Source organism: Oryx dammah, unplaced genomic scaffold (assembly GCF_014754425.2).
Source record: "Oryx dammah isolate SB20612 unplaced genomic scaffold, SCBI_Odam_1.1 HiC_scaffold_27, whole genome shotgun sequence".
Taxonomy (NCBI): Eukaryota; Metazoa; Chordata; class Mammalia; order Artiodactyla; family Bovidae; genus Oryx; species Oryx dammah.
In genome coordinates, this window is record NW_024070211.1 from 48248397 (window position 1) to 48392575 (window position 144179).

Below are 144179 nucleotides of genomic sequence, written 5' to 3' on the forward strand. Positions count from 1 at the left end.
TCACTAAAAAATCAGCTCCTGTGGGCTATGCCATTCCAGATTTGAATGTGTGTCTCTACTGCCAAGGATGGCTTCTTTTACATAGTAGGCATTCAATATATTCATCAGTTGAATGAAACAACAATTGAAAATCAAATTTTAGTCATAATTCTGAAGACATCACATCTTATTATTCATGATTATATTGGATTAGAGGTCTTAAACAATTGAAAATCAAATTTTAGTTTTCAGTTTAGAACATCAATATTAGTAGAGCCAACATAAAGCAAAATGATGAAGTAGGCCAAGGAAATTCTTAGTGATTTCTTTATCACTTCTCTTCCAAAGATGTTTGGTAGTGAGTATACAGTTCACTCACCAAAATGTTCAGACTTGATAGAAATAGAAAGACAGACTTGAAAAAGGCAGAATGGATAGTTAGGACTTAATGAAGTAGAGTTAACAAAATAGATTTAATAAAATCTAAAAATACTCTTCTATGAGCAAATAAATGACTGAAAAATAAATGTTGCCCGACTTTAGTTTAGATGACTCAAGTATGTAAGAATGAAACAGTTCACTTAACAATAAAGTAGATTGTGTTCTTAGTTCTGTAGCAGTCACTAGCTAATTACATTGCAATTTATTCTAGTGTCAATGATTTATCTTAAAAATATCAAACTAAAATGAGACACAGGATTTCCTACAATGAAAATACATTTTAAATCTACATCTTTGTGTAAAATTGATGTTGTGTTTCTCTTTTGAAGACAGAAAGTAATGTATACAGTAATATTGAAATGTATAATAAAACCAGTAGCTATTTGCTATTGTTGACATAAATCTAATGATTGTATATAAGTCTTTATTTTAAATTCATTAATAATGTAAATATTGCATTGGATTTTGAACCTCCACAATACAAGGATGATCAAATATGTTGATGTGTATGTGAGCTCCCAATTTGCTGACATTAGAGGTACTAGAATAATTTCACTGCTGTGAGTTTAGATGACCACATTTCCCATAAGTTGAAGTGCCATGCCTGATTTATGCTTGTTTTCATTTTTAAAAGGCAATTCATTTTTAATAACTGCACCCCATATTTTGTTTATGTCACATATGTTCAGTCTAATAATTTATTTTGTTCACTTTGTGCAATTTTCTTAAGACTCCTTCTGTTTTTTCCTTTTCAAGCATTAAAGTTACCATGGAAATGATGACATTAATATCATGGGTGGGGCTTTTACATAAGTGTATCTTGTTGCACATTGTGAGGTTTCAAGATTAGACCATGTCAATGAGTGAGAAAAATCAAGGTTGACATGCATTGTACCTTCAATATATGGTTTTAGCACATTAGTTACAGAAAACTGTATTTAGGTAAGCTTTTGATTGAAAATTAAATGATAGAAGAATGAAAGTGAAATCTTAAAGCTCTCCTAGTAATACTGATGGGTTTACATTATACTTTACAAATGTATTGTTAATTATAAAAAATGTAGATATATTAATGGTGTATAATAAAAAGTATCTGTAGCACAATGTATTATCTATGTGCCTTTATTTGTAAAATTTAAATTAAGAGAATTCGGCATCTTTTAAAAATTAGTATATAAATAGCTTTGTAGGTCACAAAGCTAAAGAGTATTAGACCATTTACTTTTATTTCTAATAGATGCCTTGATATGGAGAGAATTCTATACCATGGAAAAAGAGCTTGCCATTTTAGTATGTTATGTGTGGTTTTGGAATATAAAAATGCCAAAGGTATTTTTATTTTCAGTATTAATTAATTTGCATTCTCATCCTTAAAATTCACATCTAGAGGGGTGTTGGTTTTCATAAGTGGTGTTCAAAATATCTTGAAACATTGTCCTCTAATATATGCTAAAACAGCAATGCTTAGAAATATTGACTTGAAAGATTAAAAAATTAGGAGGTCTTGATCCATCATTTAAAAAATTATTTAATTGCTTATAAAGTATTGAAATATACAGTAGCTCAGATGGTATAAATATAATACAGGGATAAACAAATTTTGACACATGAGCAGATCTAATTCACAGCCTGTGTTTGTAAACAAAGCTTTATCAGAACATGGCCATGATCATTTATTTATCTGTATTGTCTATGACTGCTCCCACAGTATTATGGCAGAAATGAAGTTATAACAAAGATCACATAGCCCGCGAAGCCTGAATTATCTACTAACTGTCCCTTTACAGGAAATTCAGCATGCGTGCTCAGTCGCTTCAGTCGTGTCCAACCTTATGCAATGCTTTGATGGTGGCCTGCCGGGCTTCCTTGTCCATGGGATTCTCCAGGCAAGAATACTGGAGTGGGTTACCCTGCTTTCCTCCAGGGGGATCTTCCCAACCCAGGGATGAACCTGCATCTTTTAAATCTCCTACTCCTGACATAATATTGATAAATCTTCTATTATTTTATTTTTAAACCAACTGTCAAATAAATGGAAAAAATGTAAAACTGTGGCTATATATAATATATAGTTAGTTATCCTAGCACTATTACTTGAAAAGATGTTTCAACTACAGACTTAGCACCCTTGTCAAAATTCAGTTGAACATATACAAATGTGATTTACTTCTGGACTCTCAATTCTATTCTATTAATTTATATGTCTATCTTTGTGCCAGACCCACACTGGCATGATTATCATCAATTTGTAATAAATTTTGAAAGTAAGAAGTATCAGTCATTCATATTTTGTTCTTTTTGTAGAAACTTTTGGCTATTTCTGGTTCCTTGCAATTTCATATAAATTTTATAATTAACTGTTAATTTCTACAAAGCAGTCAGCTAGATTCCAATAGGGATTGCATTGAATCTGTAAATTAATTCAAGGATTGTTGCTATGTTAGCAATATTAAGGTTTGTGATCCATGATGTGGGATGTTTTTCCATTCATTTAGATAGCCCTTAATTTCTCTCAACAATAATTTTGGGTTTCAGAGTCTGAGTTATGTACTTCTTTTCTTAATAATGTTATTTTTTCATGATATTGTAAATGGAATTTTTCTTAATTTAATTTTTGAATTACTCATTAAGATGTAAAAATACAATTGATTTTTGTACATTCATATACCTGTAATGTTGCTGAACTTGTTCTAACAGATTTTTTAAAGAGAATTATTTAGGGAAAATTTTCTGTGTATAAGATTATGTCATCTGCAAATGGAGATAATTATACATCTTCCATTCTAATGTCAGTGCTTTTTATTTATTCTTTCTTGATTAACTTCTGGCTAGAACAAATTTTGAGTAGAAGTGGTAAGAATGGATATCCTTATTTCTGATAATAAGAGAGAAAATAGCCAGTCTTTCACCATTAAATATAATGTTTACTGTGGGGTTTCAGTTCCCTTTGATCAGGTTGAGGAAGTTCCCTTCTATTCTTAGTTTGTAGAGGGTTTATATTATGAAAGTGTGTTGGATATTATCCAGTCCTTTTCCTGCGATGACTATGGTTTTTTTTTTCCTTTTTATTCTATTGGTATGGGTACTACATTATGAATGTTAAACCAGTATTCTACATCTAGGATAGATCCCACTTGTCTATATTGTGTAATTCTTTCTATGTTTTGCTAGATTCAATCAGCTAGTGTTTTGTTGAGGGTTTTTTGTGTCCATATTCATCAGAGATATTGGTCTGTAGTTTTCCTTTTTTTCCTCCAGTGTCTTTGTATGGTTTTAGCATCATTGTAATGATGGTCTCATAGAATGAGTTATAATATGTTTCTTCTTCCATTTTTTGGAAGAGTTTGTGAGCAATTATATTAATTCTTAACTGGTAGAATCCAGCAGTGAAGCCAAATGACCATGAGTTCTTCTGTATTGGACTTTTTAAACTTACTAATTTAATTTCTTTACTTGTTTGCTGAGTCAGTTTACTTTCTTTGCTGAGTCAGTTTTGATGGTTTGTTTCTTTTCAGAAATGTGTCCATTAAATGTTATCTAATTTATTGACATACGATTGTTTATAGTAATTCTTTTAATACCTGTAACGTAACTTTTCTCTTGTTTCTATTTCGGTCAATCTAGGTAAATTCTTGGGCTTCCCTGCTTGCTCAGCTGGTAAAGAATCTGCCTGCAGTACAGGAGACCCAGGTTCAATTCCTGGGTTGGGAAGATCCACTGGAGAAGGGATAGGCTACCCACTCCAGCTAAATCTTTGTCAGTTTTGCTGAACTTTCAAAAAACCAAGTTTGGGTTTCAATGCTTTTTTTTTCCTTGTTGTTTTTCTGTTCTCTATTTCATTAATTTTCACTCTCATTTTTATTATTTCCTTTGTTCTATTTGGTTTAGGCATAGTTTGCTCTTTTTTTCCAGTGCCTTGGGTTTAAGTTTAGGTTATTGATAAGACGCTTACTCCTTGGAAGAAAAGTTATGACCAACCTAGATAGTATATTCAGAAGCAGAGACATTACTTTGCCGACTAAGGTCCGTCTAGTCAAGGCTATGGTTTTTCCTGTTGTCATGTATGGATGTGAGAGTTGGACTGTGAAGAAAGCTGAGCGCTGAAGAATTGATGCTTTTGAACTGTGGTGTTGAAGAAGACTCTTGAGAGTCCCTTGGACTGCAAAGAGATCCAACCAGTCCATTCTGAAGGAGATCAGCCCTGGGATTTCTTTGGAAGGAATGATGCTAAAGCTGAAACTCCAGTACTTTGGCCAACTCACGCAAAGAGTTGACTCATTGGAAAAGACTCTGATGCTGGGAGGGATTGGGGGCAGGAGGAGAAGGGGACAACAGAGGATGAAATGGCTGGATGGCATCATGGACTCGATGGACGTGAGTCTGAGTGAACTCCAGGAGCTGGTGATGGACAGGGAGGCCTGGCGTGCTGCGATTCATGGGGTCGCAGAGAGTCGGCCACGGCTGAGCGACTGAACTGAACTGAACTGAACTGATTGATTTGAAAATCGCTCAGTTGTGTCTGTCTATAGTCCGTGGATTTCTCCGTGCCAGAATACTGGAGTGGGTAGCTGTTCCCTTCTCCAGGGGATCTTCCCAACCGAGGGATAGGCTACCCACTCCAGTGTTCTGGCCTGCAGAATTCCATGGACTGTATAGTCCATGGGTTTGCAGAGAGTCGGACATGACTGAGCAACTTTCACTTTATTGTTTTGAAATATTTTTTCTTTGCATTTAAAGCCACAGATTTTCCTCTAAGCATGGCATTATACAAGCTTTGGCATGTTCCTAATCATTTCAAAATATTATGATTTCCCCCTTTACTTTTTCTTTGATTTATTGGTTATTTAGGAGTATATTGTTTAATTTCTGGGTAATTTTGAGTTTCTAATTTTCTTTTATTTTATTTTTACTGATTTCTAATTGCATTCCATTGTAGTTGGGGAACATACTTAGAATCATTTTAAAACTTTAAAATTTACTGATGTGTGTTTTATGCCCTACTAAATAGTCTATCCTGAAGAGTTTTCCATGTTACTGGATAAGAATATATGTTCTGCTGTTGGTAGAGTGTTTTATAAATATCTGTTAGGTCTAGTTGGCTTATAGTCTTGTCCAGTTTTTTACATTTTCTTGTTGATCTTCTGCCTAGTTATTTTATGCATTATTGAAAGAGGGGTTTTGCATGTACACTTATCATTTTTGAATTGTCTGTTTCTTCCTTCACTTTTATCACTTTTTGCTTCAGTAATTTGGTGTTCTGCTATTAGATGAATACATGTCTATAATTTTATATATTCCTGATGGAATGACTCTTTATCATAATTTTTAAGAATCTCTAGTAGCATTTTGTTTTAAAGTCTATTGTGTCTGCTATCAGTATAATCACTCCAAATTCTTATAGTTGTTGTTGGCATGTTATGTCTTTTTCATCCTTTTACTTTCATTCTATTTGTATCTTTAAATCTAAACTGTATTTCCTGTATACAGAATATAATTTAATTGTTTTTATTTCAACCTGACAGTCTTTGCCTTCACAATGGATTGTATAATCCACTTTTTTTGTGTTACTATTGATAGAGATGACTTTATATCTGTTACTTTACTTTTTGCTTTCTGTATGTCTCATATATTTTGTTTCATTGTTCTTTCTTTTACACTAATTATTTTCTTCTTTGACATTTTAGTTAAATTGTTTTATTATATATTTTGGGTTATTTCTTTTGTAGTTGTGCTAATACTTACCATATATACCTTAACTTATGAGAATTAGCTTTAGATTTTTAGTGTGTCTAAGCTTAACAAACAAGATGGATAATAAGAGAGTGTGTTGGGTAAACATCAAATGAATGTAGTGATTTTCAATTTATCAATCTTGTGAATAGAAGTTGGAGATGAAAGAAATAATATATGTTGAGTCTATTATATGCTGTCTAATTTTCCACTTGTGATAGGCCCATGGAAATATGTTGCCAATTCAAAAGAGAAAGTTAGAGTTCAATGAGGTTAAGTGACTTACACAAATTAACATAACAAATAAGATTCATAACCAGGCTAGAGACTACATGATATCAAATCCTATGCCTTTTTTAAAAATATGTGAAATTCAGATGAAAGAAAATGCAAATGTTTTAAACTTTTAGCTTTGAAGTAATTTTAGATTTATAGAAAGCTTGCAAGAAAAGTACAGAGTTTCTATGTTACCTTACTTCTGAGGCAGCTTGAGCTAGTATATCAATATAAAGTCCCTTTCCAAATGCTTACTAAAATTATTTAAATAATAATAAAATTATTAAATAATCAAATAAAATTTAAAATAACTTAGCTAAGCTAAAATAAAAATGAGAATTCTACAGTAGTAAGAAATAGTTTCCTCAGAATAAGAGGGGCTGAAGCTTAACAATTCACAGGAATATAGGAGGTAGATGGGCTTCCCTGGTGGCTCAGATGGTAAAGAATCTGCTTTGCAATGCAGCGCATGACCCTGGATCTGGTCCTTGGGTCTGGAAGATCTCCTGGAGAAGGGAATGGTTACCCACTCCAGTATTCTTGGTATTCTTGCCTGGAGAATCCCAAGGGCAGAGGAGCCTGGCAGGCTACAGTCCATGGGGTCACAAAGAGTAGCACAGGACAGAGCAACTAACAGTTTCACTTTATAGAAAACTAGATATAAAAAAGGTTATGGGCTTCTGTTTTAATTTTTATTCAGGAAGATTAGTGTAAGCCACAAGCCCTTGATAGATACAAGACTGGAATTAAGACGGACTTCCTATCAATGAACTAAGGACTAGAAAATTCTCTTTTGTAGGCCTGTGGAGGCAGTAGGAAAGCTTGTTGTTTATCTAGGAGTTTGGATAAAAGGAAATCACCCACTCTGTACTGGAACTTCAGTTAGTTTTCACCAGTAACCGACAGCTCCTAGACAAAGTTAGTACTCCCTCTCGGCTGAATAGTTAAGCATTTTACAAAAGGACGTTTCTCTCCTCCATACCCGAGGACTCCTGTGAAAGCACATTAGCAATGAAGCAATACATGTCATGTATGATACGCACCAGTGAGGCAGCAAGGCATCTGCTTCCCAAGTAAAATCACACTTAGCCTTTATTTTGCCACAGTGTAAAGGGTCATGTGAGTCATTTCAAGAACCACGATGCCATTGAGTGGCATTCAGGAGGCTGAGACCTGGCAGTTGCTGGCAGAAAGGCTCTGGTGCTCCCTGCCTTGGCTGGCATCTCAGTGCATATCATTTCCCAGCAGATAAGATGTCAGAATCTGTGGACACAGAGAGGGAGAAGCAGGTGTTGACCTCTGACCCACAGCCTTCTGGCACATTTCCTTTTTCCTCTTCAATTGAAAAATCATTTGTAGTAAATTGTTAACGTTCTCTTCATTCCACATTGTCCCTAATTCCACCTGCCATTAGCCAGTGTTTCACACGGTACTACAAAGACAGTTCTCTCCTGAGAGAAAAATGGAAATCTTACCTTTATAGTTCACCATATTATTCTCTCCTTGCATCTCAGACTAGAGCATGAAAACTTCTAGTAGCGTTATGATACTGAGGGCAAGGAGAAATGCATTTATCTTAATATGGTAGAAGAATCCAGGATTCCAAATGGAATAAATCAGCTTTCTATTAGTCTGGGAATCTGATGGGCCTGAGTTGGGTCTGTAGCTTTGTAACTTTAAGCAAACTGCTAAACATCCCTGAGCATCATCTGTTTTCTCAAAACAGTGTCAAAATTCTGGAGTAACATGTGGGACCATTTTTAGAAAATTCAGTCTGCCATGGGGTTTAGCAGATGTTTAGTAAAAAGGATCAAATAATCACTCCAAACATTATATTATCAGCAAAATAGCAATAGTAATAGTACCTTTCTAATAGGATTGTCTATTTATATTATATATAAAAGAATAATATATAAAGTTATATATAACTGATAACATTTTGTGAAAGTGAGTCCTTAAAATAATTATTCTTTTAATATTTGCCTTTTTTCCTTTTTTTCCATCAAATTATCTTCATTAATTCTGCAACCCAATTTGATGGGTATCCTTTGATTTATTTTGCATAGTACATTTCCAGTGATCTTCTGGAGATGGGAAAGATGTGGAATATACTTCATTTGGTTTCTTCATCTGGTCTCTGAGCTGAAGTTCCTCCCTTTGTGGTCCCCAGTGGGGATATGATTGTGGAAGAAGTGGGCAATCATTTACTACCTATTGTAGTTATTGTTAATCCCACCTTTCCCTAAGACAAATCCACTGCTCTCCAATGAGAGTTTATTCCACTCACTATGACTAAATAGCAAATTATTCTGAATGTTAGTGTCTTAAGACAAAGGCAATATGTATTTTGCTTATAAATTTTCAAGTTGGATGAGGCTGAGTAGAGGTACCTCCTCTCTGGTCTTTGGGGTCAGCTGGGGTGGCTTGAAGAACAGGGGCTGGGTCACCTGAAGGCTAGTACTCTCATGTCTGGAGGTGGATGAGAGGATTTGAGCAATTGGAATAAAGAACAGATGGCTCTATTAATATTTTTAGGCAATCTCTCTAAATTGTGTCTCCAGCATGGCATCTTCCAGTTAACTGGATTTCTTATGTGTGGGCTCTATTCTTTCAAGGCACAAGTCTGGAGAGAGAAAGAAATCTAGATGGAAAAAGTGTTGCTCTTTGCATCATCCTGAGAGGACATGAAGCCTCCATGATGGCATGAGCCACTAAGACTGATCCAGACTAACGGAGACTAGATTTCATCTTTTCATGGGAAGAGTGTCGAATTCTAAAGTAATATGTGGGGACTAAAGTAAATATGACTTAATGGAAGGAGTATCAAAATTCTAGAGTAGCATGTAGGAGCATTTTTAGAAAATACAGTCTGCCACAGGATTTAGAAGAATTTTAGTAAAAAGGATCAAATAATTGCTCCAAATATTATATACTTGGTTCAGCTTCCAAAAGCAAGCTGTCTCAACAAGCAGTTTTCAAAGTGTTAGGTGTCAGGGCCTCTAAAGTCTCTTAAAAATTATTGAGCACCTCAGAGAAATTTTATGTGGATTATGCTTATTTATATTTTCTGTAGGAGAATAAAAATGAGAATATTTAAAATAATTATTTTTTGTAAAGCATCTTATTTACACTCATCTAAAATAGAATCATTATTTTTAATAAATAAGTATTTTAAATCTTTCCCAAACAAAAAATTTTACTAACAGTAGTGGAATTGTTTTACACTTTTTCCATCTCTTTACTATCTGGCTTAAGAGAAGACAGTTGGATTCTCATATTTAATTCTGCATTCAATTTGTTGAAACGTCATTTTAGTTGAAGTATAAGGAGAAAATCTGGGCTTAGATATGTAATTGAAAAAGGAAGGTGTATTTTAATACCTTTTCCAATAATTATGGATATTCTGCTTTGATACTATGCCCAAACTCAACAAGTACCAGTTTCCTAAAGGTTAGTTACAATGTAGAATCTGAAACCATATCAATGAATCTGTGCACTTGTGGGAGAAAAATGAGAGTGAAAAAGACAAATAATATCTTAGTATCAATATGAAAATAGTTTTGAGCTTGGAGACTTCCTGAAAGTGTTTTGGGAGCTTCCAGGGGGCTTGATTTACACTGAAAGAACCACAGATATATATATAATTTGTCAATAGCCTTTCCCAGGTTCTTGAGTGTGTCTGTGCATGCTAAGTTGCTTCAGTCATGTCATACTCTTTGAGACCCCATGGACTGTAGACCTGCAGGCTCCTCTTTACATGGGATTCTCCAGGCAAGAATACTGTGGTGGGTTGCCACTTCTCCAGGGAGCACTTCTCCAGGGGATCTTCCTGAACCAGGATTGAACCAGCGTCTCTTATGTATCTGCATCGGCAGGCAGGTTCTTTACCACTAGTGCCATCGGGAAGCACCAGGTTCTTGAGAGTTGTTCCAAATTTTCCGTATCAGTTTTCTCTGTTTCTCTTTCTGATGTCTTTTCTCTTTGACCCTAATCTATCCACTATCCTTGCATTTTTTTTTCTCACCTCCTGTCATTTCCTTATTGAATTTACTAAGTGAACAACTCCTTCAGTGTCTACTGGTATCTTATAAATGTTATCATTTTAGTTGATGAGTCACCTGTGTTTTTCTACCTGGTATCTTGTAAATGTTATCATTTTAGTTGATGAATCACCTGTATTTTTCTACCTGGTTACTCCTATATTAATAGAAGAGCTGGATGGTCTAAGTCTAGTTGATTTATTTACTGGTGATTCTTTTATCCTCAGGCTTACTTGGGGAAAAATTTGAATTCTGGTCATCTGGGTAAGGAAGGGTAAAGTATCAATAGAAATGGGAGTATTTTTCATACTGTGTCTACTTTTTCTCTAGAGTTATTTATAATCAAAGAGGTCTCTTTTACTATTCTAGCCTACCATCTCTATTCACTTTCTAACTTCTTAAACTTTTAAAAAATTTCTATATTATTTACTTGATTTATATCTATTTTCCCCAGTAGCATGTCAGCTCTATGAGGGAATGGACTTTTTCTTAAATGTTTTATTTTCAGTTCTTAGAACAATTCCTGCACATAGCAGGAGCTCAAAAAATATGCTATGAATAACTCTCCTCACTAAGAATATTAAAAATGAAAATATTTGAGGTATATAAAAAAACTCATGCATTCTATATTCATGACTATTCTTCTGAATCCAAACATCTTAGGCTTTACTTTAATGATGAAAGGCTGTATAATAGAGACAAACAACTAAAATATGAATATAAGATTCCTAGGTTCAGATCCTGGTTCTCTAAATTTTCAACATTGTGATCCTGGGTAAGATGCTTTGCTTCTCACTCTTTGTCTGTACAATGTGAGTGCTTTTACTACTAGCCTCATAGCAGGATGATGACTCTAGTGTTCATGATAATGAAACTAGCACTCATCATGTGGTAAAGACCAGATGCACTGTTTGCTGTTGCTATTATACTGTCCTTCTTGAGTTTCCTCATGCTGGTTTGATAATGCGAATGCTATACTTCTTTCTAAATCATGGGGAGTGAGTAATAAACAGTTGTCTGTTTAACAACAAAAGAGTTTGTCATTCAACAACAAACAGTTCTCTTTATTTGTAGGATATTATTCACTTTACATATAGCTTAAAGAGGGTTGATGGTCCTGGAACTTGTAAAACTGTTAAGCGAAGTTGAGGACAAGGCATGTAATCATGGGTGGGTGAAAGAAAGTCTGTGAATATCAGTGCTTTTCAGATGAAAAGATAAGAACCAATAGTAATAGCTAACTTGCTTTCTGTCCTTTCTGTGAGACATGAACTGTTCTAAGTCCTAAATTAAATATAATTTAATCTCTACTTGAATTATTTTCATTACCACAGTAAGCCTATGAAACAGTAGCACCTCATATCTAGATTTTTAAAGATAAGTAAGTGAGATGCAAAAAGTAAAGTGTTTTGCACAAAGTTTTGTAGGCTGATATTCAAAGTCAGGTTTTCTTATTTCAACATCTATGATCTTAAGTACTGTATCATTTAAAAAATTATTGAGTAGCTTCCATTCTACATAGGTAAGTAAATTGATATTTGTATAGGTTGACCTAGGTCCAGGCAAAAGGAAGACTTAGTAACAGGAGTCTTCCCCAGACCAAAATATTATTATGTAGGTGAAAGTTCCTTGGTCCATAAATCAAAAGTGTACATTATCATGACTCTCCTCTCCTTTTCTTGATCTGTGAGGACAAATATGTTCTTTATTTACCACTGGGAGAAAACAAGACAAATAGGTGTGATGTGCATTTCAACAAAGGTACATGATTTCTTACAAACAGCAAAATGTTTGAGAAACTGCAATGCTGTCAGGAAACCAACCTGAAGCCGCTTTGGACTTGAAGATTAAGGTATTGCACATCTAAGCACTTGAAATAAATTGTCTGCACACTGTTGCTACTGTTAAGAACAAAAGAAGAGTGGAATCAACTCTGGAAAAGAGAAGAGGTATCTTATAATAATGAAATGGTCACTTGTCAGCCATTAAGTCTAAGAAAATGAATAAACAAAGGGCATAAAGAAGCAATCAATTTCCCCAAAAGTGCTGGCCAGGGAATCACTGTTCTTCACAGGTAATTGCAACTTGAGTAATATTTTCTTTCTCTCAGTGCAAGTGAAATGATTTTGTCATTGGTGGTTTCTTTTACCTAAAGAAACACATTACTTCCATTTAATGAATTTAATTTTATTTTCAAAGGAGATTCGAGGCTATTTTAGACTTTATGAAAAGCAGTATTCTCCAGAGAAGACACAAATGATGACTTGTCATCTTAGAAAATATCCTAGTATTGATGAAAGTGTTAAAACTTAGGGGTATAATATAGATTTCTGGGAAAAGTACTAATATATTCAGGAGATCTTACTTCTCATATTTTACTTGCAAGTAGCTGTATAGTTTTATCACATTCTTAGCCCTCAATTTCCTCATCTGTAAAGTAATAAGAATATTCTGTAAGTAAATTTCTATCTAGATCTTAAATTCTATGGGTTCTTTCATAGTAAGTACATTTACACACCATCTGGTTTTAAACTTGGCAACTTACAGGACATATACAATAAAACTGATGAATTTTATTCAAATAAAAGTTATTCTGAGTAATAATAGAGTTGGAGAACAAGTCGTTCTTCTTCCCAGAGTTTTAGATGCCTAATGGGTAAACTAGGATTAGAAATAACTACATGACCTGCTTCAGAGGATGAAAGATCAAATACAGGTCCTTTTCCAGACACACTTCTTTTCCTTACCTTAGGTTAAGAAGAGCAGAGGCCTTGTCTTTCTTTTTCTGGCTTTTCCTTGGAGAAGTCTATAGTCTATGACAAGTCTGAATAGTCTATGACAAGGCAGATAAACAAGGAATAACACTTTTAAATGGATGAGTAAAACCTTTTTTTTTTTTTCCTAGACACAACTCCATGGAATCTTTCTGTGTCTTTCAGAATCAAAACTTGGATTTGCATTATGACAGATGAAAGTGTATAGTGTTAGATTTGTGCTATGATACTCATGGACAGGCAATACCTATTTCTCCCTCAACATCCTCTGGATAAGCAATGGATGTGCTTTGTAACTTATCAGTTTGTGAACTCTGGATTCCTTGATTTTACTTTGTGAATCTGAGTGATATAATTAACGTAGGTATAATTTTTTAAAGTGAATTTTAAAAACTATTCCTTCTTTTGGGAGAAGCACTAAATAAAAGGGGCTTTCCTGATGACTCAGCAGGTAAAAAAATCTGCTGGCAATGCAGGAGACTCAGGAGGTGCGAGTTCAATCCCTGGGTGGGGGATATGCCCCTGGAGGAGGAAATGGCATCCCACTCCAGTATTCTTGCTTGGGAAATCCCATGGACAAAGTAGCCTGGAAGGCTACAGTCCATGGGGTTAAGTAAAACAAATTTTAAGTGCAAATATTAAGATTTTTGTTGTGTAGAATTAGCTCCTGTTGGTGACTTGTGGGTTTACCCAATGACAGCTATTGGAGAATTCTTCCTGTTTTCCCAGTTCTAGTCTATTTTCATGGATGCATAATTATAAGAAGGACTCATTTGTAGAAAACTGATGATGCTGTGAATTTGCAAAATAGAGCAACACAAAGGTTTGACTCAGTCTGGTTTTGGCTTCCTTGTAAAGTTAATCAGCCTTATTTAGAAATTTTGCAGTATGTATTTGTGACTAGAGGTATAGAAGAGTGAACATACTGGATTGAGAAATAATAGATCTGGTAAAAGCTGAATAAATAATTTTAAATGAATTTGACAATTGCTTATGGTTAGGTGTTCCCTTTGAAGGTTTTCATAAAGTTAAGAAACTTTAAGTTGAAAGACATAAGTATACTGTGAAATCAGAGTTCAGCTAGTAAATGATTTATTTAATCAATTCATGTGAATACACCATCCATCCTCAACATTTTTGAGAGCTGTGCATTATAACTACGTGGCTGAATATAATGCCTAATAATTTTCAGTTTGCTTTGTTGGTTCTGACATATCTCTCCATTTATAATGAAAAGTCCCTTGTGAATAAGCATTGTAACCTTCACAAGCTCTTGAGAAGGCCAAGTTGAAGTAAAAAACAAAGCCCTATAAAATCATCCCATTATAAACTGGCTTTAAACTGAATGCTATTTTCTTTGGAATATAGGAAAATATTTTTATTCTTGTCTTGGACCTCATGTAGCATTCTTATTAGATTCTGCAATGAAAGATTTTATGGGTTTCTATTATTTGTTCAATTGTTTTATAGTTAGATAGTAAAGACATGAAGGGGTTAGAAAGATTAATAATGCAAGGAATGTACATTGCTGACAGAATAGCAGCAATTTTTTTAATATTGCAAAGTTCATTAATAAAAGACTACATCATAATTTTAAAAGCTGTGGTGGTACCCATCATACAAGGTCAATGTGTTAGTTGGGTTTTGTGCTTATCTTCCACACAGTTCTCAATGACACTCTTAACAACTGTGCCAACAATTTACCTTTCTCAAGGTTGCTTGATTTTCCATATAGAAGTGTCTCTAACTTTCCTTGGACAGGACAATACAGAGGTAAAATTATAGGTTATTTGTAGATAGTCAGTTTGAAAAAAAATCTTTCCTTTTGAAAATGTTTTCAACATTTTTATGACATCAAGGCTGACTTTTTTGTAATGAAGTCTATGAACAGTGATAGGCTTTTTTTTGTGGGGGAGGGGGGGCGATGAACATGTCTCTGCAAGTGAGCAAAAGTAGATAATGTGGTTATGTTTAATCATAGTTCCTCTTATATAACAAACTACTTGAAATCTTAGTGACTTTGAACCACAATGGTGATATTTTTTTTCATCAATCTGCAATTTGGATAAGGCTAGGTGAGGATAGTGAATTTCTCTTCCATATATGTCAACTTGGATGAGTCAGTTGGGAGCTGGTACATCCATTTTCAAGACAGGTCTTTCACACGACTGGCAAGAAGTTGGCTTTTGTCTGGGAACTCAGCCAGGGCTTGGTTTCTCTCCACACAGGACTTTCTTCATCCTGCTAAGATTCCTCAAAGCATGGTAAATCAGTTCAAAAATAAATATACCAAGAGAACTAAGGTTAAATTACATTTACTGTGCTTCCTCTGGCTCTTTGGGATCAGGTTTTGAGAGGGAGAAGTGAGTAGACGTTACTTGATTACTTAGATGGTAATCTGGTATTAGTGATATTTGGGTTTAAAAGATGGTCAAATTTGCTCTTTTTCTTCTGGGGCAATTTTGTGGCCTTTGAGAATATCCACCATCACTGGGGACTTCTTGCTCTGTTCCCTGAAGCAAATGATACATTTTTCAACTGCTACCTTCTAAGTTCTTCCTTTAGCTCATTTTTTGGTGGCCCAGACTACACAGTTTACTTGGAGGGGGCAGTGGTGGGTGACTTGGCTCTGGCATTTAGAATTAATGACTTAAACTGACTCAAGTCCAACCCCTTTCAAGGGATTTCCTTCTGTTTATCATTTGTATAGCTGATGTTTTTCTCTCATTCTAGCTGCCTTTTTTTTTTTTATGTTTCCATAGCAAACTTTTTAGGAGGTTCATAAAACTCTTTCTTTCCCCTAAATTTATCTGAAGTTAATGACAAGCATTTCTTCTCCTCTTTAGGAGAAGAGGGGGAAAACACTAAATACCCCAGCAACTTGTTCCTTAGAGATTCCCTCTATTAATTGAAATATTTTCATCTATCTCTATCACCTCTCTTTTATGTAGTCTAGAGGTAGGTCATAGGCTAATGGTGGCAGAATCAGTTTTTGTCTACCATTTAAAACAATCCTGCATATTTATTCTTAAAGAGATGGGAATACCGGACCACCTTACTTGCCTCCTGAGAAACCTATATGCAGGTCAAGAAGCAACAGTTAGAACTGGACATAAAACAGTGAGCTGGTTCACAAAGGGAAAGGAGTACTTCAAGGCTGTATATTGTCACGCTGCTTATGCAGTGTACTTCTATGCAGTGTACATCATGTGAAATTCCAGGCTGTATGAAGCACAAGCTAGAATCAAGATTGCCCAGAGAGCCAATAACCTTAGATATGCAGATGACACCACCCTAATGGCAGAAAGCAAAAAGGCACTATAGAGCCTCTTGAAGGGGAAAGAGGAGAGTGAAAAATCTGGCTTAAAACTTAACATTCAAAAAACTTAGATCATGTCATTCGGTCCCATCACTTCAGGGCAAATAGATGGAAAAGAATTGGAAACAGTGACATGTTTTATTTTCTTGGGCTCCAAAATGACTGCAGACAGTGACTATAGCCATGAAATTAAAAGATGCTTGCCCCTCGGAAGAAAAGCTATGATGACAGTGTATTAAAAAGCAGAGACATCACTTTGCCAGCAAAGGTCTGTCTGGTCAAAGCCATGATTTTTCAAGTAGTCACGTATGGATGTGAGAGTTGAACCATAAAGAAGGCTCAGTGCCAAAGAACTAATGATTTCTAAATGTGGTGTTGGAGAAGACTCTTGAGAGTCCCTTGGACAGCAAAGAGATCAAACCAGTCAATCCTAAAGGAAATCAGTCCTGAATATTCATTGGAAGAACTGATACTGAAGGTGATGCTCCAACACTTTGGCTACCTGATGCAAAGAGCCGACTCATGAGAAAGACCCTGAGGCTGGAAAAAAATTAAGGGCAGAGGAGAAGGGGGCAACAGGGGATGAGATGGTTGGATGGCATCACCACCCAATGGACATGAGACTGAGCAAATTACAGGAGATAGTGGAGGACAGGGAAGGCTGGCATACTCCAGTCCATGGGGTTGCAAAGAGTCGGATACAACTGAGCAACTAAACCACAGGAACATATATATTTGGTGGTACATAGATGATATGAACACTTAACAATCTAACATTTTATTCTCAATAATGGGTACTTAGAGACAACTGAGATAACAGCATCACACTTCACATCCTATAACATGTGGATTTTAATTAAATATTATACATTCTTGATTTTATGGTCACATATTTAAGGGGCATACAGGAAATTATATACCTATGCTTCCCTGGTGGCTCAGAGGTTAAAGCATCTGCCTGCAATGCAGGAGACCTGGGTTTGATCCCTGGGTCGGGAAGATCCCCCGGAGAAGGAAATGGCAACCCACTCCAGTATTCTTGCCTGGAGAACCCCATGGACAGAGGAGCCTGGTCGGCTACAGCCACAGGGTCGCAAAGAGTCGGACACGACTGAATGACTTCACTTGTAAAATAAATGACTAAAGGATTGAAAAGACCTTTCCAATAGCAATCTCTTGCCAGCCCACACCACTGAAGATGTATTTCTAGTTGGCAAGTTGTACACTGAAGAATTAGAGTTCTTTTGTAATAGCATTATTGTAGCTATAGTTTTGTGGCACTGCATGGCGTCTGGAATAAAATTAGCCATTGTTTCAGTACAGTCAATAAAGTAAGTTGAGCCCATTGTATTCACAAAGCAGGCATGCGTAACCAGTACATCTGGCAGTGTCTGAAATGTAGGTGAATCCCCAAAGATGGAAATGTAATTTTCTTCTGACTTGTAGAGAGGCAAACTATACCCACTACAGCCAACAGACCAGAGAAATTTCAAAAATTTTAACTGAGAAAGGGGCACACTGATTTGAGCTATAGGACTCCAAAGAAGAAATAACATATAGCTTAAACCGGGTACTTCTATGTTCAAACTCTATTGAGAAAATACCATTTGGGCTCTCTACTAGGCAATGAGGAGAAGAGTAAGACCCTTCATCCCAATCAAGGGGATTAAATTTTTACTGGGAAGTGAGAGATTTAAAGATTCAATCAGTGTATATCTACATCAGCTGAATATCAAATAAAAACAAATATAGTACAAATTATGGTCACTTCATGGGCATTCAAGAAATATTTGTTAAATAGATTGATAAACAAACACATAAATAATGAAGTGATTTGACTGAGCTGTCCCAGAGCACCAGAAATATTCAGGAAAGATCTCATGGGTCAACAGAGAAGATTCTTGGTGTTTTATTTTACCCGTTAACTCCTAATTGATGTGGCTGCCATACGATGAATAAAACTTTTTTATTTGGATAAGATAGATTTCACTCTTTCAGAGACTTCAATAGGAGAAAAGATTGAGTCAGTGCCTTGGGAATGAAATAGATGGAGGGAATGAAGGAATAAATCAGATAAAGATGAAAACCCTCAGCTTGGAGCTGTCTTTTATATTCAGAGATAGAATCACTGCCGAGTCCTTCCGACTCTAATTTTCAGGTTAATCTGACAGACACAGTTCATAAGTGGGAATGGAGGTAGAGTATTGTTTATTTTTTAATGTTGAAGAATTTTAAAAAATCATTTCAGTACACAGGTGGTAGATTTGGCCAGAAGCTGCAAATTGAAGGTGCTTTTTTTTTATGTTTTGAAGAAGAACAGAGCTGTCCTAACAAATTTATTGTGAGAAGTTTTTCCTAAATGAAATTCAGATTTTGAGAAAGGGAATTGAAAAGAATGAGAAGTGAGAGAGGGATGGAGCAGGCTTGATTTAACCAGTGCAGAGGTCCGCTGCTTAAGGGAAGTATATCTTAGGCTTTCCAGAAGTGAGGCAAGAAAACACTTCATTCAAACAGGAAAAATACCATGAAGAAGTACTGACTAGCTGCATCATGACCATCATACAGCAAAAGCTACATAAATTTTTGGCTTGTTGGTTTCCTATGCTGTGAACTTTATTGCTGATTTTCCATCCTAAATGTATTCCCCAATTTTTAAGTATCTATGGGTGATGGTGGTGGTTTAGTCGTTATGTCTAGCTCTTAGACTGTAGAGCTCCAGGCTCCTTTCTCCTTGGGATCCATGGGTAGTGTGCTTCTAAATGTCAAAACCTGAAAGCAAACCCTTGTCTTTTTGCTTCTATATTATACTTTTTTGCTTAAAAATATCATTCACAACTTTTCCTTTTTTTGAGTCTTAAAAAAGTCTCACTTTTACAGGACAATTTTGCTTAAAGATTAGCTTGTCCAAATGTGCCTGTGCATACCTGTATGTGAGAGTTTATTCTCTTGGTGTTGAGTGTCTGTTAGAAGAACACTGCGATGTGAAGTTAATCGAGAGGATGTCTTCTTTTAGACAAACTTGCGACCATCTCACTCACAAGCATTCTGATTTGTGTTTAACTATTATACTAATGTGTATGCGTAGGTTAAAAACCGTTCAACTCCACACAAGACTGAAAGGTTGTGCTGTTTCTTTTTTATTCTTCTGTTGATGTTTGTTTGAATTTGTGTATTGGAGCTCACATCTATGGGGCATATTTTAGGTTATAAATTCTTAGAGGACAGGAATTGTTACTCTCTGATTAACTTTGTATATCTTCTCATTTGGGTCTATGTATATACAAAAGCTTAATGTTTTCAATCTGTTGAAAAATTACCGGGCCTGGGATTTTTCAAGGGTAAAACTGTACTCCATGATATTTTTATTTAAATTTGGAATTCATCCAGATTGATTCTTTCACAGAGTTGTCCTAATGTGAGATTATATATACAGGAGAATGAAAGCAAAATGCTCTCATTTTACCAACATGTAAGACAGAGCAGAGGGGAGATGATTCACATTTAATGTGCATCTGCTGTGGGTCAGGTAATCTAACTACTTAGGACAGGTTTCCTCAGTGACTATTCACAAGGTAAGAAGTAAAGGCTAATGACGTGTATCTGAAAGATTATGTTGCTTGTTGTTTAGTTGCTCAGTCATGCAACTAACCATGGACTGCAGTCAACCCCATAGACTGCAGTCTACCTGGCTCCTCTGTCCATGGGATTCTCCAGGCAAGAATACTGGAGTGGCTTGCCATTTCCTTCTCCACTGAAAGATTGTAGTATTCAAAATAGACTTACCTGAGTTTGAATTCCTGTTCTACTAGGCTGTGTAATCTTGAGAATTGTACTTAACTTCTCTGAAAGCTGTCAATTATAATATCCCATAACATCATTATATAAATTTCAAGTGGATTTTATTGTTGTCATGGTAAGAGTTGCTGTATTCGTTTGATAAAGACACTGAAGACAGTAGCATTACATGATTTACCCATCATCCCACTGAAAATGCTTGGCAGGTTTTCTATTCCAAGTCTTATAAAAATGTAAGAGCTGAATAGTACTTAAAAGGCTGTAATTAACTTGGGCTGTGGGTGTGATCATGGAGAGAAGTGTTCTTAGCACTGAGGGAGGAGCAGTCATGACATCAGAGTGGCAGCAAAATTAGAGAAGTGGGACTGGGGTGTTGCTATTTACATTAGTTAAGATGAGATTTGGTCATTAGTGAAAGAAGACCCCAAACAATGGTGGATTTTAAAAGATAGAAGTATGCTTCTTCCTCATATAAATGTAGTCAGTCTAGGGTTGATATGCTAGCTCCAAAATTATTGGGGATACAGGCTCTCTCTGTTGAATGTTCTGCCACTTAAAACACCCAGCTTCCACCTCGTGGTTTAACATGATTGCTCCCTGTCCAGTAAGCCCATCTACATTCTGCCGCATTCTAGAGGGAAGGAGTATAAATGAAGGAGAAGGTGTGCTCTCACCCTTTTAGAACACTTCCGGAGAGTTGTGTCCACGACATAAGTTCTGCTTATATTCTGTTGGCCACAATGTGGTCACATGACTATACTAGCTGCAAGAAACTGTGGTCATGAAAATGGAAGGGAATGGATGTCGAAGGACAGCACCACGTATTTATGGTTTTTATGTTTGCAAAAGTAGTTTGTACAAAGCTATTTCTTCTCTACTAGTTTCTATGCTTTCAATTTGATTAAGAAACTATTTTCACTAAGGAGAGATTACAGGGTTTCAACTACAGATATAATTTATTCAAAGGAACATATTAAATCTTCTACAAATTATAATTTTTTATTAGTAATAAGATGTTATCAAAACAGCCTAATTTTAATGATAAAGTTTTACATTTATAAATATGATACATAGTAAGGTCTATATGCAGGTCAGGAAGCAACAGTTAGAACTGGACATGGAACAACAGACTGGTTCCGAATAGGGAAAGGAGTGCATCAAGGCTGTATATTGTCACCCTGCTTATTTTACTTATATACAGAGTACATCATGAGAAACGCTGGACTGGAAGAATCACAAGCTGGAATCAAGATTGCCAGGAGAAATATCAATCACCTCAGATATGCAGATGACACTACCCTTATGGCAGAAAGTGAAGAGGAACTAAAAAGCCTCTTGATGAAAGTGAAAGTGGAGAGTGAAAAAGTTGGCTTAAAGCTCAACATTCAGAAAACGAAGATCATGGCATCTGGTCCCATGACTTCATGGAAATAGATGGGGAAACAGTGGAAACAGTGTCAGACTTTATTTTTGGGGACTCCAAAATCACTGCCATGACTGCAGCCATGAAATTAAGAGACGCTTACTCCTTGGAAGAAAAGTTATGACCAACCTAGATAGCATATTCAAAAGCAGAAACATTACTTTGCCAACAAAGGTCCGTCTAGTCAAGGCTATGGTTTTTCCAGTGGTCATGTTTGGATGTGAGAGTTGGACTGTGAAGAAAGCTGAGCACCGAAGAACTGATGCTTTTGAACTGTGGTTTTGGAGAAGACTCTTGAGAGTCCCTTGGACTGCAAGGAGATCCAACCAGTCCATTCTGAAGGAGATCAGCCCTGGGATTTCTTTGGAAGGAATGATGCTAAAGCTGAAACTCCAGTACTTTGGCCACCTCATGTGAAGAGTTGACTCATTGGAAAAGACTCTGATGCTGGGAGGGATTGAGGGCAGGAGAAGAAGGGGATGACCGAGGATGAGATGGCTGGATGGCATCACCGACTCGATGGACGTGAGTCTGAGTGAACTCCGGGAGATGGTGATGGACAGGGAGGCCTGGCGTGCTGCGATTCATGGGGTTGCAAAGAGTCGGACACGACTGAGCAGCTGAACTGAACTGAACTGAAAGGCCTATTTAAGGAAATGAATGAATAATTAACACTTATTTTAGTAAGATTTAGCTATTCTTTCTATATTTAATCTAAACTTGTAGCTATCCTTGAGTAGATCAATGTTAATTTGCTAGACTGTAATCAAAAGCCATTTCTTATTTGCCTTTGTAACCAGGCAAACTAGCTTAGAGTAGGTTCTAGAATATAGTAGGCAGAGAAGGCTAGAGGTCTGGCCAATAAATTGACAAATAAAGGAATGAATACTTGGGGTGTAGGATAAAGTAATGTGTCCCTCTAAAGTAAAGAAATAATTTCAGCTTTCATCTTTTGTAAGTTTAGGGTAACTTTGCTTTACATGCCAGTCATTTCAGAAGATTTTCATTTTAAAAACCCTTGAAAAGATGTTTATTCATGCAAAATATATATTTCAGTGGTTGTTAATAGCTTATAATGGGAAAAATCCTGGTTAGTTTTCCAAGCATCTTATTTCTTCCTTGGTTTCTTTCATTTCTTTGGCTTCTAGAAAAACAAAGATACTGTTCTAGAAATGTATCTAATCCGACTTTCATGAACACTGATGACAGTCATTGTCTAACTAAACTTTAAAATTTTGAGTCTACCTAAAACCTGATTAACCTTATTTTAGAAACTATAGGTTTAACATAAAAAAATAATGTTATTTCCTATGCTTGTCAAACAGATAGCCAATGACTGTAGAAATAAGAGATGATTAAAAATTGTCCTTAATTACCTAAAGTTTTAATGCATTTTTCTAGTTTTTACTTTTCCCTTCATTTCCTTCCTCATCTCTGCTCTGTGCTGCCCCTATTTTTCTTTCTTTCTTCCTTCTTTTCCTCATCCCATTATATAGCAAATTATGTTGTGGATATAATTTAGTATATTTTTACCACTTAAAATTATATCATGTGAGCTTTTCCACATCATTAAGTATTATTTGACAAATGATTTAGAGAACTATCATATGTTTCTATAGCGTGGATTTAGCATGATTAAAAATTCTATTGTTGAGCATTTTTGTATGGTGTAAGGTTGAAGCTGAAACTCCAATATTTTGGCAACCTGATGTGAAGAGCTGACTCCTTTGAAAAGACTCTGATGCTGGGAAAGATTGAAGGTGGGAGAAGAAGGGGACAACAGAGAATGAGATGGTTGGATGGAATCACTGACTCAATGGACATGAGTTTGAGTAAACTCCGGGAGTTGGTGATGGACAGGGAGGCCTGGCATGCTGCAGCCCATGGTATTGCAAAGAGTTGGATATAGTGACTGAACACACACACACAATGCACAGGAGGTTACCTATTTTACAATGTATTAAGTGAAAAATAACAGCTAGTTATAGCTTTAATTCTTTGTTACTATTTTGATGTAATAAATACATACATACATGTATAATATATAAATATATACATAATATAAAAATCGAGACCATACCATGTTCTATCTTTGTAAACTTTCCTCTTTTAAAACCTATAATGTCTCATGACTCTAAGATAATTCCTATGTTATTTTACATTAAAATATAATGTTAACTAATGGCCTGAGATAGTGTCCTTAAACATGCCTAGGAAATATCCTATTTCTGATTTTCTATGAGTTTTATTCGGTGACAAAGGTTGACTTTTATTTATAAAAATTATCTCCACATTTGCTATTGCATTTACTTCCATCAATCGGTCTGCCCTCCTTTCCTCTCTCCCCTCCTTCCTTCCTTTCTTCTTCCCTTCCTTCCTACTTTTCATCCATTGTTTCATATTTATATTACTTTTTTATCATACTTTTTTCCTTGAATCATGTATTTCATCTGTTTAGAATTATGTATTTTATGTTTTCTTTACCCAAAGAGTTGGACACGACTGAGCAACTGAATTGAACTGAACTGAACTGAACTTACCCAAAGAATCAACTTACAGATTTACTTGTTAATTCTTTTTCTGTTTCTTGTATTATTAAGTTATTTTATCATAACCATGGTATTCTTCCTGACTCCGTTAGAATTGTTTGGTTCCTTTTAAAAATTAAAAGTTGAATTTGGGGTATTAAAAGTTTATTCATTCTTTTACTCAGGCCTTAAAAATAAAAATATTTAAAGTAATGTAATTATTGTATATGTAAATTCAGTCTCATAAAATTTTATCAGGAGTATCTTATTTTGACAGTAAATATTCTAATTAATCTTTAGTATTTGAATTTAGAATTTAATCATGGATTATATAGTGTTATCAAATTTTTATTGTTAATTTGTAACAATTGAAACTCAATATTAAAAAAAAATTAAAATCATGGCATCCAGTCCCATTACTTCATGGCAAATAGAAGGGGGAAAAGTGGAAGCAGTGGCAGATTTTATTTTCGTGGGCTCCAAAATCACTGCCAATGGGCACTGCAGGCATGAAATTAAAAGACGCTTGCTCCTTGGAAGGAAAGCTATAACAAACCTGCGTGCTAAGTCTCTTCAGTCACATCCAACTCTGTTTGACCCTATGGACTGTAATTTGCCAGGCTTTTCTGACCATGGGATTTTACAGGCAGGTATATTGGAGTGGGTTTCCATGCTCTCCTCCTGACTCAAGGATATTCCTGACTCAGGAATTGAACCCGTGTCTCTTATGTCTCTTACACTAGCAGGTAGGTTCTTTACCACTAGCACCTAGACAGTGTATTAAAAAGCAGAGATATCACTTTGTCTGTTGACAAAGGTCCCTATAGTCAAAGCTATGGTTTTTCCAGTAGCCATGCACAGATGTGAGAGTTGGACCATAAAGAAAGCTGAGAGCCAAAGAATTGTTTTTGAACTGTAGTGCTAGAGAAGACTCTGGAGGGTCGCTTGGACTACAAGGAGATCAAATCAGTCAATCCTAAGGGAAATCAACCCTGAATATCTATTGGAAGGACTGATGCTAAAGATTAAGTTCCAAGACTTTTGCCACCTAATGAGAAGAGCCAACTCATTGGAAGAGACCCTGAGGCTGGAAAAGATTGAGGGCAGGAAGAGAAGGGGGCAACAGAGGGTGAGAGTGAGATAGTTGGATAGTTGGATAGTCCATTGACTCAATGGACGTGAGTGTGAGCAAACTCAGGGACATAGCGAAGGACAAGGAAGCCTGGTGTGCTTCAGTCCATGGGGTTGCAAATATTTAGAACAACTGAGCATGCACATACATGCACCCACATAGACATAACAGGCTGCTGCATTTGTTACAAAAGGAAGACTGCTGTGAAAAAGAAACTGAGTTCTTAAACATTTGAAATATATTTGTTAAAATACTCTATTTGGGGGCTGAGTATCAAAATGTATAATGCATAGCTAAAGGCTGAGAGAACTGCAAAATTAAGCTAAGACAAGAAGAGAATAAGACTGGACAAAGTACAAAATGACAAATATGTGGAAAATGAGGAGAAGGTAGAAATAGAGCCAGTGGTTCCAACAGTTTTTTAATAGGGAGAAATCCAAGAGAATGGAAACAAAAGGGATAACCAAACAAATAATTAGAAGAAAACTTTTCTGAACTGAGGAAAGGCATCTTTGTTACTAGAGTGCATGACAGGAATAAAATAAAAACTAAAACAACAACAAGAACTTAAAAAAAAAAAGAAAACAAAACAAGAAGACCCACAACAAAAAATATCACTCTCCTCTTTCACCCTCATCAAGAGACTCTTAGTTCTTTTTTTTTTTTTTAACAAGTCAAGATCCCACATTAGTGTCTGTTGAATACCTATTAAAGTCACAATAGGGTCTTTAAAAAATTAGAATCCAGCAAGCTAATCTTAAGATTTATTTCCCTTGGGGATTGTTTTGATCACTTCCTCCTATACAGTGTTATGAACCTCCATCCATAGTTCTTAAGGCACTTTATCAGATCTAATCCTTTGAATCTATTTGTCACTTTGTATAATTGCAAGGGATTTGATTTAGGTCAAAGAATAGCAAGGAGAGAGAAGAAAGCCTTCCTAAATGAAAAATGCAAAGAAATAGAGGGAAACAATAGAATGGGAAAGAATAGAGGTCTCTTCAAGAAAATTGGAAATACCAAGGGACTATTTCACGCGAAGATGGCACAATAAAGGACAGACATGGTATGGACCTAGAAGAAGCAGACAAATTGAAGAAGAGGTGGCAAGAATACAGAAGTGAGTGAAAGTGAAAGTTGCTCGGTCTTGTGAGACATTTGCGACCCCATGGATACTCCAGGCCAGAATACTGGAGTGGGTAGCCTTTCCCTTCTCCAGGGCATCTTCCCAACCCAGGGATCGAACTCAGGTCTGCTCCATTGCAGGCAGATTCTTTACCAGCTGAGCCACCTGGAAAGCACTATTCAGCCAAAGCTACTACTATATTTGCTTGTTTAATAAACTTTAAGTTCCATTCTTCTAGACTGTTGCTAGTATTCTCAAAGACTTTTATCAAAATTTTGCTTCATTGGCTTTCACTTTTTGGGAAATTTAAGGATGAATTCCACTGCTCTGAACACCTACTATTGTTCTAGATAGGAGATCTACTGTGAACAAAGCTTCTTCGTGTTTGTGCTATAAAATGAACCCTGCTTGTTTAATTCCTCCATCTAAACAGTAGCAAAGTAAAGTACCAAAAATTTAGGAATTTCCCCCTAATAATCTAAGTTAAACTTTTCTGTAACTTCCAAAGCCAATAACTTCCAAAGCCAGTATTAAGTAACCTTAAAAATAAAGAAGGCATCCTTATACCAAAATCTCTAGATTAAATAGGCAAAAGAAACATTTCCAAAGTTTTGATTTAGAAGCATTTTTTTTTCAACTTCAACATTTAAAATACCAAAAATCAATCATGTCGATTCTCTTGACTTCAAACCTACAAAATAGATTTTGGAGGATAACCTACATGTCATAAGATGAAAAATGAAAATATTGATGGAATGAAAAAACTAATAGAAGAAATGAATCTTAATATATCATAATTATCTCTACTAACTTGTTTTGAGGCATTTTTACCACAAATTACTGAAGTCCTCAAAAAAGGAAACCTTCACATTTATGGATATTCTACTTTATACTTGCTGCATCAGTTTATTTCAGTGTGATTTACCTAAATATAAGTTTTTTTTTTTTTTACTGATAGGACAGAGGATTTTAAATGACTGGAAAGAATACTCTTCTACAACTTTTTGCTAGCTCTTATACAAGCCAATCAAATCTTTCAAATAGTTTCCCTATTACAGAATCCTTTACTTCTTATAAATTTTTTACTCTCTCATAGGATTATAAAGAAAAGGGTATTAGATAACTGTGGGCAACAGGCAATAGGAGAAGAATGCAAAGAAAAAAAATTTTCAAAGACTCAATTGAGAAGACAACTGGATATAAGGAATTCTATAGTTTGTGGAATAAAAAAAGAATATTATTATTTTAAAAGGTATCATTGTAAAAATTCTTTCTTTTTTCCTCCTGATTACAGACCCCATTAAGAAAGCCACTCAACCACTCATCCGTGGGAAAAAAAGTGCATCTAACAAAGAGAATTTCCACACAATTTTAAGGTATTCATAAATTCTCTCAAAACCTGTGGAATCTGAGATTAAGGACACTCAAATAGTTGTAAAAGCTTTCTGACCTTACTCAAGAACTATACAAAAAACATCTTAATGACCCAGATAGCCATGATGGTGCGATCATTCACCTAGAGCCAGACACCCTGGAGTGCGAAATCAAGTGGGCATTAGGAAGTATTGCTATGAACAAGGCTAATGGAGGTGATGAAATTCCAGCTGAGCTATTTCAAATCCTAAAAGATGATGCCTTGGAAGTGCTGCATTCAACATGCGAGCAAATTTGGAAAACTCGACAATGGTCACAGGACTGGAAAAGGTCAGTTTTCATTCCAGTGCTAAAGAAGGGCAATGACAAAAATGTTCAAACTACTACACAATTACACTCATTTCACACTCTAGCAAGGTAATGCTCAAAACTGTCCAAGTTATGCTTCAACAGTATGTGAAGAACTTCCAGGTATACAAGCTGGATTTAGAAAAGGCAGAGGAACCAGAGATCAAACAGCCAACATCCACTGGATCATAGAAAAAGCAAGAAAATTCCAGAAAAACATCTATTTCTGTACCATTGACTATGCTAGAGCATGACAAACTGTAGAAAATTCTTCAGAAGAGGGTATGCTAGACCACCTTACCTGCCTCCTGAGAAACCTATATGCAGGTCAAGAAACAACACTTAGAACCAGATATGGAACAACTGACTGGTTCAAAATTGGGTAAGGAGTATGTCAAGGCTATATACCATTACTCTGTTTATTTAACTTATGTGCAGAATACATCATGTGAAATGCTGGGCTGGATGAAGAACAAGCTGGAATCAAGATTTCAGGGAGAAATATCAATAACCTGAAATAAGCAGATGACACCACCTTTATGGCAGAAAGTGAAAAGGAACTAAAAAGCCTCTTGATGAGGGTGAAAGAGAGAGTGAAAAAGCTGGCTTAAAACTCAGCATTCAAAAAGTAAGTTCATAGCACCTGGTCCCATCACTTCATGGCAAGTAGATAGGAAAATGATGGAAACAGTGACAGACTTTATTTTCTTGGGCTCCAAAGTCACTGCTGACAATGACTGCAGCCATGAAATTAAAAAATGCTTGCTACTTGGAAGAAAAGTTATGACAAACCTAGACAGTGTATTGAAAAGCAGAGACATCACTTTGCCAACAAAAATCCATATAGTCAAAGCTATGGTTTTTCTGGTAGTCATATATGAGTGTGAGTGTTGGACCTTGAAGAAGGCTGAGTGCTAAAGAATTGATGTTTTTGAACTGTGGTGTTGGAGAAGACTCTTTAGAGTCCCTTGAAATGCAAGGAGATAAAACCAGTTAATCCTAAAGGAAATCAACCTTGAAAATTTATTGCAAGTATTGATGCTAAAGCTGAAGCTCCAACACTTTGGCCACCTGATGTTAAGAGCTGACTCATTAGAAAAGACCCTGATGCTGGGAAAGATTGAAGGCAGGAGGAGAAGGGGATGATAGAGATCAAGATGGTTGGATGGCATCACTGACCCAAAGGACATGAGTTTGAGCAAACTCCAGAAAATGGTGAAGGATGGGGAAGCCTGGCATGCTGCAGTCCTGTCACAAAGAGTCAGATACAACTGGGCGATTGAACAACAATATTAAAATTTATCTGGAAAAGAAAATGTGTAATAATAGCCAACAGAATTTAGAAATGAAAATAACAAAGTAACAGATTTTGATAAATTCTCTTTTCATTTTTATTCTGTTATAAAGCTTTTCTAATTTTCCTTGTTATGACTTCTTAAGTATACCCACTTTTAAATGATGGGTATACTTAAGAACAAATACATGAGGTTTTAAAAATATCTTTGATATTAATTTCTCATTTAAATTCTTTCTTCTCTGCTATCATTCTGTGTGTTGTTGTTACATGAATTATCTCATTTAATCCTCTCATTTTATTAGTAAGCCCACAGGTTACATATGACTACAAGGCTCATTTTACTAGGGAGGGGACAAGTCAGACGATATGTCCTAGAGACACAGCAACTGCAACCTGGGCCTTTGTAATCCCTGGCCCCAACCACTGGACAGCATGAAGGTCACTACTGACTACCCCACACCTTTGCTCAACTTCAGGGAACTTGCACCCCCTTCCATGTACAGGTGTCTAAATCATCACAGTCACATTGCCCTAGAACCAAGGGCATTTTACAGACCTTTATACCAACCTCATTTGCAAAACCATTTACAGAAGGGGAAGGGTTTCAAGAGACGTTTTCAGAGAGGTGGGATTCTTTGGCATGGCAATCAGGGCAGGCAGGCTCCGATCAATTCATTCATCCCTAGACCATTCTGGGAAAAGAGAGAGCCCCCATCTTCCAGGGTAAAGGGAGTGCTCAGGGGCTGCAGCTTCTGTCTGATGGGGCTCTCAGGGATGTGGGCAGTGGAACCCCTAGCCCAGCCAGTGGCCTCCAGAGGCCTGGGAGGGGTAGGTCCCAAGGTCCCCAGAAGATAGGGTTATCACTGTATTTTTTCAATCTTTTAACTTTATGGAAGCTTTCAATGGCTAAATCAAAGAAATCTCTTGGTAAATGTCACACTGCACTTGAAAAATGTAGGATATTTTCAAATATCTTTTATATCGATTTCTAACATGATTCCCCAATGATAAGAGAACAGACTCTGTATGATTTCAATACCTTTAGACCATGAAATTTTTGTACTTTGTTTTATGTTCCTGGATTTGTTTCAGGGTCTCTTGGTTTATAGTCTATGGGAACTAGAATAGAATTTGTATCCAGCTGTTGTATAAAAACTGTATACATCTTAATTATGTGGAATTGATTCATAGTGCTTTTCAGGTCTACTATATCCTTCTACTTCTCAGTCTATTGATTCTATTAATTTCTGAGAGTTCTGTTTTAAATTTCAACTAAAAAACAATTTATCTACCTAAAAAATAATTGTATTATATTGTGGAATTATATGTAACTTTGTTCTGTATTTTCCAAGTCCCCTGTAAATGTGCTATCATGCTTTCATAATTTAAAAAATAAAAAAGAAAGGGGATAAAAGCAACTGTATTTCTATATACTTTCAATAAACAATCCAAAAAAGAAAAAAGAGAACAATGATTAAGCCTTGATCTGGCAGGTATCAGAACACAAAAAGGTACAGTGCTATAGACATAGAAATGGACTATATGTTCACATATGTGTATGAACTAAATGAATTAAAGCATATGGCACTTCATATTCTGGGGAGCTGTATTGCATAGTTTTAAGAAAGCTGTTTATAAAGTCTGACTTCTTTGGCTAAGATTCCTTGCTGTACCCATCACAAGTCAAGGCTATGGTTTTTCCAGTAGTCATGTATGGATGTGAGAGTTGGACTATAAAGAAAGCTGAGCACTGAAGAACTGATGCTTTTGAACTCTGGTGTTGGAGAAGACTCTTGAGAGTCCCTTGGACTGCAAGGAGATCCAACCAGTCCATCCTAAAGGAGATCAGTCCTGGGTGTTCTTTGGAAGGACTGATGTTGAAGCTGAAACTCCAATACTTTGGACACCTGATGCGAAGAGCTGACTTATTGGAAAATACCCTGATGCTGGGAACGATTGAGGGCAGGAGGAGAAGGGGGTGACAGAGGATGAGATGGCTGGATGGCATCACTGATTCAATGGACATGAGTTTGGGTAAACTCCAGGAGTTGGTGATGGACAAGGAGACCTATCGTGCTGTGGTTCATGGGGTCACAAAGAGTCGGACATGACTGAGCGACTGAACTGAACTGACCCATCACTAGATGCATAATGGACTCTAGTAAAAAAAAAATACTGTCCTAATTTATAAAATTGGAATAAAAGTATTACTTGATGTTATTGTTAGAAAGAGTAAATAAGGTTTTGTATAAATGAACTGTTGTAAAATTATCACATGGCACATACCTGCACAAGGAAGAGGTCTAATAAATGTAGCTATTATTACTATTCCCTACTTCAACAAATAGGTCCTTGTCTTTCAGCTGGACACAACTGGAGCAACGTAGCACCATGGGCCAGGTTTTTAAAGGACCTAATGTTGTCGACACTGGAATCAGATTGATTATATTATTGGCAGCCAAAGATGGAGAAGCTCTATACAGTCAGCAAAAACAAGACAGGGAGCTGACTGTGGCTCAGATCATGAACTCGTTATGGCCAAATTCAGTCTGAAATTGAAGAAAGTGGAGAAAACCACTAGACCGTTCAGGTATGACTTAAATCAGTTCCCTTATGATTATACTGTGGAAGAGAGAAATAAATTTAAGGGACTAGATCGGATAGAGTGCCTGATGAACTATGGACTGGGTTCGTGACATTGTACAGGAGACAGGAATCAAGACCATCCCCAATAAAAAGAATAGCAAAAATGCAAAATGGCTGTCTGAGGAGGCCTAGCAAATAGCTGTGAAAAGAAGAGAAGCGAAAAGCAAAGGAGAAAAGAAAAGATACACTCATTTGAATGCAGAGTTCCAAAGAATAGCAAGGAGAGATAAGAAAGCCTTCCTCAGCAATTAATGCAAAGAAATAGAGGAAAGCAATAGAATAGGAAAGACTAGACATCTCTTCAAGAAAATTAGAGATACCAAGATGACATTTCATGCAAAGATGGGCTCCATAAAAGACAGAAATGGTATGGACCTACAGAAGCAGAGATATTAAGAAGAGGTGGCAAGAATACACAGAAGAACTGTACAATAAAGATCTTCATGACCCAGATAATCACGATGGTGTGATCACTCACCTAGAGTCAGACATCCTGGAATGTGAAGTCAAGTGGGCCTTAGGAAGCATCACTACGAACAAAGCTAATGGAGGTGATGGAATTCCAGTTGAGCTATTTCAAATCCTGAAATACGATGCTGTGAAAGTGCGGCACTCAATATGCCAGCAAATTTGGAAAACTCAGCAGTGGCCACAGGACTGGAAGAGGTCAGTTCTCATTCCAATCCCAAAGAAAGGCAATGCCAAAGAATGCTTAAACTACCACACAATTGCCCTCATCTCACACACGAGTAAAGTAATGCTTAAAACTCTCCAAGCCAGGCTTCAGCAATACGTGAACCATAAACTTCCTGATGTTCAAGCTGGTTTTAGAAAAGACAGAGGAACCAGAGATCAAATTGCCAACATCCACTGGATCATCAAGAAAGCAAGAAAGTTCCAGAGAAACAGCTATTTCTGCTTTATTGACTATGCCAAAACCTTTGTCTGTGTGGATCACAAGAAACTGTGGAGAATTCTGAAAGAGATGGGCATACCAGACCACCTGACTGGCCTCTTGAGAAACCTGTATGCAGGTCAGGAAGCAACAGTTAGAACTGGACATGGAACAACAGACTGGTTCCAAATAGGAAAAGGAGTATGTCAAGGCTGTATATTGTCACCCTGCTTATTTAACTTCTATGCAGAGTACATCATGAGAAATGCTGGGCTGGAGGAAGCACAAGCTGGAATCAAGATTGCCAGGAGAAATATCAATCACCTCAGATATGCACATGATACCACCCTTATGGCAGAAAGTGAAGAAGAACTAAAGAGCCTCTTGATGAAAGTGAAAGAGGACATGAAAACATTGGCTTAAAGCTCAACATTCAGAAAGCTAACATCATGGCATCTGGTCCCATCAATTCAAGGCGAGTAGATGGGGAAACAGTGGAAACAGTGACTGACTTTATTTTCTAGGCTCCAAAATCACTGCAGTTGGTGATTGTAGCCATGAAATTAAAAGACGCTTACTCCTTGGAAGAAAAGTTATGACCAACCTAGATAGCATATTAAAAAGCAGAGACATTACTTTGCCAACAAAGGTCCATCTAGTCAAGGCTATCGGTTTTCCAGTGGTCATGTGTGGATGTGAGAGTTGGATTATGAAGAAAGCTGAGCTCTGAAGAATTGATGCTTTTGACCTGTGGTGTTGGAGAAGACTCTTGAGAGTCCCTTGGACTGCAAGGAGATCCAACCAGTCCATCCTAAAGGAGATCAGTTCTGGGTATTCATTGAAAGGACTGATGTTGAAGCTGAAACTCCAATACTTTGGCCACTTGATGTGAAGAGCTGAGTCATTTGAAAAGACCCTGATGCTTGAGGGCAGGAGGATTGAAAGATTGAGGGCAGGAGGAGAAGGGGACAACAGAGGATGAGATGGTTGGATGGCATCACAGACTTGATGGACATGGGTTTGACTGGACTCCGGGAGTTGGTGATGGACAGGGAGGCCTGGCGTGCTGCAGTTCATGGGATCACAAAGAGTCGGACATGGTGAGCAACTGAACTGAACTGAATGTTGTTAGATGGGCTATTCAAGAAATAAAAGGGGAATTCAAGAAAGAATCGGCTAGTCAAGAAATAAAATGGGAAACTGAATACTTGTGTGGGGGAAAAACAGATCTTAAAATCTTAAAATATACACACAGTTTCCCTCATAGATTAAAGATTGTGAAAAGTGAAAGTGTTAGTCCCTCAGTCATGTCTGACTTTTTGTGACCCATGGACTGTAGCCCACCAGGCTCCTCTGTCCATGGAATTCTCCAGACAGGAATACTGAAGTGGGTAGCCATTCCCTTCTCCAGGGGATCTTCCCAACCCGGGGACTGAACCAGAGTTTTCTGCATTGCAGACAGATTCTTTACTGTCTGAGCCACCAGGAAAGCCCAGATTAAAGATTAAACATGATTAAAAGAAACAAATGGCTTTACCTGGAATTCAGTAGACAAAATCTGTCCATGGAATACTCCAGGCAAGAATACTGAAGTGGGTAGCCAACCATTCCATTCTCCAGGGGATCTTCACGCCCCAAGTAGATTGTTTACCATTTGAACCACCAGAGAAGCCCATATATATATATATACACACATACACATATACATATGTATAATATAATATATATATATATTATATAAATATAATATGGTTACAGAAAATATATATAATATGAAATATTTTTATGTAATCATCTTAACATACATCATCCATGGGGCTTCCCTTATGGCTCAGACAGTAAAGAATCCACCAGCAATTCAGGAGACTCAGATTCACTCCCTGGGTCAGAGTGATCTAGAGAAGGGTATAGTTGGCTATCTACTCCAGTATTTTTGCCTGGAGAATTCCATGGAGAGAGGAATCTGGCAGGCTACAGTCTATGGGGTTGCAAAGATTTGGACACAACTGAGTGACTAACACTTTATCTATAAACTATATATTTCTGGTCTATATTATCAGCTATAGACTCAGGAAAGCTGTTCTACTTCTTATGCAAAGAATAAGACTTCTATTCCATTTACTATGACCTTTTTGGGGTTACTAATTTTTTCAGGTTAAGTGTTTGTTCTCTCTCTCTCACTTTCTCTCTCCTTGCTCCCTCACCATCTGCCTTTTTCTTTCTGTTTCCATCTCTCTGTTTATCTCTTTGCGATCGTCTCCTTCATTCTTGAGGAACTGCTTACATTTAATCCAAATCCTTATTCAGTTCTATGCAGTGTTCATTTTACTCTTTTTCTTACAAAGTAGTTTTTTTTTTGTAATGCCAATTTTAATTATATTAAACTTTATGCTTTTAATTGACTTAAATGTTACATTTAGATGCCTTTTTCAAACAAATTATTGGCATTGAATCAGATTTTTTCATATCTTCCTTCGTAGTGATCATGTTTTCTTGAATATTGTAAGAATACAAAAAAGATGCTTTCTACAATTTGTTTTCTGCTGTTAAACTCTGCCCAAACATGATTCTTTTCTGAATAGTTACTATTTCTTGCCTTATTCTATGCTTAGAATATTTTCAGTAGTTGTATGCATGTGTGTGGGTATGTGGGTGTGGTAGTGTTTTAGTTGTTCTTTTGCTATTTCTTCATATTTGAATGAGAAAAAAATGGCTATTTTGGTGTACTTCACAGTCTTCCTGCTTGATAATAGACTTTCTGTCTGATTTGAACTTGGAGAAGTGCTTACTGTCTGGCATGGCACTCCTAGGCTGAGAAGATCCCTGAGGGGATGCTCAGGATGGTCTATTCCCAAACACATTAATACTCCCTGTACTTGTCTCTGTCCTCTGTGGGTGAGGGATTTTAGAACCAGAGGTCCACTGTGTCCAGTCTTAGGCTCCTGTGTTTGTCCCTTTAGAGGACTGTTTCTCTCCCCGGATGTAATCCTACATCACAAGTCAAGTTTTTGTTTCCAGAAGTGGATATGAAGAAATCAATACTGAATGATGGAGGTTGAGATGGCTGAAGAACTTCAGAAAGTTACAGACAGCACTTTTTCTCTCTTCATTTCCTGTGAAGGTCCTATGTTTCTGAGGTAGATGAAGACAGCTCAAAGTAGATGGAAAACCCAGTTATGCCTCAACGACTTTCAGTTAGTGGAAGTGAAGCTGAGGTGGATGTGCAATGAAGATAGCTAACTAATTATTGCTTAAAGCTGATTATGCTGAAAAACTTTTCCGTTTTCTCAGGATTTCATCAATATTGCAATTGGAAAATGACAGTGAAGCAGAACAGTTATTCCTCAGGTTCAGTTATTAGTTTTGTTTTAGAAATTAGGTTATGTTACTTTTCAAATATGTTCATTGTATGTGTGCGTGCGTGCTCAGTTATGTTCGACTCTTTAAGACTCCATGGTCAGTAGCCCACCAGACTCCTCTGTCCATGGGATTTTTGAGGCAAGAATATTGGAGTGGGTTGCCATTTCCTCCTGCAGTGGGTCTTCTAGACCCAGGATCGACGTGTCTGCTGGATTGGCAGGTAGATTCTTTACTGCTTAGCCAATTCTTTACTGGAAATTCTTTACTGGAAAGTTCCAATGTTTACTGTATAGAATTCAGCAAATATAGAAGATTACAGTGATGAATAATCCTGTAGTTAACAAATTATGGTGTTGTGTACGTAAAGTCTTGTTAAGAGGGTAACTTTCATGTTGTCTTCTTGACACTTAACATGTAAAAATATGTTTATTACTTTGATTGTGATGATGGTGTCATGGGTATATACATATGGCCAAATTAATCAAAATACATGAATTGAATATGTACAACTTTAAATATTAAATATTCCCCAATGAAACTGAAGAAAAACAAAACGAAAAAAAAACTGCATGCTTTTCTATCTTCTGTAACTTGTTTTTGCTTAACTTTCAGATTTCTATTCAATTGCTTGGAATTTAGTTTTGAAGTTTTCCAATGAAATTTGTTATGATTTACACAGTCTCTTTTTTTCTGATAATTTATTACAGGGATGTTGGAATATTATTATTAATTAACATAAATAAATTAACATAAATGAAGGCACTCAAAATCCAGTTACACAGATAAATATATATTGAACATTTCATTTATATTCTTTAATGTTTTTCTATGCCTAATATGTTCACAGATATGATCATATTACATAAACAATGTTTTATACAAATTTTTTACTAACCACTTTACACGTTTCACCTTGGCACAATGATTCATAAATATAATTTTTAATAAAGTAATATTTATGGTATTAGAATCCTAGACTTACATGTTCACAGCTATATCACTAGGAACAAGCAGTATATCTAGCATATTAGAGAAAACAGGACTTCTCTAATGGCTCAGCGATAAACTATATACCTGTAATGTGGGAGAGGCAGGTACAATCCCTGGGTTGGGAAGATCCCTTGGAGGAGGGCATGGCAACCCACTCCAGTGTTCTTGTCTGGAGAATCCCATGGATAAAGGAAACTGGTGGGCTACAGTCCATAGGGTCGCAAAGAGTCCAACAGGACTAAAGTGGCTTAGCACGCGTGCAAACAAGAGAAAATAAGTAAAGACTCTTGATAAAAGAATAAAATATAGAAAACATTTATTTAGGTAACAATAAAAATTTGTCCCCTCAGTTTTTTCTTCTTGATGAATCATTGTGATTTTGGAGATAAATATTATGGATTATTGTATTTCAAGTTATTGCAGATACTAAAAAAACTTACAAGGCCACTTTGGAAAAGCTTTTAATTTATCCAAACCTCTTTTACTTTTCCATGACAGTATCAAAATTTGTCTCTACTAGTTGAAATGAAATAAATGATACTTCATTCTCATAGAAAGAAGGTAATTTTAAAATATTATCACATTAATTCCCCCCAAGATATTTACTTCCTTGACATATTCTGAGTGAAACATAGAGGTGTGATATAGGCTAACTGGGAATGTAGTTAATATTAGGACTTCCCTGGTGGCTCAGATGGTAAAGCATCTGCCTACAATGCGGAGACCCGGGTTCAATCCCTGGGTCAGGAAGATCTCCTGGAGAAGGAAATGGCAACCCACTCCAGTATTCTTGCCTGGAAAATTCCATGGACAGAGAAGCCTGGTAGTCTACAGTCCATGGAGTCGCAAAGAGTTGGACACGACTGAGCAACTTCACTTTAATATTCTCAATATAGTAAATGGAAGAATAGAAATACCTATAGAATGTTACAGAGGTAAATAAATATTAAATTGGTTTTTGCCAGTCTGAAATTATATTTTAGCTGTATGCTCATGAGTGCATAACTAAAAAGTGATTTATATAAAGCTAGGATATCAGTTCTTGTTAATGTGAGCGGGACTCTGACCTGTTGGGGAAATGGGGCCTGTCAACATGAAATGAAAAGAAGTAATCATTTAAGTCCGTAAACCAATCAGTACCATGAAAAATTAGATCAAATCAGTGAACTGATCTGTAGAGGAGTTTATTTTTTGCATTTGAAGATGTTGTTTATGAACTATCATTAGTATATCAGATACAAGGAGTGTTTTGTAGTAGTAGTGATAGATTTGTGGTCTTGTTCATTGCTCATAAAACATCTGGCTATAGTTAGGAATTCAGTCTGGGGCCACAGAACAAAGGGAATGCAGGAGCCCTCAGGGGTATTAAGTCTGACAACTTGCTGTCAATTAGTGGGGTGCCAACTGAGAGTACCTAAAAGAATGAATGACTGACTTTTACATTTTCCAGACAGAAGCTTTGGTATAGCATACAGTAGAGCTCTAAGTCTGGGTAGATATATCTCTCTGAAGTCACTCTGTTAATAACATTTGCTAAAGGAGAACAATTCCTCATGACTTGATTCTGGCTCTGAAATATTGTTGCTCTGGCTAAGACATTAGGTGGCATTAATTCTTTGAAAAGTATCAGAGTGGAAAAAATTGCATATATATATAAACAAATAAATTTAGATATATAATTTAAAATACATTTATTTGAATATCTATAGCATGACTAGCAAGTTTCAAAGTCCACTTCCAAAGCCTGAGGCCCTAAGTAAGGGCTGCTCTGCTTTGATTGATTCAAGTCCTGGCCAACGAGAGGCTAGAAGCCCCACAGGGTAATGAATCTGCTCTCTGAGATGTTGACTCTCAAACTCTCCTAGGCAAGATGGCATCTGTTCAGACTTTGTGGTTTGCAAAACAGGAAGCTTTTTGGATTATTGGGAGCAAAGAGCACTGCTGGTGCCAATACACTGAAAGTGAAGGGCTTGGCAATTTCATTGTAATGTACAACATTAAGCAATCTGATTGGTTTTAGTATTTTGCTGTACAAATTAGTAAACCTCTATACTGGGGAAAAGCAGTTATGAAAAAATCTCTTAAGACAATTTTTGACAATTTTAAGATGATAATTTTCATCATTAGATTTACTTTTATTTGTCTTTTAAGAGATGTTTGAGCTATATAAAAAAGATGAATTTTTTCCTAATTAAAGTATATAGGCCTGTCTTAAAGGTTCCTTATGCTATTAGACTCTGTATTTCAGCTATTGTTGATTCTATATGAGGACTGAATGCTCTTCAGTGTGGCTTGTCTCTGTTGGCTTCTCATTTTCAACTTAGTTGTTTAAGAATTACCAAATCAAGTAAAACTTTTAACAGTAATAACTGTTAAAGTAAGGGCTCAAAAACTTGGGCAAAGGCACTAAAGTAGTCGTGATGGTCTAAACTATTTCATGGCACTGAAAAACATATATGTTTGATTTGTGTTTGAAAACAAAACATAAATAGTTCTCTTTTTCAGTTTTAGTGTATGAATTCTACCATAATTTTAATCATCTTGCCCTACTCATCTATGTTATTTGTATATTGGTACAATAGCAGATAAGCCCCAAATTTAGTGGCTTAAAACAAGTCTACTGATTATTTCATGATTCCTTTGGGTCAGGAATCCAGACTCATAAGTCTGCATTGAGGTGTGGGCTCACAGGATGGCAGCTTGTTTCATTAAAGTATCAAATGAGAACAACCAGAGAAAGAGAGACAGAGAGAGAGAGAGAGAGAGAAGAAGAGAGGGGAGGGGAGGGAGAAGGAGAAAGGGAGGGGCATGATGAAAGTCATCATCTTTTATAAGCCAATATCAGAATTCATTCATCACTTTTGCCATATTTTATTATTGGGAGTGAGCCACCACTTTCGATCAACACACTCATGGGAAGATCACATAAAAGCAGGTACAACCAGAAGGCAGGGATTATTAGGGGTCATATTAGAAGTCTAATACTAACTGAATTAGATGATGAGTTGTTGATACTTTAAACTTGATTTTATTCACCTCTCTGAAGGAAGCTCACAGAGTCCACTAGAATAGAGCACTGGGTCTTTTGCCATGTCAATAATTTAGGTTCTAACTTTATCATGCTTCTTAAAACTACAACAATGACCTATAAAAGACTTGGAATATAATATAAAACTTTAAAACTGGAACAGAGATACTGTGTGGCCATATAAGGATTTGAACTCAGGTCTCCTTGACACCAGAAGTGACTATTTTCTTATCCTATAGCTATATGTACAGCCCAAAGCCAAAGTAGTGATTACATTAAAGATTACAGAAAAGTAAATAGAACAGCTAACTGAAGAGATATAAATGACCTCAGACAACTTTTTTGTTGATCCCCTAGTTCTTGTTTCAGTACTAAGCTCTGATAGGAGTAGGGTGATTTACTACCATGTCTCAGGCACCCTGTGAGGTACTGCTATCTTGTATAATCTTCACATATACCTTATGTGCTGAGTATTGTTGTATTACACAGATGAGGAAACTAAACCTTTGAAAAATTAAGAACTTGTCTGTTTACAAGTTTGCAGGTGTTGGAGATACAATCCAAATAATGTAAGATTAATTCCCTACTACCCAACCTCCATCTCTCAAAGTTTGTGCTTTTTCCTCTATAACATGCTATCTCTCCAGAAAGATGAAAAGAAGGGGAGGAACAAAGAATCAATACTTTCTAAATACCTACCATAATACCAGATATTATTATAAGCTCTTTATCTATGTTAATTTATCTCCAAAAGTCCTCATAAGGTAAATATTATTGAAAGTGAAAGTGTTAGTCGCTCAGTCGTGTCCAACTCTTTGCAACCCCATGGACTGTAGCCCACCAGGCTCCTCCGTCCATGGAATTCTCCAGGCCAGAATACTGAAGTGGGTTGCCATTTCTTCTCCAGTGGATCTTCCCAACAGAGATCAAACCCAGGTTTCCTGCATTGCAGGCAGATTCTTTACTACCTGAGCCAATTACTCCCACTTTAAAGAACAAAAATTGTGTCAGTTTAGATCTTGCTTAAGTATATCTAAAAGTTTAGAGTTAGCTCAAAATTATTTAATAATTTAAGTTATTAAATTAAACAGGTTTATGGAACCCTGTTACTTGAACATATTCATACATATAGTTCATGTATTAAAAACTCAAAATTCCCTCATACTCTAAAGCATTTAATGTCTTTTGGGTTATTAAGGAAATGCTTTCTTTTTAAGTATTATTCACATTTTTCTTTTTACAAATGTATATAACATAAATACTAGGTACAGTGACTCCTTGTTATACAGAAGGCAGAAAGGGAGCAAACTACTGTGCTTAACTATGGCTAGCCTTCAACAAATGATGAATAACTTGATACCTTAAACCTCATAATCTTTGTAAAAAAAGAATCATCCTGAAGCAAAATTATGACTTGAATAGAAGTAAAGGACTTTTGTCCATCTTTTTAAAAGATTCTCCTCTACTCACAATAGGAGTCACAAAAGGAACCAGCCAGTTATCTGCCCTACATCACTTTTTCTCAGCCAATAAACACAACTATAACTGAAAACACACATCTATTGTATGGGCAGCAATATGTTACACGCAGCAGACAAGCATTCTTATTTTCATACATTTAAGAACTTATTTTCTCAGCCAGTCTGAACCTATAAAGTCAGCTTTTTCTTTCTTTTTAAAATCATAAATTTCTAATAAAGATTCCAATTTCTAATAAACTATAGCAATATATAATTAGATTATTTTATTAACACACTAAAATGGATTTATTACATACATAAAATTGAAATATTTCATGGGGTATAAAGTTAACTATAATATATCACATAGGAAGTTAGCATCACAGCTCTTTTTCTTTTTGGTTTGGTTGTTTATTAACACTAGGATGAATTGACTATTTCCTTCCTTAAAAATTAAACTTTTTTTCTGAGTGGCATTTGTATTTGTTAGGGTTTCATGCATTTTACTGAAGGGTGTATATTCCTTTTAAAATTAATTCACTATTATTTCCCCCTTCCTGCTCTAGTTAACTGAGTCATTTATAATTTTGTCAGATTTATTTATCTATCCAAGGCACCAAATTTATCCTCAAGTCATTCTTTTAAATAGCAAAAAAGACCAAAAAAGAAAACATTAAAGGACTCAAGTGCTCTCACAAAGAAACTCCCAGTTCAGTCAACAAAATTTAAACTTCCAGTAAAAACAGAAAACTCTCTGAGGTGTAGACCCCAAAGGCTAAGAAAAGCCACAAGTTCATGTTGACCTCGCCAAAAGCATTTATACTTTTAGCCAAACTTATTAAAAACAAAATTCATTTGAAAGGGGAAAAAAAAACATGCTACTGGGTTTCATAACATCAAGATGACAGGCTACAAAAGGATTTTATTTTTAATAATATTGCCTACTGAACACAACTCTGAATCTGTTTTTCTTTCAAGTTCCTCTGCTTCCCACTTTCCAGCTACTTCTAGAATGAGCAGTTCACCCTTGTGACTAGAAAACCAAACATCATATTTGACAGGATTTCATTTTCAGGAAGCATTTTTTTTTCTTATTAGTATTAAAATGTAAACTTTCCTACTCAATCTACAGACAAAAGATAAACCAACATTAGATCAAATGCTTTGAAAAGACAAAGGCTGACCAATGCTCTTTTACTTTATGAAAGTCTAAAATGGTTCAAAAGCAGAGCACAAATTAAGTCTGTGTGCTTCTCTCAGAAACCCGGCTTTTGTTATTTTGTGTCAGGGAAAAATGTTATTTTAAAGTTGTTTGCACTTAACATGCTATGGCTAACAGCTGGAGGAAGCAAAGTCACTGATAGCCAAAAGGAAAAGGATTTGGCAGGACTTGTGAAGTTCACAATGAGCACTGATCTTGAAATAAAATTTTCACAAGAAAATCTGTGACCTTCATCACTCCAATGATACTGCACATCAGGTACAGCTGTACCCAATTTTAGCATTCTCTTTTCTGACCTACAATTTCTAATCTTTCATCAGTATTGAGATGACATTGCCAAACAAAGGAAAATGAATAAAGATTGGACTTTGGTTGCTCTCAATATGCATTCAGAAAACTGATGGGGGATATGTGATCTGAAGACCTCGCTGGAGCTAGGTTCAGTTCAGTTCAGTTCAGTTGCTCAGTCATGTTCAACTCTATGCAACCCCATGGACTGCAGCATGCCAAGCCTTCCTGTCCATTGCCAACTCCTGGAGCTAGGTTATGAAGAGTTTTTATATACAGACTGATTCCATCTCATCCTATAGGATATTGGAATACATGTTCAGTTGTATGTTTTAGCATGAGTAGCTCAGATTCACCTTCTTGGAAAACATGTTCTAAGAACAGGAGTGTAAAAAGATGGGTAGATTTCTCCTTATCTCCTAACATGGGTGACATTTCAGATCTTCTCTCCTACTAACACAAGAACAGGAGGAAGAATTAAGAAAATAGTTCTGACCTGTGTGTAAAGAGACCTAGAAAAGTAAGAGATTACTTTGGACAGCTATAAGAACATCTGAATCATAGAGGCAGTTAAGTGGAAGAATTGCTAAGGGATATTGAGCAATTTCTTTGTTTCTTCATTGTTAAATAAATAAAACATTGATCAGTAAACCTCAATTGAGCACCTATTATGCAAAGCTATCGGTTAGTTGCTGTTAAACATTTGTGTTTAAGTTTGAATATATCTGATGGCAGTGAATCTATTATTTCTAAAACTCTGAAGATCGTATGTTGCCTTAAAATAATAAAATTGTGATATAATAACTATGTTTTAGGTTTTATGTTGATCAATGAGAAGGGAGTTTTGGATTTTTTTCAGGGAAGAGGTATCACAATCCAAGTCTGGTATATTAAGCCTTTAGGGATGTTTTTGAATATCTGTAAAACTAAATCTGGAAGAGAAGTTGAATGAGACCATGGTGGTTCCAAGAAACACTCTATGATTTCAGCAATAAATCAGAACAATTCTTTCAATTGATATAAAGTCACAGAGATGATTTTTAAATGGCTAAAACTAAAGGTGAGTCTATAAACTAGTACTACATAGTAGAAAGATACAAACATTAACACTTAAAGAAAGGATATTCTTCAAAATTATTTAAAAATCAACTTCATATTTCCCTCTTTGTCTTATTCACACTATATTATTCTTATATCTTATGGGGCAGTAGATGCTAAAAGAGGAAAGTTCTATGGTTTTTATGTTGTGGCTGGTGGGTATGAGTCATTTCAATGGCAGGATTCATAGGACTTTGGATCACATATAGTACCTCTATAAATCTATTTGGAGATCTAGGAAGAAGTTGAGGGAAATACAACTGAGAGTGTGCAGGAAAAATGGAGAGACCGTTTAGGTTAGAAAATATCAAGACATCTTTAATTGTGTCTATTGCCATAGTCATCAATAAAGGATCTCACACTGTATACCAGTTCTCTTAATAAAGATTTGAAATGGATTTTCTTCTGAATATTGTTATAATCTTACTTTTATAAAAAATTATATTCTATGAGGACAAAAACATTGTCTCTTATTCATTGGTGTATTTCAAGCTCCTATAATACTTTCTGACACACATTCAATATTCAGCAAATTTTGAATAAGAATATAAATAAAAAAGACTTTAGAATGAAAACAGAGTCCCATAACAATTTTCTATAAATTAAATAGTTATTTTTATTAAAAATATAAATATAGTCATTTCATAATCTGGTTACTTAAGAGGGGTTATAACAAATAAAGGATACTGTAAGTTTTGCCTTCCTTATTTTCAGATTTTGATAAAACCTCCTCAAAATTAAGGAATAAAAAACAATTGGGGAGATAATTTTTGTTAAAGATTGTGTGCCAGTTCTTAGCTATTATCTCTAATCTCCAAACCTATCCTTCTATACTCAGTTTTGCAGTGCTGGGGCAGGAGTTCTGCAGACCACATTTCTACTTCACCAGCTGTTTCTTAGCCTCCACCAATAGGCGACACTAGACAGAGAAGGAAAGTGGCTTTCTCTTTCATCCTATTACTGTCAGAGCACATCAACTTCTTAAGGGTTTCCTATCTGTTTCCTGATCTTGTAAGCATCACCCCAGTACCAGTTTTTCACCTTGGCAGCAGCAGTACCTTCCCATGGTAGCACATGAATCCAACTTGTGGTTTATCCAACACTTTTAGGACCAACCTTATCAGACATTGAGAGACATCAGCACCAAATCAGCAGTGTCCTTCCTTAGAAGTTTGAATTTCAGCACCCCAAGGCCTCCCTCCAGTCTTCTAAATATTAATAGTTCCAACCTCTTGTCTTTATTACTATAGCCGTAGGCATGGTAGCTTCTTTCTATACCAGTTGTTACCTCTGCAACACCTTAATGTTCTTTTTACTCTTTTACTTCCTCAGTTAACACTTCACTTACTTATATTAAATTCTCTCTGTCCAAATAATCAGCGTTGTTTCTGTCTCCTGCATGTGAGTTCGGTCGCTTCAGTTCTGTCCCAGTCTTTGTGACCCCATGGACTGTAGCCTGCCAGGCTCTCTGAGATTTTCCCAGCAAGAATGCTGCAGTCAGTTGCCATGTCCTCCTCCAAGGGATCTTCCCAACATAGAGATAAAACCAGCATCTCCTGTGTTGCTTGCTTTGCAGGCAGATTCTTTACCACTGTGCCACTGGGGAAGCCCTTTCTGTCTTCTAATTGGGTCCTAATTTAATACAAGTTGGTTTTACTAAGTCTCTTTCCTTGGTTTTTTTACTTTTATACATGTTACTTGATTCCATGCAAACAGAGAGCCAATTAAACAAGTATCAAGATATTTGATATAAGCAAACTTTTAAAATAAGTGAAATGTTCTGAATACCTACACTGTCTTCCCTGGCCATTAGTTCTTCCTTCACCCTATATCTTTCTTCCTTTCCCCTTCTTTTTCTTTTATGCCTTTCCCTTTGGGTGTTATTTTTTTCCATCAATCTTTTCTCTTCTCATCTTGAAAATTCTTTCTTACCTTATTCTCACCAGCCCAGTGCATTCATCATCTTCTCTTCTATTATCAAAGTGACATTGAGCTCAGTTCTTTTTCCTAAATTCACCAAATACAAGTTAGGTTCCTTACTTCATGGAAACAGAAAGGCCAAATCTCTACACATTGCAGTCTCTACAAGAGAAGCCAATTCAACATTTGTCTCCATCAGTGGAGAAAGTATTCTTTTCATCAGAGTACTTTGAGATAATATTTCATGGCTCTCTATCAGCAGCAATCCTTACATCTAAGCACCTACCCACTTCCTATTTTCTCCTACCTGCAGTGGCTGATAGTAGCAGAGGATAATATTCCATCTCAGCAAAGAACTGAAACTATGGCTGGATGAGCACCTAAGAAATAGAAATCTCACAAATGGATCCATATTTGCTCAGACAGATTGTCAGAATCATACTCTGATCTTAGTTCTTTTGTTCCTTCAGAGTCTTATTGTCTAGTGAGTGTCTAGGTTCTCATTATTTACCACTACCTCATAATGTGAATTTTTCTTCCATATCCTAACTCCCAACTTTTAAGGGTTTTACTCTTAGTTAGGTTTCAGGATAATTTGCTTTTCTAATCTGTTCTAAGGTATCAAGTTAATTTTTATGTGTTAACTTTTACAAGGATATTTGTATTTTAAAAGAGTTGGCTTAGAAACTCTTGTCTTAACACAAATATTAACAAATTTTAAGAGTCAAATTTTAGCAATAAAATGGACTAGTTTGGTATACTCTTCTAAGAAGATATTTCTCATATTAATCAACTTGAGAGGAAAGTCAGTCTAGACCAGTCTTCTACTTCTGGAAGGCAGCCTTATGGATAAGAAACTTTAAATATCCAATAATTATATAAATAAAAATAAAATAACAAACTTTTGCATCTTACTAGGGATGCATTTCAAAAGAGAATAACAATATAAGAAAAATAGTCTGTAACCCTATTATAGTAGAGTGTAAGTCGGTGTACGGTGAATTTATTTTTATTATGCTAATTACCAAAAATTCAGAGTCTGAGCTAAGAAACAGTTTGTTTTTCATTTACTTTCTAAAAAAAATTGAAAAATGAACATTTGATTGTAGCTCAGAAGAAACCTAGAAATAAAATAGCAATGAGTATTATAATATGCTTTTCTGGAGGATGTTTGCCATGACTATTACTTAATAATGTGTGCTATTTTCTAATTTTGAAAAAAATTCCTATTTCTGAACTTTTTAAAAAAAGGTTGCAAGTTTATTATTAAAACCATCCTCACATACATTTCCTAATACAGGCATGTAGACTCACAAGGGCCTCAAATTAGTGTTTTACTTCTGACTCTTAGAATTCTTATTTGAGCCATGTTATGGCTTCATTTCTGAGAAATGTTCTCTTCCTCCTGATACTTGTACCAAGTAGACTAAAGTAGTTTTACAGGCCTGACACTTTAAGATCATGAAAGGAAAAGGTAAAAGACAAAGATTGACCTTGCCATGTTTTCATCTACTTGATTTCTAGAGTAAAAAAGGTAGAAAATTTGGTTACCTTAAAATTCCTTTGAGGTTTCCAGATGGTTTTCCCCCAGTTTTACTTAGCATTTCCTAAGTACTCATCTAAAATCTAGTAGGAGAAAGATAGGTCCGCTTTTCCTAAAAGTCTTCTGAAATCTGTATAGCCTATATGAAAGAAGACATAAAAATGCAAGGTGTTGAAATGTAAGAACTATGGATAATAAATGAAGTCTGATGACAATGTAAGAAGATGCACATTTTCTGATAAGAAATCTCTGCTCTTCAGAGGAATAGTTTCTGTTGTATGCATGCACACACATATACATTTGAAATTCCAGAAAGGAAATTGAACATCTGGTCACTTCATTCTAGTAGTTCTTAATTTATAAGGATATGAAAAATTTAACATTTCATATCAAAAAATTGTCGATCCGTGATAAGCTTCTCATTCTCTGACTGAACAGTTTTCTTGTGGGCGTGGCATGAAACTATTATTATAGCAGTTGCATTTGTGACTCATTAGAAAAACACATCTCTGAGCTGAACGCGTAGTCCTTTTATGACATTAAGCCTAGCATTCAGGTCACAAAGTCCATTGCTGTTCCTGTAGCTTAATTCAAGATTCTGTGAAATACTTTTATTTTATACAGTTTAAAATGAAGCCTCCCTACAAAATATCAAACATAATTTTTGAAGAGTTTTTAGAAACTTTGGTAGCTTTTGTGGTTTCAGTAGTCTAACACATCTTTCTTCAGTTAACTTTAGCCCACTTTTCCTTTTTGAATAGAGAGAAGCTAATATGCATTAGAAACATAATATAAATGAACTTATCAATGTTTGCTCTGAAAACTTATAAATGTTTAAATGAGTTACTTTGCTTTGCATGTTTTACCCATGTTCAGGCAGTACAGTAGAAAAGGAAGAATACTACAGAGTTAGGAGACTGACTTATATATACTGGTCAAAACATTTCATATCTCAGGACTTATTTTACCAACTATAATTGAAAATTATAAAACTGATGACATAAATCCACCCTTTTGCAATTATAAATATGCTAAGATGCTATCTAAAGTGTTTTTTTTACTTTTTATTATAAAGATAATGAATACTTTAAAATTCAAGCAATATGGAAAGTATACACAAGAAGACATTAAAAGAAAACCTCAAATTCAACCATGTATAAAAAAGCACAATTGATATTTTGTAAAAGTTCTTCCAGATTTCTCCTCTTTCAGTTCAGTTCAGTTGCTCAGTCGTGTCCGACTCATTGCGACCCTGTGAATGGCAGCACGCCAGGCCTCCCTGTCCATCACCATCCCTCAGAGTTCACTCAGACTCACGTCCATCGAGTCGGTGATGCCTTCCAGCCATCTCATCCTCGGCCGTCCCCTTCTCCTCTTGCCCCCAATCCCTCCCAGCATCAGAGTTTCTTCCAATGAGTCAACTCTTCACATGAGGTGGCCAAAGTACTGGAGCTTCAGCTTTAGCATCGTTCCTTTCAAAGAAATCCCAGGATTGATCTCCTTCAGAGTGGACTGGTTGGATCTCCTTGCAGTCCAAGGGACTCTCAAGAGTCTTCTCCAACACCACAGTTCAAAAGCATCAATTCTTCGGCGCCGAGCCTTCTTCACAGTCCAACTCTCACATCCATACATGACCACAGGAAAAACCATAGCCTTGACTACACGGACCTTAGTCGGCAAAGTAATGTCTCTGCTTTTGAATATACTATCTAAGTTGAACATCTGGAAGTTCACAGTTCACATACTATTGAAGCCTGGCTTGGAGAATTTTGAGCATTACTTTACTAGCATGTGAGATGAGTGCAATTGTGCGGTAGTTTGAGCATTCTTTGGCATTACCTTTCTCTGGGATTGGAATGAAAACTGACCTTTTCCAGTCCTGTGGCCACTGCTGAGTTTTCCAAATTTGCTGGCATATTGAGTGCAGCACTTTCATAACATCATCCCTCAGGACTTGAAACAGCTCAACTGGAATTCCATCACCTCCACTAGCTTTGTTCTTAGTGATGCTTTCTAAGGCCCACTTGACTTCACATTCCAAGATGTCTGGCTGTAGATTAGTGATCACATCATCATGATTATCTGGGTCGTGAAGATCTTTTTTGTACAGTTCTTCTGTGTATTCTTGCCACCTCTTCTTAATATCTTCTGCTTCTGTTAGGTCCATACCATTTCTGTCCTTTATCGAGCCCATCTTTGCATGAAATATTCCCTTGGTATCTCTAATTTTCTTGAAGAGATCTCTAGTCTTTCCCATTCTGTTCTTTTCCTCTATTTCTTTGCACTGATCGCTGAGGAAGGCTTTCTTATCTCTTCTTGCTATTCTTTGGAACTCTGCATTCAGATGCTTATATCTTTCCTTTTCTCCTTTTCCTTAGCCTCTCTTCTTTTCACAGCTATTTGTAAGGCCTCCCCAGACAGCCATTTCGCTTTTTTGCATTTCTTTTCCATGGGGATGGTCTTGATCCCTGACTCCTGTACAATGTCACAAACCTTTAGGATCGAACGTATAACTTGATATACATAGGAGTAGACTATCTATGTTGCTCTCATACCTTTTTACACTTAAAAATATGTCAAAAGTACTTTCCATGCTGCTGCTACGCTGCTAAGTCACTTCAGTCGTGTCCGACTCTGTGCGACCCCATAGATGGCAGCCCACCAGGCTCCCCCGTCCCTGGGATTCTCCAGGCAAGAACACTGGAGTGGGTTGCCATTTTCTTCTCCAATGCATGAAAGTGAAAAGTGAGAGTGAAGTTGCTCAGTCGTGTCTGACTCTTAGCGACCCCATGGACTGCAGCCCACCAGGCTCCCCTGTCCATGGAATTTTCCAGGCAAGAGTACTGGAGTGGGGTGCCACTGCCTTCTCCAACTTTTCATATTAACAAATATATCAATAAATACATAAGCATGTGTGCTAAGTCTCTTCAATGGTGTCCAATTCTTTGCAACTCTATGGACTGTAGCCCGCCAGGCTCCTCTGTCCGATTCTCCAGGCAAGAAGACTAGAGTGTGTTGAAATGCCCTTCTCCAGGGGATCTTCCTGAGCCAGTCAAACCTACATCCCTTATATGTCCTGCACTGGCAGGAGGATTCTTTACCACCAGTGCCACATATGCAGTTTTTAAAAAGGATACAAATAATTCCTTTGTATTTGTAACAAAGTACTTAAATTCTCTTGATAGGTTTAGTTTTTCTTCCTTTCTTAATGTTAGTTTTTAATGTATATCTTGCATTTCCCCTAAGACTTTCATTTTTCTTTTGTTATTGTTCACAGTGTGATTTTGGGTTTGTTTTTCTATTCTTTATTTTAAAATTTGTTTCGTTTAAATGCAAAAAAAAAAAAAGCCAGGTTCATGAGAAGTATGATTTCTTTGGATCATCTTCCTTATAATCTACTCTTTGGGAACATGAAGCATGGGGTTAATATCAAATGCGCAAAGACTTGAGAATTTGATCATATGAGTTGGGTTCCTGGCCATTTGAGAATCACAAGGACAGGAGAAGAGAATCTCCAAAAATAAACTTGACTCATTTCATATATTTACCTGAACATTGTTCAGTTTGGTTTTTATCATCTATGGTTTACTTCCCAACCAAGAAGTTTAGACTGAATAGCATTCAATGGTTTAAAAATAAAATGAATCCAAATCTGAAGATATGAGAAGTCAATAACTCTATATAACGTTTGCAAATAATCTTATAAAAATAGAATCGAATTATTTACTTCCTAAAACAAAATAGAGGATATAGTAATGTTTCTTTTAAACTAGATATTGGGCATGCTTCTCGTTAAGTATTTTTTGTAATGTAGTTTTTCAAACTAGTGCTTTTAAAATCATATACATCAATACCTATATTATATGAGAAACAGTGGAGTGTAGCAGAAATAGAATTGAATTGAGATCTGGCTCATACTTCCAATTTTTGCCAATGACAGGCTGCAATTTTGGAGAAGGGCCAGAATTTCTATATTGGTCAATCTGTCCACTTTTTTTTCCTTTCTTCCTTTTTTTTTTTTTTTTTTCTTTTTTGTATTGGAGACCTTTCCATTTCATGCCATCCAGATTGTCCTAAAATCCTTTGGGGATTTTTAACAGCCAAATCATGGTTTTTATTTGATCAGGAAGGAAGATACCTTATAAGCAGTTAGGCTTATGTAGATGATCCTGTGAAAGGAGGATTTTCATCATTACCATTTTAGCTGCACAGACTTTGTTTCTCCTCCAGCCTTCAACACTTCCCTCACTGCTCCTTTCCTCAACTAGTGAGCTCACCTTTTTCTTAAAATAAAAAGATCAAGGTTATCCTCCACTGATTCTCATCTTCATCTCATTCTTTTTTTTTTTTTTTCCTACTCCTACAAACATCTCTTCAAAATTTCCCAGTCTCAGAAGAAGAGTGTTAGAAGTGCTCACCTCTCCCCTGGTAGACTCAGCTGAGATTTTTTTTGCCCCTGACTTGTCCCTTTCTTCTCCATTTCATTCCTCCCTCCTCTAGTTTCAGTAATTCACATCTCTCCATCTTGAGGGAAGACTTTGCTTGACCTTAGCCACTCTTGCTTCTAGTCAATTTCTATCTGCTTTATTTTTACCACATACATCAACCCATGTTGTTTTCCCATCATCACTCTGTCCTTACTTCTGAAGCATAGTTTTCATTCCACTCACTTACTAAAACAACTCTTTAAAAATCACCATCTTTGTTGTCAAACACAATGACAAATGCAATCTCCTTGACCTGTTTGTAGTTTTTGACAGTGTTCACTGTATTTCTTTCATGAAACACTCTATTTCTTTGTCTTTAGTGAAATGACACTCCACTAGTTCTTTTTCATACACTTATATCTGCCCTTTCTTTTATTAGATGATTTTTAATTCATTTCTCTGTTCCTTTTTATATGTTCTGTCAGTCACCATATAGTACTGTGAAAGAATCAGCACTCAAAACCAGATAAACCATTGACTGGTGGTATTACTTTAAGGTTTTAATTTATTTGTCTGTTATTTTCTTCTATGTAGCATGAGCACAAAATGTCTGACTGGCAGAGAGATAATAAGGATTAAATGAGAATCTCTGTAAGGCATCTTACCTGGCCAGAGTTAATGTTAACCTACAGAAGTCATCCATGTTCAATCACCTCCTTGACATTCCTTTGATGATTCTACCCCCTAAAAATGTTCTTCTTTTCTGTTCACATATGGTTAAGGAAAGCATGTGCTATACAATTTAATATTTAATTATTTACCATATTTTGTCAGTAAATGTTTCATGTTCTGTCCTTCTTACTACAAAGTAGAGATCATCCCCCATAATTCCACTGCATGTCTCTCAACACTAATACATGGATCCAGTTTCAACAAATAGCTGTTTGTGAATTAATTGACCTGAGACTTTAACTTTGGGCTTCCCTTGTGGCTCAGCTGGTAAAGAATCCACCTGCAATGCAGAAGACCTGAGATCAATCCCTGGGTTTGGAAGATCCCCTGGAGAAGGGAAAGGCTATCCACTCCAGTGTTCTGGTCTGGAGAATTCCATGAACTGTGTAGTCCACGGGGTCGCAAATTCAGACATGACTGAGAGATTTTTACTTTCACTTTGCGCTTCTCTGGACTTACAAGTCATCAAGAAAAGTTTGTGTAAGGAATTTAATATCACCTTTTAAATCATCAGTCTGGTTTCCTTAATAAACATGATGACATTCTAAAGCAGACCAACCTAGACAGCATATTAAAAAGCAGAGACATTACTTTGCCAACCATAGCTCTAGTCAAAGCTATGGTGTTTCCAATAGTCACATATGGATGTGAGGACTGGACTATAAAGAAAGCTGACACGTGTACCCCAATGTTCATCACAGCACTGTTTATAATAGCCAGGACATGGAAGCAACCTAGATGTCCATCAGCAGATGAATGGATAAGAAAGCTGTGGTACATATACACAATGGAGTATTACTCAGCCATTAAAAAGAATACATTTGAATCAGTTTCTAATGAGGTGGATGAAACTGGAGCCAATTATACAGAGTGAAGTAAGCCAGAAAGAAAAACACCAATACAGTATACTAACACATATATGGAGAAGGCAATGGCAACCCACTGCAGTACTCTTGCCTGGACAATCCCATGGATGGAGAAGCCTGGTAGGCTGCAGTCCATGGGGTCGCTAAGAGTCAGGCACGACTGAAGTGACTTAGCAGCAACACATATATATGGAATTTAGAAAGATGTTAATGATAACCCTGTATGTGAGACAGCAAAAGAGATACAGATGTATAGAACAGACTTTTGGACTCTGTGGGAGAGGGAGAGGGTGGGATGATTTGGGAGAGTGGCATTGAAACATGTATAATATCATGTAAGAAACAAATCACCAGTCTAGGTTTGATGCAGGATACAGGATGCTTGGGGCTGGTGCACTGGGATGACCAAGAGATGGTATAGGGAGGGAGGTGCGAGGAGGGTTCAGGAATGGGAACTCATGTACACCCGTGGCAGATTCATGTTGATGTATGGCAAAACCAATATTGTAAAATAAAATAAAGTAAAATTAAAAAAAAAAAATATATATATATGTAAAAAGAAAGCTGAGAGCCAAAGAATTGATGCTTTTGAACTGTGGTGTTAGAGAAGACTCTTGAGAGTCCCTTGGACTGCAAGGAGATCCAACCAATCCATTTTAAAGGAAATCAGTCCTGAATATTCATTCGAAGGACTGATGCTGAAGCTGAAACCACAATACTTTGGCCACCTTATGTGAAGAACTGACTCAGTGGAAAAGACCCTGATGCTGGGAAAGACTGAAGGCTGGAAGAGAAGGGGACGACAGAGGATGAGATGGTTGGATGGCATCACAGCCCAATGGACATGAGTCTGGGCAAGCTCTAAGAATTGGTGATGGACAGGGAAGCCTGGCGTGCTACAGCCCATGGGGTCTGAAATAATCAGACATGACTGAGTGACTGAACTGAACTAACATTCTAAACTGTAAGTAACATGGGTGCTAATTTGTTAAAAATTACTCTCATTTTCTTGATTCTTAGAATCAAATAATACCCTGTTCTTTCATTGTTTCAACAAATACTTTCAGAGTACAGAAAAGTGCTGGATGCTCACATATTAATAGGGGAGAGAAATAGGCAGGCAATTCTATTAGGGTGTGGTACATAATGTCACGTGAGAAGGAATGAGGTATTATGATACACACAGAAAGAACATTTAAATCAGTCTTCAGATGGAGGGTATTCTGAAAAGTCTTCCAAAGGAAATCATTTCTAAAAGATGAAAGCAGAGAATTCATTTTGGACAATAAAAATTAACATTATTTATGTAATTGTTTTAAAGGGAATGAACATCTTTTGCTTTTAAATAAAAATTCCAAATGTCTTCACTCTCTCCCCCATCCCCTTTTTTCCAAACTACTTACAGATTCTGGACCTAGAATGCCCTAAGCTGGGTTTCTAGTTAAAAATGTTGTAAAGAACAATTTATTTTTAGCAATCAAATGTAAGGACGCATGAAAAAAAGTGAAAAGTCAATTAAAATAGACATTTTACCTGTTAATCATACAAAGGTAACAAAAAGCTTCAAACTTATTACACTATTAGAAGCTAAGAAGACCAAATTTTTAAAATGGCATAGAATGCACAAAAAAATATATTAAAATGAAAATTCAGAGATGCACTCTCAAAAATGGATAATGAATGTCCATCCAAGATTTAAAGTTACACACATGCTCCCGTAATCAGGGTGAGTCAGAGAAAATGTTTTGTGATTAGAAAACATCACATTTAAGAACATTTATTCTTCTTGGTTTGGTTATGTGTGGAAAACCTTGGTTACATTTTTGTCATGAATGGGTTTATTTGAAGTGAAGATAATATCTACACCTCTGAAGGGTATGGAGAAACAAACAAACAAACAAAGATGAGATATGCAGATGCCCTGACCTTTATGGAAAAAAAGTCAGTGTATCTATCTTATGAATAATATAGTGCCCCCCACAAGATGAATATTCAAATCAATGAATTTTGCTATGTGCCCAATTTCCTGTTTAGTTGGAAGGGAAAATGTTTCCCTTTCGTTTCCTTACTGCACAATAAAATTAAAGCAAATAGAAAAGAGAAGTCACCTTATCAAAATTCCCCATTGGGAAACCAAGGGCTCCCATTTTACACACTATTTGTAATTAGCTTTAGGGTCTCCACCTAATTCCTTCCTTTGAATTAATTAAAAGTATGTTTGAATGTGACAGACATTTTAAAATTCCCTGTAATCTGACAGGAAGAGCGTCTTTCTTTTTTACTCCATTACTATAGAAGCTCCAAGCTCCAAAGATATTATCACAATGCTGCAAGGTTGTTTACCTTCACTCCTTCACAAAAGATAATCCAACAAATTACATTAATTATAAACCAATATGTTCCGTTCAATTCCCATATGAGCCAAACCTGGGCATGAGCATCTGCTCTTATTTTCCAAGCTTGGTTTTGAGGACAAGATTCACAACAATGCTCAATCCATAATTAACAGAAAAATTAAAGATGCAACATCCTAACATCCTGGTTTTTGAAGCAGGATGCTTAAAAAATATACATGCCTACTCCTGGCAAGCTTTTTTCTTCTTCCCAACTCACTAGTAGCTTATTGTTATCCCTGGCACATTTTTGTTTATTTAAAATGCATTTTTATTGGACTTCAAATAAACATGTAAATATTTTCTACAAAAGGAATGAGCAATCTTGTCCCACTGTGAGAATTTTTTTAAACTTGGGGTTTCTTCTTTCCCTAGATAATTTTCATTCTTTCTCCCTTATAAATGATGTTTATGGTGTATTAAGTATATTATTTCATGGTGGGGGAAACAGAAATATTTCTGAGCAAAATTTATTTAGGATACTTGATTTTCTTTTTTTATTGTTTGGCCCATAAAAAGAAATAATAGTAAATTATACTATATCTTCATATACATCTACACATGTATTTAGTGCATATATCTTTTATTCTATTCATGGAAATCCCAGTTAAACAGTTGGTGGTAAGCAAATGTTTAAAATATCTGCATTATAGATACCTAGTTCATATATGTCATCCATATGTGATTGAATATAAATAGGCATACTGTTTAAGTACACCCACTCTCCTCACACAAAGTGAACAAAAAGCAGGACAGTGAAAGAGCCCCTCTTTTTCCTGTTCACATGTATGATACCTAAGTCTGATGTGGAGATGAGTATTCTTTACATATTTTCTGAGATCCATAGAAGAAAGAAATCATAAAGTCAGAATAATGCTATTTATCTCTGGAGTGCTTTACTGTCATTTATCTTTACTACATATTCAGTCATGAAGGGAGAGTTATTCTGCTTTCATTGATCTTCTTCTGCTGATCTTCAAGTTATTCCCAACACCATCTGTCTGAACCTAGAAATTCTTGCTGTAATAGAGTTGACTTTTATTATTGAATTCATGTTGTTGCTGGGGAGAGAGAAATGACATAAAATCCTTAGTTTTTTGAGTGATAGGAAGACCAGATAACTTTTGTGGTGGTTCCATAGAGCACTGTGTGACAAAAAAGGACTAGTAAGGTCTAGCTACTGAGGATTCTTGGTCTGATCACTATCATTACATAAAGAGAAAGTATTTCAGCAGGGAGGTCGGGGAGAGAAGCTGGCTGTGGCTTCACATTTACAAAGAGCCTGTGATATGTATGTTGACACTCTCTCCAAAAGAAATTTTACACACAATCATGAGGAAGATTGAAAGAAACTTGTAGTCAAGATTTTTTCACATACAAATAAGTGAAAACCTAAACTAAGTTGTGTTTCTTAAGGTTTTAGAAAAAGATTTTGTTAGATTAATAAAATAGTCATAGCCTGGCAGTTCTAGTGAATCAGTAGAGTCATTGAGAACAGATACAGGCTTTGCTATCTTTTTATTTCCATCATTAGGACTTGGTTTGGTTCTTAATGTTGCCACCTCATTATTTAAAAATGGCTGCCACAGAGCCAGACATCATATCCCTACATAACATGATCCAAAGTAGAAAGGTCTCTTTCACTAGAATTGGGTCCCATGACTCCCTCTAAACCAGAAATAAGGGAGACTATTACTGTGATTATACTCTTCTTATTTAGTCACCAAGTCATGTCTGACTCTTTTGTGACTCCATGGACTGTAGCCTGCCAGGGTCTTCTGTCCATGAGATTTCCCAGGCAAGAATAGTGTAGTGGGTTGCCATTTCCTTCTCCAGGGGATCTTCCCTACTAGGGATCAAACTTGCATCTCCTGCTTGGCACTTAGCCACTTAGCCACTTGGGAAGCCCATTGATTATACTAACCCAGTAATAATCGATTTTCATTATTTTCTTGACTGAGAATATTACTGCCAATGGGAAAATTGTTATTTTGTAGGTAAATAAGGGTTTTTTTTTTTTTTTTTTTGTCACCAAATATCTGTTATGTAACTCTACACATAGATTACTAGGTCATACTGTCTGGAGTATACTCTATAGGTATGTGCTTCTACACATTTACACACACATATTCCTTTAATTGTAATTATTTTGCATTGTATATCTTTATTAATTAAGTTTATTTGTTAAACAAAAATGTTAAAAAATATTACATGATATTTGTCTAACTGTTTTGACTTCTTAAAATACTTCTTTTAAATATGTGAGATGGTACAGACCTCTCTCAACCTCTGAAAGATACTGGTGACGGAATTTACCAGTAGTATGACCAAAATATTTGCTACTTAACTTCTCTATACCTCAGTTTGCCCATGGATGAAACAAATAAAATTCTTGGGCTGCCTAATTAGACTTTATGGGAAGGATCCAATGCACGACTACATGAAACTGCTCTGGAAATAACAACATGTGTAATCTGTATTGTATGCTCTTAATATCTGATACTGAGCTGAATTGCAAAGATGAATAGGGGACCTTGCTGTGAATTTTAAGTCCCAGTGCTGGTCTTCATGAGGACTTTTGAGTGAAGGAGCAGTGAAATCTGATAATATTATTCTACCTGATAATAGAATCAGATAGTCTATTATCTGATATACCATAGTTTATCCATTTACCTACTGAAGGACATCATGCTGGCTTCCAAATTTTGGCAATTATGAATAAAGTTGCTGTAAATATCCATGTGCAGATTTTTGTGTGGACTTAAGTTCTTAACTTCTTTAACTAACAAGGAATGCAACTTCTGGATTGCATGATGAGTCATATCTGAATTGTCTAGTGGTTTTCCCTACTTTCTTCAATTTAAACCTGAATTCTTCAATAAGGAGCTCATGATCTGAGCCATAGTCAGTTCCAAGTCTTTTGCCTTCTGACTGTATAGAGCTTTACAATCTTTGGCTGCAAATAATATAATCAATCTGATTTTTGGAATTGATCATTTGGTGATGTCCATGTTAGAGTTATCTCTTGTGTTGTTGGAAAAAGGTGTTTGCTATGACCAGTGTGTTTTCTTGACAAAATTTTGTTAGCTTTTTCCCTGCTTTCATTTTGTACTCCAAGGTCAAACTTGCCTGTTACTCCAAGTATCTCTTGACTTCCTACTGCTGCATTCCAATTTCCTATGATGAAAAAGACACCTTTTTTGGTGTTAGTTCTAGAATGTCTTGTATGCCAAGTCAAATTTAGCTTCTTCAGCATCAGTGATTGGGGCATAGACTTAGATTACTGTGCTATTGAATGGTAGTCTTGGAAATGAACCAAGATTATTCTGTTGTTTTTGAGATTGCACTCATTTACTGCATTTCAGACTCTTGTTGCTACTCCATTTCTTCCAAGTAATTCTTGCCCACAGTAGTAGATATAATGGTCAACTGAATTAAATTTGTCCATCCCCATTCATTTTGGTTCACTGATTCCTAAAAAGTTGATGTTCACTCTTGCCATGCCAAAGAATGTTCCAACCATACAGTTGCACTCATCTCACATGCTTGTTAGATTATGCCCCAAATCCTTCAACCTATTCTTCAGCAATATATGAACTGAGAAATTCCAGATGTACAAGTTGGATTTAAGAAAGGAAGAGGAACCAGAGCTCAAATTGCTAACATTTGTTGGATCAGAGACAAAGCAAGGTAATCCCAGAAAAACATGTGCTTCTGTTTCATTGACTACACTAAAGCCTTTGACTGTGTGGATCACAAAAAACTGTGGAAAATTCTTACAAAGATGGGAGTACAAGCCACTTTATCTGCCTTCTGAGAAACCTGTATGTGGATCAGGAAGCAACAGTTACAACCAGACATGAAACAATTGACTGCTTCAAAATTGGGAAAGGAGTATGTCAAGGCTATATATTGTCATCCTGCTTATTCAACGTCTATGCAGAGTACATCATGGGAAAAGGTGGGCTAGATGACTCACAGGCTGGAATCAAGATTGCCAGGAGAAATATCAACAACCTCAGATATGCAGATGACACCACTCTAATGGAAGAGAAATTAAACAGTCTCTTAATAAGGGTGAAAGAAGAGAGTGAAAAAGCTGGCTTAAAACTCAATATTCAGAAAACTAATATCAAGGCATCTTGTCCCACCAATTCTTGTCAAATGGAAGGCGAAAAAATGGAAGCCATGACAGATTTTATTTTCTTGGGATCCAAAACTCACTGTGGATGGTGACTGCAGCCATGAAATAGAAAGATGTTTGCTCCTTGGAAGGAAAGCTATGACAAAACTAGACAGCATATTAAAAAGCAGAGACATCACTTTGCCAACAAAAGTCTGCATAGTCAAAGCTATGCTTTTTCCAGTAGTCATGTACAGAGGTGAGAGCTTGACCATAAAGAAGGCTGAGCACTGAGGAACTGATGCTTTTGAACTGTGATGCTGGAGAAGACTCTTGAGAGCCCCTTAGACTGCAAAGAGATCAAACCAGTCAATCCTAAAGGAAATCAACTCTGACTATTCATTGGAAGGACTGATGCTGAAGCTGAAGCTCCAATACTTTGGCCACCACATGGGAAGAACCAACTCGCTGGAAGAGACGCTTATGCTGGGAAAGATTGAAGATGAAAGAAGAAGTGGGCAGCAGAGGATGAAATGGTTATATAGCATCAATGACTCAATGAACATAAATTTGATCAAACTCTGGGAGAGAGTGAAGGACAGAGGAGCATGGCATTCTGTAGTTTGGACACAATTTAGGGACTGAACAACACCACCCAAAAAAGGTAAGAGTATCTTTAGCTTTCTGAGATGCTGCCAAACTGTCTTCCAAAGTGATTGCCTCATTTTGCATTCCTGCCAGCAATGAGTGAGAGTTCTTCCTGCTTCGCATCATCATTTGGTGGTGTTATCATTCTGCTAGATTTTGGCCCTTCTAATAGATATATGCTGGTATCTTTAATTTCCATTTCTCTGATGGCATGTGATGTGGGACATCTTTTCATATACTCACTTGCCATCTGTGTATTTTCTTTGGTGAGGTGACTATTAAGTCTTCTTGCCCCTTTAAAAATAAATGTAGTTGTTTTCTTATCGTTGAGTTTTACTATTTCTTTTTATATTTTGTATAATAGTCCTTTATCAGATGTGTCTTTTGCAAATATTTTCTCCTAGTCTATGGTTCGTCTTCTCTTTATCTTGACATTGTTTTTACAGAGCAGGATTTTTTAGTTTCAGTGAAGTTCAGCTTATCAATTATTTTTTTTTAATGAACTGTGTCTGTGGTAGTGTATCTAAAATGTCATTACCATACCCAAAGTCATCAAGTTGTTTTTCTGTGTTAACTTCTAAGAGTTTTGTAGTTTTGTGTTGTATGTTTAGTTCTATGATCCACTTGGGTTTGACTTTTATAAGTAGTGTAAGGTCTATGTCTTCAGATTCATTCTGAAAAGATTGTCTTTGATTTCTTGTTTTGCCTTTGCTCCTTAGTCAAATATCAGTCGTCTATGCTCATATGGTTCTACTTCTATGCTCTTGATTCTGATCCTCCATTGATTTATTTGTCAATTTCCTTCACCAATATTGCTTTCTTTATTCATTGTTGCTTCATAGTAAGACTTAATGTTTGGTGGTATCAGTCCTCCAATTTTGTTCTTTTCCTTCAATGTTATATGGCTATTCTGTTGGGTTTTTTTTTTTTTCTCTCTCTTTCCGTAAAACTATAGGATCAATTTGTCAATATCCATAAAATTACTTACTGGGATGTTGATTGGGAAAACAGTAAGATTCTTAACAATGGGGATATGTCTTCTGCTCTTCTCTAGATCCCTAGTGTGTTACTGGTGCCTGATGTATATTGGCGCCTGATACAGACTTACTGAATAAATGAAATTGCTAATGGTGTGATCAAAGGAAAAAAGGAAAGATATACCCATTTCAATGCAGAGTTCCAAAGAATAGCAAGGAGAGACAAGAAAGCCTTCCTCAGTGATCATTGCAAAGAAATAGAGGAAAACAATAGAATGGGAGAGACTAGAGATGTCTTCAAGAAAATGAGATACCAAGAGAACATTTCATGCAAAGATGGGCTCAATAAAGGACAGAATGGTATGGACCTAACAGAAGCAGAAGATATTAAGAAGAGGTGGCAAGAATACACAGAAGAACTGTACTAGAAAGATCTTCACGACCCAGATAATCATGATGGTGTGATCACTCATCTAGAGCCAGACATCCTGGAATGTGAAGTCAAGTGGGCCTTAGAAAGCATCACTATGAACAAAGCTAGTGGAGGTGATGGAATTCCAGTGGAGCTATTTCAAATCCTGAAAGATGATGCTGTGAAAGTGTTGCACTCAATATGCCAGCAAATTTGGAAAACTCAGCAGTAGCCACAGGACTGGAAAAGGGTAGTTTTCTTTTCAATCCCAAAGAAAGGCAAAGCCAAAAAATGCTCAAACTACCACACAATTGCACTCATTTCACACTCTGGTAAAGTAATACTCAAAATTCTCCAAGCCAGGTTTCAATAGTATGTGAACTGTGAACTTCCAGATGTTCAGGCTGGATTTAGAAAAGGCAGAGGATCCAGAGATCAAATTGCCAACATCCATTGGATCATTGAAAAAACAAGAGAGTTCCAGAAAAACTTCTATTTCTGCTTTATTGACTATGCCAAAGCCTTTGACTGTGTGGATCACCATAAACTGTAGAAAATTCTGAAAGCGATGGGAATACCAGACCACCTGACCTGCCTCTTGAGAAACCTAGATGCAGGTCAGGAAGCAACAGTTAGAACTGGACATGGAACAACAGACTGGTTCCAAATAGGGAAAGGAGTATGTCAAGGCTATATATTGTCACCCTGCTTATTTAACTTATACGCAGAGTACCTCATGAGAAACACTGGGCTTGATGAAGTGCTAGCTGGAATCATGATTACCAGGAGAAATATCAATAATGTCAGATTTGCAGATGACACCACCCTTATGGCAGAAAGTGAAGAAGAACTAAAGAACCTCTTGATGAAAGTGAAAGAGGAGAGTGAAAAAGTTGGCTTAAAACTCAACATTCAGAAAACTAAGATCATGGCATCTGGTTCCATCACTTCATGGGAAATAGATGGGGAAGCAATGGAAACAGTGAGAGACTTTATTTGGGGGGGCTCCAAAATCATTGTAGATGGTGACTGCAGCCATAAAATTAAAAGACACTTGCTCCTTAGAAGAAAAGTTATGACCAACATAGACAACATATTAAAAAGCAAAGACATTACTTTGCCACCAAAGTCTGTCTAGTCAAATCTATGGTTTTTCCAGTAATTAAGTATGGATGTAAGTGTTGGACTATAAAGAAAGCTGAGCACAGAAGAATTGATGCTTTTGAATTGTGGTGTTGGAGAAGACTCTTGAGAGTCCCTTGGACTGCAAGGAGATCCAACCAGTCCATTGTAAAGGAGATCAGTCCTGAATATTCATTGAAAGGACTGATGCTGAAGCTGAAACTCCAATACTCAGCCAACTGATGTGAAGAACTGACTCACTGGAAAAACCCTGATGCTGAGAAAGATTGAAGTTGGGAGAAGGGGGTGACAGAGGATGAGATGGTTGGATGGCATCACCGACTCAATGGACCTGAGTTTGAGTAAACTCTGTGTGTTGGTGATGGACAGGGAGGCCTGGCGTGCTGCAGTCCAGGGGGTCACAAAGAGTTGGGCATGAGAGTGACTAAGCTGAATTGACCTAAACTGAATGATGTGATCAGAGAATTAAGTAAGTCAAATATAGAAGACACTGAACAAATTCAGGATTCCTGGAAGCATGAGGGAGGTGAGGCAAACAAAAGTAAAATGAGTGTTAGTCACTCAGTTATGTCCAACTCTGTGACCCCATGCACATTAGGCCATCAAACTTCTCTGTCTGGTGGATTTTTCCAGGCTAGAACACTGAAGTGGGTTGCCATTCCCTTCTCCAGAGGATCTTCCTGATCCAGGGGTTGGACCCTGGTTTCCTGCCTTGCAGTCAGGTTCTTTACCATCTGAGCCATCAGAGAAGATCAGTGTGAAAAGGAATTTTCTTTAATATCTCTAAGATATGGCTTCCCAGGGGGCACTAGTTGTAAAGCACTTGCCTCCCAATGCAAGAGACATAAGAGATGAGGGTTAGATCCCGGCTTGGGAAGATCCTTGGAGGAGGGCATGACAACCCACTCCAGTATCCTTGCCTGAAGAATCCCATGGACAGAGGAGTCTGGTGGGCTATAGTCCATGGGGTCACAAAGAGCTGAACATGATTGAGGCGACTTAGCACACATGCATGCAAGGACGGGGTGTGCAAGGATGCAGAAGATCAGAAATTAGAAGCCTTCAGCAATTGTCTTTATCAATAGACAATGTGAAGTTTTGCTGAGGCCTATTTGATGAGAACAGATTATTAGAGATTGTAAAAGCTGAAGAACTTTTTTCCCCTCTAAAATTTCTTCCTAGAAAAGTAAAATCCTCTGTGCCTCATGGATTTTCTGCCACTTTTATAAGGAATCTCAGTTATCTTTGTCTTATTTTTCAGACACTACAACATCTGATAAAGTTTGCTACTTAAATATTTGTATTTTTCTCTGCGACTCTAACACATCCTTGTTCTTAAACTCTCCTGGAAGCCAGCATAATGTATTATGTCAAAAGTTCTTGGCACTCCAGGCCAAGAGCCAATTCACCTCACTGTAGAGCTATACAAGCAGAAAAACTAACTGTAGGTCCAATCAGGTACCAGGAAGGTGGCTACCTCTGTGTTTCCACTTTGTGACAGTTGTGTCCTGAATAGCAGCAGGCCAACATTAGGAGGAAAGAGCAAGGTGGTGAGTCCTAAAGGATATCTAATTGGGCCTCAGTGCTCACGTGATGGTTAAAAGCCTCCTTTTCCTATCCAGTAACTTTTCTTCTTCTCTTTATCAGGTTCTCTTCTTCGTCACTTTGTTTTTCTTTTTTTCAACACCTTCCCTAAGCTCTAAACAATAAAACAGGAGAAAAGTTCATCTCATGATCAAATGTTTTAATATGGTTCTGGAAAGTGTTTACTGAGTATTAGAGTCACTAAGCTGAATATTTCTGTAGACATTGTGTCTGCAACTCATGAAAATCTCTTTAAAATGGCTGTTTATCTACATGCCATTCATTTTGTTCTAATTAATAATAAATTTTCCTAAAGCAATGGACTAATTGCAAAAAGATTTGTGTGGAGGAAGGGAGTGTGAAGATTATTCATTACATGAAAATTCGCCCCCCCCAAAAAAAGTGCACATTTTCTTTTCTTTACAAAAATAATTTCATCTTAGAGCATTAAGAAATACAATTTACTTTTTAAAAAAAATCTAATTTTCACCTATATTTTCAGGATTCCACTGGGAGACTTAAGGTAAAGAGGCATTCATCCTTGTAATTTTACAGTTTTTGTTTTTTTTTAAATTTTTCAGTCACCTGCTTTAATGGCAGAAGTTTTCTCCCCATAGAGACGACCTGCGGAGAAGGCAATGGCACCCTACTCCAGTACTCTTGCCTGGAAAATCCCATGGACAGAGGAGCCTGGTAGGCTGCAGTCCATGAAGAGTTGGACACAACTGAATGACTTCACTTTCACTTTTCACCTTTATGCATTGGAGCAGGAAATGGCAACCCACTCCAGTGTTCTTGCCTGGAGAATCCCAGGGAAGGCAGAGCCTGGTGGGCTGCCATCTATGGGGTCGCACAGAGTCAGACACAATTGAAGCGACTTAGCAGCAGTAGCAGCAGCAGAGACGACCTGACTCTAGGAACCTGGGACTGATATGGCAGAAGTCTCTACTTCACTTCATGAAATTGTGGGCTTTATATTAGAGCAAGAATTCTTAACCACAGAACCATTTCTTTAGGAGCTTCAATGTTCTCAGGGTAAGAAAGCATGCTTAAAAATGATTGAGGACTCAAAGAGCTTTCCTTTATCTGAGTCAGAGCAGAACTGAACAAGTGATTGTTTGTTAAAGGTAGCTTCCATGTGTAATTTAAACCATTGTTGATGAGCTTCAAAACTTATATTACATTAAAACAGATTGGTTTATATTACTTACTTTGAATGGGTCTTTTACTCACACATAGTTTTATATCATACACTAATCATTTGAAAATATTGTATTGGTTTACTGAGTTATGCATATCTTCCAAACATTGACACATTTATAACACAAGCTATTTTAAAGACATTATTTGTTAGTATTACCTTTGATCTCACCAGAAAAGTCTTCAGGTATTGGGAAGATATTAGGCTCACAGCAGCTTATATAAGTTTTTTAAAATTTATTTTTTGCTTGAAAGCTCAAATTTCGCCTTTGGTGACAAATATTTTCAGTTTTTATTCTTCGAAGCAATAGGTTCACCTTGTTCATTTGTGAGAAAATGTCTACCAAATACCCAAACTATGGTCTGAATATCGGCTTATTGGTCAGTCATTCCTTCAAGTAAAAATAAAATAAATGTTCTAATAAGAGAAAAGTGATTAGTTTAGCTCACATCTCAGACACTCATGCCTTTTCTCCAGGCAACCATTGTATTTCAGTATGTAGCAGAAGTGCTATAGGTGTACTTCCTGTTTCACATACAGAATGTGACTCAGGTTTGAGATCTAAAAAATGTTAACTACTTTTACTGCTTCATCAAGGATTTTCTTAAGTGAAACTGTAATTTTTAAACTGCAAGTGCGTAGCAGTAAATAATAACATGACTAATAAGAATACAATGAATACAATGACAGCTTGGTGTCACTGCCTTGATTCATGCTACGATGCCAACAGTTTTATCATTACTTTTGTGTCAGTGGTACAACTGTTAGCACAGAGAAAATGGTAAATAACGTCTGAGTGTATTTACAGAAAAAATTTTTACCTCTTGTATGTCCTAAAAAGTCTTGGGAACGTCCAAGCATATAAGATCACAACTTGAGATTCTCTGCTCTAGAACACTACTGGGTAGACACAAGTGTATGTGTATACAGACTGAAAATGTACATAGGTTTGTATATTTCTTTTCAGACAATGTACAGAGCCTTCATCATGTTGTTAGAGGATGTCTTGTGACCTAGCTCTTTTCAAATAAAGAAATGCAGCTTAAATAAGCTAAATTATTTGGCCAAAGGTAAAAAGCTTTGTGTGTGTGGCATGGTAGATTCAGGGGGCCGTTTTATTTCTTTGACCCCAAAGTCCATATTCTCAAACTTTATGCTAAATCTTAGCATAACACGTTTTGAAAATTGGTACAGGAATACAAAACTTGGAATGTGCAGTGGATGCCTCAGTGGTAAAGAATCCACTTGCAATGCAGGAGATGACGGAGACGCAGGTTGAATCCTTGGGTCAGGAAGATCCTCTGGAAGAGGAAAATGGCAACCCACTCCAGTATTCTTGCCTGGGAAGTCCCATGGACAGAGGAGCCTTGTGGGCTACAGCCTACAGGGTTGCAAACAGTTCGACATGACTGAGCAACTGAGCGCATGAACACAGAGTATTGGGAGGCTTTGAAAAAGGAGGTCGCATCAGTTTTAGAGACCAAGAGAGACTTGGTGATCCTGAAAAGAAGGTGTCATTTGGGATGATCTGATGGATGGTAGGGTTTTACAGAGTAGAAGAGATTGTTACAGATAGAAGCAATGGCATAAACAAAGGCAGGAAGCCAGGAAATTGAGGGCTGTGTGTGGGAAACCATGAGTAATCTATTTCAGCTGGAGAGTCTGGGAATCATATACAAATGAACTTAGTAAAATGTGTTGGAATCAGAGGGCCATATGCCAAACTGAAGAGTTATATAAGATTCATGTTTCCATGGAGCCATTGAAAGATTTTTGAATAGGGTTTGAGTATAACTGGGCTCTTACTTGGGTGCATTCTTGGGACACTGTTGCTCAGTGAGGAGCAATTATTTAATATTAGAATACTTTCAATTAAAAGCGCTTATGAGGAACTGTTTATTACCATTGTTAAGAAAGAATGATCAAAAGAATGATTTACTTTCTTTGGTTAAAAAAAGATGAATAAACTGTACAGTGTGGGTTTCTATTGGTGCTTGAAAAACATATTCACTTGCACAGTCATTTCCTGCTTATCATTGGATCAATACAACCGAACAACTATTAATACTTCTCAAAATACTTCTATTCATATTATCTGGTCCATACTAAAGGTTTGACCTGACAGATGGAAAAGAAACATCAACTAAGATTTCCCTTAAGTCTGCTCACTCCAATGTGAACTATTGAAATGAGTTTAAGTTACTTTGGAAACAGTGAATGAAGCCTCAGAGTACACCAGAACACAGAGAATACTGAGCTGATGAAATCAGGAACTCCACATTCCTGCTCTGAAGAAAGACCTTCTGCAACTAGAGGACTTTGTGGGCTTCTCCTGCCAATGAAGGTTGCTCCATGCTTGCATTCTGAGATAGCTTGCCTCCCTCTGGGGGCCTCATAGAGCCATTAGTTGCCATCAAATGTCTTCTACTTCAGATGAATGAGGCTTATGAATAAGCAGCTCTCCCATAAGTTCCAGTCTGGAAAGATTCACAGACATCTCATTTCATCTGGAAACCAGTACTCCACTGGCTGAGTACTGTTACCACTACTGCTAATACTGGTACCACTGTTACTACCATTACTGGTGGCTATATTTTGAGTACTAAGTATTGAGCCTATGTTAAATGCAGTATATGCAATCATGTGAGATTGATTTATTTCCTTGATTTTTTTTAATATCAGAAAACTAAAGCTTAAAAGAGTTAAAAAATTTTCTCCAAATGTACAAAACTAGTAAAGTGATGGTCTGTCTACAAAGATCCATGCCGTAGCTTTCCTCCCTCACCCAGATAATGCCGACTTATCCTCAAGCTTCAGTTTAAAAGTCATTGCCTCAGAAGACTTTCCTGACCCACTAGAATTAATCAAATTATCTTTTCATAAATTTATATACCTCCCATATTTAAAATTTTTAATACAGTTTTCATATTATACTTGTTTAATATCTGTCTTAACGACCAGACTCAAAATGCCTTTCAAGGTAGGAACAGTTTATTTCTAGCTCACCTCAGTATCCCTTTGATTGAAAGTCTGAATTGACTTATCCTAAATTATTTACAGTCCTCATTCTATTGGGATGTTCCTGTCAGAAAGATGATGCTAGCTGGAAAGATTTTATACTTCAGATACTCTGACCATTAATGCCTCAAGAGCCTTTTGTCTCATCTTTGAGACCAAGAAAGATGGCATTATAAGGAAGGTAAGTTTTGGTGAGGCAGCATAGAAAGTCATTGCTCAAGAGCACTGGAATGGGTTGGACACCTGACCTGGGGACCTCAAGCAATGGGGATTCATCATGAAAGAACTGGGCATCTGAAATACCCAAACAGAACAAGAAAAATTGAGATAAGACAGCAACATATGAGTTTTTTCAGCTATATCTACCTTTCCCCAAAACCTTGCTTATCCTTCTCCCACAACAGTGGCACTGGATATGATTCTTAGCGTGCATCAGGCCAAGATTGACATAACCAAAGGGCATAAGGGAAATTGAAGATTGTGTACCAGGAACACATTTCCTTTGTAGTTAGCAAGGGGCCTGGAACATGGTCTTCTATCAGTGTGTATTTGTTGACAGAGTGATTGAAACTTCCTGAGACCCACTGGTTGGCAAAAGGTTATTCGATATCCTTTCATGGATATTGTCACTTAATTTGGTTTCTATAGATTTAGTAAACTCATGAGTTTACGTGTTTTAGAAGTTAATGTATGCAATTGAAATCATAAAAATGCTTACCATTAATGTGTAAAATACAAACTGATAGCTTCTATTCTTATTTAAAATGCTGGTTGACACATGCAAAATTGATTTCATGAACTACTAATGGATTACAAAGCTCTTCCTTTAAATTTATTTTTTTAATTTATTTATTTGAATTTATTTTCAAATATATACCCACACACACACACATTTATGCATATACTGTGTCAATATGTACAAGGGTTATATGTCCTTTCACCCCAGGCAAATGAGTTTGAAAGGTACTGTTCTAAATAAGTGCTGAATTCTCTTCCCCAGTCCTTGCTTAGAAACATCTGGTATGTCCTGTGGCTGCAGACCATCTCATCAGGTCCCCAAGCCCATTTGTAGCCTGAAGGCAGATCTTATTTCTACACAAATGGCAGGATTTCTGCACATATTATTGATGGAGAGTTCTGTCTTGCTCAGAGGCATCCAGAAGATCAGCAGATATTTCCTTTTCTGGAAAAATACTCCAGGGCAAGGAGGGGCAGGGGATGAGGTTTTTTTTAACTAATTTGGATGGCAACTCTTTTTTTCTCCCCTTCTTTTTTGAGCATAGCTTATAAATGTAATTTTTCTAGTATTTCTCAAGCATCATGGGGGTGGAACTTAATACAATTCTGTTTTATTAACCAATTTCCCCTTTTCTTGCTAATTGTACTTTAAAAACGACTATGTGCAAGAACGTCTTTCCCAGATGGGCTGACAGGGTAAAAGAGATTATTTCATCATTTAATTCAGCACTGTCAATATCTTCTAAAGTCAGTTACACTGGAGAAAAGGAAGATGTAAAAAAGGAAGATTGTGCAAGTTGTTACAAAAACACAATTTAGGCACTGCCAAGATTAAAAGGTTAGTGGGGCTAGTTCACTGGAGAATTGATTAGGACAGCAGCCCACAAACTGCTTCTACCAGAATTTAAGAACTGTTTATTTTTGTAGGGCCACATTTCAAACCCCAGACTGTGAACAAACATTTTTCTTAGTTTCTTTTTTTTTTTTTTTAATTCAGCCATCTGAATGTTGACACTAACCTTGTTCCTTATGAACATGGCTTGAATTTGGCTTTATTATTCTGGTTATGTTAAGTATTAGAATCATTTTATGTATTTTAAATTACAAGATTTCCTCTGCTATGTCCAAAGTATGAAGACATATAGCAGAGAATTTGAACATGATCCTGACATCAAAGACCATCAGAGATGATAAATACATACTTACTTAAAACAAGGACTACCCAGGTGACGCTGGTGGTAAAGAACCCACCTGCTAATACAGGAGACAGTTGTGGCTGGACATTATAGTCACTCAACAAATTGCTGCAAAACACGGAAAGCCTGATTCTCTCTCAGGCCAATTGAATGTGAGATTCTGTGGGCAGAGCTCAGGCATCATTATCTATCCCTAGTCAGGGAACTAGATCCCATATGCCACAACTAAAGATCCCTCATGCCATAATAAAGACCAAAGAGCCCATATGTGTGGCAAATAAGACCCAGAACTGCTAAGTACATTAATAAATGGATTAAAAAAAAGAAATAAAAGCTGAACTCTCCCATTGAATTTAGCAACTGTAAGGTTAGCAGAAACCATGGTAATAGCACTTTTAGTGTAGTAATGGGAGTAGAGACTATATTGCAATGAGTTGAAAACTGAATGCAAGACAAAGAAGCAGAAACAAATAAATACAAACTACCTGTCCCAGAATATTGGCTCTGTAAGGGAGGAGAATCCACTAGAGGGAGCATTCAGTTCCGTTCAGTTCAGTTGCTCAGTTGTGTCCGACTCTTTGCGACCCCATGGACTGCAGCACACCAGGCCTCCCTGTCCATCACCAACTCCCAGAGCTTACCCAAACTCATGTCCATTGAGTCAGTGATGCCATGCAACCATCTCATCCTCTGTCATCCCCTTCTCCTCCTGCTTTCAATCTTTCCCAACATCAGGGGCTTTTCAAATGAGTCAGCTCTTTGCATCAAAGGGAGTAGTAGATAAGAAGAAAGTTCAATTTTTAGAAGATAAATGCACTTGTTTATAGACAGAAGATCAGGTGAATAATAGACAGTGAAAGGCTGATGACATAGGATTAAGAGGGCATAACAAGATAGTTAAGAAACCAGAAGATACGAAATGCAGAGAAAGATGGAGGCACGGATGACAGACAGGAAGAAGCCACTCCTCCTATTGGAACTATATGGAAAGAATAGGTAACAAGTAAGGATGGGGACAAATTTTATGTAAGGAAGGAGGGAATATTTGAGAGTCTTTGTCCAACGCCTCTATTTTCTTATTGAACCTGGAGGTGAAATCTTCTGCGCTAAGATAGGAATTGTGAGGGGGGGGTAAGAAGAATCAAGAAAGAGTTAAAATATTAGCTTTAGAGAATAAAGGTTAGTAGAGATGGGGAACATAAAGGATTTCTGGGCAGAGTTACAAGTCCAGGTGTTAATACAGTTTTGGCTGGATTTTAAATTGAGTAACACTAGTCACAAATGTGAGATTGATTTTAAAAAGTGGGTGACTTAGGCTCACTCATGGGATGTTCTAAATGCTAGGCTAAAGCTAAATTATTGGGTAGTTATTAATGAGTGTTTGATAAGACTTTTCATTAGGGATTGATATGATCAGAGTCATGAAGCTTTTAGGGGGCTATATTGGGAGAATGGTGGATTAGGGCCAAAAAGGGACCAATTAGAAGGGACTATTTATATCATCTAGCAAAAAATAATTTCAACCAGTATGAGGAAAGTGGAAATTAAAAAAAAAAAAAAGAACAAGAGCAGACACAGACTATTTTTCAACAGTGATGTCTACAAGCTTCAATCACTGAGTTAATGAAAGTAAGAGAAAAGAAAAAGTTGATGGTGAATCCAAGGCTTCTTATCTAGATGACTGGGAGAATGGCACAGGCCTTCAAAACAAGCAAGAGACATAGTAAAGTTGGGGAGAGATAATGATAAGTGTGATATTGGGTATGTCCAGTTTGAGATGTAACCATGATATTCAAAGGTAGATGAACTGGAAATGTAGAAGTGTGATGTGACCATCACAATTTGAGGACCATTGACTTAAAATGATTGTTGAAGCTATGAGAAGGGCTGATGTCAATTGTGGGATGTAGATAAAGCAATGCACATAGAAATGGCTTCTTTTTATGGGAGAGGAGTTGGGCAGAAAAGGAATAAGTAAAAGATTAAGGGAAGAAGATGTTAGAAGAGAAATGTATAGAGACTTGGAAGCTAAGAAGGAAAGGGTATCAAGTTACCGATAACAAACCAGGAGACCAAATGTTTGAGGCCTAATGGGATAAAGGATGAAGAAACTCTCAGTAAGTTATGATAATTAGAATTTTAACAGACCTAAAAGAGAATGATTTCATTAGGATGGTGGAATCTAAAGCCAATCATATGGATTTAAATAACTTATGGACAGTAAGAAAAGAGAGACAGGACCTAAACTTCGAAAAGATGGATAACTATGATGAGCAACTTAAAGAAGGAATGAAATGCAACATCTGAAAATTTTTAAGGGGGGAAGGGTAATAAAACAAAAGTGATTGGACACAGAAGTCTAGTGAAGGCTGAATGAGCAAATCTGTAGAGATATATATTGGGTACACTGAATTGTAGGAACAACTGGGAGAAGCTGAGATTAACGGCATACAAAATTAAGGATGATCAAGTGTCAAAGCCATAGGAGTATTTAACTATTAACATATAAAAGTAAAGGAGGGAAGGTCATCTCTACTATACTTTATTGAAACTAATATGTACATTTAGTGTTAATGTTACATTTAATGTTAATGTTAACATTTTAATGTTTCTGAAGTTGGAATATAAGTTACAATCAGTGTGAAAAGAAATTTGCTAATCCCAAACAAGAAAAGTTAGCTTTAATATTGTTGTTCCTTTTCTGTTATGTGACAATTTAGTTATGTGTAGAAATTATCTGTTTCTTCTATTGCCCTTTTAATTATTTGCATAGGTAACTTCATATGACATTGAATTAAGTTTGAATTGCCAGCAATAACTATGAAGTTCTTTTAAAAGTTATACTTTCGCGGAGGAGGGGGGTGTGTATCTGAATGAATAGCATAAATACAGAGTCTAATATACATTAGGTGGTAGAAATAGCCCAATCTCTCAGAATACATCAAAGTATTTTGAAATCTGGGAGAAATTAATGTGAACATTTCATAGATTTGAAGAAATATCACTTAGTATCTAACATTGTTGCTCAAGAGAATATTTTAAACTTCTAGAAATATAAAACTCAGTTAAGAAAATATAACAAGTGTAATAAAATAGAAAATGCATATGTAACATTTCTATTATTCAATATGTTTTAAAAATAATGTTATTCTTAAAGATTCTACTGAACTTAAGATAGTGAGCACAGTTGGTAAAAAAAAGCCTGTCACCATGGTGAAGTACATACCTGTGGATAGTCATAATTAATTTAGAACTCTCTTTAGATTGTGTAAATGGTTTTGTTGTTCAGTCACTCAGTTATCTGACTCTTTGCAACCCTATGGGCTGCAGCACACCAGGCTTCTATGTCCTTCACTCTCTCCCAGAGTTTTCTCAAAACTCATGTCCATTGAGCTGGTGATCCCATCCAACCACCTTGTCCTCTGTCGTCCCCTTCTCCTTCTGCCTTCAATCTTTCCCAGCATCAGGGTCTTTTCCAATGAATTGGCTCTTCGCCTTAAGTGGCTCTTCACATTAGGTCACTGGCTTAAATCTACTTAAACTTTAACCTGAGCAAGTCAGGGCTATTAACTGTTTGGTTTCATGTTTGTGAATATGATCGTAGGTTAGAATACATTTTATACACTGAGTAACATAATCCATACCCCAAAACTATTAGTTATAGATGTACCTTTCAGTACTCATATTTAGGCAAAATTCAAGAAAAATGATGAAATGAATGAGTTTTGATTAGACATATTATCTAATACCTTCTCAAGAAAAAAGTATGTAGTGAATGAATTTTGATTGAATATAATTTAGGAACTTCCTCAGTTTTAGAAATCTCTTTTTCCCAGATCCATCCCTAACCAGTCAAGTGTTGACTCACAACCTACCAGCTTCTCAATTTGTTCTACCCTTCATACCATTTCTTCATCTCTAAAATCGATCAAAATTTCCCTTTTGATCTAAAGTCCGATTCCTTTAGACTCTACTGACAGGAGAATGAAGGGATAATAAATTAACTATTATCATTCCCTCTGTTACTAAAAGCCACTTAAAACAGTCATGTGAAAGTTTGAGGCACCAAGTTACAAGAGTTGAATATTACAGGAATATTATAAGTCATCGGTTCTTTGCCCACTGTAACTGAGGGGAGTGAAATTAAGCTTATGGGGACTGAACTAGATAGGAATGTATATGTGTATATGAGTACATAAGCATAGCAGTGATAGAACTAGAGATAGAAATAAAGATAGCAAGAGTTAGAGAGTGAGAAAGAGAGGGAAAGAGGTTTGAGGAGGAGAATTTTATATGTAAGTGGATATAATAATCTTAAAATCTAAGAATTAATAGTAAACACAGCTTTTGTGAATATCTGTAGCTCAGTCGGTAAAGAATCTGCCTGCAGTGCAGGAGATAGGGGTTCCATCCCTGGGTCAGGAAGAGCCCCTGGAGAAGGAAAAGGCGACCACTACAGGATTCTCGCCTGGAGAATCCCAGGGACAGAGGAGCCTGGCAGGCTACAGTCCATGGAGTCACAAGAGTCGGACACAACTGAATGACTATACCACGCTGGTGGCTCAGACGGTAAAGCTTCTGCCTACAATGCAGGAGACCTGCGTTCAATCCCTGGATTGGGAAGATCTCCTGGAGAAGGAAATGGCAACCCACTCCAGTATTCTTGCCTGGAAAATACCATGGACGGAGGAGCCTGGTAGGCTGCAGTCCATGGGATCGCAGAGTTGGACACGACTGAGCAGCTTCACAGTGTGTATATATTGGTTAAATTGTTTATTTTCTTCCATGAGTTAGAATCTATTTTTTATTTTCATACTTTGGGGGGCATGAAAATATACAGAGGAAAAAAGTAATCCAGTATTTTTAAAAATCTCTTCAAATACACACACACGTGTATACAAACACATATGCATATACACATACATACATACAAATATGCACATTATATATTCCTGTGAGAATCCAGAAATACTCCCTTGGCCTGAAGACAGATGCTGGCAGCTTAGAGGAAGAACCATATCTCTGTAGATGGTGTTCTGGAAGCAATCTTCTTACCACGGAGTGGCAGAAACCAAGTGTTCCAGTCCCTGGTGCTTTCACCAACCTGACCATTAAGTCAGGGCGAGGAGCACACTGCCCCAGAGCAATGAAACATTTACAGTGGGGGCTTCCCTGACTTTTAGCATTCTGTTCTACCCTGTTTTCTCAGAGTGTTCTGAGAATGCAATTCGTGCTTTAAGTAAGAAAGAGAAGTAGTTTGTCAAACCTAAAAGTGGTCAAGGACCCATAGAATAGAAGCCCTGTATGTAAAACAGTCAAGGAAAAGAACAAGCAATATTGGCTGGACTGTATTATTCTTAAATAGAAAATGTAAATCAATGTGAAATGCTAGTGATGGCTCTAAATAAACCTCAAAATCTGGGTTATGGCCTCTGTTATTAACCAACTAGTTAAGGTCCTGAGCCTGAATTTTCTCATTTTTGAAATAAAGGGATTTGGCAGTGAAACTACTGAAATCTTTTTCCTATAGTATGATTTTTGAGGACAGAATATCAGATCAGGTGACTTTGTAAGTCACTAAACTATTTAGCTTGCCACTCTCCTTTATTTTCTCTGGTAGATCCTGATTTATCCTTATTTCAGCATTTTTTAATATGCTAAGCAATTTATGACAAGTTCTGGTTTGGCTTCTGTCTGTCCAAGTTCTCTCTGAATGTTTTTTTCCCCCAAGATTCAATATATTAGATCCTTGTAATAGACTTTAAATAAATGGCATGCTTAGAAAAAAATTATTAATTGCATCTGGAATCCTTGTCTTAGAATTGTTTTCATAGCAAAAGCCTTACTGGAATCTGTACGTGTGTAGAGGAGCATAATAAAGCATTTGGAATTTACTGATGATTTTACTTTATTTGGTTTGCAAAATGCATCCTTAAGTGAGCCTGGAGCCTCATTTAATGTGGGATCCTGTTCTAAGTGAATGGAAAATGCAAGGGAAAAATTAAATAAAAGAACAATATAATCAGCTGAAACCAAAATAGATGGGAATTGGGATTGAGACTGTGAGGATAAAGAGGGGCAAGCAAAAGAGTGAGGGTAAATAGCACCAAAAGCATTTACTAGCCCACATTATTTATTTATTTTTCCTAGCCAATCTGCCTTTCTGTGAGGTCATGGTAATAAAAGAAAGAAAATCAGTCAGTCCTGCTTCCCAAGCAGTAATTCAAAAAGTGGCACAATCAGTTAATATTAGGCAACTGTGGTTGGCACAGAATGTAATAATAAAGTAGTGAGCTGGAAGGGGACTTAGGAAGGGAGTTGTGCCCAAGAAAAACCTAGACAAGCAACCAGTGACCAGCGAAGCTTCCAACCACAGTTTCTGATTGAGATCAGTGTCATTTTCACCGTGCTACTCAACTGAGAGAGAAATAAATGCAAATTAACTTGCAAGATGAATAACTTAAAACAATAAAATGTATAATAAACAAAGGAAACAGCTCAAAAGTAGAAGTCAGTGAGATAAAATGGGCTAACTGACAAAATAAATTTCTCCTAGGTTTAGCTCTATTACTAATGGGATTGAAACTGGTCCTCACTGCCTGCGCATAAACCCCTTCCAAAAAAACATAGCATGGTGAACCGCCTTTGTCCCTAGAACAATTTCATTGTTTTCTTGTTAGTCTCATATTTTATCCCACCTCCACCTTATAGTCCAAAGATATTACATATATTCCTTGTGCATGTGTATTCAGTCACTTCAGTCACGTCCAACTTTTTGTGACCTATGGATGGTAGCTTGCCAGGCTCCTCTGTATTCTTGCTAATAGCAGTGAGCCGAGACTGTCTTGCTCTTGAACTGCAGTCACTTTTCGGCTGTGTTCTTGGGCAAATTCCTTAGTAATTTTAAGCTTCTGTGTTCTTATCTCTAAAATGGGTAATAATAACAATTTCATGGAGTTTTTATCACAAGATGCAAGTCTTATGATATTTACAATATAGTCTCTTTTACATAATAAATTACATGATAAATGGCAGCTACGGTGAATTTGTCATTAGTGGCTTAACATTCATAGCCCATTAATCTGTCTAAATCACTTTGCTTCAACTATTTTCTCTAATCTGCTTTTCTTTTTGTCCAGGTTGCTCACTAACATAGAACATTTAAATCAACAGACAGCTCTTGCTATAGACTAAGACTAGCTCCAAACCAAAGGCTTTCTGAATTTTTCTCCTGCTATAGCCCAACTAGTACTAAAAGTCCCATTTCAGTCTTATTATATCTGAAGTCCCCCCCAAACGTCCTAAGAAACAACAAAATTCTTTTCCAAACTCAATGTCTGTGCTGCAGAAATAAAACTATTGCTTTATTATCAACTGCCTAATGATGACGTTTTCCCCTTCTGTAACATTTGCTCTTACCATAAACTTCATGTTGATGTATGGTAAAACCAATACAGTATTGTAAAGTAAAAGTAAATAAATAAATAAAATGAAATGAAAAAAAAAAAAAAAACAGAGACAGAGAGACAGAATCTTTCCTAAAGTTTAGCACAATGCTGAACTCAGGCTCAGCAAATAAATAATACTTAAGTGAATAATCAATTTATTTCCAAACTGGATAGATTGGTGTTATTTTAAATACTTAGATTTCTTAGACTCTTGGTTTCTCTATCCAAGATCTTTTCAAATATCAGATTAAGGCAAAGTTACTATACTCATGTCCATTGTTGTCCTCATTAAAGGACACTAGAATGAAATACAAAGTTTTGGCTTATATTTTGAAATGGACTAATCAGCTTTCTGTATGGAAAAATAATGAATATGCTTCCTTTTGGGAAACAGGCTCTAATATAGCACATGTGCTTTAGATATATATTCAGTCTTCAATATCTAGGATATCCTTATCTACCTATGTGTCCAGATGGTGTGGCAGTACTTTTAAGGATAAACTTTAGAATTGCTTTCTCCTTATAGACAAGGGAATCACCCAACTCTTCTGTGTGTTAACTAGTTTCTGATGGACAACATTGCTCTAAAGCAGTCTCTTCAGTTCATTGAAGTACTAGAAGCTGTTAATAAAATGATTCCAATTTTCTTAAAAAAATTTTTTTTGCATTCAGGTTTAGAAACATTTTGAGTGGGAAGTTTTTCTTCTTGGACCAGATCCAAGACTAAGAAAATAATTATACTCTTTTCTTTTTCTTCACAATTCTGAAGTTAATGGTATACTTCTTGCAGTTGTGGGCAAGACAAGTTTCATGTTAGAATACTTCAAATATTATAATAGGGTTCACTAACTGTTCTTTTTTCCATGGAGCTAAACTGTTATATTCCACAGAATTTTATTGAAACCGGAATCTATGAGTCACATTTGAATTCATCTCTTTAAAATACATTGTAACCCTCTATTATTTTTTTTTAAACCATCTTCTCATAAAATAACCCTGGTTAGCCACTTTAATGAGCAATTTTGTCCTTACTTTTATTTCTTAATGAACTTTTCCCCTCTGGCTGAATCCTAGTCTCATGGTTTATTTTCATTTCTATAGTGACATTGGTCAGGGACAGCTCTGTAAAATTAATCATCACATTAGACTAGACTTCAGCAAGAATTCTTTTTTGGAGCAAGAGGAAGTTCCATAATCCCACCAGCATCCTCCTCTGGTGTTTTCTTTCTTTCTTTTTTTTTCACTCAAAAGATTAGGTTCTATAAATCAACAGAATGCAGCAAGTATGGAATGGAGTAGAAAATAGAATGACTTTCTAATAAACCAAAGGTATAAGAAATTACTTTTCTTCATGTTTATATTATGGTTAGTTAAAAATGTATCATAAATTATTGCTGAATTAGGTTGCTAAGTATTTTAAATGAAAGCATTCAAGTTACTTATGATTTGTCTAACTTCTTAAGTAAATTTATATAATAAATCAAGATGCCGGTTCAAAGACTTAATGGGTTGGTTGACCACTCAGCTTCTCTTAACCATTGCTGAATCACAGATTCCAACAGACATGACTCAAATAATTGATTGCTCTTCAGAGACTTGGACTTTAGATGACAGCCTTTGTGGAACACATTGACTCTGTCCCCAAGTGGTGATGCTGTGATTCTTACTGAAAATACTGTGCAGTTTAGATGCATTTGAAGTAAACCTTCAAAGTAAGAGAGTAAGAAGGTCTGTAAGTTAAAAGTCAAGGCTAGCTGTATGTTCAATGGAAAGTTATTTTTAGGTGTCTACTATCCAGAGATTTTAAAAATCCACTTTATTTCAACAAGTAATTTGGGCAGTGGAAAAAAAAATTGTCCTCACACTTCCTGCTTCTACACAATTCCTAATTATTTTCATTGCCTAATTGGTTATGTTGTTAATGGTGGCTTAGATGGTAAAGAATCTGCCTGCAATGCAGGAGGTGCAGGTTCAACCCCTGGGTCAGGAAAATTCCCTAGAGAAGGAAATGGCAACCCATTCTAGTATTTTTGCCTGGGAAATCCCATGGACAGAGTAGCCTAAAGGGTTATAGTCCATGAGACTGTAGAGTCGGACACGAATTAATGACTAGACAACAACATACATTATAACATACTCTTACTATTGCTTTTCTCAGGAGACCCTTGACTCAGGTAGTTGCTTCTTCCATGCAATAATTCAGATTTCTAGTAGAAGTGTCTTTCCCTCTTACGATAAACTCTAACCTATGACTCCCACCCTCAGGGTATAAAGGCTGAATTCTCTAGGTGCTTAAATGTTTAAGACCTCAAAAAAAGAATGAGAAACTAAGGAAATCAGCGATTTGTTAAAGTGATACAACTGAATAGTTCTAAGACTTGGTTCTCCTCACTCCCAGGGCAAATTCTTATAAGCTGCCATTATGATCTCCTTGTGTTTATTGCTCAATCATGGAGAAATCTTGCCACATATTCTTTTATTTGGGATATGTGAAACAAAGACAAATTTGAAATTTCCTCACATCTTCTGAAACCTATTCTGATTCACAGTGTGAGCTGGTCACAAGACATATATAATTAAACAAGCAAACACACAAAAAGAAAGAAACCTTATCTATTCATAGCTAAATTTTCTTTTACCTATAGCCTTCAGATTGTGTGAAATGCAGATGCTGAAATCTGGGAAGGCAGATACTGTAAAACTATTAACAATGATTTACATAGTCCTAGGAGTAAATTTTTTAATTTAATCAGGAAAATGTTTTGTTAATAGGGTAGACAATGAGAGGAAAAAGCCAGGAGGGATAGGTAAACTAGTTGTCTGTGCCCTCTGCTATCTCTCTGGATCATTTAACTCTGGGGAACCATCATATCCTTTTGGTGGTATTTTTAATGTTAATGACAACACATGCTGGCAAAAGATCTGTGCTCAGTCATTTAGGACTCTCTGTGACCCCATGGACTGTAGCCCACCAGGCTTCTCTGTCCATGGGATTTCTCAGGCAAGAATACTGGAGTGGGTTGCAATTTCCTCCTCAAGGGAATCTTCCCAACCCAGGGATCAAATCCCAATCTCCTGCAGCTCCCGCATTGCCAGGCACAAGCTTTACCACTGAGCCACCTGGAAAGCTTTCCCTCAAATACTGTTGTACTAACAAATAAATTAACATTCTCATTGTAACTGCTCATTTTGGCCTGAACAGGGGGTCCACTTGCAGTGAAAACACAAAATGGAGGAGGAGGAAGAAGAGGGAGAAGGGAAAGACATTTGCTGCCATCTTACTTTGAACAGCACCTTGATATTCTGTATCTAGATAATGATGGTTGCTGTTCACTGATAAGAACTTTAAATTGTTTCTCAGAACATTTTCGCTTACAATACTGGTGTGTGATTTTTGAGACACCAGTTCCTGAAACCAGTCAAATGTAGATAATTGATTCATGTAAATCTCCAAATTTTTAGAGAAAAAATTTAAACATGTAGCAAAGCTGAAAGGGGTTTCACAGTAAACATCAGTATACTAACCTCCTAGATGCAGAATGACACTACTATGCTTATTTTATCACATTCTCAATCATCAGTTATCCATCTTATTTTTGATGCATCTCAAGTTAAGTTGCAGATGTCAGTTCAGTTCTTCCTACATATTTCTTTATGCATATAATTACCTGCCTCCTGAGAAACCTGTATGCAGGTCAAGAAGCAACAGTCAGAACTGGACATGGAACAATGGACTGTTTCAAAATTGGGAAAGGAGCACAGCAAGGCTGTATATTTTCACTCCACTTATTACCTTATATGCAGTGAACATCATGCAAAATGCTGGGCTGGAGGAATCACAAGCTGGAATCAAGATTGCCGGGAGAAAGATCAATATCATCAGATATGCAGATGACACCAGCCTTACGGCAGAAAGTGAAGAAGAACTCAAAAGCCTCTTGATGAAAGTGAAAGAGGAGAGTGAAAAAGATGCCTTAAAACTCAACGTTCAAAATACTAAAATCATGGCATCTGGTCCCATCACTTCATGGCAAATAGTGACAAGTGACAGACTTTATTTTCTTGGGCTCCAAAATCACTGTGGACAGTGACTGTGGCCATGAAATTAAAAACCCAAGGAGATCAAACCAGTTGATTTCCTAAAAGAAATCAACCCTGAATATTCATTGGAAGGACTGATGCTAAAGCTGAAGCTCCAATACTTTGGCCACCTGACGCAGAGTCAACTCATTAAAAAAGACCCTGATGCTGGGAAAGTTTGCAGGCAGAAGGAGAAGGGGACTACAGAGTACAAGATGGTTGGATGGCATCACTGACTCAATGGACATGTTATTGACTCCATTGGACATGAGTTTGAGCAAGCTCCAGGAGATGGTGAGGGACAGGGAAGCCTTTCATGCTGCAGTCCATGGGGTCACAAAGTCAGCAACTGAGTGACTCAACAACAATAACTGTATACTTTTTTTGTTACATGCAATAGAATACATAAATTTTAAGTATGCTGCTAAGTCACTTCAGTCGTGTCCGACTCTGTGCAACCCCATAGATGGCAGCCCATCAGGCACCCCCGTCCCTGGGATTCTCCAGGCAAGAACACTGGAGTGGGTTGCCATTTCCTTCTCCAAATCTTAAGTATGCATATTCTTAATTTTGATAAATGAATATATCTATGTAACTATCTATGTATCCTAAGGGCTTTCCAAGGGGCGCTAGTGGTAAAGAATCCACCTGCCAATGCAGTAGCCACAGGAGTTGAAGATTCAATCCCTGAGTTGAGAAGATCCCCTGGAGGAGGAAATGGCAACCCACTTCAATATTCTTGCCTGGGAAATCCCATAGACAGAGGAGCCTGGCAGGTTACAGTCCATGGGGTTGCAGAGAGTTGGACACAACTCAGCAACTGAGAACACATGTATGCATGTAACCTAAATTGTTATCAAAATTATATTACCATCTCTCTAAGAAGTCCCTCATGTGCCTTTCCAGTTCCTGCTCTTAAACTCACAGAGGAAACCACTGTTCTAACTTTTTCCTCTCTGGAGTAGCTTTTTCAGTTCTAGAATTTCACATAGTTGGTCTCACTCAAGATACGCTCATGTATGTAAGTTTTCCTTGACTCAGCATAATTTTTTTGAGATTCATCCATCTTATGTACATGTCACTATTGTTGCTCTTTTTGGCTGCTTGAGGAATATTTCACTGCCTGAATACTTTTAGTTCACTCATTCTCCTATTGATGAACAACCTAAGTTCTTTGCAATTTTTGACTATTATGAATAAGGCTGCTATGAGTATTCTTATAAAAGATTTCTGTTTCTGTTTTCATTTCTCTAGAGTAAATGTCTGGGAGTTGAAGTTTTGGTCATTAGGAATGTGTCAGTTTAAATTTTGAGAAACTGCCATATTTTTTCCCCAAAATAATTGTTGGCCTTGTTATTCATATGAGAGTTTCAATTTCTCTATATCCTCACTATATTTGTGGTTGTCAATTTTAGCCATTTTGGTGGGTGTATATTGGTATTTTCCCAAGGTATAGTTTGCAGTTCCTTGGTCAGTAATGAAGTACAGCATTTTTTGAAGTGCTGATTGCTGAATTTGTATAAATGCTCAAATGTTTTGCCCATTTATCATTGGCTTGTTTGTCTCTTTTGTCTTGTAGAAGCTCTTTTCCTATGTAATATTGCTTGTCAGATATATATTTTGTGATTATTTCCTTATCATCTGTGGATTGTTGATTTTATCAATACTGTCTTTTAATAAAAAGGATTTTTTTAAATTTGGTAAAGTTTAAATTATCAATTATTTCTTTTATAGCCATCCTGAATGTGCCCAGTCTCATCAATTATTTTAAGATTCTGACTTTTTGCTACCTAAGAAATCTATACCTACCTCTAAGTCATGAAAATCTCCTCTGACATTTTGCTTTAAAAGCTTTATGGTTTTAGCTTTTATGCTTAGATCGTTGTCCATCTCAAATTAATCTTGTGAATTGTAAGGTAGAGGTTTGGATTGTTGTTGTTTTAGGATCAGTAGTCAATTATTTCAGCACCACTTGCTAAAAATATACCAGTTAAAGGTTGTATAGCATGAGTTGGAACTGCACTGACTCAACCACTTATACATAGATATTTTTCAGTAGTAAATACTACATTACTGCAGGATCTGTAGTTGGTTGACTCCACACATGTGTATCCACATTGGATATGGAGGGTCATCTGTAAATCATGTGTGGATTATTGCATTGTTTAAGGGTCAGCTGTATTTCTTCTGTTTTGGATTTATTGCCTTTATCAAAAAAGCAAATAACAAAAACTGTGGACCTATTTCTGAGCTCTCTCTGCTGCTCCATTTGTCTATTTGTCTAACATTATGAGTGGTATGCTATCTTGGTTATTGTTCTTTACAGTAAGCCTTGAAAATCAAAAGGTGTAAAGCCTCAGCTCTCCTTTTTCTCAGGATTGCTTTGGCTATTATAAGTCCTTGTACCTCATGTAAAATTTAGAATCAGCTTATTAATTCCTACAAACAATTTTACTGGGATTACAATTAGTCTCCACTGAATCTACAGATCAATTTGAGATCATTGACATTTAAAACCCTTTTATTTAAACTACTTCTAAAGCTATAGGTCACAAAAGCATGAAAGATTCTCATACATTTTTTATAGTTTCTCCTGATACTAACATCTTTTATTACCATTCTGGAATGATCAAAACCAGAAATTAACACTGGTACAATAAGTCAGTCAGTTCAATTGCTCAGTCATGTCTGATTCTTTGCAAGCCCATGAACCACAGAATGCCAGGCCTCCCTGTCCATCACCAAATCCTGGAGTCCACCCAAACCCATGTCCGTTGAGTCGGTGATGCCATCCAACCTTCTCATCCTCTGCCGTCCCCTTCTCCTCTTGCTTCAATCTTTCCCAGCATCAGGGTCTTTTCAAATGAGTCAGCTCTTCACATCAGGTGGCCAAAGTGTTGGAGTTTCAGCTTCAACATCAGTCCTACCAATGAATACGCAGGACTGATCTCCTTTAGGATGGACTGATCGGATCTGCTTGCAGTCCAAGGGACTCTCAAGAGTCTTCTCCAACACCACAGTTCAAAAGCATCAACTCTTCGGTGCTCAGCTGTCTTTATAGTCCAACTCTCACATCTATACATGACCACTGAAAAACCATAGCCTTGACTAGACGAACCTTTGTTGACAAAGTAACGTCTCTGCTTTTGAATATGCTGTCTAGGTTGCCCATAACTTTCCTTCCAAGGAGTAAGCGTCTTTTAATTTCATGGCTGCAATCACCATCTGCAGTGATTTTAGAGCCCCCAAAATAAAGTCAGCCACTGTTTCCACTATTTCCCCATGTATTTGCCATGAAGTGATAGGACCAGATGCCATGATCTTAGTTTTCTGCTTGTTGAGCTTTAAGCCCACATTTTCACTCTTCTCCTTCACTTTCATCAAGAGGCTCTCTAGTTCCTCTTCACTGTCTGCCATAAGGGTGGTGTCATCTGCATATCTGAGGTTACTGATATTTATCTCAGCAATCTTGATTTCAGCTTGTGCTTCCTCCAGGACAGCGTTTCTCATGATGTACTCTACAAATAAGTTACACAAGCAGGGTGACAGTTGTTCCATGTCCAGTTCTAACTATTGCTTCCTGACCTGCATACAGGCTTCTCAAGAGGCAGGTTAGATGGTCTGGTATGCCCATCTCTTTCAGAATTTTCCACAGTTTCTTGTGATCCACACAGTCAAAGGCTTTGGCATAGTCAATAAAGTAGAAATAGATGTTTTTCTGGAACTCTCTTGCTTTTTCCATGATCCAGCAGATGTTGGCAATTTGATCTCTGGTTCCTCTGCCTTTTCTGAACTGGAAGTTCATGGTTCATGTACTGCTGAAGCCTGGCTTGGAGAGTTTTGAGCATTACTTTACAAGCGTGTGAGATGAATGCAATTGTGCAGTAGTTTGAGCATTCTTTGGATTTGCCTTTCTTTGGGATTGGAATGAAAATTGACCTTTTCCAGTCCTGTGGCCACTGCTGAGTTTCTAGGTGGAACCGTTTAATGATTAGTGCTCAATTATCCCATTCCTTTTCCCCTGCTAAAACAGTTGAGAAAATATGTTATTATTTTTTTATATAGCTTGACTGCTTTTGATTTATCTATATTCTTAGCATTATATTGTCAGTTGAAACAAGATTTTAAAGAAAGAAGAAGGAATGAAATATTCTCCTAAAATTTTAATTGGAGAATAATTGCTTTACAATGTTGTGTTGGTTTTTGCTGTGCAAGCGTGAATCAGCTGTAAGTATAAATATATCCCTCTTGAGGCTCCCTCCTACCCCACCATCCCGCCCCTCTACGTTGTCACAGAGCACCGAACTGAGTTCCCTGTGTTATACAACAGCCTCCCATTAGCTCTATTTGACACACGGTAGTGCATATATGTCAACGCTACTCTCTCAGTTTGCCCCACTCTCTCCTTCTCCTGCTGTGTCCCCAAGTCCATTCTCTAAGTCTTCAGTCTCTATTCCTGCCCTGCAAATGAGAGAGCATGTGTTGATAGGTAGGTTCACAGGACTGAAGCAGTTAACTGAATTCTAAACCAATGCATAGAGAAGAGCTCCCTTAGAGAATCACCCGATTTGCAACAGACTGTGAGTAATGAATATTAAAAAAAAATTTGGGATTACTCAGACATAAACTCGTTTCTTGACTCACTCGTTCCCCCTCTTTAATATTTGGGTGCCAGTTCTTAAAGATAGATTTCTCATATATGCCATTTCTGTTGTTTGAGTGTTGCTAGTGAACTGTTTGCCATTATATTTACTTCCTTTTACTAAGCTTGTGTTCAGAGGTGAGATTCTATGAGCAATGCCACTCTGTCTCTTACTCCAGATATCCTAATACCCTAAAGCATAGAAAAGAGTACAAAATTTTCAGTTTAATAATGGAATAAAAACTTAACTTATATTCACTGGGAAAGATAAACATCTTTTCATCATATTTGCTTTCTGGGCAGCATAATGAATATCAGGTGCATTCTCTATCTGTCATCAGCCTAACATACCAAAACAGTTTTATTCAACACTCAACTCATTTGCAAATAACTAAAACATGAATAAAGGAGTGAGAATATGTTTGGAGAGAAAGAAAATTAGTTTGAATTAGTTTATTTCAAAATTAGTCAGTTTGAGGTACCTGTAGAACATGGGCATAAAAGTATGGGTTTGTATCTTAAGAAAGAGAAGATGACTTGAAATATAAATTAAAGAATTGTGATCATAGAGATGACAGTTGAAAATATGGGACTTAATAAGGTGCTTTAAATAAAGTTTATAATAAGAGAGGAGAAAAAGAAAAGAATGAGCATATAGAAATTACACCTATATGGGGGGGAGCATATAGAAATAACACCTATATGGGGGAGCATCTAGAAATTGCACATACATGGGGGGGAAGGATGCTTTAAATAATGTGCTTTAAATAAAGTTTATAATAAGAGAGGAGAAAAAGAAAAGAATGAGCATATAGAGATTACACCTATGGGGGGAAAAGGATGGAGAGAGTTTTAAGATGGAAGAGATGACCTAGACTTCCATAGGTGAAATGAATGCAATTAAAGTGAGGACCAAATTTATTCCAAAGAATCTGGCTATTAATTTGTCACTATGGTTCAGATGGTAAAGAAACTGCCTGCAATGTGGGAGACCTGGGTTCAGTCCCTGGGTGGGAAAGATCCCCTGGAGTAGGGAATGGCAACCTATTCCAGTATTCCTGACTGGAGAATCCCATAGACAAAGGAGCCTCATGGGCTATGGTCCATGGGGTCACAAAGAGTCAGACACAACTGAGTAACTAACACGCTCCAAGGTAAAAACTACTGCAGAACAATGATGAAAGTAGAACCCAGAGTTTAACTCTTGATATTATTTTAAGAGCACATGAAAATGCTAATCCAGAATTTTCTTAGTTGTTAATAAAGGATATTGCAGTTTGGCCAATACTCTACATCTGTAAAGATCATATAGTCTCAAACAATTATCATTTACTTGAATGCCTTCTACGTGTCAGGCAGATAGGCCCTAGAGTTGAGACAATAAGTGGAACAAAGTCCCCCTGCTCATGGAACTCTTGTCCTAGACATGGACTGAAAGATGCAGATACACCTAAATGGCAGCATCTTAAAATATCAAAAGGGAAACATTATTACTAGAATCATGGGATATAATAATGAAACATATTAAAAGCTGTCAAAGAATATCCACACACACTAAACAATCATTTGGATAGCTTTCCAGAGGCAAAGAACTGTTTTGGAAGTTGAGTATAGTTTTATCTTGAATGTCCTATTTAGTCAGCAGGTGAAATCAATACTTTCCTAATGATGCTAGACTCACAAAAACAAATCTGTTAGCTGGAAATTAGAGTCCTTCTGTCTATACCAACAAACAGAACCACAGAAAAGAAAGCAAAAAAGATAAAATTCAGTTATGATTGCCAAGGTAGTATAATATTTCCATAATGCCCAGTAAGTTCTGATGAAATGTCATATCAAGTAATGGAGTTGCAGAGAATGTTTCAAAGAGTCATTCCTCCAGAGATCAACTTTAGATGATATATGTCATTTTAACATATTTTAGAAAAAAAGTAAGTCAATGTATTTACCACTATATACACACTTTGTGGTCTGTCACTCTGAGGCAATGGAATAAGTTGGATCCTTGTTAATTAATGAACTTTATGAGAAAATGCAACTTTTTGAAATCTGTATAAAAAATATTTATTCAGAGTTCCCAGGACATATAACACACTCCATATGGTTCCTTTTTATTAATATGAAACATTAACAGCACCCTTTATAGAATAAATGCTCATTATTCAAGTGAGTCTATAGATCTCACTTCCTAAGACTATCAGTCTTGATATCACATGCTTATTCTTACACCATTACATTCTAGTAATTAATAACAATTTGCGTGGAGATCAGGGTGGAAATTATAGCCACCTTGAATATCTCTGTGAATGCTTTTAAGAAAATAAATATAAGTAGCTTTCAAAATTTGCTCTTGAAAATACATTTTTAAATGTTGCCACTCGCTTAGGTCATAGAATCAGTGAAAGTGTTGTACATTTCCTAATTAAATTTCAATCTGACCTGAACTTAATGCATATCTACTTCAATGAATTATGTTTAATATATCTAGTTCAAATAGGAGTAACAAACAGCCTTACTTAAATACATTTACAGGTTAAGAATGAAATTAAGTATAAGTTATGCACCATTTGAAAAAGAGCCTAATTTTTTTTTTTTTACAACATAAGAAATATATTTGAAGGTAAATACAGCAGACCTTTTACATTTTCAAAGACTATGGGCTGAGACTTTTAAACATTGCAAATTTATGAATACCACTAAAACACCAACATTATTAGAAACAGTACAGCCAGTCTTGCCCTGCTTCTAGATTTTTATTTGATTGAGTATATATAGTTAAATAAGTGTTTTCTTGCACCTCGATCACCTCGATGTCCTGGAGGTTTTATGTTAGAATAAATACAACTTAATCTTAAAGCTTGCTGGGTTGCTATCAAATATATGTTGGTCTGCCCAGGGCTACTAGACTCATACTTCTCATTCTTGGATAGGAATCTTCCTGAAGGCATTTTCTTGTATGACAGGCCAGTTTCATTTACTTTCAAGACATTTTCCTCACTCTAAACTTTCTCCTCTGTGACTTTTCCACTCTCAAGAAAAATCCTTCTGTAGCTACAGGAGTCAGTTGACACTGCTTCTCCTATTAATTTCATGTTTGTGGGGGAGAAAAAAAAAAGCTCCTTAAGGTTTATAAACCAGTTTTTACTTGTGGTAAAGATTAATTTTGTAGACTATTGACTTCATCTCTTATTGTTTCAGTTTGTAGGCACTGGACATTTTTTTCCCCTGAATCACATATCCACAAAGAATTCTAACTATGCTGTGCATATACTGAAGCCCCAATCAACTGAAGTTTGACCTTGACTAAACTGTTATTCCTTATTTGATAAGGCACCTGTATTGATTAAAGTCATTTCCTGATTCAGCCTTTCATTTTGTATATGCATTTTGGATATACTCTCCAAGTTGTCATGGAGTTCAGCATTCTGTTCTTTGATTAGTTTATGATTTCAGTGTTTATTTTTTAAAAAACAAAGCAAACAAAAACCCCACTTTGTTTTCTCTTTACTTCTGTCTCTAGCATTATAACTTGACTTGGGGAACCAGGTAGCTTTTCTTTTTTTTTAAAGAAACGTATTTTTTATCAGCTTATGGCAATTTCTACCATACTTGAAATCAGAGCAGAGAAACAAGGCCACAGTGGGGTATGGAAGACAAGTAGCTCACTAGGTTCACACACTAGTTTAATGATGCATTCCTGCTTATTAGTCAGGGAAACATATTATTTAAAGCAAATCAAATTATCACAGAAGAGTTGGGGTGGTTTTATGATCACTAAACAAATACTTTAACAACTAGGGCATTCATTTTAACTGGTCATATGTTCATTTCTTCTGCACATCTTTTATATGACCAAGAAATTTCCTACCAACCACCAGTTTATTTGAAATTTTAAATATATACATGAGAATTATTATCACAATACAATAATACAGAATAAAAACACCATCTTTGCCATAAAGGAATAGTGTGTATTGATTAATGAAATTTTCTAGGAAACACCATTTGTGTAAAGCAATTTTCCAGAAAAAGAAAAATAGGGCTAGTGTTGTCAAAATTTTCTTTCAGGTGTCCACAATTATTTCTCCACCTATTACATATTTATGGACATGTGTCTCAGCAAACATAGCTTCTTAAGCTTGTAAATAGATCACTAAATATAGCATCAAATTTCAAGGATGGCTCAGAGAAATATGCAAGTCAGATATTTCTGACAATGTCACACTCACAAGGGTTTCTAGTAATCAGGAAGGCGGGAGATTCAAAGTCCAGGGATTCCATCGGGAATTCAGAGGTATTCCCTAGACAGACCTTCTGAGGAACTTTTGGTTTGGTGTCCCAATTACAGTCCATAACATGTCTTTAAGTATCCATTAAAGGCCACAGACCACAATAATAATTGACTACTTGTTAACGTTTCTCCTAAACTAAAGCTGGAATGGTGGCTCAGACGGTAAATCGTCTGCCTGCAGTGCGGGAAACCCCGGGTTCGATCCCTGGGTTGGGAAGATCCCCTGGAGAAGGAAATGGCAACCTACTCCAGTACTCTTGCCTGGAAAATTCCGTGGACTGAGGAGCCTGGTAGGCTACAGTCCATGGGGTTGCAAAGGGTGGGACATGACTGAGCCAATTCACTTCACTTCACTTCACTTCAAAGCTGGAATAGATGAATGGGAAGGGGATTGGAAGTAATAATTATATTGTTACTTTTTTTCAGTTCTCTCTCTTCAGTCTTTCTAACATGCCAACATGCAATCAAAGGAAAATACTTAAGATAGGAAGTAATAATTATAATAAAAGCAATAGCTATCATTTATTTAATGCTTAGTATTCTTACAACGGCAAATGCTAAGTTCATAAGCATATGTAACAACAAATCTTTGAGCTCAGGGCAGATATTAACATTATAATGGATGAGGAATCTGAGGCTTGAAGTGGTCAAGAAATTTGCCAAAATCATACAATTAGAAATTCAGTTTTTATGTCACTGAAGTCCAAGTTTTAAACCACTATGCTTACTTTTGTCACTAGAATGGCCAGCTATTAACCATAAACAATGTGGAGAAAAAAAAGGAAACTCTTCTAAACAACACTGAACCAAATTTCCTTTTTTTCTCTTTATGTTAGTACCCCAATCTGAAGACATACTGGTATATATAAACTCCTACTATAAATGTTAACTTATTTTTACTTTGTTGGCTCATTTTCCAATATAATTTAACTTAATATCTAGCCTACTCTTTACAAAAAAAAGTGACTGCAGAGTATGTGTTTAAATCACTATGTTAATAGAGCAACTTATTTGGATGTTTAAAATAATAATTTAAAATGTTATGTTGGATAATAACAATATAAAATTGTAATTTTATATTATTTATGATGGCATTTAAAATATGGTACTGCTATGTGACTATTGCCTATTGTCAGTTGAACATGATTATTATAATACGATTAGGCTCTTCTTTTAATGGTTGTTTATATCCTTAATTTTCCACATACTGTACAAATCTTATTTTTATAAGGTTAATTAGAATTACTCCGTCTAGGAGACCAACATTCTTGCTATTTAGGATTTTTAACCAGATTATGATGAGCACTTCACATTATGTCTTTGAAATAACAGACAATCCTGTATATCTTCCATTGCCGTGTTTTGAGCCTTAAGCTTATAAGTAATACATTAAGAAATAATCAGATAATCAGTTACCATGTTCCAGCTTAATTCAGCAACTAGTGTATGACTCAATTAGTTTCTTGGGTTGTTTGTTACATGGAAAGCACATTTTATAAAACTGTAGCTGAGTATACTGAAACAGAGTAGACCAAAACTTCAGTGGTAAGATATACATGAATTTTTTTTTTTACAGACATAAATAATTCACATTCATAAACATAGAGATGACTTTCTGATTTTTCAGAACTGTAGAAATTACTTCAATGATATATTTACACGTTAGACTGTGCCTTCACATGCATTCATGCCTCTTTATAGGTTATTAAAATAATTCTATAAATAATTTCCTTACCTGGTGGCAGTACTCTCTGTATTAATTCCACATTGCCTAGCCAGATTAATCTCCTAAACTAGATCCTGCTCATGCTACTCCCCACCTCTGCTCAAAATCCTCCATAGTTTCCCAGTTTCCTTCCAGATGAACGGCAGACTCCTCAAACCGGCGTTCTATGATGATACGGCACGGCTACGACCTATCTTTCTTGCTGTCTCTCATCACTTTCCTGCCTAAATCCACACTGGACAGTTAATTAATTATTCATCATATTCGCATCTTCTTTATCTCAGCTCATTCTCCCACTTTTACCCCCTTCACGCATAGAGTTAAAAATCCTATGAATTTTAAATGTTATGTTAAATAAATTAGGTGGTCTGTGCAAGAGGTCAGCATGCTTTTCCTGTGAAAAGCCAGATAGGGCTTTGAAGGCTACACTGCCCCTGTCACAACACTTAACTCTGTTGTAATGCAGAAGCAGCCCCAGACAATATGTAAATGAATGAGTCCAGCTGTGTACTAATAAAACTGCATTTGCGAACCCTGAAATTTGAGTTTCATAGAACTTTCTCATGTGGCAAAAATAGTACTCTTCTTTTTTTCCTTAATCATTAAAAAAGGTAACAAAAAATACCTATACAATCTGTGAGGTAACTTTACAGTTAATTTTACTTATCTTTCTCTTCCTCTTAGTAATAGAAATTCAGAAACAGTGTTTTTAAGCTACCTGTTCTCAAGACCACACAGAAAAGTCATTTTTCCTTTTTCCATCCCAAATTATTGTTTATTCCCTTCTTTAATCTCTTTCACCAATACAAACACATAAACACACATACATGCAATATAAAATTAATGAAAGCTTTTGAGCAGTCCCTTTTAGGAGACACCTTTATTTTTTCCACTTTAACACACATATTTATATATGTTATATTCTTATGGTCACATTCATATATAGACTGTCACCTTGCCTATAGAATATGGTATAGTCCATCTTCTTTCTTCTTATTCATAAGGCCATTTTGGAATACAAATGAAGCTAATACTACTAGAGTGATGCTTTAATGCACTCTAATTTTAAGAACATAAGTATTTTGGACAGAGTTCTTAGAGTTTTCAGCAAAGGAAAAGCAGGTTGCCAGCAAAGGATCTGGAATCAGAATCCTAGGGGCTTCTCAACACTCACATTGAAATCTAAAACAAAATGAAGGAAAACCATCAGCATTCTGTAGGGAATTACTTAAAAACTGAAGATGTGCAGTCATTCTTACTATCATTAAAGTGTGATGGGAGAATAAAGACACTTTTGGGTATACAGAGTCTAAAAAATTTCTTCAGAGGATTCAGGAGGATGTGCTTCACCAAAATGAAATAGTTAACCAGTAAAGAGAAAGGCTTGGTGTCTTAGCTCAGGCTGCTGTAACAAAGTACCATAAACTGAGTGATTTAACAATAAACATTTCTCCCAGTTCTGGTGGCTGGAAAGTCTAAGACCAAAGTGCTGGGAGTTAGTTCTGCTGAAAGTTCACTTTGTTTGCAGATGGGTGTCCTTTCATTGTATATTCCTGTGGTGCAAGGGGTAAGGGGCTCTCTGTAGTCTCATTTATAAGCGGACGAATCCTGTTCATGAAGTTTCTACTCTTGTGACCTAATCACGCACCTGAGGCCATGTCTCCCAATACCATAATTTTGGGATTTACAATGTCAACACGTGAATTTTGGGGAGACACAAACATTTAGTTTGTAACACATGAGGTCAAAGAAACAGGGAATCCAAGATGGGAAAGGGGCTTCCCAGGTGGCTTAGTGCTAAAGACTGCAATGCAGGAGACAGGGGTCCTTTCCCTGGTTTGGGAAGATCCCCTGGAGAAGTCAATGGCAACCCACTCCAGTACTCTTTTTTAAAATTAATTAATTAATTTTAATTGGAGACTAATTGCTTTACAATGTTGTGGTGGTTTTTCCCATACATCGATATGAATCAGCAATGGGTGTACATATGTCCCACCATTCTGAACCCCTCTCCCAACTCCCTCCCCACTCCCCTCCCCACCCCATCCCTTTGAGTTGTCCCAGAGCACCCTGCTTCATGCATCAAACTGGAAAATCCCATGGACAGAGGAGTCTGGCAGGCTACAGTCCATGGGATTGCAAAGAGTGGGACATGACTAAGCTCACACACACACTAGATGGGAAAGAGAATCTTGGGGTGATAGTGGAAAGAGGTGCCAGGATAACGTTTTGCATTATAGAATGTGACTGGAATAGAAGGTGCCAGGAAAGGCTTTTTCAAAAGCATAGAATCAGTAGAATATCTGATATATCTGTACCTAATAAGAAGGAAGTTACATGGGTAAGGGAGTCTGCTAATTCGTAACATATAAATACACAGAAAATGTAACACGCCAACAAATACAGACAAGACAATTGCTAACCCAAAGGAAAAGAGCTCCTTATAATTAAATATGCCCATCTCTTCAAATTTTCATTAAGTGACCTCAGGTCAGTAATTTGAAACTGGTCAAGGTGGGAGTATTTATACGTGCATGCTTTTTGCATGCTGAGTTGCTTGTCGTGTCTGACCCTTTGTGACCCCATGCGCTGTAGCCCGCCAGGCTCCTCTGTCCATGGGATTCTCCAGGCAAGAATAGTGGAGTGGGTTGCAATTTCTTCCTCAGGGAATCGTCCTGACCCAGCGATTGAACCAAGGTCTCTTGTGTCTCCTGAACTGACAGGCAGGTTGTTTACCACTAGCGCCACCTATGGAAATCAGCAAGTCATATAAGTCAGAATTTTTTTTTTTCTTTTCATAGAGCCAGTTTGCCTCTAGTCCATGACTCAAACTTGAGTTGAATTTATATAGTCACCAGAGTATAAATACTGAATGTTAATCTAATCAAAATGATAGCACTAGGAAGATGGGAATAGAGGGTGACATGAGGGTACATATGAGGTGGCAGAAGTTAAATCTTTTAACTTCTCATGTGGTGGGAATTGTCTAAAATGTAGACAAATTGTCAAAAATGTAGGTAATGTCTAAAATGAAAAAAGCATTTGAATTAAGAGAAAAGAACCAGGTAAAAGAAACAAAAGTGGCTGCCTCTAGAGAAGAAGAAATGGAAAGGAAGGAGGATGGAAAACTTTAATTTTTCATAACACATCTTAGAGGATTATCCTTTAAACCATTTGGGTTTCTATCTTAGAAAATAAACTTAAAGACTGAAAATAAAATGTAAATTGATTGTGAATATTCATACTTTTTATTTACAAATCATTTGCAAACTAACACTGAGCCAAAATACTAACATCTCAAGATAGCCATAGTGTGCCTTAGAGTGTGTCTGAGGTTCTATTTACAAGCCTTTATGCAAGCCCACTTCTTTCCACTATCCCTACTGCCCCCCTGACAATCTGTCTGTCACTCACTGTGCCTTCTCTGTTTGCTGTATAAATTCTAGAACATTTCTACTCAAGTGAGAAATAGATTTAAAGGACTAGATCTGATAGAATGCTTGATGAACTAAAGACAGAGGTTCCTGACATTGTACAGGAGACAGGAATCAAGACCATCCTCAAGAAAAAAAATGCAAAAAATCAAAATGGCTGTCTGAGGAGGCCTTACAACTAGCTGTAAAAAGAAGAGAAGTGAAAAGCAAAGGAGAAAAGGAAAATTATACTCATTTCAAAGCAGAGTTCCAAAGAATAGCAAGGAGAGCTAAGAAAGCCTTCCTCAGTGATCAGTGAAAAGAAATAGAAGAAAACAACAGAATAGGAAAGACTAGAGATCTCTTCAAGAAAATTAGAGATACCAACGGAACATTTCATGCAAAGATGGGTGCAATAAAGGACAGATGGACCTAACAGAAGCAGAAGATATTAAGAAGAGGTGACAAGAATACACAGAAGAACTATACAAAAAAGATCTTTACCACCAGATAATCATGATAGCGTGATCACTCACACTCACCTAGAGCCAGACATCCTGATTGTGAAGTCAAGTGGGCCTTAAGAAGCATCACTGCGAACAAAGTTAGTGGAGGTGATGGAATTCCAATTGAGCTATTTCAAATCCTGAAAGATGATGCTATGAAAGTGCTGTACTTAATATGCCAGCAAATTTGGAAAACTCAGCAGTGGCCACAGGACTGGAAAAGGTCAGTTTTCATTCCAATCCCAAAGAAAGGCAATGCCAAAGAATGCTCAAACTACCGCACAATTGCTCTCATTTCACACGCTAGTAGTATAATGCTCAAAATTCTGTGAACTATGAACTTCCAGATGTTCAAGCTGGTTTTAGAAAAGGCAGAGGAACCAGAGATCAAGTTGCCATCTGCTTGATCATCGAGAAAGGAAGAGAGTTCCAGAAAAATATCTATTTCTGCTTCATTGACTATGCAAGACTTTGATGGGTGGATCACAATAAACTGTGGAAAATTCTTCAAGAGATGGGAATACCAGACCACCTGATCTGCCTCTTGAGAAACCTGTCTGCAGGTCAGGAAGCAATAGTTAGAACTGGACATGGAACAACAGACTGGTTCCAAATAGGAAAAGGAGTACGTCAAGGCTGTATATTGTCACCCTGCTTATTTAACATCTATGCAGAGTACATCATGAGAAATGCTGGGCTGGAGGAAGCACAAGCTGGAATCAAGATTGTCAGGAGAAATATCAACAACCTCAGATATGCAGATGACACAACCCTTATGGCAGAAAGTAAAGAAGAACTAAAGAGCCTCTTGATGAAAGTAAAAGAGGAACATGAAAAAGTTGGCTTAAAGCTCAACATTCAGAAAACGAAGATCATGGCATCTGATCCCTTCACTTCATGGGAAATAGATGGGGAAACAGTGGAAACAGTGGCTGACTTTATTTTGGGGGCTCCAAAATCACTGCAGATGGTGATTGCAGCCATGAAATTAAAGACACTTACTCCTTGGAAGGAAAATTATGACCAACCTAGACAGCATATTAAAAAGCAGAGACATTACTTTGTCCACGAAGGTCCATGTAGTCAAGGCTATGGTTTTTCCAGTAGTCATGTATGGATGTGAGAGTTGGACTATAAAGAAAGCTGAGCATCGAATTATTTATGCTTTTAAACTGTGGTGTTGCAGAAGACTCTTGAGAGTCCCTTGGACTGCAAGGAGATCCAACCAGTCCATCCTAAAGGAGATCAGTCCTGGGTGCTCATTAGAAGGACTGATGTTGAAGTTGAAACTCCAACACTTTGGCCACCTGATGCGAAGAGCTGACTCATTTGAAAAGACCCTGATGCTGGGAAAGATTGAAGGTGAGAGGAGAAGGGGACGACAGAGGATGAGGTGGTTGCATGACATCACCTTCTCAATGGACATGGGTTTGGGTGGACTCCGGCAGTTGGTGAAGGACATGGAAGCTTGGTGTGCTGTAGTTCATGGGGTCATAAAGAGTTGGACACGACTGAGTGACTGAACAGAACTGATTCCTAGTCAAGTCTGGATACTCTACTGCCTTACAATACACAACTGCATATATAACACTCACACAAACACATTTGCAACAGTGTGTATCTATATATGCACCCCCACACAAAAGAGTGGCATTTTTTTGTAGTTTATTTGAGCCTGAAATTCTGTAATTATGTAAAAATGAGTAGAAAATGATTACAATTCTGTTAGCTTGAATTGACTACTTTTAATGATTCTAAGAAATATCAGTTTGAATTTAGTTAGGATTTTGTTAGATACAGGTAATAGAAAATCTAGTTAGGAGTAGCTTGTAAGAAACCACTAGCATGTATAACAAGAAGTTCAGGTTATGGAAGGCTATAAATTGATTCATCCCATGGTCCACCACTATATTGTTCCCATCTATCTGTTCTGTTTTGGTTTCATGCTAAAGCAGGTTAAATTTCTGGAGATTAAATGGCTTAGAAGGGCAATCAGAACCACTTTACCTGTTGTTCACCTTTGACAGGAGAGAAGAGAGAGAGATCTCATCACTCTGCCTGAAGAACAATGAAGAATTTTCTAGTCATCTTCCCACTTCTAAACTAATCACTAGCAAAGCGCAATAGAGGGTGGGGCTTCTACACAAGAAGCACTTGTGCTTCCCTGAACAAATCTGAAATTCCAGTAGAGGGACCTGGGTAATGGAAACTGGGTAAGCAAGGGGAGTATCCAATATAGACATTACAGATGGACAATAAGAATGCCATTCCAGGATGTTTTCAAATCTTACAATCTTGTTTCCAGGTCAACTCTGTATTTTAATTATTGGTTGTGACTTTTGGAAACAGATCTGCAATAATTCATTAGGATGTTAATATATTACGATGTGCCTTCCGTGATTATTGGCTGATTCACTGCCATCTGGTCAGGCAAGAGATACATTATACAAAGCAAAAAATGGGAAAAATTAGATGATGGAATAAAAATATTATACAAAGTAAGATATGATACTAACTTTTGAGGGGGTATACCAAAAAGCCCTTTGTTTGTAATTTGGTATATAATATTTTCCAAGAAGGGCTGAGGCATTGGCATCTAATTACTCTTTAAATCATTTTTCTTTCCCAGAACCCTCTATCCTCCTGTAATGATCATGTGGATTTTATGGTTAATTTGGGCAAGTTGCTATCTTATAGGCATTGACCTTTTTTCAGTCACTTTTCAAATTTTTGTTGAGTCTGGATCAAAATCAGCTTATTTTTTCAGAATTAAAACCAGGGATAACTTCTTTTTACTTAAAACTACTCTGAAGGTTTTGAATCCTTGGATACTTTAAATAAAAAGATAAATTTTCTACACTTTAACAATATGAGGAGAAGGGGATGACAGAGGATGAGATGGTTGGATGGCATCACCGACTTGAGTTTAAGCAAGCTCCGGAAGTTGTTCTTGGACAGGGAAGACTGGCGTGCTGCAGTCTATGGGGTTGCAAAGAGTGACATGACTGAGCAACTGAACTGACTGACTGACTGAACAATATGAGTCATACTAAGTTATTGTACTGATAATTCTGTAAATCATTTAAATTCTTGAATTTTCTGTGGTAGACATTATCTATTGATGTCGTACTTTGGGGAAAACATACTGTTAAGGACTTAACATCTCTACTCTCCTAAGCCCACCACACACGCACCCTTGTCATTTCCTGAACTATTCTCCTGATAGAGTTATATTATGATTCCAATTATATAAATATTCAGTATTTACACTATTGTAACACGTCAATTCAGTTAAAAGCCGAGTGTTATATCAGATGTATTAAGTGTAGAAAACTATAGATTCTTTTGTGTTAGAATGTGAGTAGAATCGATTTTCTGTTCCCATGGCCTCTTCTCTCCCTGCTTAAAGAATTTTTCCCTTTCTTAAGTTTGATAACTGGTGCTTTGATAATTTTGAAATTGCTTTTACCTTTTAAGAAATTGAAGCTTTTCATACTTTCTGACTTTGTGTGCTACCTCTTTTTTCCTAAGTTCTTGGTGGGGTCTCCCATATTTAACCCTGCCCTCATGATTGCAAATAGCTTGCTTTTTTCATTTGTTATTTGATGGATAATATCTAGAATTTTTATGGATTATCCTTTTTGCACTTTCATACAGTCATATGTTATGTTTCTCTATGTTCCAAGTGGCCCAATATGATCTTTTCTTTCCGCTTGGCATTATCCATGCAAAACATACTCTGGTCTTGTTCTTTCATTGTCCTCCTATGTAAGAGTCACTTTAGAGGTACTCTAGAAATGCTGTGTTATTTGAAGAAGAAAGTAAATACAATTAATTTAAGGTCTCACATAGGGCTAAGTCTAATATGACCATTGCCATGTAGGTGCACAATTGTATTTAGATGGAAAAGACAGAAACAATACCATTAGGTTTCATGAAAACAGTCCATTAAGGCTCAAACACTATACGAGGTTAACTGGACTCCAAGTAATAATAACATAGGTACAAGGAATGCAAAAAGACCAAATCACTTAGTAGTCGTTGTACAAGTAATTCAAACTAGAGATAATAATATGCTAGTCTATATTCTCAAACACGAAAAAATAAAGGATGAAAGACTGTCTCTCTCTACCTGTATAAATCCAAGTTTGGTTTATAACATTCCAAACTGCCTTTTGTCAGGTTTAGTTACTTTTAATCCTGTAAAATTGTTGTGAGGTAATAAGAAGTGGAACTGCTTTGAGAAAGTACTCAACAAATGTTGTGTTATTAAAAATTTAGCAAGTTTTTCTAATAAAAAGAGCATGTGTATACGACAGATCTGGCAACTAGAATTCTTTTTCATTTTAGAAGTCTACCTAAGTCTGCATAAACAAAAGCAAATTACCACTTTCTTTGTCTGCGTACCATTTGAACCACAAAAACTCACCTATCTGTGTACTTCATCTGCTAATATTTTGATTTTATATCCTGAGTTAAAATGTGAGATTATTCTCCCCCAATTTAATTTTTTGACAGTGAATATTTATACTAAATTTAAATTAAGTGTAAAAGAGCAGATTGATAAGAACACCAAAAACCTTGTAGATCAACCAATAACACCAGCTGTCCAAATTATTCTACAGCATTGCAAAGGTTCCTCTAAACTGCATATTTATTGCTGGATACATTCCATCCATATGACGTACAAATTTGAGATTTATACTTTTAAACATAATAAGATGGAGTTCTGCCATGCCTACTGGGTGATAAGTAAATGCATACACAACCAATTTGATTTAAATCTCAGTCCATAATATTTTTGCATTAATCTTAGGCCATACAACTTTTTTTTAGATCAAGTACTTATAATTGTAAAATGTACAATCTCTTTCCTAAACACTTTCTTCTCAAGGTTTCATAAAAACCTCTAGGATCTTCAATCTCAGTAAGAAATGTGACAATATCACTTCTATTTTATACACCTGTAGAACTCTGATAAAACAAAGACATTTACTTATACAGTGTTTCAAGATGCTGCTTGAATGTTAATAACTGAGTCAGTATATAAAATATGTCCTTTAAAGCCTTTACTATTCCTCCTACAGCTAGTTTGTAAGTAAAAATTATTAACAGATAAAATATGAAAAATGACATCATAGTGCATGTGTTAATGACATTTTGAGTAAAACAAATCTCACTAATTAAACAAAATGGAAAAAAGAACTGGGCAGAACTGGTGGGCAAAATTAAATAATATTTTAAGTAAATGAAATTTTATTTCAGATGCACAAAATAGCTCAAACTGGGCTTATAAAAGTTTGCATGGTTGTTGCTTTCATCAATAGACAATTCTGTTTAAATATGTTTTACCATGTAAATGAGGGCTTCTCAAATGCTGAGAGGTAGTATGTTCATTTAATTCTTTAAAGCAATCCTCTAAATAATCTCTTTTACATTACCTAAGAAGAAAGAGTAAGGAAGATAAATGTTAGTCATGATGCTAAATGGTCCCTAGTCCAGAATTTGATGAGTTTTAAGAGTTTACATTAACAAGGTTTTACTATTCTGATAATCAAGTGACACATGAGGTGCCGAGAACTTTGAGAATCCTGACTTTCAATTTTCTTCATTATTAATTAGCATTGTTATTGCTCAAAACCATATGTATCATGCTCTTGATTTTATTCAAGGCTAGGCCTATGTGGCTATGTGGTTCAATGCTAGGCCTCGTGGCTCAGCTGATAAGGAGTCTTCCTGCAATGCAGGAGACCTGGGTTCGATCCCCAGGTTGGGAAGATCCCCTGGAGAAGGAGATGGCAACATATTCCAGTATTCTTTCCTGGAAAATCCCATGGACAGAGGAACCTGGCAGTTTACATTTCATGGAGTCCCAAAGAGTCGGATACAACTGAGCGACTTCACTTTTCTCTTCTCTAGGCCTATGCAATCTTCAGTGAGTCTAAGGAATTTAACTATGGAGTTAACATGGTTTTAATAATACACTAGAATCCTTCTATTCATAGATTTAAAATGTTGCTTATTAGCTTAAAACTCACCATCCTATGGAATGTGCTCATGAATAATACACGCTAAGTTGCTATTTCTTTTGGCTTTGTGTCCAGCCAATTTTTATCTCTACAAAGTGATTACCAAAATGGAGTGTCCAGAATCCAGGGTGTGAGAAATAACTATCTTTTTTAAAAAATATATTCAAATTGCTACTTGTGTATAATTTTGTCTAATCCCCTACATTTTTCTCTTTTGCATACTTGTGTATTTGTATTTTTTAAATGTTATTTCCTTCCCTAAGAAACAATAAAATATTTGCTGATCAAGTACACAGCCTTGTCTTTTGCCCTTTCTTTATTGGCCTAGTATGCTACCTACTTAACAAAAGTTGGATTTTTTGTAGTTGTTTGCAGCAATAAAGTGTCATGTTCTCTTTATGGCCTAAACAATTCTTTAAAATCTTTTTTTAAACATGTTATTCACTGACCTTCTTACCATAACCTGAAATTCATTTTTCAAGTTATGAACCAGTTTTTAATTTCTACTCTGAGGGCCTTGTGACCTGTTGGAGGTTGGAAGGCCTACTATGATTTGTTCTTTATTGGCCTTTTATTGAGTCAGCTAGTCCTCAAGACTTCCCACCCACTCTCCTGCAATGAATATACACTGTTAATATAGCTGTAGACAATATTTGGCACATATTATGGTTATTGTTGTTCCTGTTGATGTCATTTTTATTGCTATAGACTTTTGACTTATAATAATAATCCTGAAATGAACAGAAGCCAGAGTTGTGTAACTGAGACTTTTTCTTTTTAACAGCTGTTGTCAACTCTGGGGTGTGATGCTTACAGTTCAATCTTTTCCTCAAAATAATCTGATATAGCTCACTAAAGGGACAATTAGGTTCAAGAAAAGTTTTCTTCCATTTGTGATTTGTAATATAATAACATCTTGTTTGTTTAAGGTGGGTAGGAAGTAGATGTATTTATGAATCTCCTGTGTTAGAACTTAGTCTGTCTTTCTACCATTAGAACAGATCCCAACTCATAGTAGGCACTCAGTAAATAGTTAATGAATCAATGAATGAATGAACAAAAAATGAAAATCATTTTATTTAACAAACTTTCATTATAAAAAATGTATAAAGATCTCTTGAATCATTTAATAGTATAAGCTTTGGTTATCACTGAATCATAAGAATGCTGAATTGAGTACAGGAATGGAAAATGTCTATACATGCTACCATGTAAAACAAAGAGAAATTTGTACATAGTGATATATTTTCTGGATAGAATTTATTGAAACACAATTGATATAAAGGAGTTAGATTTACAAAAAACAAATAGGATTATAGCAAATTAATATAATAGAGCTAAAGAAAATAAATATAGCATAAGGCTACATTTTAAATTCAGACTAGCAATTACTAAATTCCTATAAATGACCTAAATATGCATTGAATTGTGCCAAAGATGATACCATTGACCCACTATCATAGGGATTTTTTCCAAAAGTGGTACATAAATTAATTATGATCAGTCTATGCTGTTTTGACTATCTTTGGAGACAATGGCTTATCCTTGTAGATGCCCTGATAGAATTTACTCCATCCTCTACTAAAGCCCAGAACAGCTAACTTTAACTCCATAGATCAAAATGATCCTCTGACCTCATTGGCATCATGCCCTAATCAATTGAGCTAATCTTCTATAAGTTGTATAAACTTACACCAATAACAAATGGACAATGAAGAATCCTGAGATCTACAAGTTAATGACTTGAGTAATTTTGTCCTGCTTTAAATATTGGCATGATGGTAATATTGCTTATCTTGACAGACATAATCAAAGGCTGAGATGGTTACTGGAAGTTTTAAAGAGTTAAACTTCTATATTTAAAATAAACAACAAGAACCTACTGTATATCAGAGGGAATTCTGTTCAACATTGTGCTGTTTTTGTTTAGTCACTAAGTCATGTCCAACTCTTTGTGACCCATGGACAATAGCCTGCCAGGCTCCTCTCTCCATGGGATTTCCCAGGCAAAGATATTGGAGTGGGCTGCCATTTCCTTCTCCAGGGAATCTTCCCAACCTGAGAATTGAGCCCACATCTCCTGTTTGGCAGGTGGATTCTTTATCTTGAGCCACCTGGGAAGCCCATTCATTACGTAACAACCTAAATGGAAAAATTTGGAAAAGAATAGATATGTATAACTGAATCACTTTTCTCCAGAAACTAACACAACACTGTTAATCAACTATATTCCAATGGAAAATAAACAGTTAAAAAATTAATTAAAAAAATAATCACTCTTTATTCACACCTTTATTTCTGACTTTACTTATTATAAGTAAAGTTCATTAGGCTTTTGTAGATTCTTCAAGTTTGTGTTTCAAATAGTTGTGCTTTTATTAATTTTTACTGCTATCAGGATCCTGATTACAAACCTGATGAGTTGGGCATTTCTGGTACTTTACTTGTTTTTTTTTTTTTCTTTGTTGAAACTCTATGAGTTTTTATTATTATTATTATTATAAAGCTGGACAAAAATGGGCACTGTCTCAAGTTCGATCTAAAATGAAGTCTGACCAACACAATTCTGGAAAGCAATTATCCTTCAACTAAAAAAATAAACAAATTAAAAAAAAAAAAAAACAGAAAAAAGGTAAGCATATAGTATCTTTGGGAAATACAACATCTAGCAGTTAGGGATTTAAAATCAAATTTGGTAATAACCACTTCTTTTCAGTACAAACCTTATGTAATGTGTATATATATATATACACACACACAAGGTGGAGAATAGAAAAACAGTATCGTAAAAATAACTTTTCTCAGTGAGCCTATAACCATATTTGAGCACCCCAAAATTGATGTTAAAATGATGGCTTTAAATTTTTATTCTGAATATGCTACCCAATGATTTACTTGATATCATCAGTCATATTTATCAGTTACATTGTCTCACTTTATTAGGTTGCATACTACAAAGCTTAGATACTGTTTTCAAGTCTGTGTATCAAGATATATATACATACACTAACTTTTGAAATTAAAGGTGAATTTTATAAAAAACCTTTATTTTACTCCCTTCTAAAGTTCACTTTCTAATATTTTCTAAAGTAAAATATTTCATTTAACATTTTATAATTTTTTAAAAATTCTTTTTATATTGAAGTAAGACATGCTTAGAATGTAAATGGTATTGAACTACATACATTAAAATATGTTGTTGATATTTTTAGTAAACAAAAATATAGATAAGCTAAGTGGATAGTTAATTTGATAGGGTCAAAGATTAATTATGTTTATTTGAAAACTGCTTATAATATTACTTTGAATGTATGCAGCAACAAACAAACAAACAAATTAAAATTAGATTCTTTGTGTAGGTCTATTCTTAGAGAAAATGTGTATTCTTCCAGGATTTTTCAAATGTTTATAATTTGGATGTCTCCCAGTATTCACCCTTCTCCCATCCCTGAAACATCAATCACTTTCCACATGGCACCTGGACCTGAAATGATGCTTCAAATTAATATATGTTAAAAATAAAAATTTTAAATTTAAAAAAGTTCTCCAAATGCTTCTTACTTTGTGACAAGAGAGACAAAAAGAGAAAGATCCTCATATGTCTGTATGGTTTTTCTCTGTAATCTGACTCACACTGCCAGAACTCCATTAAAACCTTCACATTCATTATAACTGGTAAGTTACTCTTTAGGGAGACGTAGCTGTGTGGTTTCTTATCCCTGTCTCTGATAATAATTGTGATTTAATTTTCCAAAGATGTTACTGTTAAATAGTAAGCCTAAATAATTTGAAAAATAAGTTAGATGTTTTTATTTCCCAGTTTTAATGAAACATTTGGGCAAACAGAATTATTTATTTCCACTATCTATGCTCCACTTTTTTTAGATAATTATTTTCTTTTCATATAGTCCTGCTTTTTATTTACTACTTTAAAAGATAAGCCTATGCAATGAGTCCATCTGCTCTGTTGTGTAGACTTCATCTACTTAATTTTTATACTCCTATTTAAAAAAATGAGAGTTATATTCAAATGTATTCACATTTCTTATTATTAATCTCAGGTCTTCTGAGTTGAATTCTGAAAAAAAAAATCAATGCTAAATTCCTACAGATTAACTGCTTAATAAAAAATATTATTTCTTAAAGCTGTTTTTGATCATATGAATGTTAGTATATTTAACGCTTATCCTTTTAAAATTAGTAAAGCTAGCAAAGCCTCTATATATAAGGATAAAATTGCTATTAAAAATAATGTATATGCCTTTAGAATATAACGTGTTAATACTAAAAGGAATAATTTATATTTATTGACTGCTTGCCATTTGGCAAATTCCTCTGCATATATTATTTATAGTTCACAATATTGTTTCAAAGTTAACATTAGCATCTCTGACTTTACATGTGAGGAAACTAATAACCAAATAAGTTATATATTGATAATTCCTCAAATTGTTTATCGGGAAGAAGGACCGAAATTCAAATCTGGAATTGTTTTAGTATATGACCCGTGCTCTGCTCTTTCCACTATATCATGCTATCTGTGATTTTATTTTTGGAAATCACCTAGTTCAAAGTTTTCGTGTTTATACCTGAAGAAACTGAGGCATAAGCTGTTGTTGTGAGTTATCCAGGACCTGGGATTCTGCAGGCATTTTCCACTTGGCTGCCACTAGATAACTTAAAGCAGCCTGGAGGGACTGAGCGACAGAATGAATGGATGGGCAGGGGATGATGATAGGGGTCGTACAGTTGGTAGAGAACTAAACCAGGAGACATGAATTGGGCTTTGGGCCTATTCTGTCTTTTAATAACTGTGTGACCTTGAACATATTGTATAACCTCTTTGTGGCTTTGATTCCCTATTTCTTTAATGGGATTCATAGTGAGCTTCTGCCTTAGAGAGCTGTTACAAAAATCAAATGAGGTAATATATTTAAAAATTACTTTGCAAATTATGGAACACTTTATAATGTAAATCATTTAAGATCCATAGTAGTGAGCATGTAAGGGTATATAGTTCAAAGCACACATAATATGCAGTAAACTTTATACAGTAAGCAGTTCAGGGAAATGTTATGAGACATACCAATTAGTCTTTACTGGGCAAAAAAAAAAAAGATGGCTAGATACTGCACAATTCAAGTCAAATTTGGTTACAAGACCTCAGAAAGTGATGAAAAGACTCTCTGGGTAGTTCAGGTAGACTCTCTGGGTAGCTAGCTTCTCTCCTAGAAGTTAAGTTACCCAGCCTCAATTTTGTGTAATATCATGAAACTAACATTCAAGTTTGAGGAGGGTAATATGGGTTCTCCAAGCCTATACCAGTTTCCATGCATTTGTGAAAAAGGAAGAACAAGAAATTCTTCTCAGCAGTGATCTAATTATTCTTAATGTAGATCTTCAAAGAGCAGTTAATTTAGGTAATTTATTTGTTTTTGCCAGATAGCATCTTTAAAATTCTGAAAGCAAGAAGTGAAGGAGTACACAAATATATGGCAGGTAAATTATTGATTTGATCATGAATGGAAAGTGAGACAATTACAGACTAACCTCTAGAAAAGTTTGGACAATTAGACTAAAGCTTAATTTATTAGCTTTTACTTCAGTACACAATGCATTAAATTTCTTTAGAAGAACATACAGTCCAGGAAGATGATGTTTTATGAAGTTTCCAGAAAATTTAACTAGAGCTTTGAAGATAATATCCTACCTTAGAGTAACTCTTATTTGAAAGCTTTACCATGCATTAATCTATTTTTTCTCTTTAAGGTAATCCTGGCAAGCAGGCAAGCAGGTCTCACCAGTGTAAGACCGGGGCACGGGACTCAGCTTATGTGTTCTGCCTAGTATTACAGAGGCAGCAGGTGTCAGAGCTTGAAAAATTTGACTCTTAACAACTATACATGCTTGTTTCTTTAAGAAAATGAGCATTTAAAGCTGATCTTTGCCCCTTTGGGGCTTCCCTGGTGGTTCAAATGGTAAAGAAACCACCTGCAAATGTAAGAGACCCAGGTTTGATCCCTGGCTCAGGAAGATCCCCTGGAGGAGGAAATGGCAACCCACTCCAGTTATCTTGCCTGGAAAATCCCAAGGACAGAGGAGACTGGTGGGCTACAGTCCATGGGGTTGCAAAAAGTCAGACGTGACTGAACGATTAACATAGATTTGCCCCTTTGATATAGATAATCATCAGATATAGCAAGTATCTACTTTGTGTATTGAAAGCTGAAGATAAAATATTTTTTATAAGTAAAAACCAAATCAAAATGGTTTGCCAATCATTTTTATCTCAGATTCAGGGCAAAACCCTTTCTGGAGCTAAAGGAAATTTTTAGTTTAAAGGTGGAAAATGTGAAGTGAAGAGACTAATCCTTCCTCATCAGTTCAGGTTGCAAATAATCTCTCTTCTAACCTAGAGTATCTTCATGTCCCCTCTTGTCTAGTAGGATTGTAGAGAGTGTTGTTTTTGAAGTTTCATCAATCTATTAAACATTAGACAGAAGGTTTTAGGAAACAGGCCATGTGTATTGTGACGTACAGTCCTGGAAAGAAAAATGATCAATCTGTGTATTTGCCTTTTAACTAGTTGTAGACAAGTTGGCCACATCCTTGGCACATTAATGAATTCTGTCATATCTCATCTCCACTGCTCTCTTAATATATGAATTCAGATTTCTGTTTGGCAATAAAAATAAAGTCACTGATTTAAGTTTCTACTTCTAAGCCAGGGCTCATAGTCCCTAATAATCAAGAGACTGGCTACCATAAGGAAAACAAAAAGTACTGTAATGTGATTTGTAGCATGTAACTTGAATTAGAATTTAAAAGGAATTTTTCTGTAAGTCTATTTGCAGAGATTTGTTTTTACAAATGTTTACTTCCAGCTAGTATGTGACCTACACCTCTACGGAACTATTATTTTCCTCTAAAAAAATAGTTTCAGATATTCTCAGGATATTTGAGTGTTATTGAAAATATAGGGGCTTTCTCATTTTCATGGTTGGATATAAATAATTTATATCTTAACCTTCACCAAAACCAAAATAAGTGTGTGGAGCATTTGATTTTTTCCAGTTTCCTCTCAGGGAAATTATTGAAAATATGACTCACAAGGCACAACTGTGCTTTTCCCAGGGTCTCCCATTGAAGGACCTTCTAGAAAACAGGGCTATTTTTCTTAGTATCTGGTCTCTTTTAATCTGGCACATTGATTCCTGGCTCCTTTTTATCTAGGACAGCCTATTTATAAATCAAGTATAACCACTCAGATCTCTCAATTAGTAGCCCCCACTCCATATTTAAATTAGTCTTTAGGATATGTTAAAGTTCTCCCTGATGATGTTTGTTAAGAGTTTAAAGGCTTTTTTTCATTCATTGGATAATGTCAAAAGAACAAAGAGTGAACAGAGCATTTAAAGCATAAGATCTATATATTCTAGACAATATGGAGAATATGTCTAAATTCTGAAATGTGTGTCAGTTCAGTTCAGCTCAGTTCAGTCGCTCAGTCATGTCCAACTCTTTGCAATCCCATGAAAGCCAGCACACCAGGGCTCCCTGTCCATCACCAACTCCCAGAAATGTGCATGTTCATTAACAAAATATTTGTATTGTGAGGTGCTCTGCTTTTCTGTTTTTTAGGACTCTGATTTTTTTATTCAGTAGCTATAAACCAGTAGTAAGAGGATCCCATCAGTAATTAATTTGACTGACTTCAGTTTTAATTTACTGTACTGTGAGTTGAAAATTTTTTATTTTCTTTAATGCCTACATTTCTGTTGTCATTTTCCAGTTTTAAGAGTTGCTTGCATTGAGACAGTCTTTGATAATTCATTGATTTAAGATTATTTAGTGGAATGCTATTATGTCATATATAGATACTGCTATGTGTCATATATATAAATGTGTATATATATATATGACATATATATGTAGTTACAGCAGATAAATGTTCTCATTCACTACTTAGAGGAGAGAAAATAAACAAATGAACAACAAACATGTATTGTGTTTCATTGATTCCAAGAAGTACACATTTTCCTATTTGAATGTTTCTGAAAATAGGATACAACTTATAATTGGCATCTGACAATTATTATCGGCCATGGGCAATGGTGAAGCGGATGCCATTGCCTTCTGATGCATGAATAACAAAAGCACCTGCATGAAAAATTGCAGAATTGACATCAGTAACTACAAAGAGGTTGCACACAATAGCACTATGATCTTTTAACTCTTGGAAAGCAAAAAGTTTTGAGAAGAGGCTGGAAGAGGTGAGAAATCATATGTTTAACTGTGCTTTCAAAATGGAGGTTTTAGTCTGTGCATCTCCTAATACCACCTTAGGTGAAAATTCTTATCTGATAGAGAAATTAAACAAACAAAACTCTACCTTTTCCTCCTGTAAGCCTATTCTAAAGAACTTAACTAAAATCAAAATTAGTAAATTGATATTTCAATATATTATTCCATAATTCCTTCAGGCTAAAAATTCAAAACAGGACTCCTTAATTCCTACACTTCCAAATTCCTCCATGATATAGGTATTCCCCAAAGGGAAATTTGGTTTTTCACAACATATACACTATTTTCACTTAGACCATACCAGAATTTAGATGAAAAACTATAATGTAGTAAAAGAATATGCAAACAAGCCTTGTTGTAAGAAAGTTTGCTGAGAGAGATTCGACTTGTTTCCCATCTCTGATTGTTTTGACTTGCAAATTATCTAAAATTTTGCAAGTTGAATTGTGTCATCAAATGCTGAAGGCTAAGTTTACTTCCCTGCACCAATTTGTAGTCAATGCCTTAAGTTCTGTCTATACAATTCTAGTGGATGCTCAAAAATAATCTAACAGACAGCACATTTTTACATATACTGGCTTTAGACAATACATAGACTTAATTTCTAAGTTAAACCCAATTTTGTTTTATTTTCTATCATCTTTATGCTTTTACGATGGGAAGTTTAACATGTTACCTTTTTTCCTTCAAATTCTCTTATGTTTCGAGGACTGTCGTAGCAAGCAAACTTTCTCCCCAGAGAAAACAAACTTTGGTACTCAAGTCACTGATGATGGTTTATTTATTTCAGTCCTCATATGTAATCTCATTGGCATTTAAATAATGATCCTGTTTTTGAAGATATGACTTTCAAGTCTTTCTTTTATGCATTAAATTCACAGTTATTTTATCCTTGACTTTGCCATTGATTTGGTAAGGAGAACTTGCAGTGTTTTTTTTTTTTTTCTTAAACAAAACAAACAAAATACCACTTTCAGTAAATTCTGCAAGCTGTCTCAACTGCCTGCAGTGATATTATCAAATGACAAAACCCAGAACCTTCTAGAAGGCAGAACTTACCTTATAACCTAAAGACAAAACAAACTCGCGCGCACACACACACACACACCCCATGCTTCATTAAGCATAATGTAGCACCAGAGTTAGTACTCCTTTAACTTTTATTATCCTGTTAACCCTCATAAGTATAAATGCCCACAAAGTAAAATGACAGTTATGTGAAAGGAAATACAAATTACAGAGTTTCAAGGGAGTTTAGTTCATCTCTATGCTTTTATGTGTGGAATAAATAGATATAATCTTGAAAGCATGGCTCTCCCAAAGATTTGGGATTATCACTGAGAAGAAATGACCAACTGAAGAGGTCCCAGTAAGCAAAAAAGTAAGTAAGTAAAAAAAAAAACCCCATGTTGATTCAACTTTTGGGCCCTTTTCTGTAAGTCTAAAGACCTAATATAAATCTCTCATTCTGTAAAAATTGCCTGCTGTAGCTTTTGTTTATTATGTAATTATGCAAAACTACTCTCTTTATCTTACATTCTTGAGAAGACTGCATGATGTTGAAAAAAGTGTAGATTTTGGAATCAGAGAGACCTGGATTCAAGTCCTGACTAAAAGTCCTGGATACATTATTTACCAATGAAAACGAAAGTTTTAGTCGCTCAGTCATGTCCAACTCTTTGCTACCCCATGGACTGTAGCCCGTCAGGCTCCTTTGTCCATGGAATTCTCCAGGCAAGAATACTGGAGTGGATTACCATTCCCTGCGAGACTCCTCTGTCCATGGGATTCTCCATGGACAAGGCAAGGGTACTGGAGTGGATTGCTGTGCACTCCTCCAGGGGATCTTCCCAACCCAGGGATCAACCCTGCATCTCTTATGTCATTGGCAGGCGGGTTCTTTACCACTAGCACCACCTGGGAAACCCTATTTACCATTCAGTTCAGTTCAGTTCAGTTCAGTCACTCAGTCCTGTCCAACTCTTTGCAACCCCATGAATCACAGCACACCAGGCCTCCCTGTCCATCACCAACTCCCGGAGTTCACTCAGACTCACATCCATCAAGTCAGTGATGCCATCCAGCTATCTCATCCTCTGTTGTCCCCTTCTCCTCCTGCCCCCAATCCCTCCCAGTATCAGGGTCTTTTCCAATGAGACAACCCTTAGCATGAGGTGGCCAAAGTATTGGAGTTTCAGTCTCAGCATCAGTCCTTCCAATGAACACCCAGGACTGATCTCCTTTAGGATGGACTGGTTGGATCTCCTTGCAGTCCAAGGGACTCTCAAGAGTCTTCTCCAACACCACAGTTCAAAAGCATCAATACTTCAGTGCTCACCTTTCTTTATAGTCCAACTCTCACATCCATACATGACCACTGGAAAAACCATAGCCTTGACTAGACGGACCTTTGTTGGCAAAGTAATGTCTCAGCTTTTTAATATGCTATCTAGGTTGGGCATAACTTTTCTTCCAAAGAATAAGCATCTTTTAATTTCATGGCTGCAGTCACCATCCGCAGTGATTTTGGAGCCTAGAAAATAAAGTCTGATTGTTTCCATTGTTTCCCCATTTTTTCCCATGATGTGATGGGACCAGATGGTATGATCTTAGTTTTCTCAATGTTGAGCTTTAAGCCAACATTTTCACCCTCCTCTTTCAATTTCAGCAAGAGGCTCTTTAGTTCCTCTTCATTTTCTGCCATAAGGGTGGTGTCATCTGCATATTTGAGGTTATTGATATTTCTCCCAGCAATCTTGATTCCAGCTTGTGCTTCTTCCAGCCCAGCATTTCTCATGATGTACTCTGCATATAAGTTAAATAAGCAGGGTGACAATGTACAACCTTGACATACTCCTTTTCCTATTTGGAACCAGTCTGTTGTTCCATGTCCAGTTCTAACTGTTGCTTCCTGACCTGCATATAGGTTTCTCAAGAAGCAAATCAGGTGGTCTGGTATTCCCATCTCTTTCAGAATTTTCCACAGTTTATTGTAATTCACACAGTCAAAGGCTTTGGCATAGTCAATACAGCAGAAATAGATGTTTTTCTGGAACTCTCTTGCTTTCTCAGTGATCCAGTGGATGTTGGCAATTTGATCTCTGGTTCCTCTGCCTTTTCTAAAACTATCTTGAACATGTGGAAGTTCATGGTTCACGTATTGCTGAAGCCTGGCTTGGAGAATTTTGAGCATTACTTTACTAGCATGTGAGATGAGTGCAATTGTGCAGTACTTTGAGCATTCTTTGGCATTGCCTTTCTTTGGGATTGGAATGAAAACTCACCTTTTCCTTTCCAAATTTGCTGGCATATTGAGTGCAGCACTTTCACAGCATCATCTTTCAGGATTTGAAATAGCTCAACTGGAATGCCATCACCTCCACTAGCTTTGTTTGTAGCGATGCTTTCTAAGGCCCACTTGACTTCACATTCCAGGATGTTTGGCTCTAGGTGAGTGATCACACCATTGTGATTATATGGGTAATGAAGCTCTTTTTTGTACAGTTATTCTGTGCATTCTTGTTATCTCTTCTTAATGTCTTCTGCTTCTGTTAGGTCCATATCATTTCTGTCCATTATCGAGCCCATCTTTGCATGAAATGTTCCCATGATATCTCTAATTTTCTTGAAGAGATCTCTAGTCTTTCCGATTCTGTTCTTTTCCTCTATTTCTTTGCATTGCTTGCTGAGGAAGGCTTTCTTATCTCTCCCTGCTATTCTTTGGAACTCTGCATTCAGATGCTTATATCTTTCCTTTTCTCCTTTGCTTTATGCTTCTCTTCTTTTCACAGCTATTTGTAAGGCCTCCTCAGACAGCCATTTAGCTTTTTTGCATTTATTTTCCATGGGGATGGTCTTGATCCCTGTCTCCTGTACAATGTCACGAACCTCTGTCCATAGTTCATCAGGCACTCTGTCTATCAGATCTAGTCCCTTAAATCTATTTCTCACTTCCACTGTATAATCATAAGGGATGTGGTTTAGGTTATACCTGAATGGTCTAGTAGTTTCCCCTACTTTCTTCAATTTAAGTCTGAATTTGGCAATAAGGAGCTCATGATCTGAGCCACAGTCAGCTCCTGGTCTTGTTTTTGCTGACTGTATAGAGCTTCTCTGTCTTTGGCTGCAAAGAATATAATCAATCTGATTTTGGTGTTGACCATCTGGTGATGTCCATGTGTAGAGTCTTCTCTTGTGTGTTTGAAGAGGGTGTTTGGTCTGACAAGTGCGTTATCTTGGCAAAACTCTATTAGCCTTTGCCCTGCTTCATTCTGTACTCCAAGGCCAAATTTGCCTGTTACTCCAGGTGTTTCTTGACTTCCTACTTTTGCATTCCAGTCCCCTATAATGAAAAGGACATCTTTTTTGGGTGTTAGTTCTAAAAGGTCTTGTAGGTCTTCATGGAACTGTTCAACTTCAGCTTCTTCAGTGTTACTGGTTGGGGCATAGGCTTGGATTACCGTGATATTGAATGGTTTGCCTTGGAAACGAACGGAGATCATTCTGTCGTTTTTGAGATTGCATCCAAGTACTGCATTTCAGACTCTTTTGTTGACCATGATGGCTACTCCATTACTTACTTTAAAAAAAAAAATAGTCTATTCTTTAGCTTATATATTGTAAAATGAGATTAATGGTGAGAATTAAATAGCAGTAGACAGCTTAGTGGACCCCAGTGGGCTTCCCTGGATGTTCAGATGATAAAGAATCTGCCTGCAGTGCAGGAGACCTGGGTTTGACCCCTGGGTCTGGAGGATCTTCTGGAGAAGGGAATGGCAACCAGCTCCAGCAATCTTGCCTTGGAAATCCATGGACAGAAGAGCCTGGTGGGCTACAGTCCATGGGGCACAAAGAATCAAACACAACTGAGCAACTAACCCTTTCACTTTCTTTCTGACAACCCATAAGAGATAGTAATAAAATTTTTTATCTTCTCCTTTTTAAATAATTAAATGAAATGTTTGAGCATCATAATCTCCCTGAAAAATTAATATCCCTCCAATTAATTGAAATATTTTGAGTTGTAGAACCTGGTGGAGTGTCATAAACTAATAGAAAAGTATGACATTAAGAGTGGCAAAATAAACAGGAGCACATTTCAATTAAAGGAAAAAAATTGGAATGATTATCCTAATTATAACTTAATATCTATGTCCAATTTTCTGATAGCTAGCAGTCCGTTAATTAATTTATCTTCAAATCCTATTTAAATACTTCTGAAAACACAAGAGGGCTTTCCTGGTGGCTCAGTGAATAAAGAATCTGCTTGTAATGCAGAAGACTGCTTGCAATGCAGGAGACTGGGGTTCAATCGCTAGGTCATGAAGATCCCCTCGAGAAAGAAATGGCAACCTGCTCCAGTGTTCTTGCCTGAGAAATCCCATGGAGGGATGGAGCTTGGAACACACAGGAAAAACTACAATAATGTCAGCACCAAAAATGAAGGATTATAGATAAGCTGGGAAAACAACTTTGAAGGAAATTTCATCAACCTGAAGCCAATGACACTGGACTTGAGAGAAGCTAGAAACTTACAAGAACTCTTTATTGTGGAGCAGCCCCCTATAGCTTAAAAAATAGAAGTGGATTAGATTCATATTTTATTCCTTCTATGCTCTCTGTCCCCTTGATGAGATACAGAATATATTAGCATTATGTTTAAAAACAGTATAATTGGTTAGAAATTTTAAACCAGTCAAGGGACCTATAGAGCTTCTGGGCTTCCCTGGTGGCTCAGATGGTAAAGTGTCTGTCTACAATGCAGATCTGGGTTCGATCCCTGGGTTGGGAAGATTCCCTGGAGAAGAAAATGGCACCCCACTCCAGTACTCTTGCCTGGAAAATCCCATGGATGGAGGAGCCTGGTGGGCTGCAGTCCATGGGGTCACAAAGAGTCAGACACGACTGAGCGATTCCACTTTTTATGGAGCATCTACGTGATGGAGCATTGCATGACTTTCGTTGCCATGTTGCTGATGAGATAGTGCATTTTGTTATTTGGAGTCCAGTCTCTGCAGTTATTCCTGGGATTGAATCCTCTCTCTGTCAATTACTGAACCAGGTATCCTTGATACACTGTCCTCACCTGTGAAATACAGTTTAAAACCAAAAGATGCCATGGGTTTGTTTTAATAATTAAATAACACGATCCATAAAAATACTTCTCTCAGTGTCTGACACAGATTAAGCCTTCTATAAATTTTAAGAATGGTTATTATCTTTGAAAATGTAGGGTAGAATACACTGGTGTGTCTCTGTGTGTGTGTATAAAGTGACCTTACATGTGCACACACCAGAATTGTAATGTTTATTTTAGGCAGTAGAATTTTGAGTCATTCTTCTTTGTATTTCTGTGTATTTCCAAAATTGTTAATAATAAACATATATTACTTTTAGCATCAGGAAAAACTAACTAATACATAAAAGTTCTAAAACATAGTAGATTTTATACAAAGCCTACCTGACTCATGCTGCGACTGCTACTGCTACTAAGTCACTTCAGTCGTGTCCGACTTTGTGCGACCCCAGAGAGGGCAGCCCACCAGGCTCCCCCGTCCCTGGGATTCTCCAGGTGAGAACACTGGAGTGGGTTGCAATTTCCTTCTCCAATGCATGAAAGTGAAAAGTGAAAGTGATGTCGCTCAGTTGTGTCCAACTCTTAGAGACCCCATGGACTGCAGCCCACCAGGCTCCTTCGCCCATGGGATTTTCCAGGCAAGAGTACTGGAGTGGGGCGCCATTGCCTTCTCCTGACTCATAGTAGACACTAAACAATATTTGTACAATGAATGAATGAATGAGAGCTAGTTAATTCTATGTCCTAAAGTAACCCTGCTAATCCTTCCAAAGCTTGGTTTTCATCCAGAAAATTCTTTGCTCACAGACTTTCAAAGACTCACCTGAAGCCAGGAAAATAAGTTCAGATTCTTCTGAGAATGACACAGAGCTCCACAAGACAGGGTTGAAAAATCACCATTGCTTTTTCCCTTCTACCCACTTCACCTTGTTTTCCATATGCTACAATTTAACTAAACCACCCACTACTTTTAAACACAAGAATCCTTTGTCATTTCCACTTCATTCATCCAGTCCCCTAGACTCCTCCTCTTACCTTCTCAAGCTCCTTTGGACAAAGGAGTTTTGTCCAAATTCAAAGAAGAATTAATTCCATTCTTTGTTGTTTTCCCATAGAAATTTGGACATTTTAAATACCATTTATTTAAGTTTAGTGACCTTATTTTCCTCTCTTTACCCCAAATACAATATGTGTCTCTTCTTGACCTTGGGAAGGAGGATGATGAAATGATTGCTTATTTTTTTATATCTAATCTCTTTAGACTATTTTCTTTTATTTTATGAAAACATACATGTGATGAAAATCCCAAAGGTACAAGTAAATATACAGTAGTTGTGTATATTTATATATATGTAAAATTATACCTCTCATAAACCCTTGTTCCCTAGCTCCAGAAGCAACCTCTATTACCAGGTTTTTGCATATCCTTCCAAAGCTATTCTATGCATGGAAAAGAATCATACATACTTCTTTATTTTTTGTCACAGAGGTAACATACTTTACTCACTCTGCTTGAACATTTCATATTAGAGTTAATATTTGGGAGATTTTTCAACATCATTGTGCTTGCTTTTTAATGGTTGCATAATATTTAATTACATAAATGTAAAAAAATAGCTAACCAATTTTTCTGATGGTTATTTAGACTATATAAACTCTTTTGCAATTATAATGTGACATAAATAGCTTTGCATATATGCCATTTCACACATATGAAAATATATCTGTAGGATAAATTCTTAAATGTGAAATTTTCATACGCACTTTGAATTTTTACATGAACTTCAGATTCAGCTTCCTTAATTTCAAAACAACTGTTTCTCTTTTATTAGGATCCATTAATTTACAGATAATTGATGTGATGTTACATCATTCTATGTAACAATTTTATGTGTTTTCCATTTGTTTAAATCTGCACTTTTTCCATATGAACCCTGCACATTCTTGGTACATCTCTGTTTTCATTGAAATTTAAAATGTGGTGTTATTTTCACTCTATTTTATAACTGATTGAAATTTGCATTTGGTCAAGCATGCTCAGTTGTGTCCGACTCTTTGTGACCCCATGGACTGTAGCCCACCAGGCTCCTCTGTCCATGGAATTCTCCAGGCAAGAATAGTGGAATGGGCAGCCATTCCCTTCTCCAGGGGATCATCCTGACCCAGGGATAGAACCTAGGTCTCCTGCATTGCAGGCGAATTCTTTACAGTCTGAGCCACCAGGGAAACACCGATAAGAGTGAGTTATATTAATTGCTTTTCAGATGTTTTCACTGAGTAAATTGTATTTAGTCAAAGTGTATAATCCTTTTCATGTGTTGCAGGACTCAGTTTGCTAGTGTTTCATTAAGCATTTGGGCATTCATTTTTTAATCACTTTTTTAGTATTTGTGAAAATGATTATAGATTTCCTCTTTGAACTCTTCATATGGTAAATTATATTAATAATTTTTCCAACTAAGAAACATTCATTTGATAGTGATGTGTCATTTTAATATGCTGTTGGAGTCCATGTGTTAATATTTTATTTAGGATTTTTGTGTCAAAATTCATAACTGAAATTAGTTTGTTATATTTTCAATATTCATACTTTGCTGTATTGGCTGCCAAGGTGGTGCTAGTGGTAAGGAATCCTCCTGCCAATGCAAGAGATGTAAGAGACATGGGTTCTATCCTTAGTTGAGAAGATCTCTAGAGAAGAAAATGGCAACCCACTCCAGTATTCTTGCCTGGAGAAACCCATGGACAGAGGAGCCTGGCAGGCTACAGTCCATGGGGTTGCAAAGAGTCAGATACAGCTGAGCAACTGAGCTCTGTTTAAAAATTTGCAGGATTTTTTTTTTTTTAACTTTTCTAGGCTCTAGAACAACTTAAGTAGCATTGAAGTTTTCTCTTTCTTAAAATGTTGAATAGATTCACCTATGAAAATTGCTTGCCTTGGCGCTTTAGCATGTACATATATGTAAGCAAGAAAGGTTACATAGCTGGTAACCTAGATTTATTTATTTGTTTTTATTGTATGTCTTTCTCATCAACTAAATTTGAATATAATCTTTGCATAATCTATTTTATATAACTACAGACTGCAGATATCCAGCATCATTTTCTTAACACATTATAAAATTTTCAAAATCTACTTATTTTTATTTAGAATTGATACTATTTACATAGTTACTACTACATTTTTTTTGTCTTATCATTTGTTAATAATGGCAGCTGCATGCAGCTCTTTACTTTCAAGCTGAACTTGGGCATATATTAGTAACAGAGGCCATATGAACAACTCCCACAAATTCAGGATATTGCTTTTCTCCTATTCATACACCAATAGCTTAAGTAAAGATTTTCTCCACAAGCCATTCAGGAAAAACCACATGGTTCTGGAAATTTAATACTGGTGAAACCCTATGTGTTGCTCATGTATAAATTAAATTTGGAAATCAAGCTTCATATAGAGAACAAAGAATCAAAATAGCAATGCCAATGAGACCATTTTAAATGAGAAATAAAGACATAAGTGTTCTTGCATTGATAAGTAATAATCGGCTGATCAAAGTGATCTCCTTTCTAAAAACTGATTTAAGACCAATTTCTGAACATTTCTTTCCCTGAAAGAGCCTTTTCATATTCCTATCAGGTTGCAAAATATTGAGCCTGAAAATCTTGTAATGTTTCCCATTCTAATTATTTTTCTAATAATTTTGAGTCATGCTTGATTTATTTTTTAAAGTATTATTTTGTCAAGTATGTAACCCCAATATTTAGAAATCATTTCTCAGTAAGGATATCCTTCACTGTTTTCAAAAGCAGAACCATCAGAAGTTTAAGAAAAGTGACCTATGATCTCAGTCATTTAGCAAAACTTGAGAAGCGAAAGTCTTCAGAGCAGCCTGGGCTGCCTGACTTCTGACAAAAGCTTGGAGGGAGCACAGAAAGGAAACTAGAGTTTCACTCAGAGACCAAGGACAAGAGTTGGTGAAGTAGGCTGGACAGTCCTTCCTAGATCTAAAAGAAGAAGCAGGAAAACAAAACTAGGATGACTAAAAGAAAATAACTAGATAGTATTCTGGTCTGGATGGCACCTTGAGATACCTGAGGTGAAATTTCTTAAGAGGTTAAGTCAAGTTTCAAAAGAATATAAGAGGTGAACTTATAGAAAAGAAGGAACCCATGATAACAAGTCGAAACTCTAGAAATATTTGATACTTAACCCCCCATTTGTAGCATTTTCTTTTGTTAATTGAGTTCTCTCAATTCTATATGCTTGAAATTTAAAACATTTAATTAAATTTTATTCTCAAAATATCTAGGATTAATGTGACTTTAAATCTTCTCCTAAACATAACAAGACATACACCGTGTGTTCTGTTTCCTTGTTCCTTTTTGAAATCTACCCTACCCTACTCAAGCTGTCTACCTCCTGAGTGATATAGTCTAGAATTTTAATTGTGTGTATGTGCTCAGTCCTGTCTGACTCTTTGAGAACCTATAGACTATAATCCTGCCAGGCTCCTTTGTCCATGGAATTTTCCAGGCAAGAATACTGGAGTGGGTTGTCATTTCCTGCTCCAGAGGATCTTCCTGATCCAGGGATTGAACCCAAGTCTCTTGCATCTCCAGCAATGGCAGGCAGATTCTTTACCACTAGCACCACCTGGGAAGCCCCTATCTACTACTATTTCAGTTTTGTACTTGAAATGAATTTCAGTTCAGTTCAGTCTCTCAGTTGAAATGAATTTACTGGAATGAATTTAAGTTGTACTACTGTTTCCTTGGTTTTTATACTCCAAAGTTTTTTCTTGGGTTCAGTTCAGTTTAGTTCAGTCGCTCAGTCGTGTCCGACTCTTTGCGACCCCATGAATCGCAGCACGCCAGGCTTCCCTGTCCATCACCATCTCCCGGATTTCACTCAGACTCACGTCCATCGAGTCTGTGATGCCATCCAGCCATCTCATCCTCGGTCGTCCCCTTCTCCTCCTGCTCCCAATCTCTCCCAGCATCAGAGTCTTTTCCAATGAGTCAACTCTTCACATCAGGTATCCAAAGTACTGGAGCTTCAGCTTTAGCATCATTCCTTCCAAAGAAATCCCAGGGCTGATCTCCTTCAGAATGGACTGGTTGGATCTCCTTGCAGTCCAAGGGACCCTCAAGACTCTTCTCCAACACTACAGTTCAAAAGCATCAATTCTTCGGCGCTCAGGCTTCTTCACAGTCCAACTCTCACATCCATACATGACCACAGGAAAAGCCATAGCCTTGACTAGATGGACTTAGTCGTCAAAGTAATGTCTCTGCTTTTGAATATGCTATCTAGGTTGGTCATAACTTTTCTTCCAAGGAGTAAGCGTCTTTTGATTTCATGGCTGTAGTCACCATCTGCAGTGATTTTGGAGCCCCCCAAAATAAAGTCTGACACTGTTTCTACTGTTTCCCCATCTATTTCCCATGAAGTGATGGGACCAGATGCCATGATCTTCATTTTCTGAATGTTGAGCTTTAAGCCAGCTTTTTCACTCTCCTCTTTCACGTTCATCAAGAGGCTTTTCCTCTTCACGTTCTGCCATAAGGGTGGTGTCATCTGCATATCTGAGGTTATTGATATTTCTCCCGGCAATCTTGATTTCAGCTGGTGCTTCTTCCAGTCCAGCGTTTCTCATGATGCACTCTGCATGGAAGTTAAATAAGCAGGGTGATGATATACAGCCTTGACATACTCCTTTTCCTATTTGGAACCAGTCTGCTGTTCCATGTAGAGGCAGGTTAGGTGATCTGGTATTCCCATCTCTTTCAGAATTTTCCACAGTTTATTATGATCCACCCAGTCAAAGGCTTTGGCATAGTCAATGAAGCAGAAATAGATGTTTTTCTGGAACTCTCTTGCTTTTTCCATGATCCAGCGGATGTTGGCAATTTGATCTCTGGTTCCTCTGCCTTTTCTAAAACCAGCTTGAACATCAGGAAGTTCACGGTTCATGTATTGCTGAAGTCTGGCTTGGAGAATTTTGAGCATTACTTTACTAGCATGTGAGATGACTGCAATTGTGTGGTAGTTTGAGCATTCTTTGGATTGCCTTTCTTTGGAATTGGAATGAAAACTGACCTTTTCCAGTCCTGTGGCCACTGCTGAGTTTTCCAAATTTGCTGGCATATTGAGTGCAGCACTTTCACAGCATCATCTTTCAGGATTTGAAACAGCTCAACTGGAATTCCATCACCTCCACTAGCTTTGTTCATAATGATGCTTTCTAAGGCCCACTTGACTTCACATTCCAAGATGTCTGGCTGTAGATTAGTGATCACATCATCATGATTATCTGGGTCTTGAAGATCTTTTTTGTACAGTTCTTCCGTGTATTCTTGCCACCTCTTCTTAATATCTTCTGCTTCTGTTAGGTCCAGACCATTTCTGTCCTTTATCAAGCCCATCTTTGAATTTTTAAAAAATTTTATGTTGTAGCATTTTCTCAAGTAAAGCATTCAAAATGGTGTTTGGGTGATATATGTTCTGAATACTTGCAGTATGAAAACATTTTTTTTTCCCATCATATTTGAAAGGTTGCTTGACTATGTATTGAATTGAAGATTGAAAATTATTTTTCCTCAGAGATTGATTTTCTATAATAATAGTGCTTTATTATGTTCGGGTTTATATGTTGGGAATTGTTTCCAATCTTATTCTCCCTTTTCTGAAGAAAGTATTTCTTTCTTTCATGATACTCTCAATGCTTTGTCTTTACCCTTGCTGATTTGAAATTTCATTCATTATATATATCTAGGAGTGGATCCACTTCTAGAAGGAGAAAAAGTAGAAGCAGTGACAGATTTTATTTTCCTGGGCTCCAAAATCACTAACGATGAAGACTGCAGCCATTAAGTTAAAAGACGCTTGCTTCTTGTAAGGAAAGCTATGACAAACCTAGATAAAATATTAAAAAGCAGAGACATCACATTGCCGACAAAGGTCCGTATAGTCAAAGCCAATTTTTTTTTTCAGTAGTCATGTACAGATGTGAGAATTGGACCATTAAGAAGGCTTTTGAAGTGTGGTGCTGGAAAGGACTCTCGAGGGTCCCTTGCACTGCAGAGAGATCAAACCAGTCAATCCTAAAGGAAATCAACATAGAATATTCATTGGAAGGACTGATCCTGAAGCTGAAGCTCCAATACTTTGGCCACCTGATGTGAAGGGCTGACTCTGGAAAAGATCCTGATGCTGAGAAAGATTGAAGCTAAAAGAAGGGAACAACCAAGGAGATGTAGATAGCATTACTGACTCAATGAACATGAACTTGAGTAAAGTTCCAGAGATAATGGAGGACAGAAGAGCCTGGTGTGCTGCAGTCCACGGGGTCACAAGGAGTCAGACAGGACTTAGCAACTGAACAACAACAACAATAGCTTAGCATGGACCCACGTCTCCTGTGTCTCCTGCACTGACAGGTAGTTTCTTTATCACTGTACCACCTGGGACGTCCCTAGCATTTTGTAGACTTCTATAATCTGAACACTTCTATATTTAATTAGGTCAGACATTTAGTTTTCTGAATTTTTTTGGTACTTTCTTCACTTCCATTTCCCCCCCCCTTTTTTTCTGGAACTTCCATTCAAAAGACATGAGATCTTCTGGGTTTATACTCTTTTAACATTTTCTTTCATACTAGCAATTTATTTCTCTATTTTGTTGCTATAGTCTTGGAGAATCCATCAGATTAATTTTTCAGTTCCACAGATTACTTAATTATACCAGTGCTGCCATGTAGTAAGGTTTTATTTGTTTTAATTTCACCATTTATTTATTTTTTCATTCTCCAAAATTTCTAGCTGAGTTTTTCTTTGTTGCTAAATACTCATATTTTTATAATTACATTTCTTATAATTATTTAAACTTCCCCTTCACTTTGCTCTGTCAACTTTGCTACTTCAAAGATTAGCTCTTTGATTTTTGACTTAGATACTAATTTTGGATGTGTTCTTTTTTCTCAAATATTTGATGATTTCTGTTTGTATACCAATATTTGCAATTGAGATCCCCTACTGACTCTGAGTTTGACTGCTGTAAATGTTATCAAAGAGTGCTCTTAATGATTTTTAGGGAAAGAGTGGTTGTACTAATGATAGGTTTGCCAGTTACTTGTCTATAGGATTTGAGAGATCCAAATTATTTGGAGTAATTCCAGTTACCCAGAGCACAAAACTCCTTTAACCTAAACCACAACTTCTATTCCAAATTGCTACATGTTCCTCTGCAAAAAAGTCTGATTCATTTGGCTACTCTTACTATGACCCCCCAATAAATCATCCTGGTATCACCCCGAGAGTCACTTTTGCTTATCATATGTCATCTCTAACTCTACAGCACCTTTGCACATGCTGTTACCTATTGTAAAAGCCTACACAGATTGGGGTCTGTGAATTTATGTTCAATCTGACACCAGTTACTTCCTCTCATTCCAGAACAGTTCATGATTTCTGCTTCAAGGAAGGTACTTTTCTTGTTGTTCAACACTAATATGTCTGTGTGTGTGTGTGTGCATGTGAAAGGGGGATGGAGCTTGTGTATATGATTTTACTAGAATTTTAGACTGTCACATTAATGTGTGTTTGTATGTGTAGATACATATATATATATATACACACACACATATAAATATACATATAATATAAAATATAAATGTAAACAAATAATGTTTTCTAATTTAAGATTTTAAGACTAATAAAGAAAGATGTCTGCAGTGTTTTAATAATCTAAATTAATCCTAATTTTTTAAGAAAAATTGTATTTAATTTTTAGAGCAGTTTTAGGTCACAGCAAAATTGGGTGGTGGATCCAGAGATTTCCTATACACCCTTGGTCTCCACCTATGCACAGCCTCTGCCATTGTTAACACGCCCCAGAGTGACACATTTGTTACACTTGATGAACCCACATTGGCTTATAATTATCACCTGAAGTCTATAGTTTACGTTAGGGTTCACTGTTGTACATTCTATGGCTTTTGACAAATATATAATATGTCTATCCACCATTATTGTATTATACAGACTAGTTTCACTGCCTTGAAAGTCTTCTGTGCTTCATCTATTCATTCCTCCCTTCCTCTGACCCTTGAAAAGCAATGATCTTTTTACTTTCTCCATCATTTTGCTTTTTCCAGAATGACATATAGCTGGAATCATAAAGTATGCAGCCTTTTCAGATTGCCTTCTTTCCCCTGGTAAGAATTTTTAAATGTTTAGCCTTTAAAAGTATCAAGTAATGTACAAATAAGCTTTCCTTTTTGAGCTGTACTCCCACTTTATTTCAGCCTCCATTCTCTCACTGAACATCCGTAGAATTTTTTGAGAAACTAGCAAAAGTCTTTGACATTTATTTTATCTGTCACTGTCAAATAGATTGCCTGACTCAGACCTAATCTGACCCAGCATGCTTTGTTTGACCTAGTGATATTTCCATCTTCTAAAGTTATGTCAGTTTTTTGACATATCAAGGAAAAGAACTTCAAGAGTTTCCTGCTTGGCAACTGACAGTCTTTTTACATAAAAATACATAAGAGCTCTTATTTATTACATTAATAGAGAACAGAAGAAAAATTTGCATTTTGAGTGCTGTGGAAAAAGATCCCAAAGTCATCAGTTGCTCTGAGTAACATATTGTACATGTTACCACATGACAATTGAGATACACACTCATTTGTTAATCTCTAAAGTGGCAGCTCTTACCATTCTGGATGGAGCAAACCTTATTCCAAGAGGTTCATCTGAAATAAGTTAAGGTTAATAGCCTTATTAGCACTTCCCAGGTGGCACAGTGGTGAAGAATATGCTTGCCAGTGCAGGGGATGCAGGAGACACTGGTTCGATCCTTGGGTCAGATAGAGCCCCTGGAGTAGGTAATAGCACGCACTGCAGTATTCTCACCTGGGAAACCGCGTAGACAGAGGAGTCTGCCAGACTACAGTTATGGAGTCGTGAAGCACTGGACATGGCTGAGCACGACACGTGCACAATAGCCTTATTATGACTACAGATCAGAAGCATTTTCTACTTCCTTTGAAATTACCTATGTGAGCGTTAGAGCTGCATGAGCTTGTAAAATGTCTTTATGCAAATTAGAAAAGACACTCCTAAGTGGACAAACTGGAAAACAGGACTTCCTGGCAGTGCACTTTTGTGTACTGCACAACCTATTTAATACAACAATACATAGTGGCCATGCAAACATATTTAAATACAGTCTTGATAACTGGTGATGTACAGTATTTATTTACAGACTATCATTAGTGTTAGTTGATTCTAAGAAGGTTAGAATATATTCATAACAAGAAAGCTTCTATTTCCCTCCTAAGGCCACACTGCTGCCATTCATCTTAAGTACTGCTGCTTAGGACAGCTGTGTACCTCCTGGGGAACTAGCTGATGTTACTTTGCTCTTTAACTGCTAGAATCAAATTCTTCATCCATCCTGTCTAGTCAGGACTCTTGGTTCCAAGCGCTAAATGTCCCTTGAGGGGAAAAAGTGTCTCCAGTTGAAAATGACTGGGGGCACTTTTCAGATAACTAAAAAAAGTCTAGGTATTAAAATAACTTCAAACAGGATCACACTCATATCCAAACAAAAGTGACCCAGAGCAGACTTATGTTCCACCAGTTCAACACCCTCAAGAGTGTGGAGATGAGAAGGGTATCACTTTCTGCATATCTCCCTTGAAGAATGTTCCAGGTAGGCCTCCCACTGTCAGAGATCATGCGAGGAGCCTTCTAGGAGCCAGTGGTACAGCCACCATTGTCTAAGCTACAAAAGACAAAGTGCTTGTTGTAGGAAAGGAAGGGATAAAAAGAAGTTGGATAGGCAAAACCAACAAATGTCTATTCAGAATGTGCATGTTTTTAAGCAAATATTTGTTTAACAACTTTCAGGCTCTGGAAATACAGTGTTGAACAAAACAGATCACAATTCATGTTCAGCATTTTGCATATTATTTCTTAATGAACATTTTTCTAATGTCTTCATTTATTATTTTTCAAAATCTCATATATGTGTAACCAAAATGCTGAAATTATTATTCTAGAAAAAGGGGACAGACAAATTATAAATAAACATACTTTATAGTAAAACAGTAATTTTAGAAGATCAGGTCATAGTGATTCCTTTCTGCTCTGTGAGTTTGAAAATCACTTCAGTTTCCTTCTTAACCAGCATGCTGCTGCTGCTGCTGCTAAGTCGCTTCAGTCTTGTCCGACTCTGTGCGACCCCATAGATAGCAGCCCACTAGGCTCCCCCGTCCCTGGGATTCTCCAGGCAAGAACACTGGAGTGGGTTATAGCCAGTTGTTAAGATGCCATTTTGTCTTTGGATGGGTAAGACATAGCTGATGAGTCTTGTTCACACCCTCTCTCACTCTTGCCCTGGCAGTTGTAGGCTCCTTTCCACCAAGATTTCTCTCCCTTCCTCCCACCTAACAGTCTGAAAATATCTGGTAAGGATGATGTATTAGCAAGTACTAGTTATGACCATAGGTGACAGCACCATCAGAATGTCAGTGACTTAAAATAGAAGTTTCATTCCCTCACAGGGAAATGTCTAGTGTTGGCTACTCCTTTCTAGGAGGCTTGCTCATAGTATTCGAGGCCCAGTCTCTATTTAGCTTTCCGTTCCATTGTGCACCTCTTCAATTACTCAAATTTCATGATAGTTTGACATGGCTGCTGGCACTCCAACTATCATTTCCCATTCAGCAGAAAGGAGGAAGTATGAAGCCCGGACTGGCTCTTTCCTTTACAAACATTTTCTGAAATGACACACATCACTTCTACTTACTACATTCCATTGACTTGAAATCACTCACATGGGACTTCTTAGCTGCAAGGAACTCCTTTCACCAAGGTAGAAGAAGAGAACTGATTTTGGAGGAACAGCCAATAGTGTCTGCCTTAGCAGAATCATTTCCTAGTGGCTCTTACAAAGTTGATCCTGAGTTCGGGGGTGGTCCAAGATTAAGAACAGCGATGATGTGTCATTTAAGATTCACGCAGGAAAACAAAACCATTCCAAAGTCTTATGGGAATCAAGGGGGTGATATAGGAATTAGGAATGCTGCATGAGTAAATATCAGGAAGGCTGAAGATTGGAGGAATGGACACTGCAGACCTCATTTAAAGACTGAGTAGTTATCATATGTTTCATGGGGAAAGTGCTGAAATTCTCAGATGATTCTGGAGAGGTTCCCAGTAAAATCTCAGTCTGAACAGCCTCATAAGTACCCTCGGGAGCCTGGAAATTCTCTGTGATCTCATTTTCACCATGTGACAGCCACAAACTTCTAAAAATGACGACCTTTCCTTACTTCCACTTTCCATCTACTAGTATTTCTTTCATTAACAAACTCTGACTTAGAACTATATGGGAAGAGGACTCTGGGAAGTGGGGCTCTGGGGGACAGAGACAGTGCTGATAGACAATCACACATAAGCAGTCTGAGTGCTAGATTTGTCTCACCAGTTATTGTTGTTGCAACAGGCCAGCATTAAGATGGATCATATTACTATGACAAATGGATCATATGTTGAATTTCTAATGTTCAACACTTCAGCACTTCTTCCTTCTGCCAAAATCAAAAGGTTATGGTATGGTGTGAAAATGCTCAGTGACAGGTCCAGGTTCTGCCACTTAAACCATTCAGAATTATCTCTCAGTTCTGAGAATATGCCATGTCCTGTGCTACTTGTGCGGCTGGGGCAAGTTCCTGAACTTTCGATATGAATTCTACTTCTTTCATTAAAAATGGGATAAACAGTTAATTGTATCAATAGATAAGATGAAAGGACATGTAAAGAAAAGCACTTAGAAAAACATGTAATATGCAATCAAAGTTCATTTCACACCGATAACTCACTTTTATCAGAAAGGTCCTATAATCAGTTCAATACTCAGTCCAGTGTCAGAAAGACACTAATACCAAATTTGTTTCCCATGCTGAATTTTTTTTACTATATTTATAAATACAGTTTATAAATACACTTTAAGAAGCATTATTTTAGTATATTTCCAATAGCAGAAACCATTATTTTCCCCTGTGAGTAAAAACTTCTTGGCACTGAAAAGAAGCCAAATAACCATCTATCAGAGATGTGGTTGTAATAATTCTTTTTCTGGTTTGTTGGCAAGAGCAGGTGAATTAAAAAGTATCTTTATACCCTGAGATTCAAGTGATACATATATTCATAGTTCATCTATTTTCTTTATATCTTAAATTTTTACAAGAATAATTTAGGCTACTACTTCCTTGTTTAAAGGAGATTTTATTTTTTCAAAGAGGTGAGGTTTGGGAAAGGGAATGGGCTGTGTACTGGCAGAAGTTGCAAGTAAAACTCTGAGCTCAAGGGGTAGGAAAAGACATGAAATAATAGAATGAAATTTTCTTAAAAATTCAGATGTATCCAGGCAGGGAGCACATATGAAAGAAGAGAACCAGGAAAGTCCCCAGTGAACTGGTGGATCCCACCTGGTCAACAGCGGCAGTGCCTGACTCTAGAAGACTACTGTCAGATTAAGACTGTATACTTACAGCATTTGCTGTAATAAATACAATTTAAAAAAATACTATGTCTATTAGTCAGATCCAGACTATAGGACACCAGCTTTCAAACTATGATTTCAGACTTAATCCAACAAGTGAAATCTATTGCTCTCTAAGTGCTAAAGTGTGCAAGAATGTTCCTTTAAACTATTCCAGGCTAAAAATGTTGCTTATTTTTTTTTCCCCTAAACATCTTAGGAAGATGAATCAGTGTCTTATATTCCATCAAATATTTTCCTATTGGGGATTTGTAAAACAAAGTGATTTTCCATAAGCAGTCATACTGGAGGGAAAATCGGATTGCTTTTAGCAACTGTGGTCAGAGAGTTCTGAGAGGGTGGAATAAGGTTGATGTATAGCTTCTCCCTTGCACTGCAAGCAAGGCTGCATCAGGCTCCTGAACCCATGGTTGTTCTTTCACCTGGAGATTCTGCTGTTTCCACTGCAAGTTTATAGGTGCATGTTGGCTCTTGCAACTAAACCTAACAAGCAGGGCTCTTCATCATTACTGTGTAATAAAAATATGTTTGTAGCTTAATCATGGTTTAGTACTTATTAAATTTAATGTCCCATGCCTCATAAAGCTGGTGGTATTCTTTTGGTGGTGGTTGTTGCTCTTGGTCAAAATACATATTTGCCATGTTGTTTGTGCTGATTTCTCTAGTTCAGGCACGCTGTTGTAGCTACCATATACCACCAAATTTTGTTAGGTCACATTTGAATTACCTGGGGCAGCTTTTCACTAGACCTCGCATTTAATCCGAACAGGTTTGTCTTTGGCCTATAGTGTGTGATCATTCAAAACACAGGAGACTTAAAATATTCGTTTGCCCAGTGAGTTCCATTGACTGAAAATTTTTCTTCACAATGGTCATTTCTCAGATTTCTGGTTCTAGAATGAGAATTTTGGAAACAATGATTTTAACACCCGCTGAGGTGCTGGCCCATTCTGTTTTAAACTGTGCCATGGGCACAAGCAAGCATTCCATGGCTCTAACCATGAGAAAAGTACTTAGGAATACAAAGAAAACTTAACTCTTAAATCCATCTATTATTTCCATCTTAAGGATCTGATTGTCATTAAGGCAAATATTTTCTTTATTTAGCCAGTTAGAAACTGACTTTATAGAATATTAGCTCCTCTAAGAACTCCTAAAATTGTTACATGAAGGTTAGTTCCAGTGAACTTGGTTTTAAATGAAATAGCTATTCTCTTACTGAGAAAATGTATGGTTAATATTTTTAAAAATGATTTATTTCCATAGTCATGCAAAGAATAGTACAAGAACATTTGGATGAAGAGAAAGTTGTCATCTACTTTAAATTAAATATTAATTATGAAATTTGCTTTTAATCTGAATTTTCTTATGGGTCATTCTGAGTGTATGGTTCAAGTTTTCATTTGCCTAATTTCTTACTTTAAAAAATTATACTTCTGTGAATTATTTAGTTTAAAATGACTAGTAACAGTGGAAAAGCCTTTTGGAAAACTTAGATGGAGACTACCTTTAAGGAAATTTAAGCCTTCACATTTTTACATTAGTCAACTAGATTTGACAATCTTAGTGTCACTAATTGATAGTATACTCCAAGGGTCAGCCTAATGAGCTTCCTTTGGCAAAATGACACAACTAAAATGGACAGAAAGTAACTGACCAAGAAATAGCCACTGGAAGCAAGATGTGGGAAATACATGCATCTAAGAGAAGTGGCATGGCTTTGGAGCCAGAAAAGCAGGGATAAAAATCTTGAGTCTGCACCTAACTAGCTATACTCTTGGGTAAGTTACCTAAGTTACCTTCATCCCAGTTGTCTCATCTGTAAAATGAAGGTCATAATATTCACTTTTCGGTGTCATTTTGAAGTTTAACTTCTTCAAATTTAAATGCTAACACAGTCCCTAACAAATCATGGATGCTCAATTTTTCATTATCACTGCTTCCTTGGTGGCTCAGTGGTAAAGAACCCACCTGCCAATGCAGGAGAAGCAGGTTTGATCCCTGGGTCAGGTAAATCCACTGGAAAAGGAAATAGCAGCGCACTCTAGCATTATTGCCTGGGAAAACCAATGGACAGAGGAGCCTGGAGGCTTATAGTCCATGGGGTTGAAAAGAGTTGGACATGACTTAGTGACTAAACAATAAAAGCATTTATGATATTGAGGCAATTATTTTACTCATTGCACCATCTCTTCTGGCCAAAGACATTTTGATGAAATAAAAATACCTGTGTCTTCAGTATTTCATTAAAACTAATTTAGGAAAATATACTTTGAGAAGCACACAAGTCCTTTGGAAAATAAATCTCAGACATTGGTCTATATTAGGACAGTGCTGTGGGAGATAACAGCACAGGAGGGGGAAAGGTACATTCTCGGGATTCGTTTTAACCTTGCTTCTTTATTGGGAACAGAGGCAGTTGTGGTATGCGTATGATGTGGCTTCTTTTCCTCAGTGATCATGCTGAGACTAGCAAGTGACACTCAGATGTTAGCAATTTGGGGTCACATTTGAACTGGTGACTCAGGGGACACGTATTCTATATCCCACCAGTTCCTTTAGTCAGCTCCTGAGTCACAACTTTCTTTATTTTCTCAAATAGAGGGAGCATGCCTCTTGGGAGCCATTTGAAATGAATAAAATATAGTGTTCTGTAGAGCAAATTCTAAATTAGTTAACATGGGCAAGGAGTTCTCTGGTTGGTCTAATCATTGTGAAAATAACCAGTTTTCAGAGAAATAAGATTGAGTCAAAGATGTTTATCACTAAAATGAGATCAAACAGAATTCAGTTATTCTTCGATTCCGAAGGTCTCTCAGGATTTGCAGGACCAAACTGATAACTGTGAATTATAGCTGTGTAGACATCAGATAGGGAAACATGGAAGCAGTGAGAGACTTTATTTGCTTGGGCTCCAAAATCACTGCAGATGGTGACTGCAGCCATGAAATTAAAAGACGCTTGCTCCTTGAAAGAAAGGCTATAACCAACCTAGACAGCATATTAAAAAGCAGAGACATTACTTTGCTGACAAATATCTGTATAGTCAAAGCTATGGTTTTTCCAGTAGTCATGTATGGATGTGAGGGTTGGACCATAAAGAAGGCTAAGCAACAAAGAACTGATGCTTTTGAACTTGTGGTATTGGAGAAGACTCTTGAGAGTCCCTTGGACTGCAAGGAGATCAAACCAGTCAATCCTAAAGGAAATCAGTCCTGAATATTAATTGGAAGGACTATGCTGAAGCTGAAGCTCCAATACTTTGCCCACCTGATGCAAAGAACGGACTCATTTGAAAAAAACCCTAATGATGGTGAAGACTGAAGGTGGGAGGAGAAGGGAACTACAGAGGATGAGATGGTTAGATGGCATCATTGACTCAATGGACATGAGTTTGACCAAGCTCCAAGAGTTGGTGACAGACAGGAGACCCGGCATGCTGCAGACCAACTCAATGGACATGAGTTTGAGTAAGCTTTGGGAGATGGTGCTGGACAGGGAAGCCTGGCATGCTGCAATCCACACGGTCTCAAAAAGTCAGACACGACTGAACAACTGAACTGAACTGAATGCTTTTTCAGGATAGCTACTTTTGCAACAAGAATGACACTTTGGGATTTACTAATATATTTTTTCTTTTCCTTCTTCCCCAACCAAGTACATTCTTTCTCCTTTACTGGCCCAAGACCTCCATCTCCTTAGGAAGTTTGGAGGAAGAGAAGAAAATAGATTTGTATGAGACAATCCAAAAGAAATAAAAGCTACCTAACTTTTGACATTTAAGATATCACATAGCAAGACAAAAGCTTTGAAACCACGTTGTTGTAGGGTGAATATTTTAAGTTTTTTACCTCATCTTTTTGCAACTCAAATGAAAATTTCTATTCTCTAGCACAGAATACAAAAGCTATTACTATTCTATTGAGGGGTGATATAGAGCAAATAAGAAACCACTAAATGAATTTGTAAAAGAAGAGAGAAAGCAATAGAATATTTGTTCTGATTTGCTTTCTCTCCACTATGGTCTTATGGTACTGGTAGTGTGTTTAGAACCTGGAGAGGAAAGGATCATGGAACTCTGGAAGGGGGAGGGCCATGCCAACATAGGGAGGGTCTAGTTAGGAAGAGGGAGGGGCAGTCAGGTTGGACAAGCTAGGTGGTGACTAGTGGAGAGGACCATAAGTCAGGAGAGCCAGAGGAGAGACAGGGCAACTTAACATCTGTACGTGCGGCCTGGGTTGGAAGGATGAGGAGCTGATGGGAAGTGTCTCAGTGACGAGGAGATGGTCAGGGGTAAAAGAATGGGTCACAAGCTCACCAAAGATCTGAGCACTGCCAGCCAATGGGAGGACAGTTGAAAAACATTTTGCAAAGGCATGAAGCAATACAGGATACAGCCTTTTTACCAAGGCTTAGGACATTTCACCCCAAAACAATGAATTTCACCTTTTTCTCAAGTGCACATGGAACTTTCTCCAGGATAGATCACATTCTGGGCCATAAATCTAGCCTTGGTAAATTCAAAAAAATTGAAATCATTCCAAGCATCTATTCTGACCACAATGCAGTAAGATTAGATCTCAATTACAGGCGAAAAACTATTAACAATTCCAACATATGAAGGCTGAACAACATGCTGCTGAATAACCAACACATCACAGAAGAAATCAAAAAAGAAATCAAAATATGCATAGAAATTAATGAAAATGAAAACACAACCCAAAACCTGTGGGACACTGTAAAAGCACTGCTAAGGGGAAAGTTCATAGCTATACAGGCATACCTCAAGAAACAAGAAAAAAGTCAAATAAATAACAACTCTATACCTAAAGCAACTAGAAAAGGAAGAAATGAAGAACCCCAGGGTTAGTAGAGGAAAGAAATCTTAAAAATTAGGGCAGAAATAAATGCAAAAGAAACAAAAGAGACCATAGCAGAAATCAACAAAGCCAAAATCTGGTTTTTTGAAAGGATAAAATTGACAAACCATTAGCCAGACTCATCAAGAAGCAAAGGGAGAAAAATCAAATCAATAAAATTAGAAATGAAACAGAGAAGGCAATGGCAACCCACTCCAGTACTCTTGTCTGGAATATCCCATGGACGGAGGAGCCTGGTAGGGTGCAGTCCATGGGGTCGTAGAGTCAGGCACGACTGAGTGACTTCACTTTCACTTTTCACTTTCATGCATTGGAGAAGGAAATGGCAACCCACTCCAGTGTTCTTGCCTGGAGAATCCCAGGGACGGGGGAGCCTGGTGGGCTGCCGTCTATGGGGTCACACAGAGTCGGACACGACTGAAGTGACAGCAGCAGCAGCAGCAGCAGCAGAAATGAAAATGGAGAGATCACAACAGACAACACAGAAATACAAAGGATATAAGAGACTACTATCAGCAATTATATGCCAATAAAAAGGACAACGTGGAAGAAATGGACAAATTCTTAGAAAAGTACAACTTTCCAAAACTGAATCAGGAAGAAATAGAAAATCTTAACAAGCACGGAAATTGAAACTGTAATCAGAAATCTTCCAACAAACAAAAGCCCAGGTCCAGACAGCTTCACACCTGATTTCTACCAAAAATTTAGAGAAGAGCTAACACCTATCCTACTCAAATTCTTCAAGAAAATTGCAGAGGAAGGTAAACTTCCAAACTCATTCTATGAGGCCACCATCATCCTAATACCAAAACCTGACAAAGATGCCACAAAAAAAGAAAACTACAGGCCAATATCACTAATGAACATAGATGCAAAAATCCTTAACAAAATTCTAGCAATCAGAGTCCAACAACACATTAAACAGATCATACACCATGACCAAGTGGGCTTTATCCCAGGGATGCAAAGATTCTTCAATATCCACAAATCAATCAATGTAATACACCACATTAACAAACTGAAAAGTAAAAGCCATGATTATCTCCATAGATGCAGAGAAAGCCTTTGACAAAATTCAACATCCATTTATGATAAAAACTCTCCAGAAAGCAAGAATAGAAGGAACATACCTCAACATAATAAAAGCTATATATGACAAACCCACAGCAAACATTATCCTAAATGGTGAAAAATTGAAAGCATTTCCCCTAAAGTCAGGAACAAGACAAAGGTGCCCACTTTCACCACTACTATCAGTCACTTTTATTTGCTTACTATTGTATGTTTGAAATATCAATGTATGGCAAAACCAATACAGAACTGTAAAGTAAAATAAAAAAAAAAAAGAAATATATGTATCTATTTGGATAGGATCATATAATAATATATAATTTTGCTTGTTTCCAACTGGACACAAAACAGTTATCTTACTAACAAATATTCTTCAAAATAAGGAAAATATGATATACCCTGATGAATTAAAGTGAATAGGGTAAGAAAGAAATGGAAAGAAAATTTCATAAAGATAAATGAGTGCTGTCAGCAAGTGGTATATTGCTTGGCTCCATTTTTCTGAAAGTGCTGGGAGCCAGATTACTTGATTTAGCTCAGACTTTAAATAACCTCATAAAAAAGTCCAATCCACAAACTATTTACACCTTTATTGAAGTAGCCAACTTTTTTATTTTATAAAATAGGTAAGAATCCTGAGGGGAAAAGTATCGAAGGGTGTAGCAATTGGGAAAAGTCAACACCTATAAAGTGTTATAATAAATTTTGCCTTCCAATGGAAAAGAGTATGAGATAATTTCATGAGGTATTCATGAGAATGGGGCAAGAGGTCTGTGGCCTATAAAACCCTCAAGATCACAACACTAACTTGGTATATGCCATAAACACTATCCAAATTCAGCATGAGAAAGAATCTGTGATGGTAGCACAGTTGACCCTAGCTGGTCTTGCCTCTGTAACAGTAGCTGAGCTGATCTGGAACTAGAAAAAAGCCATGGGTGGGGCACCAGTGATAGGTTTGATAAGATGCCAATATATTGGAAACTTGGTAATAAAAGTATATAAAATTTTAATCTTCAACTTTTTCTTTAAAAAGGTGACGAAGCAAATAAGGAAGTGATGTGAAAAGGTATTTTTAATAGAGTCCGGAGAGCAATGAATCTGAAGTTCAAGTCAGTTATTTTGAAGATATTTTAAAACTGAAAATAAACCATACAGACTTGACTTAGATTGCTGATTACTTGCCTCTCCTTTTCAGTATACAGTCTATTTATTGCTAAGATCAATCATGAATCATAGACAATAGGAGATTCTTCTGATGCTTGTCTTTGCTACTTCTTTTTATGTTTGTAAAGATTTCCGTGTTTCCTAATAATCAAGGATCCTAAGTTCTTAGTGTTACTTGACTAGTTTTATTTAATAGCTTTAGAGTGAGTAGTTATTCATCAGATGATGAAAGGATTGAGGCAAGATGTTAAGGAAAGTTTTATTTCATTAATATTTTTATCAGAATATGAGTTATTCATCATTCATATTTGAATAGCCAATAAGCACTTAATTTTGCTTATAGTATATTCCTAATGATAAGGTTGGTAGGGAGAACCTGCTTTCAAACTAGTTGAGTGAAGTCCTCTCAATGTACTATTTGCAAAAACAACCAGCATAGAGTCAGGTTTCTATTATGAATTACCTGTGATCTGTAGCCATAGAAATGAAGGTAGAAATTTTATTGAGACTAGTTTGTGCCTGAGAAAAATGTGTGTATATATTTTGTAAATCAAACTAAAAAAATACTATCTTGACTGAATGGATTAAAAATTTAGGCATTTTGTAGTAGCATAATTCAGAACCAGATGAGGGGAGATTAAAAGTGCACAACACTATGTTAGACAGAGAAGTGAAATAAGCATAACTCTAATCACAAATCCATTTTATACCAGTAGGAGCTTACCAAGTGCCTTTGTGGAGTGATCTCCCTGTGCTTACTTAGGTGTGTTTCTTTGTTCCTGTGTTTGTTTAAACATATAAGTTTGTCACATCCTGTTATCAATCATAATAGCCACAGTGAGAAATTCAGCTTATGAAACAGAAAGCCTTGACCCTAATTAGCAACCAGGTGAGTGAAGCCACCTTTTAGCTTAGAAATGGTATATATCAGCATATCATCAGTCAAACTCTACTTATTATATGGAAACTAAGACTAGCCTATAATCATATACTTTCCCAACTTTTGGCAAAAGCACTGGAATTTTGACGGTATTTGCCAATAGACCAAAATGCTGGAAAGGCAATGCCAGTGTTTGAATGGTTTAAGAGCTGTGATAGAGTCACTTTAATGGGTGCTTCCCAGCCTTTACACAGAGATAGGGTTTATACAAATTAGTTAATCCAAATTACATGATTCTTAGAAATAATTGGATAAAAATTATTCCCTGTCATAACTGGGGATAGCAAGGTGTTTGTAAGGTTATTGAGCAATTCACAATACAGCTACATACCAGGATTTGATTCTTTACATCAGCAATCTCTGCTCTGAGTTTCTTTTAATCCTGATAAATTTATCAGAGAAATCATTCATTTATTCATACATGCAAACAGCAGCTACTTTTAGGAAAGTCTGCAGTGTGTGGGTCATTCTGCTTAAGGTGAAGAATTCAGAGAAAAATGAGATGATATCCTTAAATTCAAGAAACTCAAAAATTTTCACAGTGACTTGAATATTGTTAACTAACAGCGTGCATTTGAATTATATCTATTTTGATAAGAAACGGTCTACAGTGAATTAAAGGGATACCAACAACAAGGGAAGCACCTTCTCCAGCAGGCTTTATTTATGTCATATAATAATTATTCCTTTGTTGACATGGTTCTGCTACCCTCCCCTGCTACTTTTGGAAAACACATGGAAAAATATTGTTCTCTCAGATCTGCATTTGGTGTTCCCCTAGTCCCACCTTTTTATGGATTAAAAAAAAAAGTTCTATTTTACTCTGAAAGCAGTGGTGCTGAAGGAGTAAGAGAAGTGGCATGAAAAGCATTTAAGGAATGAAATTGCAAAAATGTATTGTTGGCAATGACTTTTATCTACTTTACCTTGACAAAATAAAACAAAACCCCCAAACAAAAAATTATGGGAACATTCCTTAAAGCAGTTAGCTTTCTGACAAACAATATAGAGTTGGTGGAGGTCCTAATAGTGGGGGAAACTCTGCTTATGCTTCTGAGTAACAGGTCCATGTTTGAGAGGCCCCTGACCAGAGCTATCTGCTACAGTAGCATCAGCATGAAAAAACACTTCTTTTTCCCATCCCTTTAAAATAAGATTGGCCATCATAAATGCTTTACTCTCAGAGAAGCAGGGCTTGATCTGCCTTTTCATTAACTATGCAAATTGTTTAGACAGAGGAAAGATTGTTTTTTGGATGTATAAATCAGTGTCTTCTATTTCATGGGTAACAGATTAGAACTCAGGAGAACATCAACTTTCTCAGGAAGTTATGCCAGTAAAGCTCGTGTGCTTCCCTAAATTAAGACAGTAAGGGCAGGCAACTGAAGAAACAGAGGAAATGGAATAGTCTGTGATATTTCATTGGGCAACTAATTTTTATTTTATTTTTAAAGTTTGTTAGGAAAAAATGGACTACTAAATGTCAAGATTTTTATTCTATGTAATATTCAGAAGTCAATCTTGTATTGAATTAATAATACCAACCAGTGAAATATTAATAGATCTAAGAATGATTTTGCTTTGTAATAATTAGTATTTGCTAGAGTACAAAAAATAAGTCCTTGCACTATACTTGGATGGAGAAGATAGTAAATGAATATATATATTTGGAATTCTCTTTTTATGATAGCTTTCTAAGTATTGCTTACTGTCCATACTGAATAGATCTAATTTTACTTTTTCTTTTCAAACAGTAAATATTAAATGACATGTTTATAGTAGAAGTAAAATGTCATTTTTGGAGAAGAAAAACTCTTATGCACAAACTCCTACATAGTACAAAAGATAATTAATTATCAGTATACTGTGAATATGCAATAAATTATGTAAAAAAAATCTAATTTAAAATAGTGATGAGATCCCTTATTTTGGATTCTTGAGCCCACATTCCTTAAAAAGTAGTGCCAATTTTGACGAGAGGAGGTTTAGAATTATCAGAATAAAATTAATTTTAATTCACTTTAATTAAAAATCCACGTATTTGAATATATACATATGTATCTCCTCAAGATAATTTTTAGGAAGAGGGAGAACATAAAGTAAAGGAAATAGACTTCTATCGAATGTCTAGCATAAGGTTACTTTTTATTCTCCCGGCCATCCTGTAATGCTGACTTTATTATCCCTGCTTTTACAGAGGGAGTACGGCCTTCTTGGAGAGTTTAAGTCACTTTCCCAGGATTGCAAGGTAAGTGGCAAAACAAGGAGTCACTCTCCAGAGAGTCTACCAAAGTTTTCCATCTTATCCATCTCCAAAACGCTGGGAGGGCATCACAACTTGTAAGGATAAGTTTTGCTTTTGTTTGTATGTTCCTTTGTTTAATGGGAGGATATAAAGTCAAAGAAGGGATGATACTTTGGGTTCAGTGTCCAGAGGCCTAAATTAATCAGTTTCCTTTCTTCCCTAGCCTCTGAGTACTCAGAGATACAAGAGGGGAGGAGGAAAAGATCCTGTCTTTCTTGTCATTCCTGTTCCAATAATTAGAGGATTAGTTCCAGCTTGTTTCACTGATTTGATATTAGGAATAATTCATTTAAATTGTTTAACATCAACATAGAGACACTGAATTTTTAAGTTAAATGTAATCTGGAATAATTCATGTCAGAAAGCTGTGTTTTAACTTCAAAAATAGTATTCGCTTCTCTGAAAATGCTATTTCAACAATGGTTTTTAATGGCTCAGTGGGAAGACTGCCATCTGCTGAATCAACAATACCTTTTCATGTACTACCTGAATAATTCTTAGAAATCAATATTGTGTAGAAGCTGAAGACATCTCTATGTGCATATATATGAAAATGTATATATGTATATAGCTACATATACATACACAGTGATAGTCCTTTTAGTTTCTCTTTGAGCACTTACCTGCGAATTGTTCTTAGACGCTAGATATGTAGAAAGTGCATCCTTTAGAAATTCAGATATTCAGTTAAAATAGAAATTCAGATATTCAGGTAAAAAATCTAATTTGTAAAGAAATGAATTTATTTACTACAAAGAGATGTTAGATGTTAACCTAATTCTCTGTTACATTGTTTCTTGTCAGGTCTTGCAGATAAGTCTGTTGATCTTAAACTTATAATTTCCTTTGCTCTCTCTCCCCCTCACGCCTCTGTTCTTAACTCACATTTCTTTCGTAAATCCAGACCAGCCAGAAAGTAAAACTTTCAAAGTAATTTTTATAATTATTTACTTTCATTGTGAACATAGATCTCATTGCCTAAAAATGTCTGTGTCACTCTGTTAGTAACAATATGAAAAGGATCATCCTTCCGTCCAGCCTTTGTCCTGCAGACACATGATCCTCCAGTCAAAAGGAAACTGTTTATTTTTCAGTTTAATTGCAATTAGTAACAAAGTCTCTAATCATATGGCTTATTTGTTGAATGTGTGTGCCTGTTTCTTGCACTAAGCTCCCCCTTTCCCTCTTCTGCTCAGTGAGAGACCAGCCCAAGGAGTCAATAAGAAATCAGCATGTTTACTCCTTTCACTGAATCTTTTGGTTTGTTTGTTTTTGAATTCTGGCATATGTCATTCTTTGGGGGGATAAAAGTTTGCCCTGGATTCCCTAGTACAAAGGAGACTCAAGTTAGGACTTAATTTTTTTTCCGTATTGCAGGACCCCAGCAAGGAGGCATCTAGGCTTGGTATGAAAAATCTTTTCATCTGAGATTATATATTATCTTTCTCTCTATTGGTATCTCTAGTAAAATGCCACAAAGTTAAAAAACAATCTATTGAGACTTTAAAAAAAAAAACACCAGGTTTTCACAGTCTATCTTTCAATATAAGATTAAAAGTCATCATGATGAGACATAGTCTTAAAACTTAAAATCTGTCAGAAAAAGAATAAAAAAGTCTACAATATTTCTTATTCTAATTAGTAATTTATATTATATTATGTAATGAAAATTTAACAATAACTGATGCATAGTATAGACAACAAAATTGGTTATTTGTTTGTTTTTGTTTTCACAGATATTTAAGCCTATAATATTGCAGTCAATGTTAAAATATTTACCTCTGTAAAATTTTTGTGGTCATAAAATAATTTTTAGTAAAATCCCTATTTGTATCACTCTAATAAATAGCTTACTTATAGCTTTTTGGAAATTCCTCAGCTACGTTGTATATATCTTTGCAGTTACAGTTTCTCATCAAAAGTTCAAAATGGGAGGGGGAAAAATTACATTCATACTCACAGACTGGTTGGAACAAGATTTAAAAAGGAATGATATACAAATTATTCCAAAGCACAGTTATTTTCATTGGGAGGGAAGAGACAATTTCCCAGGGAAAAATAATTAAAAATATAAATTTGACATGATTGAAAGAAACATTTTAAAGTTGTTGAATTTTTAAGTGTGATTCTGTCAAACATGCATGGCGTCCCAATTTTTTAAGTCCTCAAACACTCTCAGTATCTCTGAAGTACCTAGGTATATCACATAATTGAAAGGACAACAGAGAATCC